The sequence below is a fragment of the Phascolarctos cinereus genome, unplaced genomic scaffold (assembly GCF_003287225.1).
Source record: "Phascolarctos cinereus isolate Bilbo 61053 unplaced genomic scaffold, phaCin_HiC Scaffold_4;HRSCAF=312, whole genome shotgun sequence".
Taxonomy (NCBI): Eukaryota; Metazoa; Chordata; class Mammalia; order Diprotodontia; family Phascolarctidae; genus Phascolarctos; species Phascolarctos cinereus.
In genome coordinates this window covers 213,375,238-213,497,133 of record NW_027555847.1, presented here as the reverse complement: position 1 = coordinate 213,497,133, position 121,896 = coordinate 213,375,238, and the positions used below count along the sequence as shown (strand labels likewise).

Genomic DNA, 121,896 nt, shown 5'->3' with positions numbered 1-121,896 from the left:
CAAGCACATTCCACCATCATTACCCCAATATGGTTAACCAGAAAACTTAACCAAAACACTCCATTGCCCTAGCAAGTTAGAGGAACTTCAGGTTTTATTTTATGACTATGTAACTACTGAATTAAGTACATAAAGCAGTATGGAATCCAGAAGCAGAATAGCTGCAGAGTCAAGAAGTCCTAGTCAAGTTCTGACTCTGGCATATAGTAGCTGTGTGATTTCGGCAACCCAGGTCAGCTCTCTAAGAGTATAAAGATGAGTGCTAACCTACATGAGCTGAAGGAGTTCCTTCGCTGGAAATTCCCTCTACCAATGAAATCACAAGTCTGGTAAGCATGCACTAGCCCATGTCTACATGCTCATCTCTAAAAATTCTACTCTTTCTACCTACTATGCTGTATTTGGAGTCAAATGACCTATGTTGAATCCAACCTCTCTGCCTCTCCCTACTTAGGTGACATTGGTCAAATAACTTCTCTACTTTACTACTTTTCTCCTTAATATAAAATGGTTGGATTAGACCACAGGCTGTTCCATTTTTTTTAAATGTCATTCCACTTTGTCAGTTTGGTGTAATTGATGGATCCCTTCTTAGAATGTTTTTAAATGTATAAAATACATAGTATTACAAAAGAAATCAATTTATATTAAAATATAGATAGGAAGGCTTTAATCCAGTGCAATCTAGCAGAAGTCATAGATCCTTTTGGCAATCTGCTGTAGCTTATGGACCTTTCTCAGACAGTTTTTAAATGCATAAAATTAAATAATAATGCTGTCTAACACTTCTATAGTACTTACTATGTGCTAGGTATTGTACTAAGTGCTTTATAGTTATTATCATTTGATTCTCACAACAACTTATTTTATGAAATAAGAAACCAAGACAAACAGAGGTTGACTTGCCCAGGGTCACATAGCTAGTATCGGAAATCAGACTTGAACTCAGGTCTTCCTGACTCTGAATTACAAAGGAAACCTTTGTAAAAACTTCAATCATGTTTGATCCAGCAGCAGGTCTAATAAATACAGTAATTTCTAAGGAGTGATAAGCATGGCCTATATTTTGCAATATCTGCAACAATTATGTGATATGAAAATATATGTGAATATTAGTGGTGGCAAAGTCACATGTACTGCTGATACAGCTGTGACTTGTTGCCTACATTCATAATGAAAAGAAATGCTAAATTTCAATTAGAGGTTATTGAAAATTAAGATGATGTCATTTTTCACCCATCCAAGTTCACAGAGTCTTCTGACCCCAGGTTAAGAACCCCCTAAACTAGGCAATATCTAAGGTCCTTCCCAACTTTAAATCCTTGGATGTGATGACTTGCTATTCCAGGTGTTTCCAGTTTTTAGAAGATCGCTGCTCCCTTTTCCCCTTACCCCCAATTAGAAATGGCTGGTGGAGGAGGGTAGATTCCCACTAAAGTAGGACAAGTGGAATGCCGGTAGAGAACTGGAAGTATTTAGTGGCCTCAGGTGGGCTGCAGGTGGCAGCATCAGCATCAGCATCAGCATCATCAGTTGAAAGTGATAAAGCCTGGGTCTCAGAGCTGAAGGGGCAGCAGAGGCGGCAGGTTTGCATTGTCAGGTCCTGCCGCCGACCAGAGTACGGAATGCAGATGGCTCTAGCGGCGCTCGTCACCTTGAGCCGAAACCTCGTGGTCGCTTGCTTCCTCCTTGTGTCCCAAGCCAGGTCATCAGCAGGTAAGCTTGGTTATTACCTCCCTGCATTCCACCGAGTTGCGCCGGTTAAAATAATGTCATTCCTCTGGATTGCTGGGCAGAAAATGCTGTTGGCATTTAAATGCCCACGGTGTCCCTTGTAACACTGATCTTCCCCCTTCCCCCCCCGCATGGAGTGTGACTGAGAGGTCACGTCATTATTGTGGTTATTTCTGCGCGTTTGCACAATCCCTTCCCTCCCTAGAGTCCAGAACTGTCTTCCTTCTCTCTCTGCATTTTCTCTTTCTTCCCTTCTCTTCTCTCCCCATCCCCCTCTTCCTTCTCTTCTTTCTTTAATAGGCTAGATGCCCTTTGATGAATATTAAGGGAAGGGTGGGGGTGTCCCTAGGACTCAGCCAGACTGGGAGGAGAGGCCAATAAGATGAGAAAACCTTCTGGAAATATGCACCCTCTGCTGGGAGGATTGTTGTAGCCCCACTCAGCCTAGAAGGACTGGAAATAAGGAAATGCTATTTTTCTTATTCTCAACCACATATTCCCCACCAGGCCTGCTTGGAGGTTTCAGAGAAATCACAGAGATTGTGCCATATGCCTTTTGAGAGGTCCTAACCAGGAGTTAAAATGCTTGCATCTTTGTTCTCCTGCCATCCTTCCTTTGTTACTGTTTGGGGGATTTATGGCAAAAGGCAAATCCTCAGTGGTTGGACAGGATGGTCTATTTCAAGATCTTGGAATATCCTGTGCCTGGTATAGAACACACCATCCCTGGCCACCATGCCTATTCCTGATGACTGTGATGTTCTTCTCCTCTCAACCATGCCTCTTTGGAATCCAGTTCCCTTCAAAGATCAGCCTCAAGTGCTTCAAGAGGCTTTTCCTATTTTCCATCCCACAATTGTAAATGTTCTACATTTACTTATATGTGAGCATAATAATTGTAATAATGATAGCTAACATTTATATAGTGCTTACCATGTGCTGGATACTGCATTAAATACTTTACTATGATTAATATTATTATTGTTTATTATGCCTCCCCAAGTATAATGAAAGTTCCTTGAGGGCAGCAACTACCTTATGTTGTGTTTGTATTCCTAATGCCTACCTAACATAGAGGCTGGCATATACTAGCTGCTTAATAAATGCTTATTGATTAATTAGTTGGTCCAGTCTCAATTATTACCACTTGGTCTGGAGCTACTTCTCCTTCCTTGGAACTAGCCTTCATGAACTAGATGTCCAAGGTCAATACTCTGAATTGCGTCTCTATTAGCTAAGAGTCTATTATCACAGATAGCCCAAATTGAAGGAAAAATGACCAAAATGGGCCTGTTTTATTTTCAATTCTTACCACAGTCATCATTGGAAGGGCTAGTCTGGGTTCATTATAGTCAGGCTAGCCTTAGGATTACCCTAGGGTCATTGGAAGCCTGGGGAAAGTATCTTTCCCACTTTCGTGTTCTGTGTTTAGCATCTTCTAATACATGGCTCCCTGGACTATTACTGAGTTGTCAGGGGTCTTAGGTCAGCACTACATGACACCTGTCTGCCTGTCTCCATAGATCATGAAATGTCTAAGCAAAATTTATCAGTGCCATAATTTTTTTTCTTTCTCCCCCATAAATAGAAGACTTCTTTCTAAACCACATTTTGCCCTATAAACAAAAGATAAAGGGAAGGGAGACCTACAGTGAGGGAAAATCTATTATCTCTTGAGGCAGTCCATTCTATGTTCCCAAAGTCACAGGACCAGATTCATGGTCAAAACTCAAACTTGGGCCTCTTGATTCCAAATCCTGGGCTAAGCGCTCCCCATTTATACGATGCTTTATTTATTTATTTATTTGGTGGGACTTATGATTTCATTGGTGTAGAAAATTCCTAGTGAGAAATTCCTTGTGCCAGTGCTATTCAGCAATTACTCTGGTTATTTATAGTCTTTGAGGGTTGCCTGGGTCACTGAGGGGTTTTATATATATATATATATATATATATATATATATATATATATATAGCTAAAATTGCCAGGAACATTGCCCATGGTCAAACAACAACTATGTTTAAGAGACTGAATTTGAACCATTATCTATATAACTTGAGCTCTATCCACTATGTCATATGGCCTCTCTTCATGTAATGCATATAATTCTTTATGATTTACAAAGTGCTTTCCTAGCATCAACCCAAGAAAGCACATAATGGAAGTAGTATCTCAATTTCAGGGGGGCAACTGAGGCTCAAAAAATAAATTTAAAAACCCCCTGAAAAGGAGATATTAGGAAGCCAATTCAGAGTGTCTGGCAAGCTAGGGCTAAATAATACATAGGTGGTGCAGTGGATAGAGTGTCAAGCCTGGAGTCAGGAAGACTTCATCTTCCTGAGTTAATATCTGGCCTCAGACACTTACTAGCTGAGTGATCCTGGGCAAATCACTTAACCATGTTTGCCTCAGTTTCCTCATCTTTAAAATGAGCTGGAGAAGGAAATGGCAAACCACTCCAGTATCTTTGTCAAGAAAACTCCAAATGGGTCACAAAGAGTAAGACTATATATGTATGTATATATGTACATATCTATATATCTATATTTCTATATATAGATATATAGATATATGTACATATATATAGCCATATATGTAGCTACATGTATACACACACTATATATAATTTTAAATAAATTAATAAAGTACTCAGATTTTTAGCTTTCTTTTTTTTCCTTCTTAAAGGAATTAAGAGTCTTGTTCTGAATTTTTGAAAAGCTGTAAAATAAGGCACATATCACTAAAAGAAAGCTGCTTTTGAGGACCTTCATTTGCCTGAGAGGTTTGAGCTCATTGCATTTGGTAATTCATGCAGAAACGGAATTTCTTTCTCATCAGATGTTCCTCAAAAACTATAAATAACTCCCAACTTAGAAAGTTATATTCTTAAAGTTTGTAAACGGAGTATTTTCAACTTGGAATGCCCATTTTCTCTTAGAAATAGTGGTTAGTTTTGGAGTCCACTGAAAAGTGCCAACTATTTCAATCATAATGTAGCTGAATGTAGGAGTGAGAAGAGCAGCAAATGTTAGGCAGAAGATCAAGCACTGCCTTTTATATGAAGTGTTTTCCTGATTGCTCCCAGCTGCTAGTGTCTTCCTAAAATCACCTTATATCTAGTTTTTAATGTGTTCATGAGGTAGTTGATCCCTTATGCCCTCAAGAGCTTGTTGGAATTTCATAAAAGAATTGCTCTGCCAAATTTTTACAATTAACACCTCCGTATTTAGATTGTAAGCTCTTTTAGGGTCTTTTGCTTCTTTTTGTATCTCCAGTGCTTGGCATAGTGCCTGGCACATAGTAGGTACTTCATAAATGTTTAATGAATAATTGATTGATTTTAAGCCTTTACTTTCTGTAAATAAAATTCCTTTACTTTCTGGACTAGGGAGACATAGAGGGGAAGTAATGGGAGAGGTGGTAGAATGGGAGTTGATGGAGATGTATTCTCTGCAGATCTGTACACATGCATGTACTCTCTCACCAGGCTGGTCTGTAAGTAGAAATGATTGTATCCCTTTTGTCTTCGTATTTCCAGGGCCAAGCATAGGGCAGGCCTGGCGTATGGTGGGTGATTAATAAATGCTTGTTGATTGATTATAGCTTTGGCACTTTAATGATTGTATGATGCTGGGCAGGTCCCTTTATCTCTGGGAACCTATTTTTTCACATCTGTAAAATGGATATGTATACCTGTTGTTGTTGTTTTTCATCAAATTAGATTTTTTTTTCCTTCCTGGATCTTGGATGTCATTGCTATAGTAAAACTCTTCTAAATCGGGTCTGTAGCTGTTCAAGAGAATAATAAGAGGTTAAGTGACTTCTCCAGCCATGCACAGCTACTATGTATCAGAAGTTGAGACTTGAACTCAGGATTTTATGACTAAGTCTGGTGCTGAGAAGTTGTTACTTGTTCAGCCACACACAGCTACTGTATCAGAACTTGTGACTTGAACCAGGTTTTTCCTAACCCTAAGGCTGCCTCTCTGAATAGCCTGGTATGCTTCCTCATGATTGAATTAAATACTATGTAGAAAATGCTCAATGAAAAGTGAAGTGCTATGTAACTGGGAGTCATTAGCACTATTTCTATCAGATAGTAGTATTATGGTATTATTTCTTATGAGAGTACACAGTGGAAAAAGAACACCACTTTCCCACTGCAGCTTTGGGAGTTTACTGTAATCTGATGTACAGAAAGAAGAGACTACGGTATAATTCTAGTTCTACATACTATTGTAAATTCCTCTAATTCTATTATGCTACTCTAGTCAACAAAAACAACAACAACAATAGTTACTATTTACATAATGCTTTAAGGTTTGCAAAGAATTTTATGCATGTTATCTTACTTGATCCTAACAATAGTCCTGGGCTATTATTATCCCCATTTTACACATGAGGAAATATGCTGAGAGCTAATGACTTGCCTAGGTTTGCATAGCTAGAAAGTGTCTGAGGGAGGATTTGAACTGAGGTCTTCATTCAACTGCAGCATTCTATCCACTGTGTTATCTTACTGCATTTCTGGAGTTCTGGGTGGACCTGTTTTCTGTACCTTCTAGTTTGTAGGCATAGGATATTTGTAAATCAGATATTTGTAATATGCTGTATTTCCTGACATTATTAATAAGCATTCCAGACAGCACACTAATAATATCAGATGTTACAGCCTCTGATAATACTTGAAAACTTACATTTCTCTAGAAATTTACCTTTCTTTCTCAGTGGAAGAATAAAATGGGAAGGCCAGAAGCAGGAGCCAGTCTGTGTCTACATTTGTGAAATGTTAGGGCAATTTTACAAATTACCCATGCTTCCCACAAAAAACTGCTGTTATCTGAAACATCCTGATAAATATGAGCAAAATGAAGATTCATTAAAACATGGGGAAAGTGCTCAATTAGAAACCTGAGAACTGAGGTTAAAATCTTCCCTTTACTACTTGCTACCTCTGTGACCTTGGGCAAGTCGCTTGACCCCATCCTAATTCTGGTTTTGGCTGAAGGCAACTTCATGTTGTTTAATATCTGAGATTGTTTTCTCTCAAATGGAACCTTCTCTTTCATGGATTTCAAAAGCCCAGTCTTTCAATCACAAGCTGCTTTCCCCAGAGGATTCTCTCTTAGCTTACTTTGCTTTCTTTTATTCTCATAATCAAGTTCTAATTATAAAGCAACTTTCAGCAAGCAAGTAGCTGGCTCAACCTACCTATACTCATGGGAAAGCATCCTTTCTTCTTGGCTATGGTCCTTGCCTCAGTCTCTTTAAAAGCTATAGAGTAGAGATGGAGAATAGGGTGAGGAATCGATTTAGCAACAACTACTCTCTTGAATTGGCTTCAGAACAGAGAAGAAAAAAAGCCCAAAGCAACCTTTGTATCTCCTTGCAATCACTAGCCAGCATATTTATGATCTGAAGTATTTGCATACGTGCAGAAAGACCATTGAAGAGGCTATTGAAGTAGTCCAAAACAAATCCATTGCCCCTAGTCCAGGGTCGGTAATGAATGGTCTAATTTTGACCTGTATTTTGGCCAGTTGAAGCAAGCCTCTTGCGGGAATGGAACTTTCCCTAGAGGACACTGAGGAGTTCTTGGTATTGCATTCATCCTTCAGAGGCCCATGGCAAGTTCTACTGTCCTCACGGTTTCTTTTGGTGGTTGATTGTGGTGCTGCTATACTATATTACTTTGCAGATCATCAGGATATCTATTGGTATACTGATAAATGTATCTTCCAGGATGTCAGTCTCTCTATTTTCCTTCTCTCTCTCTCTTTTTTTCTCCTTGTTGCTATTCGTTCTCTGGGGGAAAAGAATGAGGAGGCAAATTGGAAATAGCTTTGGAAAAACACATCTTAGTAAAACTGCTTTATCCAATTTTGCTCCCAGCATCATATGAAAACAGCTGTACAAAGGATAGGAATGCAAAGAATACTGACCTTTGGGGTCAGGAATCTTAGCCTTAGCTCTGTGATTAACTAGCATTATAACCTTAAGAAAGTCACCCTCTCTAGGCCTCTTTTTTTTTAACCTGAAAAATTAAAAGGGTTAATTAGATGATTGTGAGTTACATTCTACTAATTTTCTAACTCCTTCCTCTGCATAAAAACTTAGCTGTGCTGATTCCCACTTATTTTTTTTTTTGGCTATGCAATGGGGTTAAGTGACTTGCCCAGGATCACACAGCTAGTAAGTGTTATATATCTGAGGCCGGATTTGAACTCAGGTACTCCTGAATCCAGGGCTGGTGCTCTACCCACTGCACCACCTAGCTGCCCCACTGGTTCCCACTTTTTAAGAATGCTGCTTTCAGGGCCAACTAGGTAGCACAGTGGACAGAGAACTGGCCCTGGATTCAAGAGGACCTGAGTTCAAATCCAGCCTCAAACACCTAACACTTACTATGTGACCCTGGGCAAGTCACTTCACTCTGATAACCTCACAAACAAAAAAAAAGAATGCTGCTTATTTTGCTGGGTTATCTAACCAAATAGCCTGATGTCCAATTGCCAACTCATACCTTAACATATAACTGCTTCCAGATAACAACTATGTATTTTGACAAAGGATTTAAGTTTAATTCAATTCAATAAATATTTGTTGAGCATGTACTCTCTTATCAGGCACTATGCTATGTAATGGGAATGTCAAGTCAAAAATAAAACTACATTTGGACACATTAAATTTGCACAGATAAATAAATACAAGGTAATTTCAGAAGGAAAAGTGCATTAACAACTGTCTGGATCAAAAAAAGGTTTAGAGATAACACTGGAACTAATCTTAATTTAATTCTTTTTTTGTTTTGGTGAGGCAATCGGGGTTAAGTGACTTGCCCAGGGTCACACAGCTAGTAAGTGTTAAGTGTCTGGAGCCAGATTTGAACTCAGGTCCTCCTGACCCCAAGGCTAGAACTCTATTCACTGTGCCCCCTAGCTGCCCCCTGGAACTAATCTTTAAAAGAAACTCAGGGGTTCTAGAAACTGAGGAGAAGAACAAGTGTCTTCTAGGCATGAGGCACAATCTATGCTGAGGCACTGAGAGAAGAAATGACTGTCAAACTCAGACAGCAGCTAGACAAGTAGGACAGTTTGGTATGAATGTGAAATTCATGAAGAGAAATCATATGAAATAAATCCAGAAGGGTAGATGGGGGCCATATTGTGGAGGCCTTTAATTGCCAAGCTATGGAGTTTCTATTTCTAACTGGGTGACACAATGGAACAATGGGCCTAGAGTTAAGAAGCCCTGAGTTCAAATCAAGGCTTAGGCACTTGCTAGCTGTGTGACCCTAGGCAAGTCACTTAACTTCTGTCTGCCTCAATTTCCTGGTCTGTAAAAGGGGGATCATAATAGTACCTACCTCCCAGTGCTACTATGAGGATCAATTAAGATGATATTTGTAAAGCTATTTGCAAACTTTAAAGTGCTATGTTGATTTTAGCTATTATTATTTTAGTCAAAAGGAAATAGGAAACCTTTGGTGATTTTTGAGCAGAGGAGTGACAGAGACCCATGTCTGAGCAGTGTTAGTTAAACAGCAGGATGGAGAATGGATTGGAGAAAGGAAAGACTAGATATAGAAAGCGGGATGTTGAAATAGTCCAGTAGAAAGATAATGAGGGCCTGAGGAAGGGTGGTGACAGAGAGAGTAAAGAGAAGAAAACGAGACATGTTATAGGAGGTAGAACTGATAAGACTTGGAAAATATTTGGATATGGAGAATGAAAGAGAGAAAAGAGTCAAGGATGATTCCCAGGGAGTGGAATTGGCTGAAGAAAAGGATAGATGTGCCATGTATAGCCAAAAAGGAAGTTTGGAGGAGTGTTGAATTTAGAAGGGAAGATAAGGAATCTTATATTGGACAAGTTGATTTTGAGATGTCAATGGAATATAGAGGTTAGAGTCAAACTCTAAATATTGATAAAGGATAATAAATGCTTGTTGACTTGATAGCTCTTCAACTAAAGTCTTACTCTAGTGTCTCTTTTGGATGTAAAAGTGACTGTGGATTCTTGAAAACTTTGACAGTAAAGAACAAACCCTTTCATGTATTAACAAGGGGGCATAAAATATGGGCCCAGCAACCAGCTATGTATCTTTTTCTCATATCTTGGATTAGATGGATTCATAAGTGCTCAACAAAAGAAGTTTATTTGCAAGAACTAAGTGATTTTGCCACAGAGGAAAAAAAAAACCAACTTTTTGATGTATTAAAAATGTTAACTGAAAATCGCATAAGGATAATGTATAAATCCTGGCATATTTTATTAAAAAATCAGTAACATTGATGGATATTGACTTCATTGATCTACTTCTCTCATTTTTTAATAATGACTCTTCCAAATATCTTCCTTCTTTTCCTAAACTATGAACTACATTATTATCCCTTGTACTTTTGTAACTAAAAAGCTTCTCTCAGAAGATGAGAGCCATCACATGGGATCACCTATCCTCAGTTCTCCTTATCCGTCTCTCAAAATGTCTCAGTATCATCATTCGTTCTGTCCTCTTTAGCTCCTTTATCAATGGAAGATTTTTGTTAAGGCTACTCTCTTCTACGTGCTTGATTTCATTTCTCTCCAAGACTATGCTCACAGAGTTAGCTATGTTCTCTTGGGCATCTTCAAAATCTTTGGCTATTTAGCATCTTCCTATAAGCTTTCACAACCCGTCCTCAATCCTTTTTTGAAAGAAAATCTCTCTTGAAACTTCTTATACCTCATTCAGATACCACTAGTCATTTGCTATTAAACTTCTTTAAAAAGTTGTCAAATACTCAATGTTTTAATTTTTATCACCACTCTTCTTTCATATATTAATAATTTGATAGTGATCCCCAACCATCTACTGAGACTCCTCACTAACATATTAATGACTTCACAGTGCTTATGGCCTCTTTTAAGTCATTAGTCTGAATAGTCTCTCTGTGTCATTTGACATCATTAGCTAGACCACTTTCCTTGGCTTTAGAGACATTTTGAGAAATCTGCTCCACCTTCTCTTCATCCTGACCTATGAACTTTTCCTCCCAAGGTCCTTTAATCATACATAATCTTCTCTTCTCTCTACCTTCTTTCCATTAGTAATCACATTCAGACTGTTGGAAAGAAACTAGAATCTAAGAAGGTGCCTTAAATTTCTTTTTAGATTTCTGAAGACTATAACAATATATTACAAAGATTATACATTGTAACCAAGTGGGATTTATACTAGGAATACAGGGATGGTTTAACATAAGGAAAAGTATTAACATAATTGGTCAATAAGAAAGTAACAAAATCAAATGATTATATCAATAGATGCAGAAAAAGCTTTTGATACAATGCAATACTCATTCCTATTAAAAATTCTCAGAGCATAGGTAAAAAATGGATTTTCCCTTAAAATGATAAGAAATGCCTACCTAAATTCATCAGCAAGCATTATTTGTAGTGGGGATAAGCTAGAAACCTTTCCAACTATATCAAGAGTGAAATAAAGATGCTCATTGTAACCAATATTATTCAATATTGTATTAGAAATGCTAGGAATAGTGATAAGAGGAGAAAAAGAAATTGAAGGAATCAGAATGAGCAATGAGATAATAAAAAACTATATCTTTTTTTTTTTTAGGCAATTGGTGTTGTGACTTGCTCAGGGTCACACAGCTAGTAAGTGTCAAGTGTTTGGTCTGAGGCCAGATTTGAACTCAGGTCCTCCTGACTTCAGGGCCAGTGCTCTATCCACTATGCCACTTAGCTGCCCCCCAAACTATATCTTTTTTGTAGATGAAATGATAGTATACTTGGAAAATCCTAAAGATTCAACTAAAAAGTTGGTGGGAAAAATCAACAATTTTAGCAAAGTAGCATGATGTAAAATTAATCCACACAAATCATCAGCATTTCTATGTATCACCAACAAAACTCTTCAAGAAGAGAGAGTAAGAGATATGCCATTTAAAATACCTATAGACAGCATAAAATATCTGTAAGTATACCTACAAACCCAGGAACTGGATGAATATAATTATAAAATACTTTTTATATGAATAAAATCAGATTTAAATAATTGGAAAAATATTAATTGTTCATGGATAGGCAGAAACAATAGAACAAAAATGACAATTTTACCTAATCTAACCCATTTATTCAATGTCATCTCAATTAAATTACCAAAAAATTACTTTAATAAGCTAGAAAAAATAATAACAAAATTCATTTGGAAGAATGAAAGGTCAATAATATCAGAGGAATTAGTGGGGGAAAAAAGTAAAGGAAGGAGGTTTAGCAGTAACAGATCTTAAACTATACTACAAGGCATTAATTATCAAACCCATCTGGTCCTGACTGTGAAATAGAAAGGTAGATCAGTGGAACAGAGTAGACATATAATACACAATAGCAAATGATTGTTAGTAACCTTGTGTTTGACAAATGTAAAGATTTAAGTAACAACAATATTATCTAAGAACAACTTTGAATTAACTAAGTCATTTTGAATATTATAAATACTCAAATCATCTATAAAGGACCTGTGAGGGAAGATGCTATCTACCTCCAGAGAAAGAACTGATAAATAGAAGTATGTATAGTATGGTTTTACATATATGTATGTGTGAATGTGTGTGTGGGTGTGTGTGTATACATATATATACACACACATACATATTTGTGTCTAATGGTAGCCTTCTCTAGAGTGGGGTGGGGAAAAAGGGAGAAAAAACTACATAGCAGAGAACAAAAGAAAACTTGGAAGGAAGCACAGAAAAGCTGGGTAGCTTTGAAAATTATATGCAGTATTTACTATGCAGTTAAAAAAATTAAACAATGTGAAATGGAAATTCATAGTTTTATATTGAAATCTCTTTTTATATTGTACTATGTACATGGAAATGTTCTTTTTTTGTCTTTATGTATTTAAATTCAAAATGAATTAAAAATTAAAAAAAAGATTTTTAGGGAACGATGCAACAAATTGTTGTGTAAGAATGAGTAGAGGAGGTTTTTAAATAGCCTCTCTGGGGAGTGTGACAGAGTCAATCATGGAAGAATTTTTTTTTAAGAAATTGCCATGAAATAGTGAAGGTCAAATTGACATTAGTTAACATAAAATTTTAGTAGACCTAGTCAGCAAAACGGAATTCCAAAGCCCTTGAGAAGGAGTAAAAGTGATAATTGATAGAGATAACTCAGATTTGTGGTTTGGAACAGTTATGGTAAGATCTGAGATATAACTATTCTTGTAGGTGCCTGAGATAGAAAGGATATGTATACCATGAAGCTGAGGGAGTTAATGAACTAGGAGGTTAGGGTCCATGATGTGAGTATTGATGTCGCAGAGTAGAAGGGTAGAGCAAGACAATCAGTCAATTAACAAGAATTTATGAAATGCCTACCATATGCCAGGCATTGTGGTAGGCATATGGATACAAATACAATGGAGGAAACATTCTCTACTTGCGAGAAGCTCGCACTGTAATGGGGAAGATAACAAGCACATGAGTGGAAAGTGCCAAGATGGTGGAGTAAAGTCTAGGACCCAGCTGAACTCTCCCAATATTCTCCTCCAAACAACTTTTAAATAACTCCTCAAATCTAATTTTAAAGCAGCAGAGCCAATAAAAGGTCAGAGGGAGACAATTTTCTAGCCTAAGACAACTCTGGAGGTCTGAAGGAGGGATCTGTAACACTGGGGTGGGCACAGGCCCAGATCATGGCAGGAGCACCAGCAGTGGACTTGAGAACTGATTGTGACAGCAGCAGCAGCAGCTTCAGGAGCTCTGAACCTAGAGATGATAAGGGGCTTGGAAAAGTGATCAGAAAGTGACTGCAAGGGACCTTTTGCTGGCAATGGGTGCAGCTAGCAATGATTGGCAACTCTATTGCCCATAAGCAGTTCTGGGTCATGGTTACAGGATGGGGAGGAGTGCTTGTGATAGGTCACAAGGAAGTAAAAAAAAAACAGAATTAGGCTAAGAGCACAAAAAAATCACTGAAGAGAAGAACTTCCATAGCATTTCTTAGTAGGCTGATCCTTCACCTGGAAGATGGTCATCTACCTGAGAGCCAGTGTGGCTTCAGAAAGAGTCAAGGAATGGTCAATATAGTGTTTGCTGCCTACAACTCCAGGGGAAATGCCAGGAGCAGAACAGACATCTGTATACAACTTTTCTGGATCTGACCAAGGCCTTTGCTACGGTCAGTCAAGAGGGCTTATGGAAAATTATGACAAAATGTGGTTGCCTGGAGAAGTTCATCAGCATTGTACATCAATTTCATGACAACATGCTTGCCTGGGTTCTGGATAATGGACAATGCTCTCATGCTTTCCTAGTCACCAATTGAGTGAAGCAAGGCTGTGTGCTTGCTCTCATGCTTTTTAGTATGATGTTTTCAGCAATGTTGTCAAATGCTTTCAATGAGGGTGAACACTGCATCAAGGTCAGCTACCACACGGATGGTAAATTCTTCAACTTGAAAAGGCTACAAGCCAAGACCAAAGTGGAGGGAGTGTTGGTGCATGATTTTCTGTTTGCAGATGATTGTGCACTCAGTGCAGCCTCTGAAGCTGAGATGCAACAAGGTATGGATTGGTCCTCTGCTGCTTGTGCTGATTTTGGCCTAACTACTAACACCAAGAAAACACAGGTGCTCCATCAGCCAGCACCATACTATCCATAGTGGAACCACTGGTTACAGCAAATGGAGAAGTTTTGAATGCTGTGGATAAGTTCACTTACCTTGGTAGTGTACTTTCCAGGGATGTACACATTGATAATGGGGTTAACTCAAGCATTGCCAGAGTTAGCTCAGTGTTTGGGAGGCTCCAGCGCTGAAGTCAGGAGGACCTGAGTTCAAATCTGACCTCAGACACTTCCTAGCTGTGTGACTCTGGGCAAGTCACTTAACCCCAATTGCCAAAAAAAAAAAGAGAAAGTGTGGGAGAGAAAAGGTATTAGACTGACTACCAAACTGAAGGTCTACGGAGCTGTTATGCTGACCTCATTTTTGTGTGCCTGTAAAACCTGGACAGTGTCCTAGCACCATGCTAGGAAACTGAATCACTTCCATTTGAATTGTCTTAGGAAGATTCTGAAGATCATCTAGCAGGATAAGATACCAGACCCTGAAGTCCTTTCTCAAATTAAACTGCCAAGCATTCAAACTCTGCTTCACAGAGCACAATTCTGCTGGGCCAGCCACATCGTTTGAATGTCAAGTGTACGCTTGTGAAAAAGACTATTTTGTGGAGAACTCACACAGGACAAATGATGACACGGTGGTCAGAAGAAGCGATACAAGGACACTCTCAAGGTCTCTCTTAAGAACTTTGGAAAACTTGACTCTAGTATAGTGTGTCATTTTGGTCCTCTTTCAGAATGGAAGACAACAACTGACCAATCAGATTTATCTAGTTCTGAGAGAGGAAGATTAAAGTCCTCTACTGTTATAGAACTACTATCTATCTCCACCTGTAATTCATTTAACTTTTCTTTTAAAACTTTAGATACTATAGTATTAGATGCATATAGGTTCAGTATGGCTATTGCTTCATTGTCCATGGTACCTTTTGTCAAAATGTATTTACCCTATTTATCTCTTATTTAAATTTATTTTAGCCATAACTTTGTCTGAGGTCATAAAGTAGTTTTTCATATGACTATAGATTGCTTTGACTTCTTCTAAAAACTGCCTGTTTATATCCTTTGACCATTTATCAATTGGGGAATGGCTCTTATTTTTGTAAATTTGACTCACTTCTCTATATAGTTAAAAAATGAGGGCTTTATCAGAGAAACTTGCCATAAATTTTTTTAATATTACTTCATTGTCTATGGTATCTTTTAGCAAAAAGTAGTTTCCCTAATTATCTCTTTCAATTAGGTCTAATTTTACTTTTGCTTTGTCTGAGATCATGATTACCATTTCTACACTTTTCACTTCAACTGAAGCATAATAGATTCTGCTCCAGCTCTTTATTTGAACTCTGTGTGTGTCTTTCTGTCCCAATTGTGTTCTTGTACACAACATATTATTGGATTCTGGTTTCCAATCCATTCTGCCATCTGCTTCTGTTCTATGGGTTAGATCATTCTGTTCACATCCACAGTTATGATCACTAACTGTGCATTTCCCTTCAACCCATTTTACTTTGTTTATCCTTCTCTCTTTCTTTTTATCCTGTCCCTTTCAAAAGTCTGTCTTGCTTCTGACCACTGCCTTTCCAAATCTGCCCTCCCCTTTATCATATCTTCCCCATATTTCTTATCTCCTTCCCCTCCTATCTCCCTATTGGGTAAGAAAGATTTCTTTACCCAACTGAATATGTATTTATTCTTTCCTCTTTGAGCCAATTTCAACGTGAGTGAGGTTCACATATTGCCCCTACGTCCATTTTCCTGTCCATTATAAAAGCACTTCATGTGAGAAAATTTGTTTCATTCTACTCTCCCTTTCCCCTTCTCTCAGTGCATCCCTTTTTCTCACTCCTACATTTTTTTTAGATCTTCCCAACAAAATCAACTCACACCTGTACCTTCTATCTATGCAGACTCCTAACTACCTTAATGATAAAGTTCTTAGGAGTTATATGTATCCCCTTCTCACACAGGAATGTAAACAGTTTGACTTTATTGAGTTTCTTATGATTATTCTTTCATGTTTACCCTTTTATGCTTCTTTTGAGTCTTCTGTATGAATGTCAGATTTTCTATTCAGTTCTGGCCTTTCCATCAAGAATGTCTGCAAGTCCTCATGAAATATCATTATTTTCCCCCCAAAAGGATTATTCTCAGTTTTGCTGGGTAGGGTATTGGTTGTAATCCTAGCTCCTTTGCCTTCTGGAATATCATATTCCAAGGCCTCCTCTCCTTTAATGTGACAGCTGCTCAATCTTGGGTGATCTTAACTGTTTAAATGTTTTAAATGGTTTTTTTCTGTCTATTTGCAACATTTTCTCCTTGACCTGATAATTCTGGAATTTAGCTAAATACTCTGGGGAATTTTCACTTCTGGATCTCTTTCAGGAGATGATCAGTAGATTCTTTTGATTTCTATTTTACCCTCTGGTTCTAAGATATCAGGGCAGTTTTCCTCGGTAATTTCTTGAAATATGATATCTAGGCTCTTTTTTCAATCATTCTTAAAATATCTCTCCTGAACCTATTTTCCAGGTCAGTTGTTTGTCTAATGAGATATGTCACATTTTCTTCTATTTTTTGATTCCACTTTCCCAATTCTAACTTTTAAGGAATTATTTTCTTCAGTGGGCTTTTGTTACCTCCTTTTCCTCTTGGCCTGGTTGGTTGGCTGTTGTTCACCATTCTCTAAGAGGACCAAATGACATCACTACACTAGAGTCAAGTTTCAGTGTGTTTGAAATGTGGCTGATCAGACCAATATGAGTTTGGACTGCTTTACCACAGATTGGACAGTCTGTGGGAACATTTGGGGTGGATTCTCTAAATATGTACATCCTGCATTTCCTTTGAGCTGTTTCAATTCTCATAGAAGACAGCACCTTCTCTGATGTGGGCATACCATGCTGGGAGATCCTGTGCCAGTGTCTCCCATGTCACACAATCAATTCCAAAGTTCTTAAGAGAGACCTTGAGAGTGTCCTTGTATCGCTTCTTCTGACCACCGTGTCATCATTTGTCCTGTGTGAGTTCTCCACAAAATAGTCTTTTTCACAAGCGTACACTTGACATTCAAACGATGTGGCTGGCCCAGCAGAATTGTGCTCTGTGAAGCAGAGTTTGAATGCTTGGCAGTTTAATTTGAGAAAGGACTTCAGGGTCTGGTATCTTATCCTGCTAGATGATCTTCAGAATCTTCCTAAGACAATTCAAATGGAAGTGATTCAGTTTCCTAGCATGGTGCTAGGACACTGTCCAGGTTTTACAGGCACACAAAAATGAGGTCAGCATAACAGCTCCGTAGACCTTCAGTTTGGTAGTCAGTCTAATACCTTTTCTCTCCCACACTTTCTCTTTTTTTTTTTTGGCAATTGGGGTTAAGTGACTTGCCCAGAGTCACACAGCTAGGAAGTGTTTGAGGCCAGATTTGAACTCCTCCTGACTTCAGGGCTGGTGCTCTATCCATTACTCCACCTAGCTATCCCCACCCACACTTTACTTTTTTTTCCTTTTTTTTTTTGGCTTTTAGGCAATTGGGGTTAAGTGACTTGTCCAAGGTCACACAGCTAATAAGTGTCAAGTGTTGGGTCTGAGGCTGGATTTGAACTCAGGTCCTCCTGACTTCAGGGCCGGTGCTCTATCCACTGTGCCACCTAGCTGCCCCCACCCACACTTTTCCTTCAGAGCCTCCCAAACACTGAGCTAACTCTGGCAATGCATGAGTCAACCTCATTATCAATGTGTACATCCCTGGAAAGTACACTACCAAGGTAAGTGAACTTATCCACAGCATTCAAAACTTCTCCATTTGCTGTAACCAGTGGTTCCACTATGGATAGTATGGTGCTGGCTGATGGAGCACCTGTGTTTTCTTGGTGTTAGTAGTTAGGCCAAAATCAGCACAAGCAGCAGAGGACCAATCCATACCTTGTTGCATCTCAGCTTCAGAGGCTGCACTGAGTGCACAATCATCTGCAAACAGAAAATCATGCACCAACACTCCCTCCACTTTGGTCTTGGCTTGTAGCCTTTTCAAGTTGAAGAATTTACCATCCGTGTGGTAGCTGACCTTGATGCAGTGTTCATCCTCATTGAAAGCATTTGACAACATCGCTGAAAACATCATACTAAAAAGCATGAGAGCAAGCACACAGCCTTGCTTCACTCAATTGGTGACTAGGAAAGCATGAGAGCATTGTCCATTATCCAGAACCCAGGCAAGCATGTTGTCATGAAATTGATGTACAATGCTGATGAACTTCTCCAGGCAATCAAATTTTGCCATAATTTTCCGTAAGCCCTCATAACTGACAGTATCAAAGGCCTTGGTCAGATCTACAAATGTTGTATACAGACGTGTATTCTGCTCTTGGCATTTCTCTTGGAGTTGTCAGGCAGCAAACACCATATCAACTTCCTCAGTCCTTTCTGAAGCCACACTGGCTTTCAGATAGATGACCTTCTTCCAGGTGAAGGATCAGCTTATTAAGGAGGACTTTTGCAAGAATCTTGCCAGCAATGACTAAGAGAGAAACCCTCCTGTGATTGTCACAGGGCAATCTATTTCCTTTATCTTTTATAGAGATGGACAATGGAAGCATGCTTGAACTCCTGGGGGATAACCTCCTCTTGCCATATAACCTGGAAAATTTCAGTCAGCTTTTTTATGAGCAATGGAGCCCCTACCTTGTAAATCTCAGCTGGAATAGAATTAGCACCAAATACTTTGCCATTGGAAAGGAGCCTAATGGCATTCAAAACCTCTTCTTCAGTTGGAACTTCAGCTAGGGAGGGATTAACTGAGTAAAGGGTCAGCGGCCTCAGCATTAACTGATGATGGTCTGTTGAGAACACTGTGGAAGTTTCAGCTCATCTCTCTAGGATCATATCTTTATCATTAATCAATGTGGCTCCATTAGCACTGAGGAGTTGAGATGCACCATAGGTCTTTGGCCCATAAATACCCCTTTACTGCATCATAAAAGTGCTTTGGACTGTTACTATCAGCATAAAACTAAATTTCACCTGCCTTCTTACTGAGCCAAGAATCTGCATCTTTGCTTGTACTTTACTTTTGATAGAATTAAATGCTGCCTTCTTAGAGATGGATGAACCATCCTACTGGTGAACCCTGCGGAATTCTCATTTTTCATTTAGCAGCTTCTGAATTTCCCCATCTTTTTCATCAGACCAGTCTTGATGTTTGTGAGTGTTCTGACCCAGATGAACAAATGCACCAAATCTCTGAAAGCTGCCTACTCCTTTTCTGTTCCACTCTTGCCAATTGTGTGTTGGCTCGACTTTCCCTCCTAGTTAGTAACAAACTGGTAATTCTTCTGGTAGTCATTTTGCCTTGGGGACCCTGCTTTTGTTGAATGTGAATATTTAGCTTGGAGAGGATAAAATGATGATCGGTCCAGCATTCTGCACCACACGTGGCCTTTGTCACTGTCACATTCTGCCTGTCTCTTCTCCTTATAATCCCATAGTCTATTAAATGACAAGTTTGCTACGAGGGTGCATCCACAAAGTTTTTTTGTGTTTAGGTAAATTGGAAGACAGTTTTGGTAATGAGAAGGTTGTGAGATGCACAAGTCTTCAGTAATAAGTGACCAATTGTTGCCGTTTCCAACTCCATTCCTTCCTAGGACTCCCTGTCTAGTCTGGTAGTCTGAGGCTACTCTAGTATTAAAGTCTCTCAGAGTTATAAGCTTGCTCTCTTTTGGCACATTGATGATAAGGGTTTCCAGGACTTCATAAAATTTTTCTTTGACCTCATCCGCGTTTGTCATGGTGGGAGCATAGGCACTGATGATGGTGGCATGATGTTTTCCTGCAATTGGCAATCACATTGTCATGAGCCTGTCATTCACTCCTTTTGTTAGGCATACAAGCTTGTTGACTAGGTCAGTATTGATTGCAAAACCTACACCATCTTCATGGCACTGCTCCCCTTCACTGTGGCCACTCCAGAAAAATGTGTATCCAGCTCCAACTTCAGTAAACTGGCCTTCGATTTGCCAGTCTTCTTTCACTGAGGGCTACTGTTTGGATGTGATACCTACTGAATTATCTTGCAACAAAAGCTGTTTGTCTTTCAGGTCTACTGGATTTTGTGTTGTCTATAAGTGTGTGCACATTCCATGTGCCGATGGTGAGTGGAATTGTCTTTGCAGAAGGTTTTGTACATTTTTTTGTGTGTTTCAGCTGCAGAGTGGGATTCCCTGCCTGCTACAGTAATCAGGCCAGGGTTGGGTAAGCAGATAATATTTAGGGCACCTTTTCTAGCCCCTTCCTCACAGCAGGAAATGAGCAGTATGATCGTTGAAAGGTTGCTCAGACACCTAGGGGGCTGCCAAATCCCACTGCTGCTTGTAGTGAGAAAATGACCTTATGGCCTGGGCCAACTGTGTTCAGGATTGTGACTATAGCTCCCAGTGTATCGGCACCTGCCACTTCTTCAGTTGCCTGTCACCACAGGACGTTGAGATGGGTAAAATGGTATGAGTGATGTCTTTTAATTCTTGCGTGTATTGGATTTAAGTGAGGCAGAGTTGCATGAAGTCATTGGCCTCACTCTCTCCTCCAAAGTCATCACAATCCAGTGGCAGGACAGAATGAAGATGCCTGGTGATGGCTCAAGATGCAGTGGATGAACTTGGTGTCTTTGATGCCTAACCAAGTTCTAAGTGCTCCACAGCACCTGCTTTAGCTGCCTTCATGGCCGTTGGAACAAATTGTTCTCATCCGCTCATTCTACCTAGGGGAAGTCTTCATATGCTTGGGGTGGACACCCCCCTAACTCACCAATGGGTTTGAGACCCCTTGGTTACCCTCAACCTGGTTTAGTCTGTCTGCTGAAATGGTTTACCAGGACGTGGCTACTGCACATGCTACAACTTCTTGGAGCCACAGGTAAGAGTTAGATGGAACAGGTGGACACCAAGAGTGAAAAACAGCCCTGAAAAGGCTCAGCAGCCTTCACACCAGAGGTTCTAATCTTCCCTGAACACACCCCAGATAAATCAAACCAAAAAAATAAGAAAGAAGTTAAGGAAATGAATAGAATTTTAGATAAGCTAGATATGATAGCTATCTGGAGATAACTGAATAAAACTAGAAGAAGATACTCCTTTTTCTCAGCATTTCATGGTCTCTTTACAAAGACTGGCTATATATTAGTACATAAAAATTTTACAGTTAAAAGCAGAAGAGCAGAAATATTGAAAGTGTGCTTTTCAGATCATAATGCAATAAATTGTATTTAATAAGGGGACCAAAGAAACATAGATTAAAAACTAATTGGAGATTAAACAACCTAATTTTAAAGAATGAGTGGGTTAAAGAACAAATCATAGAGACAATCAATAATTTCATTAAAGAGAATGACAATAATGAGACAGCATATCAAAACTTGTGGGATATAGCAAAAGTGATTAGAGGGGAAAAATCATGATTATATCAACAGATGCATAAAAATCTATTAAAAACATTTGAAAGTAATGGTATAAATGGATTTTTGCTTAAACTGACAAAAACATTTATCTAAAACCATCAGCAAGCGTTAGTTGTAATGGGAATAAATTAGAAGCCTTCCCAGTAAGATCAGATGTGAAACAAGAATGCCTGCTCTCACCAATATTGTTCAATATTATATTGGAAATACTAGCAATTGCAATGAAAGAAGAAAAAGAAATAGAAAGAATCTGAATAGGGAATTAAGTAATAAAACTATCTCTTTTTGCAGACAATATGATGATATACTTGGAAAGTCCCAAAGATTCAACTAAAAAGTTAGTTGAAACAATAATTTTAGCAAAGTGTCAGGATATAAAGTAAATTCACATAAGTCATCAGCATTCCTATATATCATAAACAAAACTCTGCAAGAAGAAAAAAATGGAAATAAAGAAATTTGCATGATAATTTTGTTGTATATTTAAAAGAAATAGCAAGTTGTACATAGTAGATTCACAGTTTCATATGTAATTATCTTTTTTTATTATACTATGTTATAGAAATGCTTGTTTTATTCCACAAATTAAAAACAAAATACTTTTTAAAAATGTTAACGATAAAATAAAACACTTTAAGAGGACTGAAAAAAAAGGAAAAATGCTCTAAATCACTACTGACTAGAGAAAGGAAAATTTAAATAACTCTGAGGCACCACCTTACATCTATCAGAAATGACAAATGCTGGAGGAAATGCAGGAAAACAGGTATATTGCTTGTAGAGTAGTGAACTGGTCCAACCATCTTGGAGAACAATTTAAAACTATGCCCAAAGGGCTATAAGACTGTGCCTATCCTTTGATCCAGCAATACCGCTACTAAATTTGAAGCCCAAAGATATCAAAGAAAAAGGAAAAAGACCTATATGTACAAAAATATGTATAGTAGCTCTTTTTGTGGTGGCAAAGAATTGGAAATTGAGGGGATACTCATCAATTGAGTGGCTGAACAACTTGTGGCATATGATTGTGATGAAGTACTATTGTGCTATTAGAAATGATAAGGAAACAAGACTTATATGAATTGATACAAAGTGAAGTGAGAAGAGCTGGGAGATAACTGTGCACAGTAACAGCAATGTTACAATGATGATCAACTGTGAAAGAGTTAGCAATTCTGATCAATACAATGATCACTACAATTGCAAAGGACTTATGATGAAAAGATGCTACCCACCTCCAGAGAGAGAACTGACAAACTCTGAGTGCAAATTGGAGTATAATTTTCTTGCTTTATTTTGCAATATGGCTAATATGGAAATATGTTTTGCCTGATTTCACATGTATAATTTATATCATATTGTTTGACTTCTCAGTGGGTGGGGAAAGGGTGGGAAGGAGGGAGAGAATCTGGAACTCAAATTTTAGAAAGAAAAATGCTAAAAAATAAATACATAAATAGAAGAAATAGAAAAAAAAACCAAGTACATGATTGAGTGAATGCATGAATGAATGAAAAAGCCTTTATTAAGTGTTTACTATGTGCCATACCCTATACTATGCACTGGTGATGTAAATACAATGAATAAAACATTCCTTACTTATAAGGAATTCACATTCTAACCAGGAAGACAAGTACATGAATGTATGAGTGAATGAATAAATAAATGAATGGAAAAAAATTTGTTAAGGACTATATGCAGAACACTGTGTTAAATACTGGGGTTAAAAATAGAGAACAAAACAAAACAACAGTCTGCTGTCAAGGAGCTCATATTCTAATAAGAGAGACAGCACATATAGAAGGTTCCATCTTCAAGTCATATGGAAAAGTCCCATGGTCCTTAGGTTGCTGAGGCAAAGAAACTGATAATGCCTCTTCTTTAACATCATTTATCCTGACAAAATCATATCAGTTTCAGATGTTGAGCCATTTAAGAATGCTAAGGACTTTGATGGCAAGAACTTTCCTTTCTGGCTCTTATAGTAGCTGTAGTTTCAGTACCTGGAGAAGTAGTTTCAAGGCCTCCTCTCCATATGAGATGCTTCCCAGAATGACAGTTACAAGCCAATGGGAGAATTCACAACTTCTCAGTATCCCTTCTGCCCCTTGGGTCCCTCTTTCCCTCTGATTGAAGAAGGTAGAATGTGGAGGGATTCCCGGGCAGGCACTTCATCATTTTCCACCTGCCTGCAGGATTTCATCTTGCCCCCTGACTTAGGGTACTCTTCCTTCCTCTACCTTTTTCATCTTGTTTTCATATGTTGTCTTTCCTCTACTAGACTGTGATCTCCTTGAGGGTAGGAACTATCTGTTCTATTTGCTCCATTCTGTCTTTCAGAGAGTACAATGTTGAGGTCATACTTTCTGTCTTCTGATTTTAGCTATTTATTCTTACCAATTTTTTTTTTAAAAAAATTCACTTTCTTAAAAAATCGTTTTTCATTTATTTCATCCACATTTGGAGTACTTATGACCAAACCATTCTTTTTTTTTTTTTAGACTCTGCTTGTTCTTCTTGTGTACTTACTTTCATGTTCTTCATTTACCTCTTGGGCTTCTCTTCCCCATGGCATTTCATCATTATATTCAGTTTTCTTAATCATCTTCAGTCTCAGCTCCTGGAATGGGACTGCTAGGTGCAGGCTTCACTCCTCTCCCTCACTCTTAGACAGAGTTCCTGATCCTATCCCCTCTATAGTCTGGATGCTGCATCTACCATCCTGCTGCCATTCTGAACTGACTGGCTGGTTCCTGATCCCTCTCCCTGTGATAAGATGTTAGGCCCATCTTCTGCTGCCCTGTCTTCATCCTCTGTTTCCTGGTGGCCTAACTCAGGTGCTTACCTCAGTTCCATCTCTGTCTCCTGTGTATTTCCCACCAGGAATTGGCTTGTCCCCTGCTGTAGTCCTAAACTGCCTTTAAGAAGTGCTAGGGGGGCAGCTAGGTGGCGCAGTGGATAGAGCACCGGCCCTGAAGTCAGGAGGACCTGAGTTCAAATACGGCCTCAGACCAAATACTTGACATGTACTAGCTGTGTGACCTTGGGCAAGTCACTTAACCCCGACTGCCTCACTAAAAAAAATAAAAGTGCTAGAAAGCATGTTGACTGACTTCAGACATGCCAGAAGGGCTCCAGGCCTCAACCTTGTCTTTGTCTCCTTGGTCTCCTGGTACAACCACCAAATATCAGAGATCATGACGATTTCAGGCCTGTTGTTCAGGCTGTCTAGGTCCCCAGCTGTGGCTCTAGCAGTCTTTTAGAGATATATGGTATGGTGGGAATGACAGTGACTGTGGCAAGTTGTCCAAAAGAGGGATTTGGGGAATTTTTGTTGCTCCTCACATTGCCTACTTTGCCAATCACTTACTCTAATCTAAAATGACTATATCTTTTGGGCTAAAGCAACACAATACTTTTTAAAATTTAAATTGTGCTTGAGGTAGTGGGACAAACCATGTATTATCTGCTTCTGGTTTCAATGACCAGTGTGATCTATCAAGGCAGACAGCCCAGCCAGCCACTAAGGGTGAAGTCACCATGCTTGCCAGTCCAATCATCGAAGACAACTGTCCGGCATTGCTCTTCCCACTGACTCCAGCCTGTATCACTTCTGCTGGACCTACACCAACTCCTCCCTGCTGGGAAATCTGTCACAGTGGTTAGATATTCTCCCAGACACTTCCTCATTTCTGTCTAGGTCACTTACTCCTGTAGACAGCTGGTCATGCCAGTCACTTGCTACAGCTGCACCTTCCTTTTTGTTACAGCTGATTACTGGTTCTGGTTTCTCCACCTTGCTTTTACTGTGTACAATGTTCTCTTGGTTCTGCTCACTTCACTCAGCATTGGTTCATGTAAATCTTTCCAGATTTTTCTGAAATCGGCCTGCTCACCATTTTTTATGGAACAATAGTATTCCATTACATTCATATACCACAACTTGTTCAGCCATTCCCCAACTGATAGGCATTCCCTCGATTTCCAATTCTTGGCCACCACAAAAAGAGCTACTTTAAATATTTTTGTACATGTGGATCCTTTTCCCATTTTTATGATCTCTTTGGGATACAGACCTAGAACTGGTATTGCTGGGTCCAAGGATATGTGCAGTTTTATAGCCCTTTGGGTATAGTTCCAAATTGCTTTCCAGAATGGCTGGATCAGTTCACAACTCCACCAACAATACAGTAGTGTTCCAATTTAATTGGGAAATATTTTTAAAAATAAATTGAAATACAAGAAGACACAGGCAATACTAATATGCAGTTTTCTAAGTCAGTATGTGGCTCACAGGGCTCGTTATATATGGTTTATATTTTATTTGAATGTGACAACACTGGATTAATATATAAGAAGTCTGCAAAAGTGGGAAGGGGCCAGAATGTGAAGAGTTTTAAATATCCTAGAGGTAATAGGGAGCCATTAGAGTTTATTGTGGGTTAGGATGTGGAAGGGTTTACTTATCAGACTTATGGTTTGAGAAAATTACTTTGGTGGCTTTTATGGAAGATGGATGTGGCCAGTGGACCAATTATAAAGCAATTTAAATAGTCTAGGATAGAGATGATGAGGGCCTGAGCAAGATTGGTGGCTATATGAGTGGAAAGAGAGGGGATGTGTGTGATAACTATTGTGGAGATAGCAACAATAAGGTCTGACAATTAGATAAATGGAAAAAGGGAGAAAAAGGATTTGAGGACTGAGATCACTGACTGTGCAGTGACTAGAAGGATGGTGGTATTTTTGACAGAAACAGGAAACTTTGGAAGAGGTGTAGGTTTGAGGAGAGGGAGAGATCATCAGCTCTGTTTGGGCATAATCAATGTTTGAGATACTTGTAGGACTAATGGTCCAAAATGTCAATGAGGCAGTTAGTGATATGGCACTGGAACTCAAGATTGTGAGTAGGGCTAGATAATTAAGCCCATGAGAACTGATGAGGTCACTGGGTGAGATAGCATAGACAGAAAAGAGAAGAGGGCCCAGAACAGAGACTTGAAGTATACACACAGTATGGGTGTGACAGCCTGACAAGGCAGGGAGAGAACAACAACAACAACAAAAATCAAATGACCAAAAAACCCAGAGAAAAGAGTGTATCTAGGAAGACAGAGTGTTTGACAGTCAGATGTTCCAGAGAGCTAGCTATGAAACCATGGGCAAGTCGCTTCATCCTGTTTGCCTCAGTTTCCTTATCTGTAAAATGAACTGGAGAAGGAAATGGCAAACCACTCCAGTATCTTTGCCAAGAAAATCCCAAAAGGGATGGAATGAGAAACCATTAGATCTGGTGGTTAAATAGCATTGGTAACTTCCGAAAGAGTCATTTCTGTTGAAGCTGGAAACCAGATTGCTGAAGGTTTGGAAGAGAATAAAAGAAATGGAATTAAGAGACTGTGTACAGGCAGCTTTTTCAAGAATTTTGTCTGAGAAAGAGAGGAGGGATCGATAATGAAAACTAGTGAGGGATTTTTTTTCAAGAGATAGGAAATGTGTGTGTGTGTGTGTGTGTGTGTGTGTGTGTGTGTGTGTGTGTGTGTGTGTGTGTTTGTATAGGCAGTGGAGAGAGATTAAAGATTATAGAGAGAGCTGGAGCGATGGGGATAATCTGCTGAAGAAGACGGGAGGGGATGTAATCAAGGTTACAGATAGAGGCAATGGTCTTGGTGAGGAGAAGGGCCATCTCTCATCAGAAACTGAAGTAAAGGAGGAAGCAACAGGGATAATGTCAAGGGATTGTGAGATAAAGAGGAAGGGAGAAGAGGAACTTGTCAGTGTGTGAACAGAACTGTCTGAGTTATTACAGGTTTGCAGACCAATGTGGAACTCTCTCTCTCAGGAGACTCAGTCCTTTCCCACCTTTCTAATTCACAGTTCCTAACATTTATTCATATATATTTTTTACCATTGGGCCTTATATATTGTACTGATATATATATATATATATATATATATATATATATATATATATAACTTTAAAGAAGAAAAGAATAGATGAATTGTGTTTAGGGGGTCCTTTCCCATAGGTTGTTTGTTTAGTCATTTTTCAGTCAAGTCTCACTCTTTGTGACCCCCCTTTTGGGGTTTTCTTGGCAAAGATAGTAGAGCAGTTTGCCGTTTCCTTCTCCAGCTCATTTTACAGATCAGGAAACTAAAGCAAGACAGGGTTTTAAGCGACTTGCCCAGAGTCACATAGCCAGTGAGTGTCTGAGGCCAGATTTAAATTCAGATCTTCCTGACTCCAGGCCTGGTGCTCCATCCACTGCACCACCTACCTGCTCCTTCCAATAGATATCATTTGTTAAATAAAGCCTTTTAATTTGGATTATATAGCTCATTGATAAGTTTAAGTGACTCTACATTTCACACTACAGGATACCATGTTCTGTCAGTCATTTTATTATTATATTATTATTTTTATTTTATTATTAGTTTATATATAATTTATAAATCATATTTATAATAAAATATATTTGTGTATAAAATATGTTTATAAATATAAAATACTTTGTATATTTATTATTATTATTATTTTAGTAACTAAAGGCAACAATCATGATGTTACCCAGCTTGTTCATGCATTTTATTTGCATCTTAACTCTCCAATTACATTATGAACCCTCAAGAGCAGGGGCAGTTTTTTGTCTTGCTGCTTATCCCCTAGGGCTTGATACAGTGCCTGGAACATAGTTAGTGCTTAATGCATGCTCATTGACTGACTGACCAAAGGCAGGTATTCCTAGATAAGTATACAGAATGCAGCTTCACTTGGAATTGAGAGTGTTGCTATGAGAGAAACTGATGCTTATTGGCTTTGTTCTGGAAACTTAGGGACTTGTTCTGTGTTACTCCAGAGAAAGGAAGTAGGATCAATTAATGGATGTTATAAGGAGTTTGGATAGAGCATTAAAAACAGGGGAATCAAGAACACCTCAGGTAGAAGGTGATATTTGAGTTGAACCTTGAAAGAAGCTAGAGATTGTAAAAGACAGAGATGAGGAAAAAAGAGCCTTCCACTGAAGCACCCAGGTGGGAAATGGAATATGTATATAAGCAGTAATTGTATTGTTGCCAGCAATTAGCCCTCCCCCTCTCACTCTGTGGTTAGAGGAGGTAAGCCCACACTACCTTTTTTTTTTGTTTTGAATACAGACTCTTCTAGGAGGAAGCTGTTAGACATCCCATCCTGGTGCAGTTGAGTTTAGTGATTTACTGTTCAGCTGCTTATGCTGAGTCATGAGACCAGGAGCATCAACCCATAGGGCTCGGCCATATCTCAGAAGGCCAAATTTGAACAACCTGACTGAAAAAGCTAAGCTTGGAGTGAAGAGTCTTAAGTTTTAGTCTCTGCCCTGATACCAGTCCTGGAATTTTTGTTTTCTCCTCTGTAAAATGAGGATTTTGGAAAAGGTGGTCTCTAAGAGAGAAAGATAAATGGAAAGAGAAAATTAATCATGGTGATCTCTAGAAAGAAAAAGAGAAAGCAAGAGACAAACTCGCTAGCTCTTTAACAGACTGTGAATCTGAAATCTGGCTACATTTAACTCTAAGACAGCAGCACAGCCTTCAGATCATAGGAGCAGATTTAGAGCTTTTTATTTATTTATTTGTTCATTCATTCATTTACTTATGTGTTTATTTTTTTGCTTTTAGTCAATTGGGGTTAAGTGAGTTGCCCAGGGTCACACAGTTAGTAAGTGTCAAGTGTTTGGTCTGAGGCCGGATTTGAAGTCAGGTCCTCCTGACTTCAGGGCCAGTGCTCTATACACTGCACCACCTAGCTGCCCCCAATTTAGAGCTTTTTTAAAAGGACCTTAGATGTCATCTAGTTTTGTTTTACAGATGAGGAAACTGAGGCCCTGAGAGATAAATGAATTGGCCAGTGGCAGAGCCAGGAATTAAATCCAGGTTTTCTGACTCTAAATCCAATGTTCTTTCATCTGTACCATGCTGTTTCCCACACTTAATTTTAGAATAATATTGATTGTAATAATAATAATAATAATAACTAGCATTTATTTATATAGAGCTTTAATGTTTGTAAAGAACTTTACAAATATGACCTCATTTGATCCTCATAATCTCAGGAGGTAGGTGCTTTTATTATCTCCATCTTGCAGGTAGGTAAACTGAGGCAGATTAAGGTTAAATGATTTGCTGAGAGTCAGACAGCTAGTAAGTGTCTGAGGTCAGATCTGCATTCAGGTCTTCCTGACTCCAGGTCCCAGGACTCCATCTGTTCTTAGGATTTCGAACAAGCAAATTACCACATGGTCTCTCTTTCACCTATCCTCTTCTGATAATCCCATCCCGGGTCACTAGTGGGAACAGCAGCTGTTCTTGGGGGGTATTTTGTTGGGGTCATCAGTAGCAAAACAATCCCCAAATTTTTGGGCTTATTCCTCAATTCTCCTCTTCTCCTCAGTGGTACAACAGGTGGAGAAGAAGATAGGCAAATCACCCCGAGAAAGCTCGAATTGTAGGGACACTGCCCTAGAACCCTCAGTAAACTTAGTGGGATCTTCTGAGTATTGTCCCAGTTTTTCTGTAACCTGACTGAGATCTGAAATGGAGAATGAAACATACACCCTAATTGTCCCACTAGAGGAGGCAGGCAATTCCCTTAGGGGAAAAAGCCCTGAAAGCTCTGTGGAAAGTGGGGCTTGAGAAGGGAGACAGGAAGTCTCACTCTTCCAGTTTTGGTTGGAGAAGAGTGAGGTTAGACAGTTTTTCTGGTCTCAAGGAATAAAAATGTTGAGGTTAAGGGAACTATATATGTTGAAGTCTAGAGGTTTAGGGGTGCTAGGATAGCAATACAGGGGGCCTGCCCAAATGAATTCAACCCAAGCCTTTTTCCAACCAAAGACAAGGTTTATTAAAGATTCCCCATATTGTCCAGACTCTTAAGGAATTTGAACATTTGTGATGTTTATATTGACAAGTAGCATAGAGTAAATCTCAGCCATTGGCTAGATTTTGAGAATCTGAGAACTTAGCTAGACTCTTAAAGAATCTGAGCACTTTAATGGAGACAAGATGGACCTCATATACAGAAAGACTATGGGAGGAATCTAGGAGTGGCCAGTAGGCTGGGGTGACTGAAGGAGGGGTCTAGGGAGAATCTTGATGGGAGTGACTGGGAGGTCTAGAATGGGGGCTAGATAGGATCAAGGGTGGGAAGTAGCCAGGGGAGGTAGTAGGCAATGAAGGGCTGGGCCAGGTTAAGGGTAATAGAGATTGGGTGTAGCCGCAATAAAAGGCCAGTTGAGAAGAATGCTGGGGTGATGCCTCAGGGGAATTTCTTATAGCACAGTAGTACTCCATCACAAACATATACCACAATTTATTCAGCCATTCTCTAATTGATGAGTATCCCCTCAATTTCCAGTTCCTTACTACCACAAAGAGAGCCTGGACCCCATCACATCCACTGCATTACCTAGCTATTTCTACTTTTTGTCTTCTTTGCCAATTTTCTAGGTGTAAAGTGAAGCCTTAGAACTGTTATGATTTGCATTTTCTTTACTTTCGTAATTTGGAGCAAATTCTGTGATTTCATTAGTTTGGGGAACTCCTAGCAAAGAACCTCCCTCTACTAAAGCAGATTGGTCACTGTTCAGAAACTTATAGCCTTAGAGAGTGGTTAAGGGACTATCACAGGGTCACGTAGCCAATAGGTATCTGAGGTGGGATTTGAACCCACTCTGGCTCTGAGGCCAGCTATCTACTCACTACTTCATTCTGCCTCTTCTGGATGGAAATTGTTAGTAAAAGGAACACCATTGTAAGATATAGGTCCCCTTGGAGTCTTTGTATTATAAGTACCACATCTTCTATAGGAATAAATAAATAAACACAATAAACCTAAAGATATAAACATCAGGATTATGAAAATAGCATCCTTCCTCAGGAATTTTGAGATTCCCTACAAAGACCATTATATTAACAGTTCTACAAAACATAAAGAAAAACGTATAGACTCTAATTACCATGTTTAATAGTCTGAGAATTATGGAACTATTTTCATTTCTATTTTATACGCTTAGATTATATGGCTTTACTGGTTAAATCTAAAGTAGGCCCCTTTTCATTTCACATTCCAAATTATAGTTTTCTCCTTTAAAATACATGACAGGCAAATTGCAAAATCTGTTCAGGGACCCTGAAGCCTGCCAGCATTCTAAGGGTAGACATAGCAAAAGAACTGGAATGTACCAGCAGTTACCAAGGAAAGCAAAGTCAGGACCAAACACGGCTTGAGCACCATAGTGGGAAAGGCTCCAAATCAAGAGCTAAAGCTAGAGATATGAGTAAACAAAAGAAGGTACAAGGCAGTATAAAGAAATAGTATGGGGTCAAAGGTTATGAATACGAAATTTTTGGAAGAAGAAATCAAAGTTATCTATGGTTAGATGAAAAAATATTCTAAATCATTATTGATTAGAAAAATGCAAATTAACACAATTCTGAGGTGCCATGTCATATCTATCAGATTGGCTAAAATGATAGAAGTGGAAAATGAAAAATACTGGAGGGGGTGTGGAAAATTTGAGACACTAATACCCTGCCGGTGGAGCTATCAATTGATCCAAGAGAGCAATCTGGAATTATGCCCAAAGAGTTGTAAAACTGTGTATACCATTTGACCCAGCAATACCATTGTTAGTTTTGTTTCCCAAAGTCACCAGGGAAAAAGGAAAATTCTCCATGTGTACAAAAATATTTATGGCAGCTCTCTTTGTGGTGGCAAGGAACTGGAAATTGTGGGGATGCCTATCAATTAGAGAATGGCTGAATAAGTTGTGGCATATGATTGTGATGGAATACTATTGTGCTATAAGAAATGATGAGCAGGTTGATTTTAGAAAACGGAAAGATCTGCATAATGCAGAGGGAAACAAGCAGAATCAAGAGAATGTTGTATATAGTAACAGCAATGTTATTTAAAGAGTAACTATGAATTTCCAAGCTATTCTGAGTAATGTGAACATTCAAATCAAGTACAAAGGACTTATGAAGGAAAATGCTATCCACCTCCAGAGAAAGAATGGACATGTGGAAGTATGTTTTCTATGGTTCCACATATGCATCCATATCAAATGTTGGCTTTCTCTAATGTGGGGTTGGGAGGAAGTGAGGAAAGGAGGGAGACAACTCAGAACTCAAAATGTGACCAAAAAATAAAATAAAATAAATATAAAAATTTAAAAAGAAAAAAAGAAGAAAGAAATATTATGTTTCAAAAATAGACCAAAAGAAAAACCCAGAGGAAGAGATAAGACCACAATTATAACAGAGCCTCATAGGAGAAAATGACTTGGCTGCAAGGACTACAAGAATGCCTAGAAGAAAAGAAGCAAGAGATTATAAATGACAGGAAAGCTATGGGGGAAAGACCTGAAAGGAAAATTAATATCTTAGAAAAGATGGTAGTAAGTTTACTTACTTACCCAAGAAACAGGCTCTCTAAAGATTAGAATGGACCAACCAAGAGTCAATAACTCCATGAAACAATAAAAAATATTAGAACAAAATTAAAGGATTGAAAGAATAGAAGAAAATATAAGGTATCTCCTATCAAAGACAAGTGACCTGGAAAACAGATCAAGGAAAGATAAAACAACAACTATCAACATTCACGCACATGACATGATCTCTTATTTAACAAATTGGAGATCCTCCCCTTAGGAAGGATTTTAATGATTAAGGCATCTGATATACAGTCCAGAATCCTACTCCCAGACAATTCACTTGGTCAAACAATATAAACAAATAGTTCTCAAAAAAAGAATAAATAGCAAAGTATTAACAACCACATGAAAGAATGCTCCAAATCACTAATAAGAGAAATGTCAAGTCTGAGGTTTTATCTTGCATCCTGCAAATTGGCAAAGATGACCAAAAATGGCAAATCAGTGATGGAAGGGTTGGAGGACGATAGGCACATTGATGATTGCTGGTGGAGCTATATATTGGTACAACTATTATGGAAAACAATATGGAATTTTTCAAATAAAGTCTATATAAAATGTCCACACCCTTTGACCCAGAGATTCTATTATGTGGCTTATACCCAAAGGAAGCCATTGATAAGAAAAAAGTCCTGTGGGGACACCAAAATAGTTATAGCAGTACTTTTTGTGAAAGCAAAGAATTGGAAACAAAATAGGTATCCATTGATTGGGGAATGACTAAACAAATTGTGGTATATAAATAATGGAATATCACTGTGCTGTAAAAAATGACAAATGTGATGAATATAAAGAAGCATGGAAAGATTTATATGAATTGATACAGGGTGAAGTAGATAGAGCCAAGAAAATAATAGATAGATACAATTGCTATGATGATATAAATGGAAAGAACTATATACACACACACAAATAAAAAGTGAATGTTGTAAACTTATGAAGCTCAAGTGGGACTCAAAAATGAAGAGATATTAGAGGGAAACCCCCAGCTCACCTTGACCAGAGGTGGGAAGTCCATGGATGTTACATATTGCACATGTTTTCAATATATTGATCCGTTGTGCTGATCCCCCCCTCCTTAAAAATTCTCTGTTATTTGGGATGGTTCTCTGAGAAGGAAAAAGAGGAATTATGTGGAAAACTATGACAATATGAAAAAAAAGACATCGATAATTTTTTTTTCACAAAAAGGCAATGGGGAGCCAGACTTGGTGGTATACTCCTATAATCTCTGATGCTGGGGAGGCTGAGGCTTGTGAATCACTTGAGTCCAAGAGTTCTGAGTTACAGTAGGGCTAAAGCCGATAGTCTATAGTGGGTCTGGCACCAAAATGATGAGCCCCTAGGATCGGAGGGCTACCAGGCTGCCTAAGGAGGGACAAACAAATAAGAACAGGTCAAAGCTTCCATGATGATCAGTATGGGGATTAGGCCCATGAGTGGGCAGCTAGGTGGTGCAATGGATAGCTAGGTGGTACAGTGGATGGAGCACTGAATCAGGAATCAGAAGACTTGAGTTCAAATCTGGCTTCAGATACTTAGAGCTGTGTGACCCCTGGGCCAATCATTTAGCCCTGTTTAACTCAGTTTTCTCATCTGTAAAATAAGCTGGAGAAGGAAATGTCAAAACACTCCACTATCTTCGCCAGAACAAACAAACAAGCAAAAAAACAACCCCAAAGGGATCATGAAGAGTTGAGCATGACTGAAAATGTTTAAACAGCTGCTGTACCTTCAGCCTGAGTGAGGAGACCCAGTCTCCCATTCCTCCATGTAAAGTACTTTGTAACCCTTAAATATGAATGTCAGATATTGCTATTTTCATGTAAGTTGACAAAGGTACTAATCAAAGAAAGTGGGCTGAAGGTATGTAAGGCTGCTGATAGAGAGAGAATGCCTGCTGAACTCTGTGTTAAGTATCATTTGAATTTGCAAGAGCCCTTAGAGGCCATCTAGTGTACCATAGGCATGAATCCCTTTTGTAGCACCCTCCCCTAGCTTCTACTCCTTGAAGATTATGAGGGATTTGTGGATGAAGAGATATGGAGAAGGAGCTTAAGCCCTCAAAGGATCACGAGTCAAGCAGTTGATTACTCACAGACATTTAAGTATGTGTGTGGTTCCCTCAGCCTTCAGAGTACAGGAACACAATGATGACAATGGTTTGGACATACAGCAGACTAGTACTCCAATTGAGAGCCCAGATCTCCTGGGTCCCTGCCCTTGTATTTGATTGTGATTCCTGGCCAGAATCACAAGAACTGAGAAGGAAGGAGAGTTTAGGGGCACTCAGTCAGAAGGTGCACTGGACTGCAACCCCACCCCCCCTTATCGACCACAAGGATGCTGTGATTAGTAAAGTTTGCTAACCGAGATTAGATGAAGTTTGCTAAACTGATACTCTGCTAACCTTCCATTCCTATCCCTAAATGTAGCTGGCCAAGTCAGTTGTTGGGTACATAGGAACACAGGATCAATCAGTGAACAAAAATGGCGTCACTTCTGTCGGCTAGAGCTCATCACCCACAGATGAAGATAGAATTACTGGCAGAGAAGCAGGACGAGGAAACTCAAAGAATCTTGGCACTGAGTTAAACTTGTTTTAGTGGAAAACCCTTGGCCTAGAAATTAGGACTAGGTTTAGGTTACAGCTATGCTGGGACTCACTGTGTGATCTTAGACAAATTGGGTGGGTTGCAACATCTCCAGCTCATCTTCTGCACAGTTGCAAAAATGAAATTCTTAAAGCACAGGTCTGTGTTATTGCCCTACTTATTAAACTCCAGGGGTTCCCTCTGGCTTCTAAGATATATTGGTTACAAAGGTACACAGAAATAGGGGTGTGTGGGGTATTCAGGAGGAGTTGCACCTCTGCTCTGAGTGCACGCCAAGCCCTTTTCAGGGCCTTCACCCAACTCTCAACTGTGGCTCTAAGAAGCTGTAGCGTGTGTGGTGGCCACACCCTGGTAAACCTTTTTGGCAGACAGCTAAACCAAGTTGAGGGTAACCAATAGGCCTCAAACCTGGCAGTGAATTAGGGAGACGTGAAGACCTTCCCCACTGGAATGGGCAGATGAGAACAATTTGTTCCAGTGGCCATGAAGAGGGCTGAAGTAGATGCTGTGGAGTGCTTACAGGCTTGGTCAGGCATCAAAGACATCAAGGTCGTGCACTGCATCCCAGGCCATGGCCAATCATCTTGACTTTTGTCCAGCCACTGGACTTCAATGACCCAGGAAGAGAGAGAATGAGCCTGGTGACTTTGAGCAACTCTGCTGCACTTAAATCCAATCCATTCGCAAGTCAGTATGTCACCAGTGATGTCATTGGCCCTCTTCCAAAACAAAAGATGAACAACAACGACACAGAAATAACATCTAGAAAGGTATTGTTGCTATAAGCAATTACTCCCTCGTAGTGCTGCACAATTTAATTCCACTTCACCTGGTTGGGAAAGCTAGAATGTTAAACCAAGCAGAAATAAAACAAATTAGAGATAAAAAAGTAAAGCGTATTTGTTATAAGAGTCAATGTACCAATGGAATGCAAAAACACAGGTTGAGGTAAACAAAGAAGAATAGCTTTGATGTGCAAAATTGCACAAATCCAGCTTTAGCACTGTTTCCTTATCTGTCAAATAGGGATAATAATAATAATACCTACCTCCTAGGGTTGTTGGGAGGATAAAATGAGATATATTTAAAGTGTTTTTCAAACCTTAAAGGACAATATAAATGCTAGTTATTGTATTATATTAGTGTTATGTTGTTATGTCATATCATATTAATTATTATTATTATATCTTTGACTTCCTTGGGGTTTTATAAAAACTCAGTAGTGGTACCACAGAGTCAAAGGGAATGCACAATTTAGTTACTTTCAGAGTTTCAAATTGCTTTTCAGAATAGTAATACCAATTCCCAGCTCCATCAACAGTCCATTAGTGTGACTGCCTTTTTATGGCTTATCCAACATTGACTATGCCTTTCATCCAATTTTATCCTATCTCTGTACAAACCAGGAATCTTTTAGGGCCACTGTATGTCAGTATGATTTCAGACTATAAATCTTCTCTTCCTCCCTCCCATACCCCTCAAAGTCAATCCTAATGAATCAGATTAAAATTTTTTTTTTCAGTTCACCTCACATAGGGTCATCTGTGGCTAACATCTACCTGTTTGTGATAAATTGTTAAATTCTATGTTTCAGATGCTATTAGAAGCATCCAAGTCTCAGGATTGAATGAGACAAAAGTGATGCAAAGTGTGACCTTCTCTCTGCATATCACTGGGAGGTAAGAAACAAGAGCACTACTATTTTCTAATCTCCCTATTACACCACTTTTCTATAGTGTTGCTCAGATTCTTAGTAAAATATTTGTTATTTTACTCTGTTTTTCCCCCTCTCAGCTCCAGCAGGAGCAGCTATGCCCAGTCCTCTAGAGCTATGTAGGAGAAAACCCTCACTTAATCATACATCAATCAATCAATCAACAAACCTTTATTAGGTACCTTCTAGGTCCCAGGCTCTGCAGTAGCTCCTCCTCAGTCCCAGATCCCCTGTTCTAACTGGGGTTAATGAAAGTAAGATTAGTGTTTACTGGCCATCATACTGATTGGTTCAAAAAATGCCTTCCCTTGCTCTCTTCTTCTTTCCTTCTCTCCCTTTCTCTGCCCCATGGTAGGCTGTGTTTGTGAGTTGGCTAGCAGAGGTATAAAGTGCAGTCTTACTGCTCATATAGGGATTTAACCTTGATCTGGATTTCTGATGATCTGAGATTATCAACTTTCCTTGTCACTAGGCAGAGAGTACAGTGGAAAAGATAAAGGACCCAGCACTTAGCATAGTACTTGGTACATGGTAGGAGCTTAATAAATGCTTGTTGACCAACTGACTAGGTTTATACCAGTCTTCTAACATTTCCTACGTATGTGACCTTGGGCAAATCACTTCATTTCTCTGGGCCTCAGTTTTCTTATCAGTAAAATAAAGGAGGAGAAGGCCTCTAAGGTCACTTCCAGTTCTGAGTTCTGAGTGACCATCTGAAGACAGTTTCTGTCATATAATAGCCTTTAAAGAAGTGGTTCTTACCCTTTTTTGTGTCATGATCTCCTTTGGCAGTCTGGTGAAGCCCATGGTCCCTTTCTCAGAATGACTTTTTAATCCATAAAATAAAATACATAGGATCACAAAGGAAACCAATTGTATTGCAATTGTTCTCAACATATTAAAAAAAAAAGCAAGTTCACAACCCCTAGGTTTGGACCACATAGGAAGTGGCTTGATATCTAGGGATTCTGGACAATGGGTCCATTGGTCCAGTAATGTGTTGTATTTGAAAATGTCATCCCATTAAAGTGTCTGCACATGTATTCTTGTCTCTCATCCACTTGCTGTCCCCTCTGTAGGCTACACCTAGCAGTTGTCTGCAGAGGAAAGAAAGAAGTGAAAAAGGAGCCCCTCTAGTATATGTGTGATTACTATCTGGAAATGTTTATTTTTAAGTGCAGTCTAAGTAGACAATAGTTGGTTTGGTTTATTTTTTTAATTTTGGGTGGGATGGGGTCTCATCAGAAAGGGTTTTTTTTCCTTTATTTTTTCCTATTCATAAAACTTTTATTCCATTTACATCAACTAAATACAAATGTTCTTAACAGTTATGCTTGGATTGTTCCTGAAAATTTCATAAGACATTAAACAAAGCTAGCCATCAACTCAAGCTATTTCCCTGTTAACTATTTTTACAGGACATATATGTTAGGCAAGTCTCAAAAGAATCACAAAAGCAAAAAGCCTTAAAAAAAGTTAAACACATGGGTGTTTTGTTTTACTGCTGTGTTTGATATATAGTGACTTTATGAGTAAAAGCAATTCTTTTTTTTTTTTGGCAATGCAGTTGGGGTTAAGTGACTTGCCCAGGGTCACACACCTAGTAATTGTCAAGTGTCTGAGGTCAGATTTGAACTCAGGTCCTCCTGACTCCATGGCCGGTGCTTTATCCTCTGTGCCACCTAGCTGCCCCTAGCAATTCATTTTTACTGCATCTTTACTTGTACATTTGTGCTTAGATTGCCTAAACCATTTAAATACAAATAAAATGAGTGTAGCAAAAATAATGAAAGCGAACAGCAGGTAACTTTACAAATAATGGAATGTGCACTGTTTCTGCCCTTCTCCAGAGTAAATTGACTGGGTTAAAACTTTGTCTAAGAAATACTTCTGCAACTGCAATCATAAAGGTATACACGTTGAGCTTTTATATTCCACAGATAACACATGGAATGACATCTAATATCTATGGGACGTCTGTTTCTACCACAGTCATGAAGGCTCCAACCCTAAAGTACCTACAATAACTACACCTGTGACTACAACCAATTACCCCTTTATCCCCTTACCACAACAGACCCATATGTAGGCAGTTTTCTTTACCTAGATGTGGACGCTGTTTTAACACTGGCCTTGTGAAATCACAGTGTACCAAGAATACTCTACCAAACATATAAAATGTGTATAAAAATTCCATATTCCCATATTGGCCACCTCAGATGAAAACAGATAACTCCCCAAATGTTAACTGACTCTACTCCCCTAGTATTAAACATAAAAACACATGGGAAATATAGAAATCCAAATAGAAGTAACATGAACCTGTCATAAATTGTAAATAAAAACTGTTTGTGGGACAGCATGGAGGACAGATGGTCTACTGTGTGTAAATTTTACAATGAGGCAGACAAAAGATGGAAGGCTGGTTAATTCTCCCTTCCTTCTCCTGCTTCAGCTTTGTCCCCTTGGGTATCTGATATCCGCAATGTCAAATTGTCTCTCAGTAATTGCGTTTTTAGTGTGCTATCTTTGATTCTTCCCTTAATGTATCAAGTTCAGCAAAGGCTTCATCAAAAGCTGTCTTTGCAAGAGAGCAGGCTTTCTCTGGAGAGTTCAGGATCTGGTAACAGAACATAGAGAAGTTCAAGGCCAGACTCAGGCTTATAGGATGCATTGGTTGCGTCTCTGTTTTGCTGATTTCAAATGCTTCTTGATACACTTGTTGTGATTAATCCACTTTTCCTTTCTTGTCATCTGCAGCAACAACCTCAGCCAAATAATGGTAATAGTATCCTTTCATTTTCAAACTTTTTCTAACTTTGCTTTCTGCTAGTGAAGCAATAGAGACAGTACATCATTGCAGATAGAGTGGGTTTGGTCTCGATTTTCTCTCTGTATTCTCTGTCCATCTGCTGTTTTTTCTCAGCGTTTTCCGTCTTTTGCGCAATACTTGAAACAACCCTCCAACATGATCTTCAGGCCCCTACAACATTATTGTAAGCAACAGAGAGAAGATTCCTCTCCTCATTGGTTCATTAAGCTCCTTGCTCAGTTACAGACTTCATGCAGGCTGCAACGCCATCATATCTCTCAACCTGCTCAGCCAATTTGGCCTTCGGCACCGACTCATTTTTATCCATGACTGAATGTTCTGTGCCTGGAGTGAGTGGCAGTGTTGAGGAAAGGCAGATGGGAGTGCGGGACAGGGTGGTGGTAGTGACTAGTGGGGCAGCAGCTGCAGTGGCAGCAGCTGGACTGACTCTGTCCCTATATCTCTCATCTCAGACAGGGTTTTCTTTTATACTCTTTGGCATATAGTAATTAAGTAATTAAATTAAATATAAATATTTATATAATATATACAATAAATAAAATATATAATAAATATAAATTAAATTTAATGTAGTAACTAAATAATTAAATTTATTTAGTATATCACGTAATAAATGCTCTATCTCTATATCTATTTAACTATCTATCATCAGTCTTACAAACTTCTTCTGATTAATCGCATCCCCCTCGAATCATACCCCACTTTCCTGGTATAGTGGAAAGGTGATTTGTTCTAACTAGCTAATTGACATTGGACAAGTCATCTAGTATCTCTGAACCTCAATCTCCTCATTTGTAAAATTAGGAATAATATTTGCAGTCCCTACCTCTCAGAAGTGTGGTGAGAAAAGTATATTGTAGCTCTTTGAGAAATTCTATAAAGTGCTATAGAAAGCAGAGTTATTATTAATATTAGCTTACTGCTTACATATAACATCTAATTCTGTCTTAACCTGTACTTAGTTTAGGTTTTTATTTGTGGCATATTTGTCTGTTTTGTCTCTTCAGCTAGACTGTAAGCTTGTACAGAGCAGGATCTATGTCTTCTAATTCTTCTCTATGCCACACAATCACAGCAACAGACACCCCCAACCTATACTTGAAAAGGAAACCCCACTATACCACATGTAACAAGTGATCATATAGTACCAGCCTGAACACCTCTAAAGAAGGCAGGGGTGTAATGGAGCTGGCTCAAACCAAGAGAGCCAATTGTTAAATTTTCAGTGTGAGCATTACACTTTGGAAATCAGCAAACAAGCAAATCAGGCTTGATTTATTGTTTTGTTGATTGTCTAAATGCAGGAGAGTGATGGAGAAAATTTTGATAAGGCAGATTAAACTTAAAGGTGTATTGTGCATACTTGTACATTTGTTTTTGGAGATCATGTTGTTAAACATTTACTAGCATACCACCAACTAGGAGGGAGCCCATTACTGCCCGTAATAGTCCATTCCACTCAAGTTTTTAGGAAGTCTTTCCTATCAAGCCTAAATTTGCCTCTATGTCGCTTCTATCCATCGTTTCCAGTTCCATCCCCAAGACCAAAAAGGACAAGTCTATTTTCCATGTGACAACCTTAAAATTTGGCATAATGCCAAATATATAGCAGGAACTTAACAGATGCCTAGCAAATGCCGAATTTCTTCATCTGTCTTCCACTGTGGTACAACAAAGAGCATACCGAACGTAGAAACCTGTATTCAAATCTTGGTTCTTCTCCTCACCACTTGTCATACCCCATGGGACAAGTCATAACCTCTTCAGGTCTCATTTTCCTCTTCTGAAAAAGGAAGAGTTGAAATAGATCAATGGTGTCAAACTCAAGTAGAAATGAATTCCTGCTGGCTGCATATTGACTTAGGAAATTAAAATTCACTTTGTCTATGCTGTGTCTAGCTTTATTTACTTTGTTAAATGTTTCCCAATTACATTTTAATCTAGTTTTCCACGTGGCCTCAGACCACATGTTTGATACCTCTGAATTATATGACCTCTAAAGTCCCTTTCAGATCTAAATTCATGATCCAGTGATCCTATGTGCTCTCTTAAGGACTAGGAATTGGTCTAGAATTGCACCAGATGTGGGTCTTACCATTTCCTTCTCCAGCTCATTTTACAGATGAGAGAAACTGAGACAAACAGGATTCAGTGACTTACGTAGGATCACACACAGCCTAGATCACCTCTATCTTCTGGACCTCTCAAGATCTTATTGTTTCTTTTCCTGTAACTGATACGGACCCTTGTGAACAATGCTCCATGCCTTTATAAAAGAGAGTGAGGCCACTTTTTAGAGGAACCTGGATGTTGGTGAAGGTCTCTGTTGCACACTGCTTGTATTTCTTGGATTATGTCAACTTCCTATTGTGATTACTAGTCTGTAATTCAGTCTTCTGATCTTCTCTCCCACCAGCCTCTAGATATAAGAAACAATGAATGTATTTTGACTCCCTTAAGAAATAACATATGCAGGGGCAGCTAGGTGGTGCAGTGGATAGAGCGCTGGCCCTGAAGTCAGGAGGGCCCGAGTTCCAGTAAAAATAGCCTCAGACCAAACACTTGACACTACCTATGTGACCCTGGGCAAGTCACTTAACTCTGCCTAAAAAAAGAAAGAAAGAACATACAAATTGTTTTGCTCCAAGCCCTGAAGTATTGTATTTAGCTATGAGTGCCATTTTTTAGGATAATGAAATCTGGGGCAAATCTGAAGGAAGTTACCAGAATTATAAGGAAATCAAAACCATTCCATCTTTAGGATCAGTTGAAGGAGCTAGGAATAGTTAGCCTGGAGAAGAGATGACTTAGGGAAGACAGTATTTTGTTGTTGGTGGTCATTGCAGTCGTGTCCAACTCTTGGGGTTTTCTTGGCAAAGACACTGGAGTAGTTTGCTAATTCCTTCTCCAGCTCATTTTGTAGATGAGGAACTGAGGCAAACAGGGTTAAATGACTTGCCCAAGGTCACACAGCTAGTAAGTGTCTGAGAACCTATTTGAACTCATGAAAAATAACTATTCCTGACTCTAGGCCCTGCCTTCTATCCACTGCATCACCTAGCTTCTCCTTAAGAGATTTTATTTCATTTGTCTCCAGAGAGCAAAACCAAGGAGAAGTTATAGAGACAGATTTAACCTTGTTATATGGAAAAATGTCTTGACCATGGAATGGCATGTCTCATTAGGTAGTAAGTTGGAGGTTGTCAAATACAACCTGGTTGACTGCTCGTTGCAGAAAAGATGTTTTGGAGGGAATTCCTGTTTGGGGAATAGGTTAATTAAGTGCCTTCTAAAGATTCTGACACTCTAAAATTCTGTGACAGAATAAGTTATGGACTGGAGTGTGCATGGAAGGCACCATGGAGAACTTCATTTATTGTGTCCCATTCCTCCACAAAGCATTGCTTGAGACTTTAGCACTATGTTGGTAAGCTGCAACTGTGGGTGCTGAAAGATGAACTAGTGAAAATTTGGTGGGTCACCTGAAAATCACTTAGATGTTTTTTCAAACCTGAAGACTCTCAATTTGCAAGGAAGTTCTTGTTTAACAAGTTTTAATTTTACTTCTGTTATTTGCGGGACACACCTCTCAGCTAGCCAGTTCCCACAACTATTTTTCCCTCGGTAGTAGGTTATTATTGGACTTTCTAACATGCACATTTGCAAATATAAACTAAATTGTGTGCCTAATCAGATTATAAACTTCTTGAGAACTGGGACAAGGTGGATTTTCATCCTTGTATACACAGCACTAGTGATATTAAATAAACATTTGTGGTTAAATGTATATGAAATTTGTTTTCGGAAAGACAACTAACTTCAAGATCTCTAAGAATGATGCAACTGTGGCAAGAAAATTTAAGGCTTCCCCTGGACTTTTTTTTTCTTCTAATCATGTCCTTAGATTTAGCCCTTTTGTCTCTTGATGCTCTAGGCGTTTTGTAGACAAGAGATAACCTTCTAGAAGTGAAATGTTAAGTTACATATCCCAGAAGGCAATAAGTAGGCACCTGGTACCTGGCAATAAGTACAGGATTGTGGTAAGGGTTGTGGGAGTGTTCATAAGACAGGCCTCCCCTACCTTGCAATTTTTCTTAGAGCCCTGAGAGGGCTACCAATTTGATGTCATTGACAAATATGTGTGGCAGCCAGGGCAAATCTCACCCCTTACAGTCAATTTCAAGGAACTGCACAAAGGAGTCAGGCTAGTGTAAGCCCTGGACTGTTTAGTAAGACACTTGGGTTCTAGCCCTAATTTTGCCACGTACTAGTTAGGTGACCTTGGATAAATCATTACCCTTCTCTGGACTTCAGTTTGTACTATAGAAAATCAAAGGATTGGAATAGCTCAGGATTTCTTAATGTGAGGTCCATGACTTTTTTTTAAAATATTTTGGTAACTGTATTAAATAAAAATAAAATACAATTATAGCCAGCTATAAAGGGAGCCAATATAATTCCTTCATATAAAAGAAGCCAATATAATTGGTTTCCTTTATAATCCTAAGGATTTTATTTTGTGCATTTAAAAACATTATTCTGCAAGGAGGGTCCATAAGTTTTGCTAGACTTCCTGCAGGGGTGTGTCGATAAATGTTAGACAGTTTTCTGTTTAAAATGTTTTTTTTCCCCTGGGAGAAAAACTGTACCCATTACATACTTTTAAGCTTAGTCTTGAGTCTAGACAACCAATAATACAATAAGTCAAAGCCTGATTTGTAGCATTTGCCAATTTTCAAAGTGTAAATGCTTACATTGAAAATTTAACAATCACTTTTTTTCCAGGGATAACTCAAGCTGGCTCTAGCAGGTCCCTAGTCGATGACAAAAACAAAGCAAACAACAACAACAACATAAAAAACAAAAAAACCAAACCCAAAACAAACAAAAAAACCCCCAAAACCTTGGACTAGCTAATGTGTAAATTTCTTTCTAGCTCCAGTATTCTCTGATGATCGTTTGGCAGCTATTTTGTGGAGGGCATTCCTTTTCAGTTATGGATTAAACTAGATGACCTTTGATCTGAGGTTCCCTTCGAATTCTGAGTCACTATGGTTCTATGTTTTTAAAATTTTATTTTTAATTTATGCATTTAAAACAAGTATGTCCATAACACAGTACAATAAAAAGGGGATTGTACATAAAATTGCAAATCTACTATACACAACTTGCTATTCCTTTCAAATATACAACAAAATGATCATGCAATTTTTTTTTCTTCCCTCTACCCATCCCTGCCCTAGAGGTGGCTACTATGAGACACAAATAGGTATATAAATGTCAAATTATTCTATGCAGACTTTTATTTATCAGTTCTGTCTTTGGATGCAGATAGCATCATTCTTCATATGACTTTGTAGTTAATTTGGGTATTTATGATAGACAAAATGACTTATACATTCAAAGTTGTTCTTAAAATAATATTGCTAATACTGTATACAATGTTCTCTTGGTTCTGTGCATTTCATTCTTCATTATTTCATGCAAATATTTCCATGTTTTCCTTTTTTTCTTAATTTATTTCTATTTATCAACAATCACTTCCATAAGCTTTTGAGTTTACATGTTTTTCTAAGATAACATTGAGCTCATCATTTCTTATAGCACAGTAATATTCCAACACAATTGTATACCACAAGTTGTTCAGCCAATCCCCAATGTGATCCATATTTAAAGTCATTTCTTAAAAGCCATTTATGTCTTTTTTTTTTCTTCTCATTTTGTCTATTTTCAGTTCTCCTCTGACTTTATGCTGGCTCATCAAGCCAGACTGTGTTCTACTAGAAGGAAATGAGTGCCACCTGGTGGTGGTAAATAGTACCTCTTACAACGTGAACCACACCTTCAAGGATCCAGGACAGTATTGTCTCAGCGTCAGAGTCCAGTATGGCATCAATTATCTGCATCAATATCACCTGATTAAAGTGTGGGCCACTGGTAAGTGATTGGACTCTTATGAAAAAAGAGAAGCAGATGAAATTTGTCTTTGGTGCCCACCCACCTCTTCTTCATTTCCCTTGTGTGTGTACCTGACACCTTTAGGGGTTTTCTCCCTATGGAAACTTACTCTCAGTTAAGCATCTAATAATCTCAGCTAAACTGTTGGCAGATAACAGTTGTTTCGTGCTGATGCTCTGAGCATATCTGCAGTTTAATGAGGAACTCTTCGAGTGTAAAAAGTATTCAGTTCCCAGAGCAATTTGGAAAATCATGTGCAAAATTTTTAGCCTTTAGATATCACCTAGTTTAATCATCTTATTTTACAAATAATAAACCTGCTAAGACCTATAGAAGTGACTTGTCCAAGGTCACACACCTAATTAGTGGCAAGCTGCCTGGACCTAATAATGAGATTTTGTTATTGTTATAGATAGGCAGAGAGATAGACAGATAGATAGAGACAGATGGTAGATAATCCAGGATGTTTTACATTATACTATGCTGCCCCCATCTTTAATTATAACACCATAATTACATTCTACATTAATTAATGAATTGATAATGAAATGTATAATCTAATAATTATGCTTAAGAATAATTTTCATGTACTATAAGAGGCAGTGGAAATCATTTTGGGGCAAAGAGTCCATTTTCTGTTATAGATAATCTATGGTGATCTCCTACTTCCTATAAGGCTAATATTTTGAATAAGAATAGCAGAAAAACCTCAATTTGGGCAAGTCACTTTATCTCTCTCTATCTCAGTTATGTTAATCAAAGGACCCTAGATTTAGATCTAGAAGGACACTTAGAGGCCATCTAGTTGGACCCCCTCATTTTACAGAAGAGGAAATCAAAGCTCAGAGACATTAAGCCACAAAAGGTTATATAGTTAGTAAGTGGCAGAGCTGAGACTCAGAATCAATTCCTGTGATTCGCAATCCAGTGCTTGTTCTGCCAGACTAGTCTTTGACTAAATCCTAGTTTCCTTAATTGTTCCATGGAGCCTGGGAGTTCTGGAAGATGTAAGCAGAGGTTTTGTGAAAGCATGTCAATGCTAGGGCAGATTATTCATTGAAAGGAAGAAGAAGAGGCACTTTCTCCCATGACTCTGAAGAAGGGAGGAAATAAAAGGGGTAAAAGAGAGGGAGTGGGAGGCCTGGCAGTATATAGTAAGGGATGGACAAGGTTTTTTTGGTTTGTTTGTTTTTGTTTTTTGCCTCTGGCTGCTGCATGGGTGAAAGAGCCTGTGAGGAGAGGATATGTGAGAGGCCTTCCATTCGAAAGGGAGGGCCAAACAATCAGGTTGTGTGGCCAAGCTTAGGGAAGCATCTTGCAGTGAGGAGAGTCAAAGTGGAAGATCTCCCACCCTAACAATAGTGGTGTAGTGGAATTAGTGCTGAACTTGGAATAAGGGAGAGTTGGGTGCCAATACTGCCTCTGATAGCTCTTAGCTCACCGGGAAGCAAGGTGTGCAATGCATAGAGTGTTGGACCTAGAGTCAGGAAGACCTGAGTTCAATCCTGCCTCAAACATTTATTAACTGAGGAATTCTGGATAAGTCACTAAACTCTCTGCCTGAATTTCCTTATCTATAAAACCGGGGAGAATAATAGAGCCTACCTAACAGGGCAACTAGGTAGCACAGTAGCTATCAGAAAAACTCATTTTCCTAAGTTCAAATCTGGCCTCAGACACTTACTAGCTATGTGACCCTGGACAAGTCACTGAATCCTGTTTGCCTTAGTTTCCTCATCTGTAAAATGAGTTGGAGAAGGAAATGGCAAACCACTCCAGTATCTTTGGCAAGAAAACCTCAAATGGGGCTGCAAAGAGTAGGACATGACTGAAAAATGATTGAACAACAACAACAAAATCAAAGGCAGTTGGGAACAGAATCAACTGCTACGAGAGAGCTTAGATATTATCTCATCCACCCCACTTTGACTCCCATAGCCAACCCCAGCCATTGCTCTTTTACCCAGGAGGAGTCTCAGGTCTCTAGAGGGGAAGTGACTTGCCCAGGGTCACACACAGGTTCAGATTCAGCCAACATTTAGATTCAGATCTTCTGACTTAAGTCCAGTGCTTTTTCCATTACACTTCAATTTCTCTTTTTGTCAATGCTGTGGCCTGAAAGTAGATTTAATTTTGTCTATTTGGCTCCAAAATTTCCCTGATTCCCTTTTACTGAGTAAGAGTGTATTTTGCGCCTCCTGTCCTTCCCCATCCCTCAGACTTACTTTTATGGGTGCCTTCTTCTAGGTCTTTGACTCTTCATTTGTAAAATAGATGATAATAATAACACTTATTTCACAGGGTTTGTATGAGGATTAAGTGATTTAAGCACACATAATGTACTTTGTTTTTATTTTTTTTTCCCATATGCTTTTGAGTTGAAAATTTTTCTCCCTTTTCCTCCCCCCTACCCTCCCCAAGATGGCACACAATCTGACATAGGCTTTACATTTACATACCCATTAAACATATTTTCACATTAGTGAAGTTGTAAGTAAAAATTAAAACCAATAGGAGGAACCATCAGAAAGATGAAACAAAACTCAACAGAAGGTAAAAATAAGTGATAGTGATTCGACTTCCATAGTTCTTTCTTTGGATGTGGACAGCATTTTCCATCCCGAGGCCTCTGGAGATGTCTTAGATCCTCATAATGCTGAGAAGGGTTCAGTTTAACGTTCTTAGTCATTGCATAACGTGGCTGTTATTGTGTACAAAGTCCTCTTGGTCCTGCTCACTTCACTCAGCATCAGACCATATAAGTCTTTCCAGGTTTTTCTGAAGTCAGCCTGTTCATCATTTCTTATAGCACAATAGTATTCCATTACATTCATATACCACAACTTGCTCAGCCATTCCCCAGTTGATGGGCATCCTCTCAATTTCCAATTCTTTGCCACCACAAAAAGAGCTGCTATGAATATATTTTTGTAGATGTGGGTCCTTTTCCCATTTGTTTGATCTCTTTGGGATATAGCCCTAGAAGTGCTATTGCTGGATCAAAGGGTATGCACATTTTTGTATCCCTTTGGGCATAGTTCCAAATTGTTCTCCAAAATGGTTGGATCATTTCGCAACTCCACCAACAATGTATTAGTGTTCCAATTTTCCCACATCTTCTCCAACATTTATCATTTTCCTGTTTTGTCATGTTGGCCAAACTGATAGGTGTGATGTGGTACCTCAGAGTTGTTTTGATTTGCAATTCTCTAATCAATAATGATTTAGAGCATTTTTTCATATGACTATAGATGGCTTTAATTTCTTCATCTGAGAACTGTCTGTTCATATCCTTTGACCACATAATGTACTTTGTAAACCTTAAAGCACTACACAGGATATCCCAAAAGTCTTACTGCAGTGTGAAGCTTTTAAGCTTAATTATTAGTTTACTGTTGGTTTGATACTTATTAATGTTAATTATATTGTCCACACCCAAAATGTTCTATGACCAAGTTAATTTGGGAAACCATGCCTTATCCAACTCTAAACATCCTTTAGTCCAGTAATTGGCCCTCATTGCTTACCCATACATTAGTACTTACTGTAAATCAGATGGTCTCCTTCCTCTTCTCCCTGAAGGACTGAGACCACCTATGATCTGTGAGGTTGGGCTCATAAACCAGTGTTTTCTCCATACTCTGGGCATGACCAGTCAAGGTCAATTACATCTAGGGAGATGCTGGTAAAAAAAAATGCTAGACGCACTTTTACATCTAATCTACATTATTAATATTTTCTCCTTCACTTTCTTAAGTGTAGACGATCAACAAAAAAGGAAATCAAGTCTTGATTTGTAACACTTGCTGACTTCTGAGGTATAGATGCTCCCTTTGGTATGAGCTGGCTCTAGAACACCCTTAAATCATTGATTGTCACTGCTGTTGTTAAGTCGTATTTTAGTCACTTCCTACTCTCTGTGACCCCATTTGGAGTCTTCTTGGCAGAGATACTGGAGTAGTTTGTCATTTCCTTCTTCAGATCATTTGAGGAACTGAGCAAACAGGGTTAAGTGATTTGCCATGGGTCACAGAGGTACTAACTGTTTGATGCCAGGGGGAGAATGGAGTCAAGATGGTAGAGAAAAGGCAGGGATTCTCTGGAGCTCTCCTCCAAATCCTCTGAACAACTTTAAATAATGCCTCAGGACAAATTCCGGAGCAGATTTGAACTCACAAAGATGAGTCTTCCTGACTCTAGGCCCAGCACTCTATCTGGGAGCCACTTAGCTGCCCACTTAAAATCATATACTTTCCTTAACAAATTGCCTTTTATTGCCATTTTATTATATGATGTACTAGCATCTTACATTAGGTAAGACTTTTGTCTGGTGAACTTCTAATAGTTTAGAAACCTGGTCCAGATCATTCATTCCCTGGGCTCTGAGTAATATCTCTTTTGGGCCTTTTAAACTATTCTGAATAACTCATTGGATTAATTGTAGACCTTGGGTTATAAAGCTCCCACCACAGATAGCTGGATTTTCTTTCTTGTGCTGTATACTAAGGTGTACCCAAGGGAGAAGTAACTTAAGCAGACTGAGATGTGTTCTTTAAACACCTGAATCTACTTTGCATGATTATGCCAGTATACTTCACCTTGCCAGACAGTACAATAATTATATTCCTGAAAAAATGGGTGCAAGTCTTGAATTTGAGCCAAATAAAATATTGGTTTGGTTCAGGTTTGCTTCATACTTTGATTTTGTTCTAGGTCAGTAGTTGTAGGAAACATAAGTTCTGTTTTAATTCAAACTGTATTATTACATTCTTCTCAATAAAAATAAAATAAACAGCCTAGACATGGTAACACATGCCTCTAATCTCTGCTATGGGGAGGCTGAGGGAGGCTGTTGGATTTCTTCAAAACTGCGGGAAGCTACATAGATCACATGTCAGCATTTAGTTTGACACCAGTATGGTGAGCCCACCAGAGCAGGGGGCTTAAGAAGGGACAAGCTGTACCAGATCAGAAAAAATGGAGGTTAAAGATTTGGGGCTAGTTAGCAGTTAGATCAGGTCCGTGAGTGGCCACTGTACTTCCAGCCTGGGTGAAATAGAAGACCCAGTCTCAAAATAAAATAAAAATAAACTCAGATTTGATTTAACCATTTTTTGAAAAGTGTGTGTGTGTGTGTGTGTGTGTGTGTGTGTGTGTGTGTGTGTGTGTGTGTATTTTGTTCGTTTTAGCTAATTCCTGTTCTTGGTTTGGTTCAAGTCCCTGGTGTGAAGAATTATTGTAAATCAAATCTCTTTAATAGATGAGCTTATGAATTCCACTGTGAATTTTTTATTGAAGTGAATAATCATCCCTCCATAATGTTTTATTAAAACTGGATTTTCGTTTACTGGTGTTGCATGGAGTGGAGGTGGAGTCATATCTTTTTAATAGATGAGCTTGTGAATCCCACTGCGAATCTTATACTGAAATGAATAATCACCTGTCCCCCCAGGTAATCTTTTATTAAATCCAAAGTTCATTTATTGGTGTTACATGAAGTAAGGGTTATGCCTGTACATGAAAATAAAAATACTGATCTGATTCTAGTATATAAACAAGCTAAAAAGTAAGTTTACTATTTCTTCCTCACCCTCAGAGTTATGTTTGGAAGTTAATGCCTGAACCTCCACAGATTTGTTCTGTTATCTTTCCCAGGCATCCATCCAGCTCTCTTTGTTTTGCCCTGTGTCTTACTCATCTTGGGAATGGTGAGTTTCATCGTGTATGTGACCTACCGGAATAGCACCCAGCAGAAGGACCTGGTGGAGGTATTGGCTGATCCTCACAGCCCCATTTACAGGGTTTCCTTGGTGAGGGTGGCACAGGGGAGACAGGTAGCAAGGCAGTAGCCAATGTAAAAAAAGGAGGTGTGAGTTTTTCCATTTGTAGTTATGATCTTGGTAAGGTGGCTGTCTGTGGATGCTTGGGGTTTTGGGATAATTTAAGACAAAGTTTGTACTTTTAGTGTAGTGTCGTTTGCAAGCATTTACCATGATCTGTCCATGCCAGTTTTATAGGTGGCAGCAGACTGTGAATCCAAAGGTGAGGATCAAAAGAAGGGAACACAGGGTAGTGCATATATACAGGAGTAAGTTAGCTCTGGGGAAGGACCAAGAAGCTGGTGATTGAAGAAGAGCCTGGGTATCTGAAGCCAGTATCAAGTATCAGTCTGAAGTACATTCAAACACTGCAGGTCAGAACAAGGTCATGACTCTTTAAAACCACATTGGCTAGCCAAAGTCAGGGCATTTGCCAACACCAGGAGTCAAGTCAAACACTGGGTTTGGAGTCCAGATCACTAGACAAGGTTGAGGAGATTAAGTGGATATATGACGTTAGGAGAGGCAATAGGTTCAAAAGCCAGGCAAACAGTCTAGGCGATAGAAATCGGAAACACAGGCTAAGAATCTGGTGATGGAAACAAATCAACATCAGCAAGAAGACCTTGATGCTAAGTGAAGTCTTTGACTCATCCATCCCAGTCACTTTTTTTGTGCTTCCTGCTATACATAGGAAAAAATCCCCAGTCATGACTAACGTGAGTCTATGTACTTCAATACCTGCTGAAGTAGAGAAAGAGAAAACGGGGAGAAGAACAACTATTGATTGTGTTCCATATATGGTCTGGCCCTGGAAACATCTATATAGTTTAAAGATCTTTTTTTAGAGTTCTAACTCCCATTTTAAGAAAATGTGGCGTGGTATGGATAGAGACCTGGTCTCAGAGACAGAAAGATGAGGTCCTACCTCTGACACATACTGACAATGTGACCCTGGGCAAGTCACTTAATTTCCTAGTCCTCCCAGTACCTCTCTAAGACCAGAAGTTGTAGAACAGGTACCAACTTGCATTTGATGTGAACTTCCCCAGAATTCTGTATACCAGAGGTGTCAAACACATAGCCCACAACACTCCTGAGTATGGCTAGAACCAGATTAAATTAGAGTTCCTATAGGATATTAATGCATTGATATATTAATTAAAAAAGAAATATGTAAGCACATTTAGTTTTCTAAGTCAACATGTAGCCCACAGGGATCCTTACATACAGTTTAGTGGCCCATATTTCTATTTGCATTTGACAGCACTGTTCTTTTTTTTTTTAGTTTTCTTTTTTTCTTTGTGAGGCAATTGGGGTTAAGTGACTTGCCCAAGGTCACACAGCTAGTAAGTGTCAAGTATCTGGTCTGAGACTGGATTTGAACTCAGGTCCTCCTAACTCCAGGGCCGGTGCTCTATCCACTGCACTACCTAGCTGCCCCAACAGCACTGCTCTATACCAAATGTAATCACAGAACACATAAAAAAACTTCCTATCTCAGAATTTTAGTCAAAGGAAGGATTCTGCCTGTATTTGTAGACACCTTTTTTGGGGGATGGGTGGAAAGTACTATTCATTTCTCCTGGAAGATGAGGGGAAGCACATTCAATAAATGAAAACCATAGACCAAAGTCCTCATTTTGGACAATTCCAGAATTCAGTGAGAGCCATTGGAAAACAACCAAAGTAATTTCTTTTAGTTTCCTTTTTCTTCCTTTCTTGTCTGATGTAGAAGCTAAAGGACAAAAAAAAAAAAAGGAAGACTGGAAGGAACAAAGGAGAGTGCCCAGGGGTGTTTTAGGTCCCACCATTTTACTCTGTCCTGGCCAAACTATTTCTGGAGTTCGTTTATAGGTTCCACATGCCGGGAAGAACAATAAATAACCAACTGGAGCATAACCAAGGAAGGCAACCATGATTATAAAGAGACTTAAAGGATCAGTTGAATGGAATGGGAATATTTAATCTGGAGAAGAGAAGATGTAGGGCAGGGGGAAAAGGGAAGGGAAGCAGTCTAAAAATATTTGAAAGATCACACTTGGAAGAGAGATTAGAATTATTCAGCCTTTTCCTAGACGAATGTAAGTTACTTATAGGTGGATTTGGGCTTGCTGTAATGAAAAACTTGCTAGTAATTAGAGGTGTTAAAAAATGGAATGAGTTATCTCTAGATTGGGGTTCTTAAATTTTTTTGTGGACCCCTTTGGCAGCCTGGTGAAGTCTATGGACCCCTCCTCACGATAATGTTCATAAATGCACAACATAAAATACATAAGGATTACCAAGGAAACTAATGACATTGAAAAATAATTATCAAAATATTAAAAAACAAACAAGTTCATGGACTTCAGGTTAAGAACTGCAGCTTCAGGGGCAGCTAGGTGGTGCAGTGGATAGAGCACTGGCCCTGAAGTCAGGAGGAACTGAGTTCAAATCTGGCCTCAGACCAAACACTTGATACTTACTAGCTGTGTGACCCTGGGCAATTAACCCCAATTTCCTAAAAACAAAACAAACAAAACAAACAAAAAAAAGAACTGCAGCTTCAGAAGTAGTGAGTTCTTCATTACTAGAGGTATTTCAGTAGAATGTTAACTCCCCAAAGATGGGGTTTGTTCTGTGTTTACCTCTGTATACCCAGGCCCTAGTAGATGTTTAATGAATGTTTGTTTAATCTGAATAGAAACTGGATGAGGATGTGTCAAGAATGTTGTAGAGTATACTCCTGATCAAGGATGGGCCTCTCAAGTCCCTTTCAACTCTGACATTTATGCTATGAGTCTATGAATGAGGCTTGCATAATTAATTCATCCCTGGATCATTGGCAGTTGGTTATGTTTTCTGTTCCTAACAGAGGGACAGCCATCAATTTGTTCTTTATCTCCCAGATAGTCTCCTGGTTGGCTAAATCAGAAATGAACATAACTGATCCAGGAAAACCTGACCGTCAGTTTGCTGGATGTGGGAGTAGAAGGGGAGAGAGAGGAGAGTGGGAGGTTTATATTGATTTTTTTTTTTGGTTATATCCATTTAGGTAGCTGATTTTGACTTTTCCCCAATGTCTGACAAGAGTCTGGCTGGTTCGGAGCCTGAAAGATGCTGTATGAGGCTGTGCTGCCACTGTTTCCTCTGCCCACTGTCACATCATCAGAAGACCATCAGAGAGTCTCATGGGCTGCTGCATCCTTTCTATAAGCCAGTCAAAAGCTATTCGGTGTGAATGACAAACCTAGTGGGTCTGTTTAAGTTTTAAGTGTTTGCTGACTTCAAGCCTTGGATAGAGTTCAGAGCATCTGCTGGCATATGTGGTTTATTTTTGCAGAGCTATTTGAAATCTAAAAACTTGATGCAGTCCAGTAACATAGAACTATCCCTTATTAGCACTTTCTCATGGGAACTGAAAACATGTCTAATTGCCTCAAATATTTGATATTCACTCAGATGGGTGTGGCACAGCTGCAATGTGTCCTGGCCTTTTGTCCCTGGGACTCTCTAGGTGCACATGTTTACCTACCAATTCACCCACCAATGGCTGACCAATTATTAACCATTTTAAAAAATGTGAGGAATAAGACTAATTTAAAAAACAACATACCTTCTAATATGTTCCTCCTCTGGCAGTAAATCTGCAGCTGCTTTAGGGGGAAGTATGGATTCATGGTCATTGGTAAGGGGAATTCCCAGGAGAGAAAACTCCTTTTACCGGAGAAGATTAGCACCTTCTCTGTAGTTTACAATCTTTGAGAGCTGCCTTGAGCAAAGAGAGATTAAGTGACTTGCTCTAGGTACATCAGAAGTGAGACTTGAAACTGGGTCTTCCCGCAGCAAGGGCAGCTCTCTATCCATCTTGCCAAGCTGCTTCTCATGTAGTTGCCTTATAGGGCATAATAGTGGCTATTCTAACCCTGGCTTGTATTAGAACTAAAATGGAAAGAAGTCAGACTTTGCCACAGCATTAAGAGGCCTCACCCACCTGACTTCCCAATGCTCACAGTCCCTGCCTTGCATCATGTTGCTTCTGAGCTAACCTATTCCCAGAAATTTCCCTGCCATGCCAGGGCTGTCTACCTGCATTGTTCAGAAAGAATTAGTAGCAGCAAACAAGTTTGGGTACCTTCTTTACTTGAAGGTCTCCCACCCATAGTTGGGGATACAGTCTAGGTCACAGGTACTTGGTAGTGGAAACTCAGGGCTGTTTGTGCTGCTCTCCCATCTGTGACTCTGGCGATCTTGAATTTCATTTGAGTAAAATGCCTTTCAATACTGCAAAACCCAACGCCTAGATGGAAACAACCCCCCTGACAGACGAATCTATACCTCTGCCATTTGCCTCAGTGACTCAGAACTGTGGAAGAAGGCATGAAAAATCCAGACAGAAGGAATTGAAAACAGTTTAAGATAGAGTCCTGAGACTAGTGGAACGAAACGTGTTGGCAGGAGACCCTGTTCTCTTTTCTTTGCAGGTCAGTGACCTGGAAAAGGAATGTACAGCAGGGTGGTGCATTCACTGATTCAGAGCCAAGAGGAGAAAGCAATTAAGTGCTGCTGCTGATCACAGTAGAAGTACATAAGTCACCGGAGCAGCCAAGCGAGCCAAATGTTGGGGGAATGAGACTAGGGACTGGGAGACATTACCAGGAGATATTGCTGCTGTAATTGCATCCTACCAGACATCAGCAAAGTGGTGTTAATACTGTCATGTGGTTCATTATCAAGAAATACTGGTACTACTGCCAAAATAAAGCTCCTACACTCTGAATATAGCCAGGTGTATAAAACATGTCTCTCTTTTTTTCATCCTGCGCCTTGCTTCTACATTCATTCATTATTGCTCGAAGGTTGTGAATCTGGTTTTGCTCTCTGAGTGGAAGCATACTTGGTTAATTCCACTGAATGCTTTGGCAAAGATATTAGTGGCACAGTGGATAGAGCACTGGAACCTGGAGTTACGAAGACCTGAGTTCAAATCTAGCCTCAGACACTTACTTGTTGTGTCACTCTGAGCAAGTCACTTGACCATTGTCTGCCTCAGTTTCCTGAATCTGTAAAATGGGGATAATAATAGCACTTGCTTCCCGGGGTTGTTCTGAGAGTCAACTGGGATAATATTTGTGAGCTCTTAGCACATTGCCAGGCACATAGTACATGCTTAATAAATGCTTGCTTCCTTTCTTCCATATAAAGCACTTTTCAAACCTTAAACTGCTATATAAATGCTATTATTTTCATTATTATTATTATTATTGTTGTTGTTAGTTGAGAAGTTATTCAGTAGGTTTAATCACTATAAGTAATTTGTTCTAAAATCTTTTCTTTTTCTCCCTAAAAAAGGCAAGAAAGTCTCGGCTCTGACATACTGGCTATGTGACCCTGGGAATTATTCTAGGCAACTCTGTAAGACTAGAAAATTTTTTTAAAATATAGATTTTTTTATATATATTTTTAATTACTTAGGTCCCCCCCATCTCTCCCTTCTATCCTACCAAAGAGTCATCTCTTATAACAAGAATTTTTGTTAAAAAGAGGAAGAAGATGGAAAAAACCAAACAGCACGTTAGACAAAAGTTGATGTTCCATACCAGAGGACCCTCACTTCCTTAAAAGGTGTGTGTCCAAGTGTGGGAAGTTGTTCAGAGAAGGTGCTAACTTGCATCAATGGACAGTTTCTTCATTTGGGAGTTCCCCATACATATGAAATCAGAATTCCACTCCCTATCCCTACTTCTATCAAACCTTGTCTTAGCTGTTCAACTTACTTCCCTGGTATAGATATAGTGTTAGTGTTTAATAGCTGTGTCTAATACCTTTGATAATTTGGGGGGGGCAATGGGGGTTAAGTGACTTGCCCAGGGTCATACAGCTAGTAAGTGTTATATGTCTGAGGCCAGATTTGAACTCAGGTCCTCCTGAATCCAGGGACAGTGCTCTTTCCATTGTGCCACCTAGCTGCCCAATACCTTTGATAATTGAAAAGGATCTTGGCTGGTCATGGATTTGTAGGCATTAAAAGTAGATTTTTTTATTGCTTTTTTTTTAAATCTTAACTTGTCAGTTCATGGCTATGGGAGACTCCTAGTGTTAAAATTCCCTTCACCTATACAGATCATCAACTCAGTGTTAGAATTGGCTGGGGAACTAAGAGGATAGATGCTTTGCCTATGGTTCCACAGTGAAAAATAGCTAGCAGTCTTACAACACTTAAACGTGTGATATGCTTTACAAATATTATCTCATTTTATCCTCACAACAACCCTAGTGGAAAGTGCTATTATCCCCATTTTACAGATAGGGAAACTGAGGCAAGCAGAGAGTAAGTGACTTGGCCAGCTATTAAATGTCTACCTCACTGAAAAATGCCTTTTTTTTAAGGGGGGAGGGAAAGGAGAGGATCAACTTTTCCCTGAGCTTTAGGAAATAATGGTGTCTAATTCTTAAAGTAATGAGAATAAAAACATGTTTCTCAAAGTTCAACTTGCATCTTAATTCCACCAGGTCAAGGACCACAGGATCATAGACATGAAATAAGAAGGGACCTTAGAGGTCATCCAGTCCAACTTCTTCATTTTACAAATGAGAAAACAAAGAGTCAGATAGATTGTGACTTACCCAAAGTCACAGGGGTTGTAAGTGGCAGAGCTGGGATTTGAACTCATATCCTTTGGCTCGAAGTTTGGCACTCTTCATTCAACCAACTTCAGTTTGGTCATTTATTCCCTTCTCCAAGGTCTTGCTACAAAGCCCAAGAGTTACCTATGGTTCTCAGTTAGCAGAAACAAGAGTCTGGGAGTCATAAGACTCTCATTCTGAAGTAATGTCCCCTCCTGCCTAGTATTGAGAGTGGGTAGGGAATAGCCTAAAAAAAGTTGACTGAAGAGGCCACCACTCTAGTTCAGATTTAAATCTCCTTTCTCCTAGACTATGGAAGAAGCCTCCTGTTTTGTCTTCCTACATCCAGGTTCTTTCCTCTCTAGTCCTTTCTTCATGTAGTTGTAAAAAAAATAATCTCTCCAATGAACACATTATCTCATTCCCCTGCTCAAAAAACTGCTATGACTCTGTCTTGGACAGGATAATATAAAAACTCCTTTGCCTTTCACTTGAGACTTTCTGGTGCCAATCTACCTTTTCAGCTGTCTTTCACAGTATACCTCTTTATGTGTTACACATTCCAGCCAAATTGGGCTAGCTGTTATTGGAGCTTACCTTGTGCCCTCTCACCCTTTATGCACTTATTTGTGCAGGCTGTCACTCGTATCTCTAAAGTAATGTTTCTTAGCTGTTGGAAAACAGCTTGTCCAGCAGAAAGGTTACCATCTCTGGAGTCAGAGAACCTGCATTGAACAGCTACCTCTCATGTTTACTACCTCTGTGACTTTGGGGCAGTCTCTTCAACTTCTTGGGCCTCAGATACATCGTTTGTGAGACAAGGGGGTTGGCCTAGAAGGCCTGTGAGACCCCTTATAGCTCTAGCTGGAGGGTGATCCTATGATCTTTCTAGACCTAGCTCATGTCCACCTCCTCTCAAAAGTTCTCTGCTCCCCTCACCTAAAGGTGACATCTTCAAATTTTCTTAAAACAATCATCTGAATCTTTCCTTTGGTTCATTACATTTTACCTTTTGCCTACTTATTCAGGAAAAAAGTTAAAACCTCCCATTAGACTGGAAGCTCCCTGAGGACAGGGGTGGCGTCATTTTTCATTGTATCCTTAGCATACAATATAGTGTGTTGCACATCATAGGCATTTAGTTAATGTTTATTGAGTTAAATTTCCCCCATTTCCAAGAAATTCCCCTAAAGGGACTATGAGGATCGAAGAACTCAAGAAACCTGACTGGGTGTAACTTCCCTTGTACCATGTGGTTTCTCTTTGCTGTATATTTAATAATAGCTAGTATTTATATAGCCCTTTCCTTTACTCAAGGTCATATGGGGTGTTCAGAGACAACTAACACCTCTGATGTGAGGGCTTATTGAGCCCTTTTCAGAGCTACTCATCCATCTTTGGTGTCTACAACTCTCACCTGTCCTCCAAGAAGCTATAGCACACACAGCAGCCATATTTCAGTAAAAAAGTCTTGGCAGATGGGCTAAACCAAGTTGAGGGTAACTGACCAACCTCAAACCCCTCAGTGACAGGGAGATGTCTACTCCAAGGATGCAAGGACTTCCTTCAGTGGAATGGGCAGAAGAGAAAAATTTGTTCCCATGGCCATGAAGGTGACTGAAGCACACTTTGTGGAGTGCTCAACAGCTTGGTCAGACATTGAAGTCGCCGAGGTCATCACTCTTGTGATGTCTTTAGTCTTCTAGGAAAATGAACAATGAACAACAACCCCAAAATTATACTGTGGAGTGGAGAAGATCCTAGGTTCTTGAATGTTGCCATGTTAGGAGAACACATGTTCTGATAGGTTTCACTACAGCGAGTTCAGGCCTAGTGAGGGACTGTTATCTACACACAACTTTTATCACGAGACAGCTGACCACTACCCAGCAATAAATTTTTTTTTATAACAGTAACTTGTTAAAAAATCCACTATGGCTTAGGGCAGTGGTGTCAAACTCAATAGAAATGCGGATCACTAAATTATACATAAGGATCCCTGCAGGTACTTGTTGACTTGGAAAACTGCATAGTAAGATTATCTATGTTATATTGTGTAATGAGGCCTACATGTGTAGCAAGGGCTATCCCCTACATGTGGCATAGGAGGGTCTTTGTGGAGATCAAAGAGAGGCAGAATAGACATTTCTAGTTTCTGTCCCCTTCTTTTTCCAAAGGAGACTCTATTTGTTTCTAGTTGGGGAAGCAGGGGATAGAAGCCAGAGGGTACCACTCTGCTCTCCTCATAGAAGGAGTATGGGGCCAGAATTATATCTATCTGCCCCCTTAAATCTTATTTTCTTAGGGGATGAAGTTTTCAGGTTCAATCTAACTTTTGCTCACTGTTCACAATTGAGGGAAAGTAGGACCCCGAGCTCTATATCCAAGGCTTTCCCACCAAATACCAGTTCCACAATGAATACACATAGTGAATAGTGAAGAAACTCATTTATTCAAATAGAAAAATAGAAACGAGAGAAAGTATATATAGGGGTATATATACCAGACAATCAAGAATGAAGGAGCTGTCCCATTGGGAGTGAGGTGACTCAACTCAATCAAGAGAGTCCCAGATCTCACCAAAGAAGAAACTTCCCAAAGTCACTAGTCTAGCAAGCTAGGGGTAGAGATATAATGAAGACTTCCAGCTTCACTTATGTCTTCTTAGAGTCTTTTCTTTCAGCAATCTGAAATGAGGTTGGCCTCTATCTTCCCTCTCAAAACTGGAAACCAGAAGCACCCAGAACAACTTAACGCTCAAAGAAGACTCAAATAACTCTTGAAGAAGACCCAAGAGGCTGAAATTCTCTGTCTCTTGCCAACTCTTCCCTCCTCCCCCTCCACAGACTCAAGGCATCGATATCCGCCAATAAGGAGATGGTTTCATACCAACGGGCTTTGGGACTGGGGTTACAATTCTATTTTTATTTATTTTGCAAAATACTTCTCAATTACATTTTAATCTAGTCCCCCTCTACCTCCCAAACACACACTTGGGAGTTTTATGGGCCTCATTGCTGCAGGGCAATTATAACTGTAGAAGTAATCACTGATGAGATCAAATGAAGTTACAAATCTCTTTTGTGGCTTATTATATGCAATGTTATTATTCGGTAGTGTCCAACTCTACATGACCCCATTTAGGGCTTTCTTGCCAAAGATACTGGAGTGGTTTGCAATTTCCTTCTCCAGCTCATTTTACAGATAAGGAGCTGAGGCAAATTGGGTTAAGTAACTTGTCTAGGGTCACACAGTTAGTAAGTGTCTGAGGCCAGATCTGAACTCATAGGGATGAGTCTTCCTGATTTCAGGTGTGGTACTCTATCCATTGTGCCACCTAGCTTACATCTAGTCCAACACTCTCCTTTTAAAGAGGAGGAAACAGGTCCAGAAAGATTAAGCAACTCGCCTCAGATCAAACCAAGGATCTTTGATTGAGGGCAGGAAGGGGCCTCACAAGCCATCTCAACTAACCTCCCATTTAAAAAATGAGGAAACAGAGACCTATGGAGTTTCTTGCCTAGAGTCATAAAATCAGTGTCTTAAGTAGGACTTGAAAACAGGTCTTACTGATTTAGGGTCTAGTGCTTTATCCTTTATACCAAACTGTCATCTAGGTGCTGTTTCTATTATACCAACATGCTTCTCTGAAGGGCCTTAGAAATAGAGCATGTAAATAAATGGGGGTTGTGTATGCACGTGGGATACTGGTATCCCTAGATGATATAATGTCTCCAAGTGTCCCATTGTGGTGAGTGACATACTTTAATGTGAAATTAAACCACATTTTGCATTTGCCATACATTTCCTAGGGGTTCAAGTAATCTCAGAGATAATAAGAGCTCACATTCATATAGCACCATTTGATCTTCACACCAACAATATGAGGTTAGAGCTATTATTATTCCCACTTTTTTTTACAAAGGTGGAAACTGAGGCTCAGAGAAACTAAGTGTCACTACCAGTGTAACTAGTTTAAACTGTTAAGTGTCAGAGCTGGGAATAGAACCTAGTCCTTCTAACTCCAAGTCAAGTACCTAACGTACTTTGCCAGTCATAGGACTCAGAGCTTTCATCAGAAGAACCAAAGCCAGCTTTGAATGGAAATGGCCAATTCCCTCTGCTTTGACCAACTGGTCAATTTCAAACTGTGAGCTGCTTACAAATATTTGACAAATGGCACTTAAAATTTTTTTAAGCCTATAAATGATGATGGCAGAGTTCCTATCATCAGGGCATTAACAGCCCAGAAGCCACTTAGATACAGGCTTCACAGTCTGTGAGGGTAACATGTACTTTTGTTTCCCATGGAAGATGGAGGTCAGAAAGGAGTGCAACAAAGTTGTAACTGTATTTTATGGATACCCTTAGAAGTCATCTTAATAGTCTGCCCAATGGATCTGTGGAAGCACAGTTAGACTCTGACTTTAAATTGTGGTCTGTGGCAGAAACACAAATTTACCTGCTAAACTCCAACAAGGAAAAAATGAAGGACTGTTTCCTACTGGTAAGATCCAATTCGGGTAGGTCTCTAAAGGGAGTACCTAAAACTTGGGCCAATTATTTGCAGATAGCTCTAGAAGTGAAGTTTGGGCTATGTCAAGCAAACTACAAAAGTAAAACTCAGATTGGCATTCCCCAGTGGACAAGTGATCAGAGTGTATGAGTAAATTGTACTCGAAAGAGAACTATTGTCAAACTATTGTTAAAATTTTGATGCAAATTCTTCATAACAAGAGGAATGAAACTCGAAACAACCCTGAGGCCACACTCAACAAATTGGCAAAGATGACACAAGATGAAAATAGTAGGGTGTTGGAGGTGCTATTTAAAGACTAGTACACTGTTCCAGACTGACCATAAAATTAACTAGGTCCTATGCACACTAAATTTGCTATCACTGGAACTCTGAAATGGCCTAACCCTACTGGAAAGTAATTTAGAAATAAGCTAAAAAGATGACTAAAATGTCCATAGCCTTTGACCCAGAGATTCCACTAGTGGACACATATTCTAAGGAGGTCAAAGAAGAAAATACCAAAATATTAATTGCTTCATTTAAGCAAAGTAGATGTCCATCAATAGGGGAATAGCTAAACAAATTGTGGTACATGAAAATAATGGAATATTACTATGTCACAAGGGATTATAAACATGAAGAATTCAGAGAAATATGGGAATTCAGGGAATATTCAGGGAAAACTTAACGAGCAAAAGCAAAAGAAAGTAATCAGAACAAGGAAAGAATATATGGCTGTAACAATGTGAAGAGAAAGAACAAAAAAACAAAGCTAAATGAGAGGCAATATGGTATAACAGATATATTGCTGACTGCGAAGACAGGAAGACCTGGGTTCAAATCCTGTCTCTGACACTTATAACTGAGTGATCTTTGTTGTTGTTGTTGTTGGTTAGGCAGTGGTGTTAAGTGACTTGCCCAGGGTCACACAGCTAGTAAGTGTTATGTGTGTGAGGCCAGATTTGAACTCAGGTCCTCCTGAATCCAGGGCTGGTGCTCTGTCCATTATACTACCTAGCTGCCCCTATAACTGGGTGGTCTTGGACAAGTCATTTAAACTCTCTGAGACTTAGTGGCCTCAACCATAAAATGAGGAGGGTTGACTAGAAGGTGTCTAAGGACTCTTTTTAGCTGACTCTGTTTCTCTTATCTTATATAATTAAATATCTTATATATATATATGTATATATGTATATATAATTAATTAATGTAATTAAGATTATATAATTAGTAATTATATGTGATATAATTAATCTTATATAATATAATGACAAAAACTGGTCCAGAAAAGAGATGAGAAAATTTAACCCCACCACTTACCCCTCCACACCAGTTATTTGAAAAGGTGGAGGAACACTGCATAAAATTTCAGAGTTGGTTGACGTGTTTGTTTTGTTGAATTGCTTTCCTGCCCCTCTTTCTCTTATACCCTTTGTTAATGAAGGATGTCTCTTTGAGCTGAGTGGAGAGATATATTCAGAAATGAAGGTGATGTCAACCCCAAAGATTTTAATAATAATTTAAAAATAATAAAGACGTTTTGCTTCATTAAAAAAACTAACCAAGATAAATGGCAATTTGGGGTTAGCATTTCACCAAGAAAGAAAGGAAGCCTGAGAAACAGAGAATGAAAGGATCATAGGAACCTTGGATAAATTACTTATCCTTCTTTGTCCTCAGTTTCTTCATCTACAAAATGAGAAGGGAGGATTTCATCAGAGGCAGGATTTAATTTCTGTTCCTTGGATTCCAATCAGTCCTTCCCCCCCCATACCATGCTGCCACTAAGATTCAAGGCTCAGGTCTGCCACTACAACTTTTAATAAAGACAATAATAATAATAATAGGTGCCCTCACAGTTAGAGTACAAGTGAGGTGACAAGCAGAAGCTGAAACTCAGGTACTAGCTATTTTTATGGTCAATCTGGAACACGGTGCCTGTAATTTATTGCTGATCCAGCAGATGGCTCCCCATTCCTAGAAATAGCCCCGTACCCTTGCAACAACACCGTGCATCAGATTTGATCTGTGTTCCTGCCTGTGTTCCTGCAAGGTCACCTCTGGTTATTTGTTGGCTTTCCTTTCTGCCTCCTCCCCAGAAGTACATGCAATGTTTTATCAACAGGAGATCTTCCCACTTTACTGTCTGGACACAGCAATCCTGTGCATACAGTAAACATTATTATCCATCCCAGTTCCCACACAGAGAGTCTATAACCACAGGCTCCCTATACAGCTATGAAGATGAAGCTGGCAGAAGGCACATTACTGCACAGCTAAGAAATCATCTTGGAGGAAGGCACTTCTCTCGCTTGAGTTTGATGATGCCATGCCTCTGTCATACCTTTTTTTTTTTCTTTCTGCTGAGTAGTCCCTTTTGAAATGACAATATACAATAGCATGCTGACAATTCTTACCAGCTAAGAAACGCTTACTGCGGCTTCAGAGTTCTACACGTCAGTGATGTCTCTGTTTCATTCATTTTATCCTACTATAGATGTCTCTCTTCTATCTTATTTTCACTTTATAAACCAAGCCAAAGTCTATCTCTTTAGTGGGATATCAGCTTCTTTCATAGGAGTAAGCCTAATTAGGCAATGGAAAATACACAAATGAATCCTGTTTGTAAATGGCTCCAAGTGGAAATAGATGCTTCCATTTGTGTCTGACTGAGAGGTCATTCTGGACAATACACTGTTAGAACTGAATGAGGAACCAAGGATGGGATTATACATCTTGGGAGACTTCAGAGGCCATGCAGTTGAACCCCCTCATTTTTTATTGTTGTTCAGTTGTCTTAGTTATGTCCGATTCTTCATGACCTCATTTGGGGTTTTCTTGGCAAAGATACCAGAGTGGTTAGCCATTTCCTGATCATTTTATAGATGAGGACCTGAGGTAAACAGGGTTAAGCAAATTGCCCAGGGTCACACAGTTAGTAAGTGTCTGAAGCCAGATTTGAACTCAGGTCTTCCTGACTTCAGGCCCAGTATCCACTGCACTACCTTAACTGCCAGGAAGTTATTGTTGAGCTGTCATTGACTCTTCCTGATACCTTTTGGGGTTTTCTTTGCAAAAATACCAGAGTAATTTGACATTTCCTTCTCTGGCTCATTTTACAAATGAGGAAACTGAGGCAAACAGGATTTAGTGACTTATACAGAGTCACACAGAAGAAGTGTCTGAGGCCAGATGTGAACTCAGGTCCTTCTTTCTCCAAAGCTGGCACTCTATCCACTATGCCACCCAGCTGCCCCTCATTTTACATATGAGGAAACTGAGGGTCAGGGAAGTTACATGTTTTGTCCAATGAAGTTTACACAGCAGTAAGCATTAGAGGCAGGATTTGATTTCGGTTCCTTTGACTCCAGTCACTCCTTTTTCCCATATACTATGCTGTCTCTGAGATTCTAGGCTCACTAGAATCCACTACTCTTCCCAATAACAGCAATGATAATACATATCACATAATAACACATAGTATCACATAATGGTAGAAATAACATTTATTTGCAAAGTAAATATTTGCATGTACTTTATTTAACTTAATCACTTCAACAACCCTGTATTACTGAAAAATAGTACGTGATTTACAGATGAAGAATTAATGATGATGATGATGATGATGGTAGCTAACATTTTTATAGAACTTACTATGTGCCAGGAACTGTGTTAAGCACTTTGCAATTATTATCTCAGTTGCTCCTTACAACAACTCTAGGAGGTAGGTACTGTTATTAATCCCATTTTACAGATGAGGAAACTAAAAGAAACAGGTTAAGTGACTTGCCCAGGGTCACACAGCCAGGAAGTAGCAGACCTGAGATTCAAATCCAGGTCTTATGACTCCTACCTAGATCATTGTTCTTTACAGTACATTATGCTAAGAAACCTCTCTGTGCTTCATGTTATTCCACTGTTAAATGGAACTTCCACAAAATGCCATTCTGCTGCCTTGTTGTTGTGAAGGTCATCCTGGGTCTTCAGTGGCTTTTGCAACCTCTGACAAGTTCTCCTATCTCTGATAGGCTTCAAGTGTGGTCCTGGCCATAGCCCTTGCCTGCTTTCCAAGGTTCAGAGAGGCTCATCTCTGCAAGACTTCCTATTAGCAGATGAATTCTTTGGCCACTGCAATTTATGCAAAAAGAAAAATGCAAAGTCCTCAGTCCTATACAGTGTCTTCACTTTCTGCAATCATATCTGTGGAGGAGCTCAGTATGAACATTTTCACTACAAACAAAACCAGAATACAGAAAGCTAAATAGAAGAACGGCTCAATTTCTTTAGAGAGTTAAATAAGTAAAGTAGTCAGCAGAGGTGGTTTCAGGGGTTTCCAAAGGTACATTCTATCATGGGATCATTGGTCATATTCCATGAGGTACTTATAACAAACATAAATAAAAAGAACTCTATGATGACATTGATAGCTCAAGTGCTAGGATCTGTTTCAGAGGATGAAGAGATGTTCTGTTCATTTGAGCAACCAGGTGGCACAGTGGATAGAGTGTGGGCCCAGAGTCAGTAAAACTCATCTTGACAAGTTTAAAGCCAGTCTGATGCTTACAAGCTGTATGACCATAGGCAAGTCACTTCACCCTGTTTGCCTCAGTTTCCTCATTGTAAAATGAGCTGGAGAAGGAAATGGCAAACCACTCCAATATCTTTGTACATTATGATACGCTGTCTTACTGTGCTTCTGTGAATGAATTCTAATTACATCACTAAAATACTTTAAAAAGAAGAAGAAGCTGTTGCTTAAGAAAACCCCAAATGGGGTCATGAAGAGTTAAACATGACTGGAAAATGATTAAACAATTCATAGGATCATAGTCAAAGGATTGTAGATATTGGGCTAGAAGTTACCTTAGACAAGCAGTGTCATGTGTTAGAAGGAACATTGGCCTTGGAGTTGGGAAGATCTGGGTTTGAATCCTGCCTCTGCCACATATTACCCATGTGACCAGTCACTTAAACTTCCTGAGTTATCAGTTTCTTCATCTGTAAAAGAGGGAATGATGATAATACCTAAACTACTTACTGAAAATACTGTTGTGAGGATCAAGTGAGATAGTATATGTAAAGCACTTTGCAAAACATAAAGTACTATAGCTTCAGCTGTCGACGTTAGAGATCATCTTTGTCCTGTACCTTATTTTACAGATAGGAACCTGAGGCTCTGGGAAGTCTTGGCCAGAATCACCCAAGTAGTAACTGTCAGAGCCCTGATTCATACCAGAGTCCACTGATTCTAAAGCCAACGGTTGTTACACTAGGCCAGACATACACAACTTGGCAGGAGGTAGGGGCCAAATTTAAAATTGGTTAAACTTCTTCGGGCCACAGATAGGTTTTTAGCAGCTCACTTTCTGAGTAAAGGTATAATGATGGTTGGTTGCTGTAGGTCACATGACAAACAGGAGAGAGGGCGCAGCGGCAACCCACCTGCCAAGTTACACAACAGGCACAGTAGTGATTAGTGGAAGGCAGGTTAAGCAGGACACGGACAAAGCACCCATTACATCTTTATTTTTACATCTGTTACATTTTTCACAGGCTGCCTGAAATCCTTTGGCAGGCTACAAGTGGCCTGTGGGCTGTATATTATGCAGGCTTGCACTAGACTATGCTGTCTCATTAAGACCCTCCAAATTAAGTCATTATGTTGATACTCTGTGACAAAGTTTTAAAATATGGATAAGGATTAAGAATAAAGAGACTAAAGCCTTGTAAAATTGTCCCCTTCAGGGTTTGTACATTGAAATCTCACATCTATATATCATGAGTGTTTTCAAAAAAGAGGATGCACTGAACATGGAAAAAACCAAATAACATTTGAAAAATGAAGCTGACTATATTGGAAACAATTAGTTATCAATGTCGGAGATAATTCCAAATCAATTGGCAGTGAACAAGACCAGATTTGTTAAATCAAAGAGCAAAATCAATGAATGTCAAATTACAAGAAAGAATAAAGATGAGGCGATATGGCCTGCAGTTAAAAGAACTCTTGCTTGTCCTATTTAAACAAACTATTGATGTGTAACAAGGGAAATAAGAGAACAAAAGGATAAAGGAATAGATATTGACACAGATTGTCACTATTTCCTATGGAAGATTAAGTGAAAAAATTGATACAGTGAGACCAAAAGAAGCGTAGAAGCCACCTCAGCCACTGAACACATGAACTTATTTACATATTTAAACAGTATGAACAGTCTAAGAGACTTAAGAACAGGGGATTTTTGCTTTTCTTTCCATCCTCAGGCTTAGCGCAGTTATTTGGCACACAGTAAGCACTTAATAGATACTTTTTCACTGATTCCTGACTATACATATAAGGCATCCTTGCAGAAAACATGAGAAAAGTATCTAAAGATTAGAGGATTATGACATAAATTGTTCTTTATTAATATAATAGAATGTTACTAGACCATAAGGAATTACAAAGAAATATGGGAATACTTATGAAGTGATATAGAGTAAAAAGAGTAGAACCAAAAGAATATGCACACTCACCTCAGCTTAGTGATAGAATACAGTAAGATCCATAACAGATAAGTGAAAAATTGGGGTAGTGTTCTTTTCAGAAAAATGTCTGCCTTTGTGTACTGCAGAGTTGAGAAAGACAGTTGCCTTCTTCACTTTTGCATTGGAAAGACTGGGTGGATTTCAAAATACCTGGGCTTCTGGACAGGCTGCTTACCAGGAAACACTTTTCCTTCACAAATCTTCCCATATTTCTTTGTATTCTTCATATTCATCTTTTCTTGTGGTGCAATAATATTGCAGACTAATCATAAAGCATAATTTATTTTAGAGTCCTCTGATCATTAGGCATCATTACCATATTTTCTTTGAGGATGTCATATGCAAATATTATATGTGCATTATATATAATTAAGTAACATAATTATGTATAAATATATAGGTGTATATGTTATATATGAATTACTCATAAAGATCTTGTAGAAACTATGAAGTGATTGGTAGTAATTGATATGTGCTTGATCAATTCTTTGAATAATCATACAAATCCACTATTTTTTCCTATCATTTGATGCCTTTCAGATATTTTGATATACAACCTTTCAGTGCCTTCATAATTATGTTGCTTCCATAGCAGACCTCCCTTGAATTTACTTGGTCAGGTCTATCCGCTCTTCCCATCTTTGCCTTATTTTTGCTAATGAATTGAAACAATTACTATATTGATATTAAAATAATAAAACAATGTATTAGTATCATAGATATGCCAATATATCAACAAATAATATATTAAGATCATAAAAGATCCCTCAACAGATGTAAGAAAAGTATGTGACTACCATACATATTTGTCCCTGATTGTGGAAAGCCAGAGTCTAAAAAGAAGATTCCCTGCAGAAGATGAAGCCCTCCAGATATTTCTGTTTGCAGATGTCACTCTACTAATCAAATCAAGTCTCCTAAATGAGGTCCCTCATCACTCAGAAAAGTTCAGCCTCACTATCCCATAGTCTATTATCTAGATGGGGGGTATCCAAAGTGAGGTCCTCAGGGTAACACCAAACTCTCTCTCTGTGATAGCTGATGTCCGATACTAACACCAAAACTCCTCCCATAATTCCCCAGGACTCTCCACTTCATCCTTTCCTATTTCTGTGTAAGCTCTCAACTTCACCCCTTCTATACCAGGTGTTGGTCCCTCAAGGCAGTTATAACTTAACCACGCTTGGGTAGCCACAATAATAGGTGTGCAAATGCCATTGGAAAAATCCCTCCTCCCATTCCCCAGCATTCTGTCCCCTAGTCCACTTCATGTGTATATCAGGAGCCCCTTGAGAGGAAATGGGAGCCTTTGTGTTCTAGAGCAGTGATTGATAAGTAAAGACAACCCTCCTACCTTTTTCTTTTGGATGGGACAGAATGAGTCGCTCAGGATGAGTAGGAATGGATGGGTAGTGGTTTGTATCCCAGATTTCATTACATTATCTTTCCTCCCAAACCTACCCCTTTTCCCAAATTTCCTATTTCTTTGGAGGGTGACACCAACATTCTAGTGTAACAGGTTTGCAACCTCAGTGTTATTCTCAACTTTTTGTCTTTGTTTACCTCCCACATCCTTGGCAGATGCTAAATCTTGTTTTTTCTATCTCCACAACATTTCTCACATCTGTCCTCTTCTCTCTTCTTACACAGCCACATCTCTAGTTCACACTTTCATCTATACCACTGCAATAGCCTCCTATTTGGTCTTCCTGCTTCAAGTCTTTCTCCTCTTCAATTTGTCTGCCACCTATCTGCCAAAGTGATTTTCCTAAAGCACAGATCTGACCATGTCACGATTCTGCTCAATAAACTCTAGTGGCTTCCTACTAACTCTAGGACCAAATATAAATTCCTCTGTGATTTAAAGCCCTTCACAACTTGGTTTCAACTTGCCTTTCAAGCTTTCTTGCACATTACTGTCCAGTGCGATGTACTGTAATTATATGTAGATTAGTAAATGTAATGGTAAATGTAGATTGATCAATTTCTTTTTGTATTTAATTTTAAATTTATGCAATAAAACAAGCATCTCTATAATACAGTATAATTTAAAAAAAGATGATTGCACATAAAACTGCAAATCTATTATGTACAATTGATCAATTTCTATACTCTACAATCTAGCCAAACTGGCCTTGTTGCTGTTTCTCACAATTATAAAAAAAAAGCTAAATTATCTAAATAGGAATAGGGAATTAAGCTATGAAAACATCCATTAGGCAAAACCATGTAAAACAAGAGAAATAGCTTTGTTTTGAAAATATCCTGTTGCATTGCAGTCAGAGATAATTCACTTTTACTTGTTGCTTTTGTATTGTATTTAATGAATATCTACATACAGAGAAATATGACTCCTGGCAAGGAGTTATTAGAGTCATTGATTGTTATGATCTATTATTTATTATATTGTATATATTTTAATTAAAAATCCAAAAAAAGGAAATTTGTCTACTTGGCTACCTACAAGTAGGTATTATTAACTGGATAATTAACTGGATAACCAATTGCTAACAATTATTATTTATAAGTCCTCCTTATCCCCTGGGACATATGCAGGTATTTTCAAAAATGATGAAACATATTCAATCACGTTGCTGTCAGAGCAGATAAAGATATTTTTGTACTGTTAATAAAGAAAACATTTAAAGATATTAATTTTATCTTTAGCTCATCATTTTTAATGTTTATTTGGGGTATGTTTTTATGAAGTATATCATCTATTGTTGTTATTCTGTTGTTTCAGTTGTGACTGACTCTTCATGACCCCATTGGGTTTTTTTGTTTTTGTTTTTGTTTTTGCTTTTTTGCAGAGATACTGGAGTGGTTTGCCATTTCCTTCTCCAGCTCATTTTACAGATGAGGAACTGAGGCAAACAAAATGAAGTGACTTGCCCAGGGTCACACAGCTAATAAGGGAAATACGACTCATGGCAACAAATTGTTATAGTTATTGATTGTTATGCCCTACTTTTAATTGTAATGTTGTATTTCTTTTAATTTAAAAAAATCTAAAACAGGAAATTCACCTACCTGACTAGCTACAATTAACTCCCAGCTAGCTACCAAATTAGCTGGATTTAAATTCAGGGAGATGAGTCTTCCTGACTCCAGGCCTGGAGCTATATATGCCATATAGCTGCCCATCATCTATTGGAATATCTATCTAATTGGTAAATATATGTAGGGATTGATGCTCAAAAACATTTTTACTGGTAAGAATACCTCATCAAAAAAAAGTTTGGAGACCATTGTTTTAAAATATGAAATGCAGTAGCATGAAAAACTCATAGAGCTGATCTAACAGTAGATGCATCTGGAATAGCATTAAAAATGAAGAGTGAACTGGACCTGGAATTGAACAGGAGGACAGGAATAGGAAACTATGCCATGCTTTCAATTATGCCTAGCTTCTTCCTGAAATAAAAGCTTATTTTTAAAATAACATTAATAATATTTTCAGTGATGCCATATGGTTGCCAATCATGTGAAATCTCAATCTTTGAGGAATCAGAATTGCAGGTCACCCAAAGGCCGATGGAGAGACACAGGGCAGGTATGGATGTGCCATGGTAGGTGTAGACATGCCACCGCATGTCACCAATAGCAAACTGTGTGTAAAAAGTCATGAGCTATGTGGGAAAAACAACATTTACTAAGATTTTGCCACGTAAACCAGACTAATTTTATTTTATAACACCTACTAAGACTGCAAAATCCCTAACACATAGATTAGTTTTCCCCTTAAAAAAAACCAAACAATGAAATTGTCTTCAAGATTAATAGTGCAGAAAAGTAAGATTAGCTTCCCGACGGAGCTTTCTGATTGGCCAGCCCAACGCACAAAGAGTTGGACCCTTTAGGCTTGTAAGATTCTTTCTGCTCTGTAAGTCAACACATCTTCCCCACGACATCTCCTTACCAAGCTGCGTTCACATAAACCAACGCTATATCCTTGCTAAATATTGTTGCTATGCTACTAGGTGGCACAGGGTATAGAGTGCTCAGCCTGGAGTCAGGAAGACTCATCTTCCTGAGTTCAAATCTGGCCTCAGACACTTACTAGCTGTGTGACCCTAGGCAAGTCACTTAATCCTGTTTGCCTCAGTTTCTTCATCTGGCAAATGAACTAGAGAAGGAAATGGCAAACCACTCCAGTATCTTTGCCAAGAAAACCCCAAATGGAGTCATGAAGAGTCAGACGCTATTGAAATGACTGAACAACAACAATTAAGTAAACTTTTTTTTTCATTAAATGTTATGTGTCTCATTTCATTCCAATCCCAAGCTCAAACCACCAAAACAGACTGAATCAGGCCTGGACCAGAACAATGAAAAAGCAAGTAGGACAACCATGTTGCCAGAGAGATGGTAATCAGGGGTAGGGAAGCTGTGACCTTGAGGCCACATGTGATCCTCCAAGTCCTCAAATGTTGTCCTTTGGATTCAGTCAAAGGGTTCACCTAGATGTGGCCTTAAGGCCGTAGGTTCCCCACCCCTGGAGACCATGAGTAATATACTGGTCTTCACATAGTGTAAGTGTAAGGTCTCCTAGCTCTAGGGTAAATGTCTTCCCCTACTGAGGATTTCTGGGAGGATAGGGACAAGAAGGCATGGATGAGCTGTGACCGTCGCCATCAGAAAGAGTACCCACACCAGTGAAATCATACATTTATTGAAATATAGAAGTAAAATGGAGGTACTACCTGCCATATACATCTGAAAAGTGTTATAAGGATCAACTGAATTAGATATGTGAAAGCATTTTGAAAAGTATAAAGTGTATACAAAGTATATATATTCATAAGGGAATGTCTTCTGAGCCTCACTTTCCTCATCTATAAAATAAGGCAATAATATTTGTGCTACCTACCTCACAAGGCTGTAACTGTGATAAAGTTGTTTTGTATAACCAAAAGTACTATGGAAATGTCAATTATTTTAATCACTATTTACATTAACAAGATTCACCAGTCATAGTTTTATGTATATACATGTTTGTTTATATGCATGTTATTTTGTGTATTTGTGTTTGTGTATTATGTGTTTTTGTGCATCTACATGGGTTTATATATTCATGTGTTTAATACACATGTTGTGTTTCTGTATATGTATGTACATATACTTGTGTGTGATTTATACTAGCATAAAATCTCTGCATATCCCCTAGGTATCCCAGGATGCCCCTGGATTTTCCCAATAGACTTGTATAACTTCCATCCTAGACTGTTAATGTCCTTTCCCCCCAAATGTATCATTACAAATACCAACTCTCTTAAGCAATAGTTGGATGATTTAAGTGAACAGAGAATGCATCTGGATAACCTTTTTCTTTCTCTCTTCCAGCAGGAGCAGGAAACGAGTCTAGATTGATTTATTTTCTCAGCTTCTAAAGCATTGTCTGGCCAGTGCAATTCCCTTGGCCTAATAGGCTCCCAGCACATAGTTCTGAGGTGAATGACTTCTGAAAAAAAGAGTGGTAAACACAAGTCACTTTGTTGTGTTCATCAGTGTCCTTTCTTTTCTTCCCATAGGCAGAAGAAGAAGTCCCAGACAAATGCTTATGGGATCATAAGATGTAGGACTGAAAAGGACTTAAGAGGCCATTTTATTCAACCTCTTAATTCTGCAGATGAAGGAACAGAGGACCACTGAGGTAGTGTACGTAAAATACTTTGAAAATCTTCAAGAAGTATATAGATATCATTATTAATAATGAAGTGACTCACTCAAGGTCATATAAGTAGTAATAATAACAACCAGCATTTATATCATATTTTAAATTTGCCAAGCACTTTACAAATATGAACTTATTTTATTCTTGTAACAGCCGTGAGTTTATTGTTCAGTTGTTTCAGTTGTGTCTGACTCTTTATGACTCCATTTGGGGTTTTCTTGGCCAAGATACTGGAATGGTTTGTCATTTCCTTTTCCGAGTTATTTTACAGATGAGGAAAATGAGGTAAACAGGGTTGAGTGACTTATTCAGGGCCACACAGTCAGATTCAAACTCAGGAAGATGAGTCTTACTGACTTCAGGCCCAGCACCCTGTCCACTGTACCACCTAGCTGCTTCAAACAAATATTAGATGTAGGTGCTATTATTATCCCCATTTTATAGAAAGAGAAACTGAAGCAGAGAGATTGAAGGACTTGTTCAGAATCCTACAGATCTTGAGGCTGCAGGTTCAGCACTCTATTCACTGGGCCACCTAGCCACCTCGAAAAGAGGTGGGGTCCAAATGTAGGTCATCTGAATCCAAATCCATTTTGTGATTTTGCAATGATCCCTTAAATGATAATATATGGGACAACCTGAAAAAGCACAGTTTCAGAGCTGGAATGGAAGTGTTTTATTTGAAATTTCTTGTTAAAATCCATATAAAGGGTGATAAGAGATCCAATTCCCTCATCAATGAGGAAACAGAGTTAAATGACAGGCCCAAGGTCTTATAGGTAAGGTGTAGAAGGACCAGCTACCTCAGTCTAGATCCAAGGCTCTCTCCATGAGCCACAGCCTGCTTTGGTCCCTGTGTGTCACAAAGTCCCAGAATTTTTAGGTTTAAAAGAGATCTTCATGGCTAGCTAGCCCAACCTATAACATACTTGAATTCCCACTAGAACATACCAGAAGGGTTGTTATCTAGCCACTACATAAAAGTCTAAAATAACAGGGAATCTGCCAACTCCTATTCATTAGAAGTTCACAAAGCTGCACTTCCTCCCAGAAACCCTAACCCCCGTGAAAGGATTCATTACATTGTTGTTCTTCCTTCCTGTACAAAGATGGCATAGGAGACAGCTAGGTGGCTCAGAGAATAGAGAGATAGGCCTGGAGGAAGGAAAACCTGAGTTCAAATCTAACTTCAGGTATTTAATAATTGGGCTAAGTCACTTAACTTCTCTCTGCCTCAGTTTCTTCAACTGTAAAATGGTGATAATAATAACACCTATCTCACAGGGTTCTTGTAAGGATCAAATGAGAATATATTTGTAAAAAATGTCTAGCATAGTGACTAGTGCACAGTAGGCACTTAATAAATGCTTATTCCCTTCCTCTCCTCCTACAGCAACCAACATATTTTTCAGTCCTTTCAGTTCTAAATCTATGATTCAGACCCAGCAGTAAGGATGGTTTCATGGTGAGCTTTCTCTTCCCCGTGTTTGACCAACATCATGCGTGTGTCCCATGAAGGACTGATAGCTGGAATTAGCAGTATGATAACAATAGCCATGATTTATCTAGCACTTTTCAAATATTTATTTCATTTTATCCTCATGATAATCCTGAAAGGTAGACCTATAATCATTCCCATGCTGTAGATGAGGAGACTGAGGCAAAATTATTTGCCCAGGGTCACACAGCTAGTAAGTGGCTAAGGTAGAGTTTGAATTCAGGTCTTCCTGACTCTAAGTCTAGGCTCTATCCACTGTGCCACCTACCTGCTATGGCTGTAGATTTTTAATCCTGAAAAAGGAAAGAGTAGGAAGCAAAAAAGTCCATAAGATAATTGAACCTCTAATTTTAGTTTCATTAGTATCAGGCTTTAACTAGCTATGCTAGCAGGTCACAGGCTGAGCTTATAATCAAGTAATCAGCATAAATTAAACTCCTACCACACACCAGGCACTATGTTGTTTACTGGGAACATAAAGATGAAAATGAAGCAATGTCTGGACTCAAAGTGGAAAAGACAACAGGTGCACATACAGGCATTTGCAAAATAAATAAACGTGTGTGTGTGTGTGTGTGTGTGTGTACACGTGTGTGTATAATAAATCCAAGGCAGTTTGAGGGAAGTGAAATAAAAGGAGCTGAGGGAATCAGGAAAGGCATTACATAGGATATGGAATTTGACTTGAACTTTGAAGGAAACTAAGGATTCTAAGGGGCAAAGGTGAAGAGGAAATGTACCATATTGTGGACCAGATCTAAGTTAGACAAATCTAGCAATTGGAATTTGAGATTTAAAAGACAATAAAGCACTATGACTCATAAAATAGAATTAGAACCAAATCAGGAACTCAGAAACTCAACTGCAGACAGTTGGGGGTCTGGAATAACCTTGCATGCCTTTGCTCACTAGGCTAAGCCTCTAAAATTTTATCTGTTAAGAGCCAAACACCCTCCTCATCCTTTTAAAGAACAAGTCCAGTACATATTAGAGGAATCGGTGACTGATAAGTAAAGCATTGGAGGGGAACGCGAGGACGGGGGTGTTAAGGGATGAGGGAAGAAGAAACTGTTCTTCTCTGGGCTTTTGCTCTTGACTAGTCTCGACAGTTCAGAAGGCCCAGTCATCTCACCTCTTGGCGACCAAGCACCTGCCCACCATGAAACCTGCGCAAAGTCACAGAAATGAGAGACAGCATGTTGTTTGTGAAAAACAAACAAGAAGGTCAGGTGAGATGGAAGATGGTGTGAAGGGAAGGAATGCATAATTAAGGCACAAAGGTTTTTAACAAACTCTCAAGGCCTCTGCACAGGAGAGCCAATTTCATGATACATAATCTCCAAGATCTAAGTACTCAGATCCTGGAAAACATTGAGCACGTCTTCATTTTGTTTTCAAGTATTCTGCTTCTCCTTCAAAGAGTCTTGGTTGGAGGATGGAGAACTTGGAAAAGTTGAGAGTTCAGTGTTGAGAGGGAAGGATGAGTGAGTGGCTGGGCCATAGGGATTTCATGATCTTAGCCTGAACGAATCATGTGGAGACCCAGAAGAGAACCAGAGCAAGGAGTTGAGAAAAGAATGTCCACTTGTGATGGAATTTTATGAAAAATCTCCTAGGGAAAATTTCAAACCAATGAAGCAAACCAAAAAAAAAAAGGTGTTGAATTTGGATTTTTATTAAAATAAAAACTTACTATCAGCAAAAATAGGTAACTGGAGGAGAAACTTACAGAAGTGAGTCTATTGGGAAAGTCCTCAAGGTGAGAAGAGAGGGGATGAGAATTTCAATTCATTTCTTTTGACAAAGGAAAGAAAGAAAGAAGGAAGGAAGGAAGGAAGGAAGGAAGGAAGGAAGGAAGGAAGGAAGGAAGGAGGGAAGGAAGGAAAGAATGAAGGAAGAAAAAGAAGGAAGAAAAAGAAAGAAAGAAAGAAAGAAAGAAAGAAAGAAAGAAAGAAAGAAAGAAAGGAGAAAAGAATGAAGAAAAAGAAAGAGTAGATAATGTGTCTCTGGCATTATCATTGAGGAAAGCAATAGTCTCTTAATTTCCTTAGTGCTTAAAGGAACAAAGATTTCAGGGGTGTAGGTGCTCCCTCCCTCCTTGGCTTAAGAAAGACCAAGGTCTCCCATTGCATCCTGGGGCATCTCCAGTCCTCCTGATTGATATCTGGCCACTGTACCTAGATGGCTCAGGAGGAGAAAGTGAAGTTGATGACTTTGCACAGCCCTCCATCACTTACACCCAATTCACTTGCAAGTCATGGCATCATCTTCCTGATATTATGGTTCTCTTTGAGAATGAAGGACAAACCACACCACACAGATTCTAATCTCTAGCTTTAGAGTAGACCATTTTGATAAATTCATGGGGTGGGGGGAAAAAGTCCATCACATGATGACTGACCTTTTCCTAATGAGTCTTTTTGAATTCAGCTGAGCTGCTTCTTGGACAATAGCTCTGCAATCTGTCACCAAGCTTATAATAGAAATAGTTCACATTTACGTAGCACTTAAAGGTTTACAAAGCACTCAACATCCATTATCTCATTTGATCCTCACATCAACCCTATGTGAGGCAGGTGTAATGAGCACCCCATTTTACAGATGAGGATACTGAGGCTCAGAGAGATTAAATGACTTGCCTAGGGTCACATGGCTAGAAAGTGTTTGAGGCAAGATTCAAAGCCAGGTCTTCCAGGATACAGGGGCAGAGTTTTGTTCACTGAACCAGAGGTGTCTAATACACAGCCATGAGGCAAAACTCCTGAATATGATCCAAACCAGATAAAAATGTAATTGGGAAATATTGAACAAGATAAGCAAAAATACAATAAAATATAGATAACATTACATTTTAAAACTAAGCCAGTATGCACCAGCAAGGATTTGTGTGTACAGACTAGTGGTTCCTGTTTCTATTTGACTTTGACACCACTGTCCTGCTCCACCCTGCTTCTGTACTCAAAAACTTTCCAGCTTGGTAGGACCTGACAGAAATTGGCATGGCCTTTGAGAACTTAGAGTCACTTCCACGTATGGAGGCATCTGAGTAGGAAGTAAGGAAATAAGCATTTATTAGCATCTATTATGTGCCAGCTACTGTTAAACACATATTATCTTATTTGATCCTCACAAAAGTGTTATTATTTTTCCAATTTTACAGATGCAGAAACTGAAGCAGACAGAGGTTAAGTGACTTTCCCAGGGAAACATAGTCATGCAAAACATATTTCCTTATTAGTCATGTGAAAAAAAACTCGGGCCAAAAACAAAAACCAAGACAAACAAGAAAAATAAAGTAAGAAAAAAAAGAGATTTACTGCAATTTGCATTTAGACTCTGTCAGTTCTTTCTTTGGAAGTGGCTAGCATTTTCCCTCAGAAGTCCCTCAGAACCTTCTTAGATCATTGTGTTGCTGAGAATAGCTAAGTCATTCACTGTGGATCACCATACAATATTGCTGTTAATGTGTACACTGTTCTGGTTCTGCTCACTTCACTTTGCATCAGTTCATGTAAGTCTTTCCAAGTTTTTTGAAAGCATCCTGCTCATCACTTCTTATAGCACAATAATATACAATATCCATCAGAATCATACACAAGAACTTGCTTAGCCATTCCCCAACTGATGCACATCCCCTCAATTTCTAATTCTTTGGCACCACAAAAAGAGGTACTACAAACATTTTTGTACATAAGGGTCTTTTCCTTTTTTTTTTTTTTGATCTCTTTGGAAAACAGACCTAGTAGTGGTATTTCTGGGTCAAAGGGTATATGCATAGTTTTATGGCCTTTTGGGTAAGGTTCCAAATTGCTCTCCAGAATAGTTGGATCAGTTCATAACTCCACCATTAGTGTTCCAATTTCTCCACATCCTGTCCTACATTTGTGATTCCTTTTCTGCCATATTAGCCAATCTGATAGGCATGAGGTGGCACCTCAGAGTTGTTTTAATTTGCATTTCTGTAATCAATAGTGATCTAGAGCATTTTTTCACATGACTATAGATAACTTTGATTTCTTTGTCTGAAAACTGCCTGTTCATATCCTTTGACCACTAATTAATGGGGAGAATGACTTTCATTCTAATAAATTTGACTCAATTCTGTATATATTTAAGAAACGAAGCCTTTATCAGAGAAACTTGCTGTAATTTTTTTCACAGTTATGATTACTGTGTATTTCCCTCCATTCTTCCCACCATTTATCCTTCTCTTTCTCTTCTTTCACACTGTCCCTCCTCAAGAGTCTTGTTTCTGACCACCACTTCATCCAATCTGCCTTACCTTCTATCACCCCCCCATCTTCCTTCTCTCCTACTTCCCTATAGGGTAAAATATATTTGTATAACCGACTGGGAGTGTATGTTATTCCCTCCTTGAGCCACTTCCAGTGAGTAAGGTACAAGCATTATCTATCACCCTCCCATCTTGTTCTCCACCCCTCTTTTGCATCTCTTTTCTATGAGGTAATTTGCCTCATTCTATCTCTCCCTTTTCCCTTCTCCTAGTGCATCCCTCTTTCTCACCCTTTAATTTTATTCTCTAGGATATCATTCTATTATAGTCAACTTACATCTGTGTCTTCTGTCTATGTATGTATGCTCCTAACTATTTTAATAATGAGAAAGTTCTCAGGAGTTACAAGTGTCATCTTCCCATGTAGAAATGTAAACAGTTTAACTTTATTGAATCCCATATGATTTTTCTTTGCTGTTTACCTTTTTGTGCCGCTCTTGAGTATAGTATTTGAAAGTTGAATTTTCTGTTCATCTTTTCATCAGGAATGCTTAAAAGTCCTTTATCTCATTAAGTATTCATTCCCCACCCCCCAAAGGATTATACTCAGTTTCGCTGAGTAATGATTCTTGATTCTAATCCTAGCTTCTTTGTCTTCTGGAATAGCATATTCCAAGGCCTCCAATCCTTTAATGTAGAAGGTGCTAGATCTCGTGTGATTCTGAATGTGGCTCCACAATATTTGAATTACTTCTTTTTGGCTGCTTGCAATGTTTTGTACTTGACCTGGGAACTCTGGAATTTGTCTATAATATTCCTGGGAGTTTTCATTTTGGGATCTCTTGTTGGAGATTGGTGGATTCTTTCAATTTCTATTTTACCCTCTGGTTCTAGGATATTAGGGCAGTTTCCCATTATAATTTCTTGAAAGATGATGTCTAGGCTTTTTTTTCCAAGCATGGCTTTCACTTAGTACAGTAATTTTAAAATTATCTCTCTTCATTCTATTTTCCAGGTCAGTTGTTTTGTCAATGAGATATTTCACATTTTCTTCTATTTTTTATTCTTTTGTTTTTGTTTTATTGTTTGTTGAGGTCTTATGGAGTCATTAAGTTCTGATTGCCCAGTTCTAAGTAGTTATTTTCTTCAGTGAGTTTTTGCACCTTTTTTCCATTTGGCCTATTTTATTTTTTAAAGTTTTTTTTCAGTATTTTTTGTGTGTGCCTCTTTACCACATGTTAACTCTTTTTTTTTCATGATTTTCTTGCATCATTCTTATTTCTTTTTCCAATTTTCTCTCTATCTCTCTTATCTTTCAAGAATTCTTTTTTTGGGCCTGCAACAATTCAGGCTTTGGATGTAGCTGTTTTGATTTTGCTATCTTTTTCTGAGTTTTGTTTTGATCTTCCCTCTTACCATAGTAACTTTCTATGGTCAAGTTCTTTTTGTTGTTGTTTTTTGCTCATTTTCCATTCTATTTCTTGACTTTTAACTTTATGTTAAAGTTGAGCTTTGCGATAGTGAGGGCACTGTCCCAAGATTCAGGTTTTTTTGTGCTGCTGTTTTCTGAGCTAGTATTGGGGGCCTGTAAATTTTCAGTCCTTCCAAGGTGATGTGATCTGGGGAGAGCTATATTTACTACTCTTCTGGCTTATGCTCCCATCTGTGAGTGACCACAAACACTCTTTTCTGCCCTGGAACTATGATCAGGGTCTCCATTCCTCTGTGGCTACACACTTTAGTGTTCTAGTGCTCCTCCTCCTTGCCTTGGGACAGCTACCCAGATCCCAGTATAGGCAATGCGAAAGAGTCCCAGTACCAATAAAAGGTTCCCTGAAATCTCCCTCTGATCAGTTGTTTCACCACCTTACCTTCTGTGGGCTGAGAGCTCTGGAAGCTGCTGCTGCTGATTCAATCACCCCCAAGGCCTGCTGAGATTCAGCCTGAAGTGGGCTATTCTCCACCCTCACCCCAGTAAGTCAGACCTTTCCTGCCGACCTTTTAAGTTGTCTTGTGCTGAAAAATTATTTTACCCCACCCCTTTGTTGGCTCTACTACTCCAGAATTCTTTTTTGATGTGTTATTTTAAAGTTGTTGAGAGGAGAATTTGGGAGGGCTCAGGCGAGTCCCTGCCTTTCCCTTCTGTCTTCAGGTCCTTGGCTTTTCTCATTTCTTCTTCCTCAACTATGCTTTCCCATATAATTTTCCCCCCCTCCTCAAAACCTTTCCCACCTTTAACATTGTAGTTAATAAGTATCATGGTATCTGATGATTTAATTTAGAAAGTCTCATGGAGTTTTAGAAATAATTTTTCTGACACTTTGTCTTTAGCAGTCAGTCATGGTACTGGAGCATAAATTGCCATTATTTTTGTGGTGTTCTTTTTGCAAATACTCGTCATTAGTTGGTTGGTTGGTTATCCTTTGTTCTCAAAGAGGAACAAAATGACATCACTGTATTAGAGTCAAGTTACAGTATGTCTGGCTGATCAGACCAAGATGAGCTCAGAATGCTCTACCACAGGCCAGATACAAATAGTCCATGTGAATTTTTTGGGGTGCATTCTCTAAATTTGTGCATCTCATATTTCTTTTAAGCTATTTTGATTCTGCTTTGCTCATGGAGCACAGCACCTTCTCTAATGAGGGCATGCCATGCTGGGAGATCCTGTGCCAGTGTCTCCCATGTCACACAATCAATTCCAAGAGAGACTTTGAAAGTGCCCTTTTATTGTTTTTTTTTTTATTCTGGCTACCACGTGAGCGCTTGCCCTGTGTAAGTTCTCCATAAGTTCTCCACTTTTTGGCAAGTGTATGCTGCTTGGCATTCAAACAATGTGACCAGCTCGTTGGAGTTGTGCTCTCTGCAGAAGAGTTTGAATGCTTGGCAGTTGAGTTCGAGAAAGGACCTCAGTGTCTGGTATCTTGTCCTGCCAGGTGATCTTCAGAATCTTCCTAAGACAATTCAAATGGAAGTGATTCGGTTTCCTGTCATGGCACTGGTATACTGTCCAGGTTTCACAGGCATACAACAATGAGGTCAGCACAATGGCTCTGTACATTAGTACTACAATGCTGGATGACCAAATAGTCCATGAAATAGCTTTTCTTATTTCCTTTGATAAAAGCCCATTTTACCAACTTCTTTCCTCACTTTTCCAAGGAGTACCTATGAGCCATCCTTCTATTTAGCTGCAATTTCCTTTCTTCTTCTGGTTTCATTTATAGAAAAAATGTCAAGATTGATATGATTCATTTCCTTCTGTAATATGTCTGCTTGTTGATCACTGGACAAGAGTTTCATTCAGAGCAGCAATGGTCAAAATAAAGTTTAGTGATGGTCTAAAAACTATGTCATTCTTAATACCCATTTCATCCTTTCCCACCTCTCTGCCTCCATCACTGTAGAAGTAGAAGGGGGGTGCTATACAGGACTGAAGGCCATTTTTGTTTTTCATTGTTTCTTGGCTTGTCAAGGCCAAAAAAATACATTTCTAGGTAACTAGCCTACTGGTGATATACTTTTCCATATTTAGTCAGGTTGGTTCATAGGAAAGAAGCTTGATCTGTTACAGGGGGCACAACCAAAACCTTTCCAGCATAGTAAAACCTGTCAGAGTGTATACCTCATTGATATAACTGGTGAGGACTCAGGGTCACCTCCATGCCATGATGAACATTAGAGAAAAGCTTTATGGGAGTATAGCCTATAAACTAAAAAATGAATTCTACAAGTTCCAGGAAACACTATTTATTCCTTAGAAAACAAGTTACTCCAAGGCTGAACTTCCAGATGGTTTTTCCCCTGCTTGAAACACTATTGGAGAATCAGTACTGATTTGCTTTAGCACCATAACAGCCTTCAGTCTTCTTTCCTCTTCTTTCTCCAACCCCTCTGCATTTTTACTGCTCAAAAAGTGTTTTTTTATGAACCCCAAATTCTAAAATGTTTTATATAATAAGAAAACTGTACAAATATGAACATAGACATAGGAAAGGTTTTATAAACAAATGTTTGAATCTCTATTCAATACAAGGCATTATGAAAATACAATGAAGCAAAAAATAGGGTCCCTGGCATCAAGAAAATTACAGTCTAAGAGTGCACAAAAGACAAATACAAATAATAACCAGTAATATATGGCAAATAAATGGAAGATATAATAGTGAGCAAATATTTTTAAGTTTCCCATTATTTTCATTATTATTCTCATGTGTACAATATTCACACTAAATAAATAGAAGTATGAATTTTATTTGGAATTTATCCTCTTGTTTCAGGAAGTGGAATGTTCTAACATCTTGAAAGTTCTTAGGAAAGTAAGAAATGTTTAAGACACTAATCCCATTAAAAAGGAACTACTACTATAGCACCTTTTTAAAAACCACATAATTATGACTAAATCAAAAATTTGTAACTGCCAACCTACTGTTTCCTCCCTGTTGTATAAGTAGAAAAGAAAATTTAATTTAAAAAAAAGAGGTGATTCATTGTTTATAAAGAGCTGAGAAAACAAAAATTTGGGGAATGAACTACAGTAATGCAGAAATGATTTTTTTCTCAATTAAGTTAAAACGGTTATTTAAAAAAAAACTAGGTGGTGCAATAAATAGAGGACGGTCCCTGAAGTCAGGAGGACCTGAGTTCAAATGTGACCTCAGATACATAACACTTACTAGCTGTGTAACTCTGTGCAAGTCACTTAACCCAACTGCCCCCCCACACACAGTGTTTCAGGCTAGACCATTAAAAAAGTATATGCTCGGGCACAGCTAGGTGGCACAGTGGACAGAGCACCGGCCCTGAAGTCAGGAGTACCTGAGTTCAAATCTGGCCTCAGACCAAACACTTGATACTCACTAGCTGTGTGACCCTGGGCAAGTCACTTACCCCTAATTGCCTTTAAAAAAAAAAAAGGATATGCTCATGCAGGTCACTGACAAGGACTCATTGCATGTGAAATTAAAAAAGATACAAAGTACTACTGAAAAGAGATTATACAGATGTACAAATGTACACACACATACATATGTGTGTATATACATGTGCATTTATATATATGTATATACACGTATACACACACACATATGTAGAGAGAGTATCCAAAAGTGTAACTGCAATTTTAAGCTTTAATTACCTAAATAGATATGCACAGAATGTACAAATATATACATATATGTATATGTCTAATGCTGTAAGGTACAACATTTTCATTTCACAGATAGTGAAACTGAACTTGAATGAAGTGAAATTATTTGCCCCAACTCACATAGATTATGTATATGTGTGTGTGTGTGTGTGCATGTGTGTGTGTGTGTGTGTGTGTGTTTGTAATTATAAGATTATGATCTGGGAGGGATCTTAGAGTTCATCTAGTGTAACATTCTCATTTTGCACATGGACAAACTGAGGTGAGTGAGGTGAAATGACTTGCCTTGGATCACTTTGTCGCAGATTGTGTATGTGTATATATGCATATATTTAGAGGATTATAGATTTAGAGCTGGTGGTGACTTTAAAGATCATCTTGTACAACCTCTTCATTTTGCAGATAGAAAACTGAGGCTGAATAAGGTGAACTGACTTGCCTCAGGTCATATAGGTGGTATGTGACAGAGCTGGGATTTGAACCCAGGTCCTCTTACTCAACACCTGGTATTCCTGCTACTATACTATATATGATCATGTGACACAGGCAGGATAAATAGATTAAGTAGCAGTCTGAGGCAGGGTTTAAATTCAAGTCTTCTTGACTCTAACTCCAACTCTATCCATGGTGCCACCTAGCTGCCTCTGTGCTAAGATAATATTATTTGTCTAGGCAATGCATGGTGGACAGACAAGCTGGACTGCTGGGCACAAAGATAAGGGTCTGAGTCTTGCCTCCAACACATACACTTGCTTTATGACTCTAGGCAAATCGCTTAACCTCTTGGTGCCCCAGGAAAATGGAGTCATAAGCTGCAGAACAGTTGCTGGTCTACTTAGTCTTGTGTATCCCCCAAAACCCCATCTTACAGACCAGCAAGCTAAATGAGGTGCAACTAGGTGATGCAGTGGACACAGTGCTGGGCCTCCAGTTAGGAAGACTTATCTTGCATTCAAAAATTGTCTCAGACACTTACTAGTTGTGTGACCCAGCGCAAGTCACTTAACCCTGTTTGCCTCACTTTTCTGATCTGTAAAATAAGCTAGAGAAGGAAATGGCAAGCCATTCCAGTATCTCTGCCAAGAAAACTCCAAATGAGGTCACAACGAGTCAGATGTGACTGAACAACAACAACAGCAAAACTGAATGAATATCAGAAAGGTTAAGTCAGTCACTTACCCAGGGTCACATAGATAATAAATGCCAGAACTGGGATTCCAACTCAGGTGTCCTTATTCTAAATCTAGTGTTCTCGCTCTACCACACTCTCTCACTAAGAAATAGGTTTCAGATCTGCAAAATACTATACTTTGCGGCAGATATTTTTTTAAAAAATGTCACTGGGAATTCAATTTAAATTAATTTGCTGGGGATTTAAATCTCCACTGAGGGGGCTCCATCTAGCAAAGTAGCCCAGTAACTGTTCTGCAGCTTATAGTCTCTGTTTCCTGGGGCACTGAGAGGTTAAATGATTTGCTTAGGGTCATTAAGCGAGTAGGTAACAGAGGCAAGATTTGAACCCATATCTTTATGATCAGCAGGCTCCTCTATCCATAATTATTTAAACCCTGCCTCAAACTCTTACATCACTTAACCTATATCTGCCTTAGTTTCCTCATTTGTAAAATGGAGATAATAAGAGTATTCACCTCCCAGAGTTGTTACAGGGATCAAATGGAATAATAAATGTAAAGCACTTCACAAAATTTAAAATGCCACAAAAATGTTAGCTATTATCCACATTTTACAGATGAGAGAATGGAGTCTTAGTAGTCTTTCTGCTAAACCATAGTGTCTTCAAGCAGACAGAACCACCACTACCCCTCAGAAACACACATTATGGCTGACTTTGGATATGTCATTAACAGATCTCTTGCTTTTGGAGCCTGAAAATAAGCAATTAGCAGGCCATTAATAATAGGATGGAGATCATGGGAAAATTCTCTTATACCCCATCAACCTCTCTGCTCCTTTCCCTCCTCCCTGCCTCTCCCTAAGGAAGCTGTCCACAAACAGGGCAGTAGAAATTATGGTAGAATAACTCCCTAGGCTAGAGTGAAGGTGAGACAGAGCTAATGAAATATGAAAGTCTATAATTACTCACCAAAGGGACCTCAGCTGGAGTTTTTACTGCAAAGGATCTCAACTTTGGTAATAATAAGGTATGAATCTATTATTAAATCAGACCCTCGCCTTTACTAACCAAGTCAGAAGGGGAAAAACTGGGGTCTCAGTAGGGAGACCTTGCCTATTAAAGACATCCTGGGAGAATAGAGTGACACTTAAAATTGATATATGCTAAGTGCCTGTGACATCTGAATCAGTACCAGCAGGACCCAGGGCTATAAAACTTTGCACCTTGTTCTAAAGGCTAACTTCAATTTTTTTTCCCCATCAGCGTTTGATGACCTTCAGAAGATTCTCTTGCCTGACTTTTTTTTCTCTTCCAAGACCAGCAGCTTCATCTTTAGAAATAGATGCAGATAATGCCCATTGCTTATTCAATGAGTTCTTTTGTTCAAAAAGTCCTACACTCTTTCTGCATCCCATTAATGATATTTTCCCCCAGTTCATGAAAAAGCCTTTTACAAATAGCCCACAATCTTGATCATTACAGAAAAATTGGACTCCAGGAAAGACCAAATGAAAGAAATGGTGTGACAATTAGGAATGAGAGCTGGAGGGGGCAGGCGTGGGCAAGGGAAAGGATTGTTGAATGTGATTCCTCACACACACACACACACACACACACACACACACACCACACACACACACACACCCTAGTGGCATAAATAGGCAGACATAGTTACTGTGATTATAACAGAATACCAACTTGGGGAGCTCAGCGTTCTCAGTTACGTCCCACCATGTGAGGAAAGGGGTTGGCTCGTCTGAACTTTGGGAATAATCTCTGTGCCCAGGTAGTTATTCTGATTTTTGAGGTGCTGGGAGCAATGTTTTTTGCTCACTTTGTGTTTCCTTGCTGGGAAGAGGAGGAGGAGGAAGATTTACTGGCTCAAGCTGGTATAAATTGGCTAGGGATTCAAAACAAGTGAAAAAGTACCAGCCCTCTAAGAACTTATATTTGATCTAGTTGCAGAGACAATGTTATTATATGTGTATATAAAACAGATACAAGGTATTTAGAGTATGAAGCTGGGAAGATCAGTGTCTACTTTGTAGCCAGAGTAGGTGGCTGCTGAGAGGTGTAATTTGGAGAGGTGCAATTGAGGGGAGGGGTGATTTGTGTAGCTTTGGGAAGGCCTTTCTGTTCCCTTCTCTCTCAGGTATTTGCAGTATGGCTACCTGAAATGTATTCCTTTGGGTTAAGCTGTTCTCTGTTCAAATGTAATGGGATATTAACAGTCATTGACATTTGAGTATGAATTAGTTTGCATCTTATGCAAAGGGACAGCTAGCAGAGTTCAGCTTTTGATAAGAAAGAAGAAAAGAAGATAATATAGGCTGTATGGTTTAGCACATCTGGAGGGCCATCACTGGGCTAGCTTGAAGGCAATAGATGATTGAGGTAGTGGAGAAAGCATGTGGGGGGGTGGAGAAAGAGGGGAACAAAAAGGAGAGATTGGAGATTAACAGAAGTTAGACACCACAACTTTTGTAAGAGTCAAGCCTGGGTATAAATCTTAAAGGTCATTCAGGACATGGAAATTCCTTGTTTCACCTCTGTTTACACTGCCCTTCAAGAGAAGGTTGAATAAATATCACCACCCTTGCAAATATTTTCACTAGCCCCACATCAGTTTGCATCAATGTGACCAAGCTGTCAGATGAATCCACAAGCACCAGGATAGGAGGAGTAGTTTAGTGGAAAGAACAGTGGATTAGGAGACAGGAAATCTTGGTTTGAATACTGACTGGTATTAATGGAATGTGTGGCCTTAAATATATGACTTCCCTTCTCTGGGCCTCAGTTTCCTCATTGGTAAAATGAGAAGCTGGGACTAGATCATCTCTAGGCTCCCTTTGACGTGCTATGGTTCTATGATTCCCATCAGGGATTAAGCTGCTGGCCTCTGAGCCTGGGGTCCAGGCTATTCCACAGTGAGTCAGTGAGTCAGATTCCTGACAGCTTCTCCTTTCTCTCACATTACAGACATGCCAGCTTGGAGGCTAACATTCAAAATGCATTTTCTTTAAGTACCTCAGGCTCTTGGGCAGCTGCCAAGCAGTCTCAAATGCTCTGATTCCCTTTGGACTCAACAAATAAAACAAACAAAATGTCCTTCTCTGGCCTAGGCCTCTCCTTCCCTCTTCTCAGCCTGGGCTCAGGAGGCCCTTGTCTCTTGTTATCCTTCAGTGCATAACATCTTATGTGGGTACAGGGCTCTTAACTGTTCAAAGCCCTATCATATCTATTACTTCTTTCAAAGCTCAGCTCCAGCACCCCCTCTTCCAGAAATCTCAAAGGTTTGAATGGGATCATAGATTTAGACCTTATATGTCATGAAGTCCAACTCTTTCATTTTATATATGAGGAAACTGAGGCACAGAAAGGTTAAGTGACTTGTCCAGGGTCACATAACTAGAAAAGATGTGAACTCAGCTCTTCCTGACTTCAGGTTCAGTGCCCTGTGAATTTGCTATGATCACTCCCTCCTAAAATTCCACCAAACCTCAGAGTTGAAAGTGACCTGAAAGGCAGACTTATCCAGTCTATTCCTGAAGAATATCCTCCTTCTCCACTATCTCCAACAAGTAGTCATCCACTCTCTGCATGAAGACTTCTCAAAAAGGGAAACTCTCTGTTTCCCAGAATAATTGATTTTACTTTTAGACAGCCTTAATTGTTGACAATTTCTTTACTACATGGTCCTTAAATCTGTTCTCCTATGATTTATAATCATAAATTTAGAGCTAAAAGGAACCTTTAGGCCATGAAAAAACTGAGTCACAAGGAGGTTAAATAACCCATCTAAGCTGACATGTCTGGCAAGCGGTAGAACAAGGATTTGAACCTAGGTCCTCTGATGCCAAATTGAGCACTTTTCAAGTGTTCAGTGACATCACTTGGGTCTGCCCCAGAGTCAGGGAAAAGTACAATCTCTCTTCCATATGACAGTCATATAAATATTTAAAGACAGTTAACATGTCTTCTCTTTACTAGGAGAAACATCTCCACTTGTTTCCACCAATTTTCATGTAGATTCTGGAGCACTTTTTCTGGGACTCCTTCCTTTTTCTATGTCCTCAGCACCCAACATAGCTTCTTGTATGCAGTAAGCACCAGATAAATATTTATTGGATTAAATTGAATTGAATTCATTCCTACAGCAGCCCTGAGGGAGGCAGGAACTTCTGGACTACATATAATGCTGACTTTTGTAACATTAACAGATGAGGAAACTGGAAGGTAGAAAAGTTAAGTGATTTGCCTTCAGGTCACCCAAGTGATTAGTAGTAGAGCCAGACCACTATCTAGGCTTCCTTCCTTGGGGTAAAGGATAAGAGTTTTGAGGTTTTTTTTAGTTGTAGAGATGGTTAATTTCAAGCATCCCCATTTTCTCAACCCATCTTCCATGTAAATAGTAGGCCCAGATCTGAGAGAGAGGAGACTAGGGTCAAAAGTATAGTCTAGGAGAGAGTAAGGCTAACTGACTTATCATAGGGAGGAAACTTGCTAGCTTCACTTCAGATGAAGCTTCTAGTTGACTTTGGCTGAAGCTTGCTAGCTTAACTGCCTTAACAACAGAATTATAACTAGAAATTCTGATGTCTGCGACAAATAGCATAGGGCCTATTTTCAAATCAACTTTGTAGTAAATAATATGAAAATAATACAAGAAGTAATTAAGGCAAATTCAACTAGGAGCAGTGACATTAAGAGACACAAAGTGGGAAAGAACCTAGGATATCAACCTCCTATAGGTTGAGACCCCAGGGCACTATCCCATGGAGAAGCAGAGAGAGACTTCAGGATCACAAAGCTCCTGTATTTTGTAAGGAATTCTGCATACAGCCCAGCATGTGGAGGATCTCACCTGGATGCAGCTATGTGGTAAGAGAAAGCATATCATCTCATAGCTTCCTATTTTAACTAATTATTCTTGCTAACTAGGTGCTAAGCTCAGTTATGTCTATGCTGCTGAAGAAGTGTAAGTTCTGTCAAAATAAAATGCAACACATATAAAAATGGTAGTGTATCAAAATCTTTATCTAAAATGTTTGTGTCACCTAACTTTTAATGCCTAGGACAAAGCCCTATGTGCCTTGCCTTAGTTACGACCCTGATTAGCAATCTGCATTACTTTCTGTAGCACTATTGTGGTCAACCTGTGGGCTGAAGACCCCTGACAGGCTATCTCAAATGGCCTTAAAATCCACATGTGCAATGAGCATTGTCATTTTTAATCTTTATTTAGCTTCAACAAAATATACAGTGTGACTCAAAATAATAAATAAAGAGTAAGCATTCTTTGCATAAATTATGATGTCTCATACATATATGTATTACTCTTTTTCAAATGTATGCAGATGTGGTTATTAGTAAAATGCAAATACATTCAAAAACAAAATTACAGAATTCGAAGGAGCTTTCTGTCACCATGTTTTTTCAATCAACAGATACTAATAGTAGAACTCCTATTATGTGATATCTATGAAATTTTGGTCATTAAGGAAGGGTCCTTACTTTAGATAAAGGTTAGGAATCTCTGATGTAACCTGTTCAAATTCTCCAGCCCACACTGGTCAGGAGGAGGGGCAGCAGTCAAGTTTTTAAGCTTCTTTCTGTTTTCCCTGTCAACCTTTCTTCTTCCTGCCCTTCCCAAGTAATGCAAACAGTCCTCTCCTGTAGCTAAAGCTACACTGGACTCTTTGGGCCAAGACTCACCCATCAGGAAAGTGTGATATCCTGATGGGAAATTAAAGAGCTCCTTGTTTCAAGAGCCAAAGTGAAAGCTTGCTTTGGACCCTCCATGGCCCAGCAGCACCTGTGTGTTTTGGCTGGAGACTGATGAAGTCATGAACTCTGAGGCTCTCCTGCAGGGCCAGCATTGTATGTAGTCCAGGGGTTGGCAGCCTTTCAGAGGTGGCATGCCAAGTCTTCATTGAATCACTTCAATGGGAGCAAAAGGGAGGAAAGGTGGGTTGCTGCCCATAAGTCATCCTTTCCACCCTGTACATAACCCTGATTCCCTGTCCTTTTCCCTCCCCAAACCCCTCATCTCCATCTCCATCTCCAGAAGCTTCTATGTTACAGTGTAGTCTGACTGAGCCCATTAGTGGCTCTCTATTGACTCTAGGATAAAATATAAAATCCTCAGATAGACGTTTAAAGCCCTTCACCATCTGGCTTCTTTCATATTACTTTCCCAACATGTACTTTATGATAGGGTCTTGCTGGACCCCAGAACCTGGCATTCCATCTTCTACCTCCATTTTTTTTGCACAAACTGCCCTTTATTGCTGGAATACACTCTCTTTCCACCTCAGCCTCTTATAAACCCTGGCTTCTTTCAAGGCTCAACTCATGGGCCATCTCCTATGGGAAGCCTTTTCTGATCCTTTTAGTTGTTAGTGCTTTCTTCCTTCTTAAATATTTATATACATGTTATTCAGTGGTTTCAGTCATGTCTGACTGTTTGTGACCCCATTAGGATTTTTTTTCTTGGCGAAGATCTGGATTGGTTTGACATTTCTTTCTCCAGTTCATTTTAAAGCTGAGGAAGCTGAGGCAAACAGGGTTAAGTGACTTGCCCAGGGTCACACAACTAGTAAGTGTTCGAGGTCAGATTTGAACTCAGGTCTTCCTGACTCCAGACCTGGCACTCTAAACACTGTGCCACCTAAAAGGGATAAATGAACAACCAGTTGAGGTCAGGAATGGCCCACAGGACAGATACTAGATGGGTAAGAGGTTTCTTGGGTGGTCATTCTAGGAGGGAAGAAAGAGAATTAGTCTGATTAATAGAAGTATGAAGGCTCAAAGACAACTATTTAGACTTTATTGTCTGATTTGGGGGAGGTACTGGTTGTGCTACTTAAAATAATCTTACATGTCAATCATGCCAATAAGGTTACAACTCTAAGCCAAAGGGCAGAAGTATCCTTTATCCAGAAATAGCTGTACAACCTACAGTGCCACAGCATCTGAATTTGCACCATTATAAATTCAATCCTTTGGATTAAACAAGTCAGCTCCTAGGGATCCTCACTCAAAATGGAAATACTTCTGGTAAGCAGAATATTTTTGGTCCCTGGTGCCAATAAGTTTCTTAGGCCATTTTCTTTCCTTAGGAGAGATGTCATAGGATTATGGATTCAATGCTAGAAGGGACCTTAGAGGATAATGAGTCTAACAGCCCCTTTCCCCTCTTATTATACAAATTAAGAAACTAAGACAGACAAATCGAGTGATACAGCTAGTGAATGTCCTAGGAAAGATTTGACCTCAGGTCTTTCTGACTTCTGGTCCTTCATTCTATCTACTATTCATACCACCCACCCATCCCCCCCCTCCCCCCATAGTGGAAAGTCATGGAGAGAACCCTGAACCTATGAGTCAGGAGAAGGGATGCTTTTGTATCTTATCAACTGTGTGATCTGGGAATGTCAAAATATCTGTGAACTTCTGCTTTCTTCTCTGTAAAATGAGGACAATAATGTTTGCTATACTTATGATGTGGCTGTTGTGAGGATCCGTTGGGAAAAAGCTGCCTATAGCCAATATAAATTAACCCATTACTTTTATGCAGGTAGTGGGCAGGTGAGAACTGAAAGGAGGGAGGAAAAAGTAGATATGACAGTGGAGTAAGAGCTGGAAGAGACCTTAATGATCATTTAGTCCAATCTCTTAAATTTACAGATGAGAAAACTGACCTGCCCAACGTAACACATCTAGTAGTAGGTAGAGTCAGGATTTAAATCCATGTCCTCTGACTCCAAAACTAGTACTCTTTCCACTGTACCGCATTAATAGGGTTGGGGGTGGGGGAAGGGAAAGAGAAGAGGAAGATAATAAGGAAAGAAGATGGAATTCAATCTAAGGGATCACAAAGAATGGGACAAGACTGAACAACAGAGTGGTAGTGGTGGGGGAGTGAGTGTGGCTGGAAGAATTTCTTATCTTTACCAGGAATGGATTCACAAGCTTTTCAAAGCATCAGGAAGATGAGGGAGTGGCATTGAAATCTTGCAGATAAAAGAGACCATCAAAGGAAGGAGCTGACTAGTGAAATGCATTTTGAAAAGGGAATTTTCCTGAGGCAGAGAAGATGAGCAATCCTCTGGCAGTGATCAGTGCTTGAATGATTCAAAATGCCTCTTCCCCCTCCACCCACAAGCCTTTGAGATGGTGACGGTTGAAGCCATGTCATGCTATTGCTAAGAAGAGTTAAAGATGGTAATAATCAAGAATTACCAAAAAAAAATGACCTTGCTTCTCCAATATATCTACTATATTTGGAAATGTGTAAATAGGCTGCAACCTATAAGCAACAAAAAACTCCAAAGAAAAATGGCAGGAAAGGAATGAGAAAGGGATGATTGCTGTATGGCCCAAGTGCTCCATGGACACTGTCCTGATATCAGGAAAAATCGAGGAAGGCCTACAATGTATTAGGTAGACTCTATGTTGGAAGGCACGGACAAGAGTGGCACAGGATGGGCAGGAAGGGATGAGTTGTGGTTTGTGTTATTGGAGGGAACTCAAGAATCTATGAGATAAAAGATACATTTGAGTATTTGTGTATGTATTCAGTTTCCAGAAAGGCAGCACAGTGTGGGGGGTGGTGCTCTTGAGCAGGAGTCAGGAACATCTTAGATACATCTTAGGCTGTGTGGCCCTAGGCAGATTACTTAACCTCTCAATGCACCAGTCAATTCTCTAAGACCAGCCGTTCTCAAACTTTTTAGTCTAAGGGCCTCTTTTACTCATACTCTTGGTGTTAGGATGCCATTATCCTTTTAAAAAATTGTTGAGTACCCCAAAGAGCTTTTGTTTTATGTGAGTTGTATCTATTGATATTTATCATATTTAAAAATTAAGCATCTTGGTATTATCATGAAAATAGTTTTGATCTTACAGGTTCCTTGAAAGGATCATGGGAACCCCCCCAGGAGTTCCTAAACCATACTTTGTGAGCTGCTACTGTAAGACTATAGGTCTGTGAGGGTAGAGAGAATTTCCTACTCAGGAATTCCCTGTCAGTTTTCCTGTATAAATGAAATCATGAGTACAGTCTCTATCCATATTCCTAGATAGCCCTAGACAGATGTTAACTACCACCCACTTATATGTGGAATTAGCTGGGGAAAAACAGGCTTTGAAAATTAAACATCTCCTGCTGTAGGTGTTCCAATCCTAGTTATTTCCACCAGATTAGGGGTTTTACCTCCCCCTCAAAGCTTATGTCTACTCGCATTTTTAATTCAGTCCAGTTCAAGAAATATTTACTAAATATCAACTATATGGAAGGTACATTGTGGGGCTTTAAAGATATAAAAATAGATCCAACAAATATCTTCTTTCTCTGTTTTTTTGGGAGGCAATCAGGATTGTGACTTGCCCAGGGTCACACCTCCAGTAACTATCTGAGGTCAGATACGAATGCAGGTCCTCCTACCCACTGTACCACCTAGGTGCCCCATAACTTTCTCTTTAGGAGATTACAGTCACAGGGGAGAAGAAAAGGAAGGTGTACTTGTAAATATTTAACAACCAGCTCTGGAAAAACATGATACATTTTAAAATTTAATATGCATTATTAACATTTTTTTTCCATTGCTTTCTGAAGTCTAGAGAATCGATACAACAATAAATCAAGACCTGATTTATAATTTGCTGATTTCCCAGGTGTAAGTTTTCATCGAAAATTTAGCAATCACCTCTGGTTGGCTCCAGCACACCCTTGGAGAAAAGATAAGTACATAAACAACTATGATACAAGAGAGAGTGAGATAAGTATAGAGAAGGCCTAGACAGCCCAAGATGAGAAGTTTGAGAAAAGAAAAAACAGTTTTCCTGGGAAGAAGGTAGAGTAGAGATGGCTTCATGGACAAAATAGCACTTGAGTTGAAGTAAGAGATGGATTTCAACCATTAGAGATGGTGGGGAGTCTATTCCCAGTACAATATAGGCCAGATCTGGCTTAGGCTAGACTAGCTATTCAGGTTTGAGAATTGAGTGTCAACTCAAAAGGAATGTTTGTTTAGCCATAGCAGGGAAAGGATATTCAGCAAGGATACAGCATTGATTCCTTTGGGCGTACCTTCTGCCTCTTTGTTGGTCATGCTGGCTGTTGATCAGAAGCCTGAGGGAATAGCCAACAATTCCTTTACACTCTGATTTTTTGGGCTTAGGCCATCAGGAAACTGTCAGTAGTCCAAGCCTTTCTCCCCTAAACTAGGTAAGTCCCCAAGATGACTTTAATACCATTTAAGGAAAAGCTAGCTTACTGAGCTCTCCCTAGGAGCCAGGTACCATAGCACCTAAGCACTGGGAATACAATGCAAGCACAAAGATAGTCCCTGCCCTCAAGCAGCTTCCTTTCTAATATTGAAGGCCATAACAGGAAGATGAAAAGGGGGCTAAGGTGAAACCTAAGAAGATAACTGGCACAAGGGTATGATGAAGTCTGGAAGAGTATAGCCTAGAGGGAAATGAACAGATGGCCTGGACCTCCTCCTTAAAAGGGAGTTCTAGGAAAAATCATCTAATAAGAGGGAGGGGCTCCATGAGTGGAGGGTACTTCCAAGGTGTGACTTCCAGGGCTGAAATGAATCTCTTGGATGAAGATGTTACTGGGGCACAATGGAGAAGTCTGAAGTGCAACCTAGTGGGAAAAGTCAAGAAGAATGGGGTGGTCTAGGGTGTTAGTTCTTTCAGACAGGTCAAGGATGAAGACAGAAAAAACTCATTCCTGTGCAAGTAGACTCAACAAAAATTGGTGATTGGTTGGTTCCATGGGGAAGATGACTGAGGTTATGAGTTCAGATGATTGGTAGTGTGCTGTTATCATCAATAGAAACACAGAAGTTAAAGGTTAAGGACAGATTTTTGAGGGGAAATGAAGTTAATTTTCTGATATAATTGAGAGGATATGCCCACAGAACATGTAGCAATGACAATAAATAATTTTTTACATAGCATTTACTATGTGCCAAGCACTTTATGATTATTATCTCGTCTGATCCTCACAACCACCCTGGGAGGTAGGTGCTATTATTATTCCCATTTTACAGATGAGGAAACTGAGATTAAAGTGACTTATCCAGGGTCACAAAACTACTAAGTGTCACACAATGTATTTGAACTCAGATTTCCCTGACTCTAGGCCTTAAGTTCCATTCTCTGCACCACCTAGCTACAGAAGATGTCAACGGTGAGATGTATACCCAGAGAGTGGTGAGGATGGAAGCCATTGCAAGGGGTTAAGGAATAAATGTCTAATGATGAAGTAGAGGCTACACACAGAAACTTCTCTTTCTAGAAGTTTCACAGTTGCCCCTTACCCTGAGTACCTAATAATATTCCTCCTTAAATATATTTGCTCTTAAAAACTGATGATCAAATTAATTTCATCACTGCTTTACAGGAATAATCACACACATATACGCCCAAACTTTACCTTCCTACATACGTAGAGGTCCTTCTCTGAAGGGAAGGGACACTCAGAAACCCTTTCATTTATTTCTAGATCCTTTTCTAGTTTGCCTTTTTGACGGCCCCCTCACTTTCAAAAAAGCAAGGCTAAGGAACCTCCCTCGAATTTCCTACCTCCACAGTGGAAAGATGAGGGAACATGTTTATTTACACACTCAGTCAGCAGGCAGGCTGTTGCCTTCATTGCGGCAGCAGCCGATGAGTGTTCCTGAGACTTGGAAAGCTGTAGGCTCGTATGTACACATTTATAAAAGGTTACCTTGAAGAGGAATCCATTGTTTCCTAACCCATTTCAATTAGGGAAACTATTAACAGATGGAGCTAGCTAGTACACGAACTGCAGGCAATACTCATCCAAGGCACCAGCTTCTTCAGTGACACTGGAAGACACCAGAGCCTTTGCTGTAGTGTAAGCTATGAAATGAGTGTATTAAGCATAACTTCTTTCAAAGCGAGGGTACAATTCTCTCTGCCTATTTCTTCTTAGTGTGTTTGCTTGGGCTGACTGCCAACATTAAATGGCAGGGAGAAATAGAATACTAGCAAAAAAAGGTCAACTTGATATTTCATTGAAACAAGGCACAATGCTTTCATTCCCTCTTTGGTCCTCTGAAGTTACTCCTCCCTCTGTTCTCTCTCAGAAAAAGGGGGAAAAAAATAAACCTCAAGGTTAATGGCCTTTTCAACCTATATTTTATGGCACTGCAGCTGTAATGTCACAGAAATCACATTATATTCTAGATTTTTTTTGATATTTTTTAGTTAATTTTGAGCCTGCTCTGAAATCTATCACTATGAACTCCCTAGAATGACTTCCATTTGTTTGTTTGTTTATTGTAGGGTATGCGGTGAGGGGAGCCAACATTTTTTTTTCATTTGTACCTTGATTAAACACAACTGCTGCTCTAAGACACAAACATTCAGAGTCAGCACTCCAACCTTGTTTTTCATATTTTCTTGCAATACCCCCTCCCCCTCCCCCCACTCTGCAGAGTGGCATGATCTAGGATATTCTCTGAGCCTGATTAGCACATTCCTTTCAATATCTCCATCTACAAAGGTAATGTGCATTCACTAACTCACTCATTCACTTTTTTTTTTTTGGCTAGGCAATAGGGTTAAGTGACTTGCCCAGGGTCACACAGCTAGTAAGTGTTATGTGTCTGAGGCCGCATTTGAACTCAGGTCCTCCTGGTGCTCTATTCACTGCGCCACCTAGCTGCCCTTCTTACTCATTCACTACTGAAGAGTTCAAAGGAGGATCTTGATTTTTTTTTCCAAGTCAGTTGAGAAATCTTTTGAATCGATATCGATATCTATATCTATATCCATCACACTTGGACAGTGTTATTCACATTGATCATGAGCATTCAATTTGAAATTGCAAATCCAAAATTTTAACTCTACTGGTTACTAGCTGTATGACTTTGGAAAAGTCCATAGAATGTTATAGAATATTAGAGTTGTGAAGGATCTTTGAATTTACTCCTTAATTTCCAGATTAGAAAAATGAGACCCAAAGAAAAAAAGGGCCTTGTCTAAAGTCATACAGTGAGTTAATTGTAGAAACAGTTTAGAACCTAGATCTTCTGACTCAGTCAAGTTTTTCTCCTATACAATGGTTCTCAAATTTTTTAGTTTCTTACACACTAAAAAATTATTTAGGACCCCAAATAACTTTTGTTTATATAGATTATATCTGTTGATATTTACTGAATTAGAAATTAAAACTGTTCAAATAAAAAAGATTTATTTATTCATTAAAATAGCAATAATAAACCCATTATGGGTTAACATAAATAAAATATTCTTATGAAAAATCACTGTATTTTCCAAAACAAAAACAATTAGTGAGAAGAGTGGCATTGTTTTTGCAAATTTTTGCAAATCCTTTTTAATGTCTGACTTAACAGAAAACAACCAGATTTTCATATCTTCTGTATTCAATCTGTAATGACATGTTGTTTTGGTTGAGGTATATGAAGATAACCTGGTCTCACACAGACATGTAGTTGGAAAAAAGAAGGATATTTCAATAGACAAATAACATCTTAGTTTTATTATGAAAATAGTTTTGACCTCACAGACCCCTGAAAGTATTTCAGGGACCCCCAGGAATTCTTGGACTGCACTTTAAGAACTATTGTCTTATACCATCGTAGGTTACTTAAAATATGGGAATAATACTGAATCAGTCCTAATATAAGTCAACCCCTTCTTTCCCAAATCTGGCTTATCTAAAATCTGGCTTTATTTTCTAATGAATACCTATCTCCTTTTTTCTCCCAAAGAAATGTCACTTTAGGGGTGAGACCAACAGGGGCAGCTAGGTGGTACAGTGGATAGAGGGCCAGGCCTGAAGTCAGTAAGACTCATCTTCCAGAGTTCAAATACAGCTCCAGACACTTATTAGCTGTGTGACTCTGAGCAAGTCCCTGAACCTTATCTGCCTCAGTTTACTCATCTACAAAAAGAGGTGGAGAAGGAAATGGCAAACCATTCCAGTATCCTTGCCAAGAAAACTCCAAATGAAGTCACAAAAAGTCAGAGATTGACTGAGACAACAATTACCCATATGGTAATTCTGATACTACCTACCTTATAGGTATTGGGAGGATGAATGACACAATGAATGTAAAGGACTTTGTAAAAGTGAAGAGTATAAAATTATTGTAATCATTATTAATTAATAATATCAATATTAATTATTGTAATAATCACTGTTATCCTCACCATTAACAATATCATTGAGTCTTTTATGCAGTGACATATGCTAGAAGTATGGTGTTAGCAAACCTTAAAAAAACAGACATAACGGTACTGATCTTTGTAACCAGAAGGGCTACAAAAATGCAAATAACAATAAAAATGATGATAACAGAGCATGGCCTAGAAGATATTGATCTGACCTTGGAGTCAGGAAGACCTGCACTGAAATACTGCCTCTGACATACATTGGTATATGATTGATTACAAGTCACATACCCTCTTAGTACCTCAGGCAAACTTTTAAGAATGTAAGCTACAGAGGTTCATATCTGCATTGGTAAAGACACTTTCCTCACTAAAAGTTACCCTATGCCAAGCCAATCATAGGTCTGGTCCCCCCAAAAATTATTATTGCTACTAATACTATTCAGTTCAATTCAATAAGCAATTATTAAGCACCTGCTGTGTTCCAAGCACTGTGCAAAGTGATGGGGATACAAAAACAAAACTATAACATCCCTTGTTCCTCCAGGAAATGTTTGTTAAGGGATTTTCCATGGCATCTCATACTCATCATGTCCAAAACTGAACTTTGGATAAAAGGATGTAAAACATGTCCTCCTTAATTCCTTCTCTTCTTTTTTATTTCTTCTTCTCCTTTGCTTCCTCCACTTATGGAACCTCTCAGCCTGACTTCTCCTCTGCGCCCTTGGCTTCATACCCTCCCTCCCTTTATTTGTTTTCTTCCTCACTGGAATGTAAGCTCTTTAAAGAGTAAGGACCATCTGGTTTTCTTGCCTTTGTAGTTCCAGCAGCTATTGCAGTGTCTGACGCATAGTAAACACTTAATAAATGCTTGCTCTATCTATCATCTATCTATCATCTATCTATCTATGTATCTAAGTATCTATCTATCTATCTATCTATCTATCTATCTATCTATCTGCTATTAATCTATCATCTGTTTATCTCTCATCCCTCTTTCATCTCTTCTCCTCCCATCTCTATCTCTCTGTCTCTCTCCTTTCTTCCCTCTCTGTCTCTGTTTCTGTCTCTATCTCTCATTCTCTGTCTCTCTGTCTCTGCCTACCTGTCTGTCTTCCTCTTTCCCCATCCCTTCTCTCTCTTTTATTTGCTTGGTTTTTAGGGAGCAAGGAAGCTGGAGACTTTGTATACTATAGGTAAATTATCCAGTCCTACTCAGTTCACTTCTATTAAAGTCCAAGTGGTATATTGAGTAAACAACTGGAGTCAGAGTTAGAAAAAGCCTGAGTTTGAATACTTTCTCAGACAATTATTAGCAGTGTGATCTTAGGTAAGTCACTTAATCCCTCTCAGTCTCAGTTTCCTCATCTGTAAAATAGGAACTTCATAGGTTGTTGTGAGGATTACAGGAGATATCGTTGTAATTTTAATAATGATATGCTTTGTAATTTTTTTTAAGGCAATTTGGGTTAAGTGACTTGCCCAGGGCCACACAGCTAGTAAGTGTCAAGTGTTTGGTCTGAGGCTGGATATGAACTCAGGTCCTCCTGACTTCAGAGCTGGTGCTCTATCCACCTAGCTAACGCTGCTTTGCAAATTTTAAAGAACTCATTTTTATAAAGCACTTTTAAAGTGCTTTATACGTGTTAGTAATTATTATTATTTGCTTGAAACTTCATTAGTCACAGCAGGGGGCACTGATAAGTGGTGTGATATAGTGGAAAAAATGTTAGACCTGGAGTCAAGAGACCTGGGTTTGTATCTCCCTCATATACTCACTACTCATATGACCAAAGACAACTTATTTAACCTCTCTCTGAGCCTCAGATATGTAAAATGGTGATAATAATATTTGTATGTCAGGTTATTTTCAAGAAAATGCCTTGTAATCTTAAAGGGCTAAAGAAATATGAGTTATGATTTAATTAAACAAATATTTATTAAGCTCCTATTGGGCTGGGTGCTAGGAACAAATTGAAGAGGTTAGGAGCTAGCATCTGAGCCACCTCTCTACCCTCTGCATGGTCTATGTCATCAAGGAGCTTATTTTTTTATTTTATTAATTGATTTGATTTGATTAAACATTATATAATAGATAATAAATATCTAGGAATTCAAAGGAGAGAGAGATCACGAAGTAGCTGTAGAAGGTTTCATGGAGGAGGGAAGACTTGAGCTGGATCTTGGTCAGATATGATTGGATAGATAGTAGCTAAGGCTATTTATGATTTGTATGTAAGTGACTGGAGCAGGGGAAAGGCAGGAAGCTGAGAAGAAGATGGCAAGATGATAGTGTGAGCCAAATCTTAGAGAAAGGAAGGAATATGGCATATTTGGCCTAGCTTGGGTAGTGTCTAGAAAGCTGGCCTTGAAATCAAGGAGACCTGTCTTCAAGTCACCCCCCCAGCCCCAACACACACACACACACACACACACACACACACCCACCATGGGCATGTCACTCAGTGCTCTAGGCAACTCTTTTAAACTATAAATTGCAAAGAAGGGCCAGTCTATGGTGGTAAAGGAGAGCTCCTCACTGGAAATTCCCTCTGTGAATGAAATTACAAGTGCATTTCCTATCCTTGAGTTGAACTGGGAAAGACTGATTAATGTTTTAAATAAGTAGTGGCAGTTCTTTCCCTCCAACATGCATATTAATTATCTCTTCTACAGGATAGGGATGATCAACCTGGAGAATAAAAAAAATTTAAGGGCTAGGCTGGGGGACGTGATAGCTGTCAACAAGTATCTGATTGTGAAGGGCTTCATAAATAAGAACTTGGAGCAGTGGGTAAAAGTTACAGGGAGAAGGAATTAATTTCAATTCAATATAACAAAGGATTTTTTATTAATTAGAACAACCCAAGGAGGGGATGGGCCACCTTATGAAGTAATAGCTTAGTATTATTAGAAACATCCAAGAGGAATCAGGATCATGTCTCATCAGTGATGCTGTAGAGGGGACCCAGACTGAAGTAAGGATTAGATTAGCTGACCTTTAAGATCCTTTTCAAAGTTGAGGTCTTCCTCTTGCTTCATTCCTTTTTTCTCTCCCTTTCTTTTCTCCCTTCTTTCCTTTCTCTCTCTCTCTCTGTCTCTCTCTGTCTCTCTCTCTCTTCCTTTCTTTTCCCTTGTCTCTCTTTCAGTAGATCAGGGCTGTTTAACCTTTTGTGTGTGAGATGTATAGAATAAAACAAATAGGATTACAAAGGAAATTAATTATATTGAAATATAGTTATCAAAATAACAGTTCCAAGTTCACAGACAGATTTCATTAAAATCCGTCCACAGAGTACTTGGAAGTCCATGGACCCCAGGTTAAGAACTTTTTTGTTGTACAGGGTCCATGTTGGAAAGAAGTGGTACAAAAGATTAGTGAGGGGCCTCATGGAATTTGCTGGCAGTGTTCTTGTGGCTAGTTAAGCTGGTTGGTTAGAACACAGTGATAAGGCAGCTAGAAGTTCAGGGTTTGTGGGGTCCCCATGGTTCTGCTCTGTTCCCTGGCCAAAGACTGCATCTCTGCTCCTGGACAGATACCCTGACAAGGGGGATTGAGACAGAGTGTGGATTGTAAAAAGAGATGTGCTAGTAAATATTTAACAACTGGCTCTTTGAAAAAAAAATGTCCATGGCACACTTTAAAATTTAATCGCATCATTAACATTTTCTTTACCACTTTCTTAAGTCTAGGCAGTCGAGAAAACAAGACATCCATCCCTTATTTGTAGTGTTTTCCCATGTCTGAGGTATAAATCCTCAAACTGCAAATTTTACAATTGGTCCTCTAGGTGGTTTGAATTGGTTCCAGCATAACCTGGATTGTAGGCAAAGCCAGGACCATTTCTTATATTTCTTTTTATCTCCTTCCAGAAATAAGTGCATGGTCCTATACAGAGTAAGGGCCTAATTCATATTACTTGATGCCCATGATGATGTTCAAATCCATTTCAATTCTGCCCTACTTACGGGCTCAGAAAAGACAAAGTACCACATTTTCTGGCAGATTCTGGGGGAGGCCAGTAGCAGCACGTATCTCTATGAGTTTGAAAATGTTAGTTACAACTTTGAGCTCTTAGCAGCAGGTTCAGAGTTGTGCCTTAGCTCTGCTTATAACCAAAAATACTCTTTTGAGGGTGGGAGTGATGGTGGCAGCAGTGATGAATACACTGAGTCTCTGACATATCACACACATATGATTCACTGCTTTTAACAACACGATTCATCAAGTTGGAAACTATGACAATATCTAGAAGTTTTTCGGTTACTCTGGTGTGCTTTCCTCCCTCAAGGCTGCAGGAACAAGATCCAGCAGTATAGTAAAAACTGATCTCATTATATGTGGCCTTTTTGATGAATTATAAAGGGCCTCTATCACATGCTGAGAATGTAGAGAGTTAGAGATGTGAAGCCAGTGGAAGATTTTTATTTTATTTTTGAAATGAAAGAAATTTGGGATTTTTAAACAAGGAGTGAGAGGACTCACCCTTTTTTGAGAATTATCAAGCTTACTCTGGGTACAGAGATGCTGGGGGTGGGGAAGAAATTCCCCCCAAAGGAAGAATGAACTAAAACCCTTGTTGAAGTCAAAAAGGTCCTCTTTTAAGGAACTTATTGTATGCTATTTTCAAAAGTTCCAGGACTGTGTCTCCTAGAGATGAGAAGATAAGCACCTCTGTCCTTACCTTTTAAACCTTTTATCTTCCTCTCTATGTGGAAATTCACTTGAAAGTCAAATGGAGTTTGGTTTTCAAATGAATGGAAGGCTTTGGCCTTTCAGTATAGGATCCCACCGGACAGCATTCATTAAAAGGAACCACTGTGATGACAGACAGGGGTGGGTTAAATATTCAGAATCAATGGCATTTTCCAGACTTTCTCTGTTTCCTCCAAGTTAATTCCATTCAACCTGTGTTGAGCACTTATTAAAAGATAGGAAATCCAATTCAATTCGGTTCAGTTCATGAGCACCTTCTATGGGACAACCCCCATAGAACTAATACTGAATTAACCCTGGTAAGTGGGTGTCAAAGTACAAATGATGTAATTTCTGCCCTCAGGAAACTTTAAATCTAGAAAGGCAGATGAGACCAATACAACAATAAGTGTTATACAAGACAGGATATACTAATTGCCATGAGAAGAGAAAAATAAAATGTTATAAGAATTAAAAGGGAGAATTCATATTCTGTGGGTGCAGTGGAAGAATTTTCCATAGCTCATTTTCTGTGTACCTACATACAGCATTCAGTGAGCATAAGATTATAGAATTTTAGATCTAGAACTAAAAACGTCTTGATCTTCTTCATAAATAATCTGAGTAATTGTTCCTTAAGTATTTATTGAGCATTTGTGATTGGTACAGAATGGTGGAGCATTCTTGAAGACTTCTTAATTATTATTATTATTTTTAAGGCAATTGGGGTGAAGCGAGTTGCCCAGGGTCACACAGCTAGTAAGTGTCAAGTGTTTGGTCTGAGACTGTATATGAACTCAGGTCCTCCTGACTTCAGGGCCAGTGCTCTATCCATTGCGCCACCTAGCTGCCCCAAGACTTCTTAATTATTCATAGTTTTTATGGCTCATTTGCTCTTATCCAGAAGTCTCTTAGGGAGTCTGGCTTGTTTTTAGCTCTACCTTCCTGCAAACAGAGAGAAAGCTGGGTATAATGGTTAGAGAGTTGGCCTTAGATTTAGGAAGATCTGAGTTCAAATCTAGCCTCTGACACATGCTGGTTATGTGACTTTGGGTAAGTCACTTATCCATCAATGCTCTGGGCCAGAGGTGTCAAACTAGAAACCCACAGGCCCCCAAAACAACCTGTAAAACTTTTAAATTCCAATCAAATTGAAATGTAATTAGGAATTGTTTAACAAAATAATTAAAAATATAATACAACATAGATAATGTTAATCTATGGTTTTCTAAGTTAATGCCTTTCTATTGGGGTGGGAGAAAAGTGATACTGCTGCTCTAGGCAGCATTCTTAAGTTACAAATTGCAGAAAAGGTGTGACCAGGCATTAGAGGGCATTTCCTTACCCAGACTTCTCTCTACCACTATATTCACAAGCCTACTCTCTAACCCTCTTGTAAGCTGCCTAACCATTAACATGGACACATTTATTGAAAAGAATAGAAAGAATAGAAAAATCGATTGGCCTAAGCAGCACATCTCCTTCTGAGTCCCTGGCTTTCTTCCCTGCAAAATACTCACAGCACTAATAGAGAAAGGTTCAGTAGCCTGAGTTCACTGCTGTCGCAGGTCTTGAGTGCAGTTCTTTGCATCTTCCCAAGAGATGGGTATTCCCTTAACACTGGCATGAGCTACATTTTTCTCCACCCCTAGCCTTTATTGCCACCTGATCAATGCTATCACTGCAGTCACCTGTTCTGTAGTCCCTGGCCTACCTCAGGTACCTCTAGTCATTTATCTTTCAGCCATAGTCTCTGCTGCTTCAGCCAGCTCACCTTCCCTACAGTCACCTTCTGAAAGCTACTCTACTTCTTCCCATTACCAGTGACCCTTGTTCCCTCTCTCTATTATGCAGGTACCTTGGGACTCGTGGCATTTTGGGGAAGCGAATCCTCTCCTATCAGCACATATCAACCATTTCCTTTCAAAACTGTTTGTGTTCTTTTGTAAAGGCTTTGGTCCTTTCATATCAGGTTCAGCTCTTCTGGTTGATAAAGTCAAGAGTCCCCTATTTGTGCAGGGAGCCTCCATCTCTTCCTCTTTTTACTACAGAAGTAAAAAATATAGTACCTGACAGCTTATAAACTGGTTGGAGGGATGAGATATACATGAAAACTTTCAGGAACCATGCAGAAAAGCATGAGATTTAGGTGCCAAAATGAATGGTGCTGATAATAATTTCTTTGAGAATGCATGCTGATTGTGGGTTGCATTGATTGCTGAAAGAGGAGATGGGACTTAATCTGAACCTTATACTGCGTTAAACACGTGCAAAAACATTTGGAGATACAAATGATCATGGTGTGTGTTTGGTGAAAGGGAGAGAAGGAAGCTCAGTTAAGGGACCAGACTCGCTGAAATAAATAGAGCTTAGGTGCTGGGGAATAATGGCAAATAAATTTGTGTAGCAGGTTCTAGTTAAATTATGGGGTGGAGGAGGAGTGAGGTGATGGTCTTAAATGCCAAGGTGAGAAATTTGGTCTTTGTCCCAAGAGAATGGGAAACAGTCTGGAAGTTTTTGAGCAAGGGCATGACATCTAAGCCTCTTTCAGAATTTAATCAGTTTTTAGTGAGACTGTAGACTTCACATAGTATAGTTACAAATTTCTGCAACTACTACTCAGATATCAAATTGTTTCTAAATCCCTGAAAAACTACAAAGAATATACTTATTTGAAACTTAATGGCCACCATTTTATTTCAAGATGGCGGAGTGAAACACAAATCAAGCTTAAGGTACATTATTATATCCTTTTTGTAGTGTGCCAAATTAAATTCAGTCAACTCCTTCAAAAATATTGTGGAAGCAATAGACAGGCAATGTGAAAAACAAAGTAGTTAAGTTGAAACAAATATTTTATCTACTCAGATTTAGAATAAACACAGATGATTCATTGGCCCCTCTATCCTCCAAACAGGTAAATATCAAGCACAACTTTATAAATCATAAATTTAAAAATGAAAAGGATCTTGGAGATCATCTGGTACAACCTTCTTCTATAGTTGAGGAAACTGAAGTCCAGAGAGATTGAGTGACTTGTCCAACATAACAGAGTAAGGATTTGAAGTTGTCTTTTGACACCAAACCCAACACTTTCTGCCCTACAGAGGGCATCCAGTCATGTGTCCAACAGCCTGTGGAGTAAGTAGCGTTTTCTGTGAATGTATTTGAGGTAATTGGGGTAGGAGTGAAGAGGTGAGAAAATTTGGCAGCTCTGAGCAGTCCCTGCTAACTGCTAAGTGTTTTGACATCCTGAGAATTGTACTGGTTTGCTTTATAGAGATTATCCTACTCTGAAGCAGAAAAATAGATGATAATGGAATCAGGGATAATTTTAGACCTAGTATACAGGAATAAGGGATGGAGCTTTCCTTGGAGTCAGAATGACTTGGGGTTCAAGTCCTGTTCTGATATACACCAGCTATGTAAAGTGGCAAATCACTTCCACATCTCAGTGCTCTGAGGAAACTCACTAAGATTATAAGTAATTGATGAGTTGCTTATGTGCATCAGTCTAGGAAGTTTCCATACCAAAAGTTCCATAAACTGCTGAAATCATAGGCATGCACCCTAATTCCACCTCCCCTCCCTCAATTCGTAATCCTGATAAGAACAAATACTATAGAGAAAATATGGAAAATCAATAATAAGTAAAAGATGATTATGTATACAGAAAAAATTCAGTCTGTTGGGAAAAATGGTTATTATAAACCCTTTCCATATTTGTCATTGTCTCCTCCTTCCACCCCTTCTCCCCTTTACTGTTTAGTCTACCATAATGCTTTCCTTTCTCTCTTTTCCTCCAGATAATCTGCAAAAGCTCTAAAGTATCCAACCCTCAATTCTTCCCTTCTTTCCCAAACGTTCCCTATCAAAGTAACTCCAAGCAGCACTTTTTTCTGGATCTCTTGGCTTCACCAAGAGACTAGTTTCCAAAAATACATTCAATATATTGTGCTGTGCTGAAGGACAGGGCAGTTGGGAATTCTTAGTATTGGTGCTTACTGAGAGCCATCTGGCTGCTTCCCTGGATGGAAAATTTTGGCTAGAATTCTACAAATGTAAAAATGACAGAATTCATCAGGTCAACTGGAACTTTGTTGGGAATATGTGAGAAGAAGCTGTATATGTCTCCTTCCCAAGGAAAGCTTGAGCTAGACCCTTGAATTTATTTCTCATTGCCTCACTTTGTAACCTTTGTCTACTCAAGTAATGTGGAGTCAGTGCTGCCATTTTGAAGGCAGGTATGTGAAGGATCATAAAAACCTAATGCATTTGTCACTGAAAGGACATTTTAATAAAGAGCCATTACTTAACAAGTGGCTTGTCTGATGAATAGATAAAATGAGTATAATAAAGTTATAGGTGAGTGGAAAATTATGCAACCTGATATCCATAAGTGGAATTAAGAATGCTCATTCTACTTTTTTATAGGACTCAAAGATTTTGTTCTTTCTTTTAAGAATAAATTATTCCTTAGAAGTGATAGACTCAAGGTGCATAAAGGCATACATTTTTGGACAGTCGCTCTGTGTGTGTTCATTTTTGACTACAAGTTTTTGTTAACAAGGTTTATTTTTTTTCTCTTTTCAGTTTTTAATTGAAGAAACATTTTGTGATGGGGGAGGAAGTTAACAGTGATGCCAAAAAAAGGGGGGGCATTGAAACATTTTAAAAAATGAATAGTACAGAAGGAAGCACAGATAATCAGGACAGTTTTGAAAGTAACATGTGGCATTCATTATATCTTTTTTTTTCTCTTAAAGCAAGTGGTCTGAAAATATGATGCATCATTTCTTATAGAATCCTCTTCATGTTTTGCTCTCTATATGGAAATGCTTTTTTTTTTGCTTAAGTTCAGAATAATAAAAAAAGAAAAAGCTCCAGTTCTTTCCTTGAATTTTCAATTTCCATTTTGAATTAATTCCCCTAAATATTTGAGCAGAGAGATAACTCCCCTAGCTTTTCCACACTTTCCATATGGTGTGAACTCTGACCTTGTTCCCATCTAAATACTGCTGTTTCCCAGAGGTGCCATGAATCTCCTTGGCTGTTTATGACACTTTCCTCTCCTGGGTTTAATATAGTCACTGGACTCAAAAATAATATAAACCCAAACATGGCCTCACTAGTTAATCACTAGACTTCAGACCTGCAGGATGGTAAAGCAGGGGTAAAACTGTGTTTGTGGGAGACCATGAGGCTGAATTGACATAGTACAATGTCAAAAAGTAAAGAAATATGTTGACAGAGGAATTTATGGGCAGCCATTTCCTGGGCTTCAGCACTGAGTGAGATCTGAAAAGAAGTTTTGATGGATGAATATTTATGATAAAGCCAGCTTCTAAAACACTTTTCCTTACAACCTTTATCCAGGTTTGCATTTTGCTTGCATGTTAGAACATTCAAAATTTAGAGCTTAAGTCTCTTCAGGCATAATAGACACAGCACATACAGTCTCTGTGACATGTTGATTTCCCTTCTAGATCTCATGCTTCCATTAACAAAGAAAGAAAGCAGACTTGGCCAGGAATAGCAATCCACACATTCTTGTTGGTAAAAATCATTTCACAAAGAAATTATATAAACCTTCCCAGAGAGGAGTTAGTTTCTAATCCAGGTGGTACAAAGATCAGTCCCATCAAGTCAACAAACATTTACTTTTTGTTATTGTTCAATCATGTAGGACTCTTTGTGACCCCATTTGAAGTTTTCTTGGCAAAGATACTGGAGTGATTTGCCATTTCCTTCTGCAGCTCACTTTACAGATAAGGAACTGAGGCAAATAGGGTTAAGTGACTTGCCCAGGGTCACATAGCTAGTAAGCGTCTGAGATCAGGTTTGAACTCAAGAAGATGAGTCTTCCTTAACTCCAGGCCTGGCACTCTATCTGATGGGAATGGGATCTGAACCCCTAAAAGGAAAAGACCATGTTTTGGGGGTCTCAACCCCAAAAAAGAAAAGCCATAGACTTTCCCCGACAAGGTGATATAGCCTGAGGCTATAATCCACTCAACTGGCCTTTCACTGTGGCTACACCCAATCTCTCAGTTCTGTGGGTTACCTGATTGCCCCTGGCCACTTCCCACCCTCAATCCTATCTAGACTCCATTCTCCCTTGGCCACATGGTCCAGGTCCCTGGCTTCCATAACCTCATAGTCACCCCAGCTTACTGGCCAGTCCCATCCAGATCCTCCCTAGACCCCTCCTCAAAGTCACTTCAGACTACTTGGCCACTCCTAGATCTTTCCCACAGTCTTTCTGTATATAAGATCCCTCCTGGCCACTGTCAAGGTGCTCAGATTCTCAAAATCTGGCCAATGGCTTAGATTTAGTCTAGCCCACTTATCAACAAGAGCATCACAAATGTTCAGATTCCTTAAGAGTCTGGCCAGTATGGTGGATCTGATCTTTAATAAACCTTGTCTTTGGCTAAAAGAAGGCTTAGGTTGAATTCATTTGGGCAGGTCCCGCATGTCACTATGCTGGGGTTGCAGAACCCCTAAACATCAGTATATCTACTGCACCTCAGTTGCCCAAGCATTTACTGAGCCATACTAACCGTCACACTACCTGGAAGGTTTTCAGTGGTGAATGCTGACTGTTCATGATGAACTCTTCACTCAGATGCTGACACATTTCACACGTCTTTTAAGTCTGTGTCAAGATTGTCCTCTTTAGTTGTTATTATTACTATCATCATCATCATCATCATCATCATCATCAAATTGCCTTTACAGAAAAACTTTATAAATAAGAACTTGTGACAATTTGAGCTGAACTATCAAACTTATGAAGAAAAGGTTTGCTTGGCAAATTAAGAGTGTAGAGAAGATTATAGAAGAGTTTTTAAACTACTCACAGACAAACCATTTTCAAGTTGAAGCATCAAAATTTGGGGTTTACTGGCTAGACTTTTTTCTCAAAGACCAACACTTAAACTCAATTCACTCTGATCTCACACAACAATAGGTTCCTGTGGAAGCACCACTTGGACCTGGTCTCCTAGTGAATGTAAATTGTAGCTATCTCTTTTGGCCAGCAGCCCTGAGGGTCTTCCCCACCCAGTTTGATTTAATTTTTTATTTTTTTAATTAAAGGGGCTATTCTTTGACTCACTATTTTTTGGGAGGCGGGTAAGGCAATCAGGGTTAAGTGACTTGCCCAGGGTCACACAGCTAGTTATGTGTCAAATGTCTGAGTCCATATTTGAGCTCAGGTCCTTCTAGCTAACCCCTTGACCCACTTCTTAAAGAGGCCTATTCACTAAATGGGCTTTGACTCACTCAAAGTTAGAACCTGTAAAGACCTTACCTTAAAAGGGGAAAGGTCTCCCACTGCATCCTGGCAGTCCCCAGTGGTCCTGATTGATATCTGGCCTCTGGACCCAGGTGGATCTGGAGGGAAAAATGAGGCTAGTGACTTTGCACAGCCCTCCCTCACTCAAGTCAAAGTCAATTGCAAGTCATATCATCATCTCCCTGATGTCATGGTCATCTTTGAGGAAGAAGGACAAACCACAACCTGTAAGTTGAAGCATTGAATCTGAGAGCTAGAATGGACCTTCAGAATGACACATTTAATCTGTCACTTATCCTTTCTGGCTTCTGTTTTCCCATCTGTAAAATGAAAGTATTAGATTAGAGTACTGGGGATTGGATGATGGTATTGAGGTGCCATCCAGCTATAGAGCTATAGATCCTATTATCTTAAACTACAAAAAACTAGCAATCAGTCAATCCATATATGGAATCTGCAACTGAGGGCCTCCCAAAGACTCAGGACTCCCAAAGACTCTATTTGGTCCTGAAGGTTGACGCTAACAGCATAATTTTCTCTTTTTGTCTAATTGTTCCTGCCTGGAATTGGAAAAGGAATATCTCATGGTATAGTTTGTGTCTTGGTTCTCCCAAATGTAGGTTAAAAAACAGTCCCCAGTTTCTATTTTTGCACTTAAACTATAATAGAAGGATCAGGTATGGAGCAGCATTCATATCATCTGATAAAAAATATTTTTAAAAAAACCACAAAGGACCTCCCTGGAGCCCATGAATTGATACAAAAATGCACAAGTGACTTAAATAATACTCTGTTAACCTTACCCAAAGGGAACTAGGTGGTGCAGTGGAAAAAGTGACAGGCCTGGAGTTAGGAAGACTCATCTTTCTGAGTTTGAATCTGGCCTTAGACACTTACTAGCTGTGTGACCCTGGGTAAGTTACTTCACCCTGTTTGCCTCAATTTTCTCATCTGTAAAATGAGCTGGAGAAGGAAATGGCAAACCACTCCAATATCTTTGCCAAGAAAACCCCAAATGGGGTCACAAAGAGTCAGATACCACTGTAAACAACAGAAGACCTTCCCCAAAAGAATTGAATTTGGGGTTGCTATAAGAGCAACATCCTGATATTTTGGTGAAGCCTATCTTTCCCACGGCACCATACATAGTGCTCTCCATACTCACAGTTCTACTCTGTGGTTTAGGGTAAATCTGCTAATGTCCTTTCTGTTGGACCTACTCTGAGTAAGTCACTACTTTGCTTTCTAAGTAGGTGATTATCTTTTTCCAAGGAGCACGTGGCATTAGGAAATCTTTTCTCTTTGGAAGATCCAGTGCCAAAGCTCTTGAATTCAAGAACTTTTCAACCCAGGTTTTATCTATGAGGCAATTCCTAAGCTGTGACTCCCCTCTTGGGCTACCTGGTCAAGCACATATTTGTTTCTTCTATGGGCTTCTACAGGAAATCTCTCACTGCCATCTGTTAAACTAGGAAAGTCTACTCTCAGAAGCTTTCCACTCAGAAATGGGAGCATATGTCTTCCATTGCAGTGGGCTGCTGCTACCAACTGCTCCTTGGGATGGGAATGGATGTGGGGGGGAGGGAGAAATTTCCTTTTGCCATGACTCCCCCATCTTCCTGACAATGACCCAAGAAGAAAAGGCAAAGACTAGTCTTGAGGAGAGCAAAACAAAACAATCAGCTTATTTTTATGGACTATGGGCAAGGGTGGCTAATTCTCATTTGGCCAATCATCAGGAGACAATTCCAATCTCTGAAACCCAATCGGTATGATACTAATGGGCAAACTCATATTCCATGAGGTGGAACCCCTTAGATGTGAAGGGTTACACCCTTGTAATCTCATCAGGTTTGTCAGGGGAACTCCTCAAATTGTTAAATGTCTCCTCTGATCACCACTCCCTCCCTTACACATATTTATTATATATATCTGAAATGTAAAACATTGTAAAAGGCACAAAAAACAGACAAAAAACCAACTCCTTGATGCAGTGGTCCCTGCATTCCAAGAGCCTACAGATTAATTTTCATGTACCAATGAAAGATAAATTGACTATTATGAGACAGTAAATAATATGTCTAGTGTGTAGTATAGGTACCAAATACTCTAGATTCCCATGAAAGGAATTGATAGGCTAAGGCAAATATTCTTTTAAAAAAATTGTACCTGTGATTTCATTGGTATAGACAACTTAGGTTGATAAGAACCATAGATTTAGAGACAGAAGAACCTTGGAGGTCTTAATTACAGATAGAGGAAATGAGGGCCTAGAGAGATTAAATACGTTTGCTTGAGGTAGCAAGTGGCAGAGCTAGGATTTGAACCCAGATCTTCTGACTTAGTCAATAAACATTTATCAAGTGCCTACTATGTGCTAGCTATGTGGGCAGCTATGTGATGTGTTAGATAGAGTGCTGGACCTGGAGTCAGTAAGACCTGAGTTTAACCCTGGCTTCATTCACTTACTAGCTATGTGACCCTAGGCACAGGGTTTACCTCAGTTTCCTTACCTACAGAAGGAAATGGCAAACCACTCTATTATCTTTGCCAAGAAAATGCCAGAAAAGGGACTGATGAGAATGAGATCTGTACCCCAAAAAGGAAAAATCCTGGATTCTCCCACATAGCCTGAGGCTCCAATCCCATCAACTGGCCTTTCATTGTGGCTATGCCCAATCTCTGAATTCTGTTACCCTTAACCTACCCTAGCCCTCCATTGTCTTACTTCCCTATGGCCACTTCCCACCCTTAATCCTATCTAGGCTCCATTCTCCCTTGGCCACATGGTCCAGGTCCCTGACTTTCTATTACCTCAGCTCCTGCAGACTACTTGGCCACTCCTAGATCCCTCCTACATATAAGGTTCTGTATATAAGGTCCATCTTGTCTCCTCTCCATTAAGGTGCTCTGATTCTTATAATCTAGCCACTGCTCAGATTTTTACAATCTAGCCAATCTGATTTTTACAATCTGAGCATCTGGCTCAGATTCCTTAAGAGTCTGGCCAATATGGTGGATCTTTAATAAACCTTGTCTTTGGCTGAAAGAAGGCTTGGGTCAAGTTCTTTTGGGCAGGACCCATGTGACATGATCTCAGGGTCCCAGCACCCCTAAACCTCCACACCTAATCAGAAGTACCAGAACTGAAGCAAGTTCCATGATGATGAAATTTCTGGTGATGGATTTATCCTGGAACAGCTAAAGGGAAATAAAAAGACACATCCACTACTCTTTCTTTCTTGTTGTTGTTGAGTTGTTTTTCAGTCCTGTCTGACTCTTCATGACCCTATTTGGGTTTTCTTGGAGTAGTTTGCCATTTCCCTCTCCAGCTCATTTTACAGATGAGGAAACTGAGGCAATCAGGGTCAAGTGATTTGCCCAGGGTCCCACAGCTAGTAAGTGTCTGAAATAAGATTTGAACTCATGAAGATGACTCTTCCTGACTCTATTCACTATGCCACCTAGCTACCCTACTCTTTCTACTAAAATGGAAATTCCTCTAATCAATGAAAAGTTGACAACTATTCTAAAAGTCATAGTCTTAGAGAGTTATGGTGGGTACTGAGAGGTTAAATAATTTGCTCATTCTCCAGATCTTTGCTCTCAGGCCTCAGGAAGGCATGTATGTACCACTGCCACATGTTGCCTTTTGTTTCAAAGGCTGGATTTGAACCCATATCTTCCTGACTCAGATGCCAGTTCTTTATCCAATAAACTGCTGTCTCATCTTATCTATTCTTTTAAGCAGATACCCTGAGGAACTCTCTAAAGTCCCACTTGCTATATAACCTAGTTTAATTTACTATATGTACTTGAAAATAATTGAAACTGAATTTTAACGGAATTTGATGCACAGGCTTTTCTCTCAACCAGATTAGTCTTTCACAGCTAGTCTATAACAAGCAGATCAGCTTCAAGGAGTGAGGGCCCAAAACTGAGTGACTGATACAAATGGAAATCCTGGGGAAAGAGGAGAGGGCAGAAGTTTCAATCTCTGACCTGTCACTCATTAATTGTTTGATCGTGGACATGTCTCTTCATCTCTCTTAGTGCTTGTTTCTCACTCTGTAATGTGGCAATAATACCTGCAGTATCTCTTTCCAAGGCTTATTATGAGGATCAATACAGAAAGGGTTTTGCAACCCTTAAAGTGCTTTATAAATATCACAACATCAGGGTGAGGCTGCTAAAACTCCTGGGAGTGATGCATATTCCTTGCACTTGTGCTTGTCAGCCCACATTTTGCAATCTGGCCTGCTTTGTCCCTCTGACCCCAGTTCCTGCTCCTGCTTTCTGAATGATTCCCCAAAGCCTGACCTGCCTTTGATTTCCCAGCCTCATACCTGCTCTGCCCCTTATGACTTCATAGAAAGACAGGACAATCATGCTTTTCCAAACATATTCCTCCCCATTCTTCTGCTCCTGATCTCTTATAACAAGGAATGGAAAAGAAAGAGGAGAAAAAATGCAGTCCAACACACTAAGTCAGACAGCAATATAGTCTGATATTATGTTCCATCCCTACAGTTCTTCTGCAAAAAAATGGGGGTAGGCATATTCTCATCTCTTCTTCCAGGACAATCTTGGTCATTATAATTGACCAATATTTAGTTTCATTTTTTGTTGTTGTGATTTATCTTTCCACTTACATTGTTGAAGTCATTATGTACTTCCATACCCCCTTCTGTTTACTTCACTTTGCATCAATTCATACGTCTTCTTATGCTTCTTAGTATTTTTTATGTTCATTGTTTCTTAAGGCACAGTCTAATTCCATTACATTCATATACTACAATTTTTTTTTAGCCATTCCCCTTTGGGGAAATCTACTTTTTGTTTACCACAAAAAAAAGAAAGAAAAAAGGATGCAATGATTTTTCTGGTGTATGTGGGATCTTTATTTCTCTGTTTGAGCTTCCTGAGGTATGACCTAGAAGTAGGATCTCTGAGTCAAAAGGAATGGATGTTTTCACATTCTTAGCATAATTCCAAACTGCTTTCCAGAATGGTTGGGCCAGTTTATAGCTCCACCATAAATGAATTTACTATGCATGTTTTTCCACAGGCTTTAAGGCACTTGTTCATTTCAGAATGGATTATTTCAGCTCTGCTGGTCTTAGAATCTCAGTGGTCAGCTTATGAGGGGATCTGACCCTGGCAAACTCGAATCTCACTACCTAAACTCAAGTTAGACTACTTTGTTCCAAAAAGCTAATTTAATAATTTAAAATGAAAATTACAAGTGCCAGGTGCCCTGACATTCATGTTGGTTGGTTAGTGACTATTCTTCCAAGAAGGGAGATCTATTTGGAAAAACAAACTAAGGCCAGAAACGTGCTTAGTAAGTGCATGGAATCATCTGCAGAAAGGGCATATATTTAGAGCTGGAAAGGTCCTTACAGATCAATTAATTCTAACCCAATCTTTTTACAAATGAGAAAACCAAGGCTGAGAGATGTTAAGTGATTTGCCCAGGATTCTATTATTATTATTATCAAATTATTTTCATCATCTGTAAGTCTGAGTCATAGATTGCAACCTATACCAAAGATTTCTTCCCTAGCCACAGCTTCTCCCTTCCTCAAAGCCATCTATGTCAGTGTTCTCCCTCCCAGGACCCTATTCAACTCTACCCTCCAATTCCATTGTGCCAGGACTTTTCACAGTGATTACATAGAACTCTTCCTTCATGCAGGCTACAATCCAGCTAACTGGACCACTTGCTGGTCCCTGTATACAACACTCCATCTCTCAGTTCCATGCTGTGTACAGGCTGTCTTCCACACTGAGGATGCTCTTTATTGGTAATTTCTCCTCTTGCTGTTCTTGCTCATCTTTCGTTCTTGAAGAGGACCAATGACATCTCAAAGATGATGTCTTGACTTGCGTGTGAGGCAGAGGTAGGCTTCTGCTCTCCCCCAGAGTTATGAGAAATCCAGTGGCAAATCAAAGGTCAAATGACTGGCAATGGCCGGGGTGACCAGGTAAAGTAGGGTCTTTCCCAAGTCTCTGTTGGTCTGAAGCTACACCCATTCAATGACTTGGGACTAGGTAAGAATTGAGACAAAAGATGGCCCAATTTGCTACCACAAAGGTAACAACAGTCCTCTTGGAACTTTCAGGGGAACTACCTTTATGGTCTAGTTTAGTGCCAAAGGCTTTCTTCTTAGTTGCTAGTTCTCTCCCTACCCTGCATCCCCAAATCCCATCACTATGTTTTGTTTTGGTATATATCCTCATTTACTTAGCCTAGAATCTGTTTTACCCCCTTGGTAAAATTTAAATAATTGTGAGGCCTGTCTCATTTTTATATTTATATCTCCAGTGCACATTCCAGATTCTTAATAGAAGCTTGTTGATTCATTGATTATCATCATCATTATCATTGCTGCTATCATTGTTGTTATAATAATAGGTATCAATATCATCATCAATCATAGTCATGACCATCATCATATTTCTTTCTTTCTTTTTTTTTTGGCTAGGCAATTGGGGTTAAACCCAGGGTCACACAGCTAGTAAGTGTCAAGTGTCTGAGGATTCGAACTCAGGTCCTCCTGTCTCCAAGGCCAGCTCTCTATCACTGTGCCATCTTGTTGCCCCCATCACTGCAGCATTCAGTTACAAAGTTCTTCCAGCCTGGGAAGACTTGTATGAACTGATACAGAAGAAGGGAGCAGAACCACAAGAAAAATTTACACAATGACTATAATAATATAAAGGACGAAGACTTTGCAAGATTTATGAATTCCAATGCAATGACCAAACATGACTTTAGAGGGCTGTTGATGAGTATCTTGACAGAGAAGTGATGGACCAGAAGGGTAGGATGAAACATATTTTTTTGGGCATGATCAATACATAGATTTGTTTGGCTTCACTATGCTCATTGGTTACAAGGGAGATTTCTACATTTTGAGGGGAGGTTGGGAAGGGAGAGAATTAGTGGAGAGAGGGAGGGTAATGATAATGATTAAAAAAAAAGAGTATTAATGAAACATTTATAAAAGTGCACAGAATGGAACAGTAGAAGATTCAGCATGAGACACAGATAAGCAAGACAACTTTGGAACTAATGTGCTGAATACATGATATAGTTAAAACTCAAACTGTATGTAATGAATTCATAGTTTCATGTATAATACTCCCTTTCTGTTCTTCTCTGTATATGGAAATGCTTATATTCACTGGTACTTGTTGAGATTAGAATAACAAAAAAACTAACCACTTATTAAATAAAAAAACACCAATGTATTTTCATATCTTTGGTCTGATCCTCTTAAGAGTCCAGTGAGAAAAGAAGAGCAGGGATTATTTTTTAACTTTTTATAGACAAGGAAATTGTTTGGGGAGGCAGAAGGCAATGATTTAGACGGGAAGCTGGGGCATTAAGGAAGGGCAAGCACGTCTGTCCTTGATTCCTGCTTCATGAGAGGAGTTTGGCATTTCTCTACTGTTCCACTTTCTAACTGGGGAAAAACACTAGACCAGGAATCAACAGGAATCCGGGTTTGAATCCTGCCTCCAACAATTATAAGCTGCTTTACTATGGCCTGATTGTCAGCCTCAGCTTCTTTGTCTATCAAATAATACTAGCAGACCCTTTACTGCAGGGCTCTTGTGAGGATTAAATGAGATAATATGCATAAAGTGTTTTGACACTAATTTCCCCTCTCCCCCTCCATTTTATGAATGAGGAAATGGTGCTTTTAAGGGATCTGTCTGGAGCAAGATTTCTTAACTCTTTTTGTGTCTTGAGCTCCTTTTGTCAATATGATAAAGCCTATGGATGGACCCCTTATGTTAAGTGCATGAAATAAGATACATAGAATTGCAATGAAAATCAACTATATTGAAATAAAGATATAGTTGGGTTTTTTTTTCTCTCATCCAAGTTCACAGGCCTCATAAAATCTATCCATGGTACAGATGAGAAACTGAGGTAAACAGGATTAAGTGACTTGTCTAGGGTCACACAGCTATTAAGCATCTGAGGCCTGACTTTAACTCAGGAAGATAAGTCTTCCTGACTCCAGGCCCAGCACTCTATTCACTATGCCACCTAGGTGCCTAGACACCAGGTTAAGAATTCCTATTATAGGGCCAGTAAGTACCAGATGTGGGATTTGAACCCAGATCCG

The 121,896-nt window shown here is 39.1% G+C and overlaps 1 protein-coding gene and 1 pseudogene across 1 annotated transcript; one reads left to right on the top strand and one right to left on the bottom strand.

Moving 5' to 3' along the window:
- Positions 1-1,446: 1,446 nt before the first annotated feature.
- Positions 1,447-56,995, top strand: TMEM130 (transmembrane protein 130). Its single transcript, XM_020965233.1, has 5 exons — positions 1,447-1,716; positions 37,500-37,584; positions 46,187-46,389; positions 52,066-52,178; positions 55,267-56,995. Exons 1-5 carry the CDS (start codon positions 1,452-1,454, stop codon positions 55,450-55,452), a joined length of 852 nt encoding a protein of 283 aa, XP_020820892.1. The 5' UTR covers positions 1,447-1,451; the 3' UTR covers positions 55,453-56,995.
- On the bottom strand, positions 40,046-40,759 carry LOC110193438 (14-3-3 protein zeta/delta pseudogene; annotated as a pseudogene).
- Positions 56,996-121,896: the final 64,901 nt, after the last annotated feature.

Bases quoted from the DNA above. Each gene is read 5' to 3' on its own strand.
- TMEM130 (XM_020965233.1), top strand. From the start codon at position 1,452: ATGCCGGTAGAGAACTGGAAGTATTTAGTGGCCTCAGGTGGGCTGCAG. The intron at 1,717-37,499 runs GTAAGCTTGGTT...TCTATGTTTCAG, and splicing joins CCAAGCCAGGTCATCAGCAG to ATGCTATTAGAAGCATCCAA. The intron at 46,390-52,065 runs GTAAGTGATTGG...TATCTTTCCCAG, and splicing joins GATTAAAGTGTGGGCCACTG to GCATCCATCCAGCTCTCTTT.